We start from the raw sequence: 144,179 nt of genomic DNA on the forward strand, positions 1-144,179 counted from the left end.
ATACCAAGTTTAGCTCAGTTCTGGGCATCTTTGAAATACCTGTACAAACTTGTTCCTACATAGTAACTTGCCACTTTGAATGAGAATGTGCTTGCTTACAGCAACGTGCTATATGTTCTGAATGCCCGAATTGGGAATCTGTGTCAAAACTTTGTTAGGAATTATGTGATCCTTACTAGCTGGAAGTAAGGGAGATGGGGCATGAAGTTATTTGTAGGAGTTGGAGACATACCAAGTTCATCTCAGTTCTGGGCATCCTTGAAATACCTATACAAACTTGTTCCTACATAGTAACTTGCAACTTTGAATGAGAATGTGCTTGCTTACAGCAACGTGCTATAAGTTCTGAATGCCCGAATTGGGAATCTGTCTCAAAACATTCTTAGGAATTATGTGATCCTTACTAGCTGGAAGTAAGGGAGATGGGGCATGAAGTTATTTCTAGGAGTTGGACACATACCAAGTTTAGCTCAGTTCTGGGCATCTTTGAAATACCTATACAAACTTGTTCCTGCATAGTAACTTGCAACTTTGAATGAGAATGTGCTTTCTTACAGCAACGTGCTATATGTTCTGAATGCCCGAATTGGGAATCTGTGTCTAAACTTTGTTAGGAATTATGTGATCCTTAGTAGCTGGAAGTAAGGGAGATGGGGCATGAAGTTATTTCTAGGAGTTGGAGACATCCCAAGTTTAGCTCAGTACTGGGCATCTTTGAAATACCTATACAAACTTGTTCCTACATAGTAACTTGCAACTTTGAATGAGAATGTGCTTGCTTACAGCAAAGTGCTATATGTTCTGAATGCCCGAATTGGGAATCTGTGTCAAATCTTTGAAATTATGTGATCCTTACTAGATGGAAGTAAGGGAGATGGGGCTTGAAGTTATTTCTAGGAGTTGGAGACATACAACGTTTAGCTCAGTTCTGGGCATCTTTGAAATACCTATACAAACTTGTTCCTACATAGTAACTTGCAACTTTGAATGAGAATGTGCTTGCTTACAGCAACGTGCTATATGTTCTGAATGCCCGAATTGGGAATCTGTGTCAAAACTTTGTTAGGAATTATGTGATCCTTACTAGCTGGAAGTAAGGGAGATGGGGCATGAAGTTATTTCTAGGAGTTGGAGACATACCAAGTTTAGCTCAGTTCTGGGCATCTTTGAAATACCTATACAAACTTGTTCCTACATAGTAACTTGCAACTTTGAATGAGGAATGTGCTTGCTTACAGCAACGTGCTATATGTTCTGAATGCCCGAATTTGGAATCTGTGTCAAAACTTTGTTAGGAATTATGTGATCCTTACTAGCTGGAAGTAAGGGAGATGGGGCATGAAGTTATTTCTAGGAGTTGGACACATACCAAGTTTAGCTCAGTTCTGGGCATCTTTGAAATACCTATACAAACTTGTTCCTACATAGTAACTTGCAACTTTGAATGAGAATGTGCTTGCTTACAGCAACGTGCTATATGTTCTGAATGCCCGAATTGGGAATCTGTGTCAAAACTTTGTTAGGAATTATGTGATCCTTACTAGCTGGAAGTAAGGGAGATGGGGCATGAAGTTATTTCTAGAGGTTGGACACATACCAAGTTTAGTTCAGTTCTGGGCATCTTTGAAATACCTATACAAACTTGTTCCTACATAGTAACTTGCCACTTTGAATGAGAATGTGCTTACTTACAGCAACGTGCTACATGTTCTGAATGCCCGAATTGGGAATCTGTGTCAAAACTTTGTTAGGAATTATGTGATCCTTACTAGCTGGAAGTAAGGGAGATGGGGCATGAAGTTATTTCTAGGAGTTGGAGACATACCAAGTTTAGCTCAGTTCTGGGCATCTTTGAAATACCTATACAAACTTATTCCTACATAGTAACTTGCAACTTTGAATGAGAATGTGCTTGCTTACAGCAACGTGCTATATGTTCTGAATGCCCGAATTGGGAATCTGTGTCAAAACTTTGCTATGAATTATGTGATCCTTACTAGCTGGAAGTAAGGGAGATGGGGCATGAAGTTATTTCTAGGAGTTGGACACATACCAAGTTTAGCTCAGTTCTGGGCATCTTTGAAATACCTATACAAACTTGTTCCTACATAGTTACCTGCAACTTTGAATGAGAATGTGCTTGATTACAGCAACGTGCTATATGATCTGTATGCCCGAATTGGGAATCTGTGTCAAAACTTTGTTAGGAATTATGTGATCCTTACTAGCTGGAAGTAAGGGAGATGGGTCATGAAGTTATTTCTAGGAGTTGGAGACATACCAAGTTTAGCTCAGTTCTGGGCATCTTTGAAATACCTATACAAACTTGTTCCTACATAGTAACTTGCAACTTTGAATGAGAATGTGCTTGCTTACAGCAACGTGCTATATGTTCTGAATGCCCGAATTGGGAATCTGTGTCAAAACTTTGTTAGGAATTATGTGATCCTTAGTAGCTGGAAGTAAGGGAGATGGGGCATGAAGTTATTTCTAGGAGTTGGACACATACCAAGTTTAGGTCAGTTCTGGGCATCTTTGAAATACCTATACAAACTTGTTCCTACATAGTAACTTGCAACTTTGAATGAGAATGTGCTTGCTTACAGCAAAGTGCTATATGTTCTGAATGCCCGAATTGGGAATCTGTGTCAAAACTTTGAAATTATATGATCCTTACTAGATGGAAGTAAGGGAGATGGGGCATGAAGTTATTTCTAGAAGTTGGAGACATACAACGTTTAGCTCAGTTCTGGGCATCTTTGAAATACCTATACAAACTTGTTCCTACATAGTAACTTGCAACTTTGAATGAGAATGTGCTTGCTTACAGCAAAGTGCTATATGTTCTGAATGCCCGAATTGGGAATCTGTGTCAAAAATTTAAAATTATGTGATCCTTACTAGATGGAAGTAAGGGAGATGGGGCGTGAAGTTATTTCTAGGAGTTGGAGACATATAACGTTTAGCTCAGTTCTGGGCATCTTTGAAATACCTATACAAACTTGTTCCTGCATAGTAACTTGCAACTATGAATGAGAATGTGCTTGCTTACAGCAGCGTGCTATATGTTCTGAATGCCCGAATTGGGAATCTGTGTCAAAACTTTGTTAGGAATTATGTGATCCTTACTAGCTGGAAGTAAGGGAGATGGGGCATGAAGTTATTTCTAGGAGTTGGAGACATACCAAGTTTAGCTCAGTTCTGGGCATCTTTGAAATACCTATACAAACTTGTTCCTACATAGTAACTTGCAACTTTGAATGAGGAATGTGCTTGCTTACAGCAACGTGCTATATGTTCTGAATGCCCGAATTGGGAATCTGTGTCAAAACTTTGTTAGGAATTATGTGATCCTTACTAGCTGGAAGTAAGGGAGATGGGGCATGAAGTTATTTCTAGGAGTTGGAGACATACCAAGTTTAGCTCAGTTCTGGGCATCTTTGAAATACCTATACAAACTTGTTCCTACATAGTAACTTGCCACTTTGAATGAGAATTTGCTTACATCAGCAAACCGCTATATGTTCTGAATGCCCGAATTGGAAATCTGTGTCAAAACTTTGTTAGGAATTATGTGATCCTTAGTAGCTGGAAGTAAGGGAGATGGGGCATGAAGTTATTTCTAGGAGTTGGAGACATACCAAGTTTAGCTAAGTTCTGGGCATCTTTGAAATACCTATACAAACTTGTTCCTACATAGTAACTTGCAACTTTGAATGAGAATGTGCTTGCTTACAGCAACGTGCTATATGTTCTGAATGCCCGAATTGGGAATCTGTGTCAAATCTTTGTTAGGAATTATGTGATTCTTACTAGCTGGAAGTAAGGGAGATGGGGCATGAAGTTATTTCTAGGAGTTGGACACATACAACGTTTAGCTCAGTTCTGGGCATCTTTGAAATACCTATACAAACTTGTTCCTACATAGCAACTTGCAACTTTGAATGAGAATGTGCTTGCTTACAGCAACGTGCTATATGTTCTGAATGCCCGAATTGGGAATCTGTGTCAAAACTTTGTTAGAAATTATGTGATCCTTACTAGCCTGAAGTAAGGGAGATGGGGCATGAAGTTATTTCTAGGAGTTGGAGACATACAACGTTTAGCTCAGTTCTGGGCATCTTTGAAATACCTATACAAACTTGTTCCTACATAGTAACTTGCCACTTTGAATGAGAATGTTCTTACTTCAGCAACGCGCTATATGTTCTGAATGCCCGAATTGGAAATCTGTGTCAAAACTTTGTTAGGAATTATGTGATCCTTAGTAGCTGGAAGTAAGGGAGATGGGGCATGAAGTTATTTCTAGGAGTTGGAGACATACCAAGTTTAGCTCAGTTCTGGGCATCTTTGAAATACCTATACAAACTTGTTCCTACATAGTAACTTGCAACTTTGAATGAGAATGTGCTTCCTTACAGCAACGTGCTATATGTTCTGAATGCCCGAATTGGGAATCTGTGTCAAAACTTTGTTAGGAAATATGTGATTCTTACTAGCTGGAAGTAAGGGAGATGGGGCATGAAGTTATTTCTAGGAGTTGGACACATACAACGTTTAGCTCAGTTCTGGGCATCTTTGAAATACCTATACAAACTTGTTCCTACATAGCAACTTGCAACTTTGAATGAGAATGTGCTTGCTTACAGCAACGTGCTATATGTTCTGAATGCCCGAATTGGGAATCTGTGTCAAAACTTTGTTAGAAATTATGTGATCCTTGCTAGCTGGAAGTAAGGGAGATGGGGCATGAAGTTATTTCTAGGAGTTGGAGACATACATCGTTTAGGTCAGTTCTGGGCATCTTTGAAATACCTATACAAACTTGTCCTACATAGTAACTTGCAACTTTGAATGAGAATGTGGTTGCTTACAACAACGTGCTATATGTTCTGAATGCTCGAATTGGGAATCTGTGTCAAAATTTTGTTAGGAATTATGTGATCCTTACTAGCTGGAAGTAAGGGAGATGGGGCATGAAGTTATTTCTAGGAGTTGGACACATACCAAGTTTAGCTCAGTTCTGGGCATCTTTGAAATACCTATACAAACTTGTTCCTACATAGTAACTTGCAACATTGAATGAGAATGTGCTTGCTTACAGCAACGTGCTATATGTTCTGAATGCCCGAATTGGGAATCTGTGTCAAAACTTTGTTAGGAATTATGTGATCCTTACTAGCTGGAAGTAAGGGAGATGTGGCATGAAGTTATTTCTAGGAGTTTGACATATACCATGTTTATCTCAGTTCTGGGCATCTTTGAAATACCTATACAAACTTGTTCCTACATAGTAACTTGCAACTTTGAATGAGAATGTGCTTGCTTACAGCAAAGTGGTATATGTTCTGAATGCCCGAATTGGGAATCTGTGTCAAATCGTTGTTAGGAATTATGTGATCCTTACTAGCTGGAAGTAAGGGAGATGGGGCATGAAGTTATTTCTAGGAGTTGGAGACATACAACGTTTAGCTCAGTTCTGGGCATCTTTGAAATACCTATACAAACTTGTTCCTACATAGTAACTTGCAACTTTGAATGAGAATGTGCTTGCTTACAGCAAAGTGCTATATGTTCTGAATGCCCGAATTGGGAATCTGTGTCAAAAATTTGAAATTATGTGATCCTTACTAGATGGAAGTAAGGGAGATGGGGCTTGAAGTTATTTCTAGGAGTTGGAGACATATAACGTTTAGCTCAGTTCTGGGCATCTTTGAAATACCTATACAAACTTGTTCCTGCATAGTAACTTGCAACTATGAATGAGAATGTGCTTGCTTACAGCAGCGTGCTATATGTTCTGAATGCCCGAATTGGGAATCTGTGTCAAAACTTTGTTAGGAATTATGTGATCCTTACTAGCTGGAAGTAAGGGAGATGGGGCATGAAGTTATTTCTAGGAGTTGGAGACATACCAAGTTTAGCTCAGTTCTGGGCATCTTTGAAATACCTATACAAACTTGTTCCTACATAGTAACTTGCAACTTTGAATGAGGAATGTGCTTGCTTACAGCAACGTGCTATATGTTCTGAATGCCCGAATTGGGAATCTGTGTCAAAACTTTGTTAGGAATTATGTGATCCTTACTAGCTGGAAGTAAGGGAGATGGGGCATGAAGTTATTTCTAGGAGTTGGAGACATACCAAGTTTAGCTCAGTTCTGGGCATCTTTGAAATACCTATACAAACTTGTTCCTACATAGTAACTTGCCACTTTGAATGAGAATTTGCTTACATCAGCAAACCGCTATATGTTCTGAATGCCCGAATTGGAAATCTGTGTCAAAACTTTGTTAGGAATTATGTGATCCTTAGTAGCTGGAAGTAAGGGAGATGGGGCATGAAGTTATTTCTAGGAGTTGGAGACATACCAAGTTTAGCTAAGTTCTGGGCATCTTTGAAATACCTATACAAACTTGTTCCTACATAGTAACTTGCAACTTTGAATGAGAATGTGCTTGCTTACAGCAACGTGCTATATGTTCTGAATGCCCGAATTGGGAATCTGTGTCAAAACTTTGTTAGGAATTATGTGATCCTTACTAGCTGGAAGTAAGGGAGATGGGGCATGAAGTTATTTCTAGGAGTTGGAGACATACCAAGTTTAGCTCAGTTCTGGGCATCTTTGAAATACCTATACAAACTTGTTCCTACATAGTAACTTGCAACTTTGAATGAGGAATGTGCTTGCTTACAGCAACGTGCTATATGTTCTGAATGCCCGAATTTGGAATCTGTGTCAAAACTTTGTTAGGAATTATGTGATCCTTACTAGCTGGAAGTAAGTGAGATGGGGCATGAAGTTATTTCTAGGAGTTGGACACATACCAAGTTTAGCTCAGTTCTGGGCATCTTTGAAATACCTATACAAACTTGTTCCTACATAGTAACTTGCAACTTTGAATGAGAATGTGCTTGCTTACAGCAACGTGCTATATGTTCTGAATGCCCGAATTGGGAATCTGTGTCAAAACTTTGTTAGGAATTATGTGATCCTTACTAGCTGGAAGTAAGGAAGATGGGGCATGAAGTTATTTCTAGAGGTTGGACACATACCAAGTTTAGTTCAGTTCTGGGCATCTTTGAAATACCTATACAAACTTGTTCCTACATAGTAACTTGCCACTTTGAATGAGAATGTGCTTACTTACAGCAACGTGCTACATGTTCTGAATGCCCGAATTGGGAATCTGTGTCAAAACTTTGTTAGGAATTATGTGATCCTTACTAGCTGGAAGTAAGGGAGATGGGGCATGAAGTTATTTCTAGGAGTTGGAGACATACCAAGTTTAGCTCAGTTCTGGGCATCTTTGAAATACCTATACAAACTTGTTCCTACATAGTAACTTGCAACTTTGAATGAGAATGTGCTTGCTTACAGCAACGTGCTATATGTTCTGAATGCCCGAATTGGGAATCTGTGTCAAAACTTTGTTAGGAATTATGTGATCCTTACTAGCTGGAAGTAAGGGAGATGGGGCATGAAGTTATTTCTAGGAGTTGGACACATACCAAGTTTAGCTCAGTTCTGGGCATCTTTGAAATACCTATACAAACTTGTTCCTACATAGTTACCTGCAACTTTGAATGAGAATGTGCTTGATTACAGCAACGTGCTATATGATCTGTATGCCCGAATTGGGAATCTGTGTCAAAACTTTGTTAGGAATTATGTGATCCTTACTAGCTGGAAGTAAGGGAGATGGGTCATGAAGTTATTTCTAGGAGTTGGAGACATACCAAGTTTAGCTCAGTTCTGGGCATCTTTGAAATACCTATACAAACTTGTTCCTACATAGTAACTTGCAACTTTGAATGAGAATGTGCTTGCTTACAGCAACGTGCTATATGTTCTGAATGCCCGAATTGGGAATCTGTGTCAAAACTTTGTTAGGAATTATGTGATCCTTAGTAGCTGGAAGTAAGGGAGATGGGGCATGATGTTATTTCTAGGAGTTGGACACATACCAAGTTTAGGTCAGTTCTGGGCATCTTTGAAATACCTATACAAACTTGTTCCTACATAGTAACTTGCAACTTTGAATGAGAATGTGCTTGCTTACAGCAAAGTGCTATATGTTCTGAATGCCCGAATTGGGAATCTGTGTCAAAACTTTGAAATTATATGATCCTTACTAGATGGAAGTAAGGGAGATGGGGCATGAAGTTATTTCTAGGAGTTGGAGACATACAACGTTTAGCTCAGTTCTGGGCATCTTTGAAATACCTATACAAACTTGTTCCTACATAGTAACTTGCAACTTTGAATGAGAATGTGCTTGCTTACAGCAAAGTGCTATATGTTCTGAATGCCCGAATTGGGAATCTGTGTCAAAAATTTGAAATTATGTGATCCTTACTAGATGGAAGTAAGGGAGATGGGGCTTGAAGTTATTTCTAGGAGTTGGAGACATATAACGTTTAGCTCAGTTCTGGGCATCTTTGAAATACCTATACAAACTTGTTCCTGCATAGTAACTTGCAACTATGAATGAGAATGTGCTTGCTTACAGCAGCGTGCTATATGTTCTGAATGCCCGAATTGGGAATCTGTGTCAAAACTTTGTTAGGAATTATGTGATCCTTACTAGCTGGAAGTAAGGGAGATGGGGCATGAAGTTATTTCTAGGAGTTGGAGACATACCAAGTTTAGCTCAGTTCTGGGCATCTTTGAAATACCTATACAAACTTGTTCCTACATAGTAACTTGCAACTTTGAATGAGAATGTGCTTGCTTACAGCAACGTGCTATATGTTGTGAATGCCCGAATTGGGAATCTGTGTCAAAACTTTGTTAGGAATTATGTGATCCTTACTAGCTGGAAGTAAGGGAGATGGGGCATGAAGTTATTTCTAGGAGTTGGAGACATACCAAGTTTAGCTCAGTTCTGGGCATCTTTGAAATACCTATACAAACTTGTTCCTACATAGTAACTTGCCACTTTGAATGAGAATTTGCTTACATCAGCAAACCGCTATATGTTCTGAATGCCCGAATTGGAAATCTGTGTCAAAACTTTGTTAGGAATTATGTGATCCTTAGTAGCTGGAAGTAAGGGAGATGGGGCATGAAGTTATTTCTAGGAGTTGGAGACATACCAAGTTTAGCTAAGTTCTGGGCATCTTTGAAATACCTATACAAACTTGTTCCTACATAGTAACTTGCAACTTTGAATGAGAATGTGCTTGCTTACAGCAACGTGCTATATGTTCTGAATGCCCGAATTGGGAATCTGTGTCAAATCTTTGTTAGGAATTATGTGATTCTTACTAGCTGGAAGTAAGGGAGATGGGGCATGAAGTTATTTCTAGGAGTTGGACACATACAACGTTTAGCTCAGTTCTGGGCATCTTTGAAATACCTATACAAACTTGTTCCTACATAGCAACTTGCAACTTTGAATGAGAATGTGCTTGCTTACAGCAACGTGCTATATGTTCTGAATGCCCGAATTGGGAATCTGTGTCAAAACTTTGTTAGAAATTATGTGATCCTTACTAGCCTGAAGTAAGGGAGATGGGGCATGAAGTTATTTCTAGGAGTTGGAGACATACAACGTTTAGCTCAGTTCTGGGCATCTTTGAAATACCTATACAAACTTGTTCCTACATAGTAACTTGCCACTTTGAATGAGAATGTGCTTACTTCAGCAACGCGCTATATGTTCTGAATGCCCGAATTGGAAATCTGTGTCAAAACTTTGTTAGGAATTATGTGATCCTTAGTAGCTGGAAGTAAGGGAGATGGGGCATGAAGTTATTTCTAGGAGTTGGAGACATACCAAGTTTAGCTCAGTTCTGGGCATCTTTGAAATACCTATACAAACTTGTTCCTACATAGTAACTTGCAACTTTGAATGAGAATGTGCTTCCTTACAGCAACGTGCTATATGTTCTGAATGCCCGAATTGGGAATCTGTGTCAAAACTTTGTTAGGAAATATGTGATTCTTACTAGCTGGAAGTAAGGGAGATGGGGCATGAAGTTATTTCTAGGAGTTGGACACATACAACGTTTAGCTCAGTTCTGGGCATCTTTGAAATACCTATACAAACTTGTTCCTACATAGCAACTTGCAACTTTGAATGAGAATGTGCTTGCTTACAGCAACGTGCTATATGTTCTGAATGCCCGAATTGGGAATCTGTGTCAAAACTTTGTTAGAAATTATGTGATCCTTGCTAGCTGGAAGTAAGGGAGATGGGGCATGAAGTTATTTCTAGGAGTTGGAGACATACATCGTTTAGGTCAGTTCTGGGCATCTTTGAAATACCTATACAAACTTGTCCTACATAGTAACTTGCAACTTTGAATGAGAATGTGCTTGCTTACAACAACGTGCTATATGTTCTGAATGCTCGAATTGGGAATCTGTGTCAAAATTTTGTTAGGAATTATGTGATCCTTACTAGCTGGAAGTAAGGGAGATGGGGCATGAAGTTATTTCTAGGAGTTGGACACATACCAAGTTTAGCTCAGTTCTGGGCATCTTTGAAATACCTATACAAACTTGTTCCTACATAGTAACTTGCAACATTGAATGAGAATGTGCTTGCTTACAGCAACGTGCTATATGTTCTGAATGCCCGAATTGGGAATCTGTGTCAAAACTTTGTTAGGAATTATGTGATCCTTACTAGCTGGAAGTAAGGGAGATGTGGCATGAAGTTATTTCTAGGAGTTTGACATATACCATGTTTATCTCAGTTCTGGGCATCTTTGAAATACCTATACAAACTTGTTCCTACATAGTAACTTGCAACTTTGAATGAGAATGTGCTTGCTTACAGCAAAGTGGTATATGTTCTGAATGCCCGAATTGGGAATCTGTGTCAAATCGTTGTTAGGAATTATGTGATCCTTACTAGCTGGAAGTAAGGGAGATGGGGCATGAAGTTATTTCTAGGAGTTGGAGACATACAACGTTTAGCTCAGTTCTGGGCATCTTTGAAATACCTATACAAACTTGTTCCTACATAGTAACTTGCCACTTTGAATGAGAATGTGCTTGCTTACAGCAACGTGCTATATGTTCTGAATGCCCGAATTGGGAATCTGTGTGAAAACTTTGTTAGGAATTATGTGATCCTTACTAGCTGTAAGTAAGGGAGATGGGGCATAAAGTTATTTCTAGGAGTTGGAGACATACAACGTTTAGCTAAGTTCTGGGCATCTTTGAAATATCTATACAAACTTGTTCCTACATAGTAACTTGCCACTTTGAATGAGAATGTGCTTGCTTACAGCAACGTGCTATATGTTCTGAATGCCCGAATTGGGAATCTGTGTGAAAACTTTGTTCGGAATTATGTGATCCTTAGTAGCTGGAAGTAAGGGAGATGGGGCATGAAGTTATTTCTAGGAGTTGGACACATACCAAGTTTAGCTAAGTTCTGGGCATCTTTGAAATACCTATACAAACTTGTTCCTACATAGTAACTTGCCACTTTGAATGAGAATGTGCTTGCTTACAGCAACGTGCTATATGTTCTGAACGCCTGAATTGGGAATCTGTGTCAAAACTTTGTTAGAAATTATGTGATCCTTACTAGCTGGAAGTAAGGGAGATGGGGCATGAAGTTATTTCTAGGAGTTGGAGACATACCAAGTTTAGCTCAGTTCTCGGCATCTTTGAAATACCTATACAAACTTGTTCCTACATAGTAACTTGCCACTTTGAATGAGAATGTGCTTGCTTACAGCAACGTGCTACATGTTCTGAATGCCCGAATTGGGAATCTGTGTCAAAACTTTGTTAGGAATCATGTGATCCTTACTAGCTGGAAGTAAGGGAGATGGGGCATGAAGTTATTTCTAGGAGTTGGAGAAATACCAAGTTTAGCTCTGTTCTGGGCACCTTTAAAATACCTATACAAACTTGTTCCTTCATAGTAACTTGCCACTTTGAATGAGAATGTGCTTGCTTACAGCAACGTGCTATATGTTCTGAATGCCCGAATTGGGAATCTGTGTCAAAACTTTGTTAGAAATTATGTGATCCTTAATAGATGGAAGTAAGGGAGATGGGGCATGAAGTTATTTCTAGGAGTTGGAGACATACAACGTTTAGCTCAGTTCTGGGCATCTTTGAAATACCTATACAAACTTGTTCCTACATAGTAACTTGCAACTTTGAATGAGAATGTGCTTGCTTACAGCAACGTGCTACATGTTCTGAATGTCCGAATTGGGAATCTGTGTCAAAACTTTGTTAGGAATTATGTGATCCTTACTAGCCTGAAGAAAGGGAGATGGGGCATGAAGTTATTTCTAGGAGTTGGACACATACCAAGTTTGGCTCAGTTCTGGGCATCTTTGAAATACCTATACAAACATGTTCCTACATAGTAACTTGCCACTTTGCATGAGACTGTGCTTGCTTACAGCAACGTGCTATATGTTCTGAATGCCCGAATTGGGAATCTGTGTCAAAACTTTGTTAGGAATTATGTGATCCTTACTAGCTGGAAGTAAGGGAGATGTGGCATGAAGTTATTTCTAGGAGTTTGACATATACCATGTTTATCTCAGTTCTGGGCATCTTTGAAATACCTATACAAACTTGTTCCTACATAGTAACTTGCAACTTTGAATGAGAATGTGCTTGCTTACAGCAACGTTTTATATGTTCTGAATGCCCGAATTGGGAATCTGTGTCAAATCTTTGTTAGGAATTATGTGATCCTTACTAGCTGGAAGTAAGGGAGATGGGGCATGAAGTTATTTCTAGGAGTTGGAGACATACAACGTTTAGCTCAGTTCTGGGCATCTTTGAAATACCTATACAAACTTGTTCCTACATAGTAACTTGCCACTTTGAATGAGAATGTGCTTGCTTACAGCAACGTGCTATATGTTCTGAATGCCCGAATTGGGAATCTGTGTGAAAACTTTGTTAGGAATTATGTGATCCTTACTAGCTGTAAGTAAGGGAGATGGGGCATAAAGTTATTTCTAGGAGTTGGAGACATACAACGTTTAGCTAAGTTCTGGGCATCTTTGAAATATCTATACAAACTTGTTCCTACATAGTAACTTGCCACTTTGAATGAGAATGTGCTTGCTTACAGCAACGTGCTATATGTTCTGAATGCCCGAATTGGGAATCTGTGTGAAAACTTTGTTCGGAATTATGTGATCCTTACTAGCTGGAAGTAAGGGAGATGGGGCATGAAGTTATTTCTAGGAGTTGGACACCTACCAAGTTTAGCTAAGTTCTTGGCATCTTTGAAATACCTATACAAACTTGTTCCTACATAGTAACTTGCCACTTTGAATGAGAATGTGCTTGCTTACAGCAACATGCTATATATTCTGAATGCCTGAATTGGCAATCTGTGTCAAAACTTTGTTAGAAATTATGTGATCCTTACTAGCTGGAAGTAAGGGAGATGGGGCATGAAGTTATTTCTAGGAGTTGGAGACATACCAAGATTAGGTCAGTTCTGGGCATCTTTGAAATACCTATACAAACTTGCTCCTACATAATAACTTGCAACTTTGAATGAGAATGTGCTTGCTTACAGCAACGTGCTACATGTTCTGAATGCCCGAATTGGGAATCTGTGTCAAAACTTTGTTAGGAATTATGTGATCCTTACTAGCTAGAAGTAAGGGAGATGGGGCATGAAGTTATTTCTAGGAGTTGGACACATGCCAAGTTTAGCTCAGTTCTGGGCATCTTTGAAATACCTATACAAACTTGTTCCTACATAGTAACTTGCAACTTTGAATGAGAATGTGCTTGCTTACAGCAACGTGCTATAAGTTCTGAATGCCCGAATTGGGAATCTGTGTCAAAACTTTGTTAGGAATTATGTGATCCTTACTAGCTGGAAGTAAGGGAGATGGGGCATGAAGTTATTTCTAGAGGCTGGACACATACCAAGTTTAGCTCAGTTCTGGGCATCTTTGAAATACCTATACAAACTTGTTCCTACATAATAACTTGCAACTTTGAATGAGAATGTGCTTGCTTACAGCAACGTGCTATATGTTCTGAATGCCCGAATTGGGAATCTGTGTCAAAACTTTGTTAGGAATTATGTGATCCTTACTAGCTGGAAGTAAGGGAGATGGGGCATGAAGTTATTTCTAGAGGCTGGACACATACCAAGTTTAGCTCAGTTCTGGGCATCTTTGAAATACCTGTACAAACTTGTTCCTACATAGTAACTTGCCACTTTGAATGAGAATGTGCTTGCTTACAGCAACGTGCTATATGTTCTGAATGCCCGAATTGGGAATCTGTGTCAAAACTTTGTTAGGAATTATGTGATCCTTACTAGCTGGAAGTAAGGGAGATGGGGCATGAAGTTATTTGTAGGAGTTGGAGACATACCAAGTTCATCTCAGTTCTGGGCATCCTTGAAATACCTATACAAACTTGTTCCTACATAGTAACTTGCAACTTTGAATGAGAATGTGCTTGCTTACAGCAACGTGCTATAAGTTCTGAATGCCCGAATTGGGAATCTGTGTCAAAACATTCTTAGGAATTATGTGATCCTTACTAGCTGGAAGTAAGGGAGATGGGGCATGAAGTTATTTCTAGGAGTTGGACACATACCAAGATTAGCTCAGTTCTGGGCATCTTTGAAATACCTATACAAACTTGTTCCTACATAGTAACTTGCAACTTTGAATGAGAATGTGCTTGCTTACAGCAACGTGCTATATGTTCTGAATGCCCGAATTGGGAATCTGTGTCTAAACTTTGTTAGGAATTATGTGATCCTTAGTAGCTGGAAGTAAGGGAGATGGGGCATGAAGTTATTTCTAGGAGTTGGAGACATCCCAAGTTTAGCTCAGTACTGGGCATCTTTGAAATACCTATACAAACTTGTTCCTACATAGTAACTTGCAACTTTGAATGAGAATGTGCTTGCTTACAGCAAAGTGCTATATGTTCTGAATGCCCGAATTGGGAATCTGTGTCAAATCTTTGAAATTATGTGATCCTTACTAGATGGAAGTAAGGGAGATGGGGCTTGAAGTTATTTCTAGGAGTTGGAGACATACAACGTTTAGCTCAGTTCTGGGCATCTTTGAAATACCTATACAAACTTGTTCCTACATAGTAACTTGCAACTTTGAATGAGAATGTGCTTGCTTACAGCAACGTGCTATATGTTCTGAATGCCCGAATTGGGAATCTGTGTCAAAACTTTGTTAGGAATTATGTGATCCTTACTAGCTGGAAGTAAGGGAGATGGGGCATGAAGTTATTTCTAGGAGTTGGAGACATACCAAGTTTAGCTCAGTTCTGGGCATCTTTGAAATACCTATACAAACTTGTTCCTACATAGTAACTTGCAACTTTGAATGAGGAATGTGCTTGCTTACAGCAACGTGCTATATGTTCTGAATGCCCGAATTGGGAATCTGTGTCAAAACTTTGTTAGGAATTATGTGATCCTTACTAGCTGGAAGTAAGGGAGATGGGGCATGAAGTTATTTCTAGAGGTTGGACACATACCAAGTTTAGTTCAGTTCTGGGCATCTTTGAAATACCTATACAAACTTGTTCCTACATAGTAACTTGCCACTTTGAATGAGAATGTGCTTACTTACAGCAACGTGCTACATGTTCTGAATGCCCGAATTGGGAATCTGTGTCAAAACTTTGTTAGGAATTATGTGATCCTTACTAGCTGGAAGTAAGGGAGATGGGGCATGAAGTTATTTCTAGGAGTTGGAGACATACCAAGTTTAGCTCAGTTCTGGGCATCTTTGAAATACCTATACAAACTTGTTCCTACATAGTAACTTGCAACTTTGAATGAGAATGTGCTTGCTTACAGCAACGTGCTATATGTTCTGAATGCCCGAATTGGGAATCTGTGTCAAAACTTTGCTATGAATTATGTGATCCTTACTAGCTGGAAGTAAGGGAGATGGGGCATGAAGTTATTTCTAGGAGTTGGACACATACCAAGTTTAGCTCAGTTCTGGGCATCTTTGAAATACCTATACAAACTTGTTCCTACATAGTTACCTGCAACTTTGAATGAGAATGTGCTTGATTACAGCAACGTGCTATATGATCTGTATGCCCGAATTGGGAATCTGTGTCAAAACTTTGTTAGGAATTATGTGATCCTTACTAGCTGGAAGTAAGGGAGATGGGGCATGAAGTTATTTCTAGGAGTTGGAGACATACCAAGTTTAGCTCAGTTCTGGGCATCTTTGAAATACCTATACAAACTTGTTCCTACATAGTAACTTGCAACTTTGAATGAGAATGTGCTTGCTTACAGCAACGTGCTATATGTTCTGAATGCCCGAATTGGGAATCTGTGTCAAAACTTTGTTAGGAATTATGTGATCCTTAGTAGCTGGAAGTAAGGGAGATGGGGCATGAAGTTATTTCTAGGAGTTGGACACATACCAAGTTTAGGTCAGTTCTGGGCATCTTTGAAATACCTATACAAACTTGTTCCTACATAGTAACTTGCAACTTTGAATGAGAATGTGCTTGCTTACAGCAAAGTGCTATATGTTCTGAATGCCCGAATTGGGAATCTGTGTCAAAACTTTGAAATTATATGATCCTTACTAGATGGAAGTAAGGGAGATGGGGCATGAAGTTATTTCTAGGAGTTGGAGACATACAACGTTTAGCTCAGTTCTGGGCATCTTTGAAATACCTATACAAACTTGTTCCTACATAGTAACTTGCAACTTTGAATGAGAATGTGCTTGCTTACAGCAAAGTGCTATATGTTCTGAATGCCCGAATTGGGAATCTGTGTCAAAAATTTGAAATTATGTGATCCTTACTAGATGGAAGTAAGGGAGATGGGGCTTGAAGTTATTTCTAGGAGTTGGAGACATATAACGTTTAGCTCAGTTCTGGGCATCTTTGAAATACCTATACAAACTTGTTCCTGCATAGTAACTTGCAACTATGAATGAGAATGTGCTTGCTTATGGCAGCGTGCTATATGTTCTGAATGCCCGAATTGGGAATCTGTGTCAAAACTTTGTTAGGAATTATGTGATCCTTACTAGCTGGAAGTAAGGGAGATGGGGCATGAAGTTATTTCTAGGAGTTGGAGACATACCAAGTTTAGCTCAGTTCTGGGCATCTTTGAAATACCTATACAAACTTGTTCCTACATAGTAACTTGCAACTTTGAATGAGGAATGTGCTTGCTTACAGCAACGTGCTATATGTTCTGAATGCCCGAATTGGGAATCTGTGTCAAAACTTTGTTAGGAATTATGTGATCCTTACTAGCTGGAAGTAAGGGAGATGGGGCATGAAGTTATTTCTAGGAGTTGGACACCTACCAAGTTTAGCTAAGTTCTTGGCATCTTTGAAATACCTATACAAACTTGTTCCTACATAGTAACTTGCCACTTTGAATGAGAATGTGCTTGCTTACAGCAACATGCTATATGTTCTGAATGCCTGAATTGGGAATCTGTGTCAAAACTTTGTTAGAAATTATGTGATCCTTACTAGCTGGAAGTAAGGGAGATGGGGCATGAAGTTATTTCTAGGAGTTGGAGACATACCAAGATTAGGTAAGTTCTGGGCATCTTTGAAATACCTATACAAACTTGCTCCTACATAATAACTTGCAACTTTGAATGAGAATGTGCTTGCTTACAGCAACGTGCTACATGTTCTGAATGCCCGAATTGGGAATCTGTGTCAAAACTTTGTTAGGAATTATGTGATCCTTACTAGCTAGAAGTAAGGGAGATGGGTGCATGAAGTTATTTCTAGGAGTTGGACACATGCCAAGTTTAGCTCAGTTCTGGGCATCTTTGAAATACCTATACAAACTTGTTCCTACATAGTAACTTGCAACTTTGAATGAGAATGTGCTTGCTTACAGCAACGTGCTATAAGTTCTGAATGCCCGAATTGGGAATCTGTGTCAAAACTTTGTTAGGAATTATGTGATCCTTACTAGCTGGAAGTAAGGGAGATGGGGCATGAAGTTATTTCTAGAGGCTGGACACATACCAAGTTTAGCTCAGTTCTGGGCATCTTTGAAATACCTATACAAACTTGTTCCTACATAGTAACTTGCCACTTTGAATGAGAATGTGCTTGCTTACAGCAACGTGCTATATGTTCTGAATGCCCGAATTGGGAATCTGTGTCAAATCTTTGTTAGGAATTATGTGATCCTTACTAGCTGAAAGTAAGGGAGATGGGGCATGAAGTTATTTGTAGGAGTTGGACACATACCAAGTTTAGGTCAGTTCTGGGCATCTTTGAAATACCTATACAAACTTGTTCCTACATAGTAACTTGCAACTTTGAATGAGAATGTGCTTGCTTACAGCAAAGTGCTATATGTTCTGAATGCCCGAATTGGGAATCTGTGTCAAAACTTTGAAATTATATGATCCTTACTAGATGGAAGTAAGGGAGATGGGGCATGAAGTTATTTCTAGGAGTTGGAGACATACAACGTTTAGCTCAGTTCTGGGCATCTTTGAAATACCTATACAAACTTGTTCCTACATAGTAACTTGCAACTTTGAATGAGAATGTGCTTGCTTACAGCAAAGTGCTATATGTTCTGAATGCCCGAATTGGGAATCTGTGTCAAAAATTTGAAATTATGTGATCCTTACTAGATGGAAGTAAGGGAGATGGGGCTTGAAGTTATTTCTAGGAGTTGGAGACATATAACGTTTAGCTCAGTTCTGGGCATCTTTGAAATACCTATACAAACTTGTTCCTGCATAGTAACTTGCAACTATGAATGAGAATGTGCTTGCTTATGGCAGCGTGCTATATGTTCTGAATGCCCGAATTGGGAATCTGTGTCAAAACTTTGTTAGGAATTATGTGATCCTTACTAGCTGGAAGTAAGGGAGATGGGGCATGAAGTTATTTCTAGGAGTTGGAGACATACCAAGTTTAGCTCAGTTCTGGGCATCTTTGAAATACCTATACAAACTTGTTCCTACATAGTAACTTGCAACTTTGAATGAGGAATGTGCTTGCTTACAGCAACGTGCTATATGTTCTGAATGCCCGAATTGGGAATCTGTGTCAAAACTTTGTTAGGAATTATGTGATCCTTACTAGCTGGAAGTAAGGGAGATGGGGCATGAAGTTATTTCTAGGAGTTGGACACCTACCAAGTTTAGCTAAGTTCTTGGCATCTTTGAAATACCTATACAAACTTGTTCCTACATAGTAACTTGCCACTTTGAATGAGAATGTGCTTGCTTACAGCAACATGCTATATGTTCTGAATGCCTGAATTGGGAATCTGTGTCAAAACTTTGTTAGAAATTATGTGATCCTTACTAGCTGGAAGTAAGGGAGATGGGGCATGAAGTTATTTCTAGGAGTTGGAGACATACCAAGATTAGGTAAGTTCTGGGCATCTTTGAAATACCTATACAAACTTGCTCCTACATAATAACTTGCAACTTTGAATGAGAATGTGCTTGCTTACAGCAACGTGCTACATGTTCTGAATGCCCGAATTGGGAATCTGTGTCAAAACTTTGTTAGGAATTATGTGATCCTTACTAGCTAGAAGTAAGGGAGATGGGTGCATGAAGTTATTTCTAGGAGTTGGACACATGCCAAGTTTAGCTCAGTTCTGGGCATCTTTGAAATACCTATACAAACTTGTTCCTACATAGTAACTTGCAACTTTGAATGAGAATGTGCTTGCTTACAGCAACGTGCTATAAGTTCTGAATGCCCGAATTGGGAATCTGTGTCAAAACTTTGTTAGGAATTATGTGATCCTTACTAGCTGGAAGTAAGGGAGATGGGGCATGAAGTTATTTCTAGAGGCTGGACACATACCAAGTTTAGCTCAGTTCTGGGCATCTTTGAAATACCTATACAAACTTGTTCCTACATAGTAACTTGCCACTTTGAATGAGAATGTGCTTGCTTACAGCAACGTGCTATATGTTCTGAATGCCCGAATTGGGAATCTGTGTCAAATCTTTGTTAGGAATTATGTGATCCTTACTAGCTGAAAGTAAGGGAGATGGGGCATGAAGTTATTTGTAGGAGTTGGAGACATACCAAGTTCATCTCAGTTCTGGGCATCCTTGAAATACCTATACAAACTCTTCCTACATAGTAACTTGCAACTTTGAATGAGAATGTGCTTGCTTACAGCAACGTGCTACATGTTCTGAATGCCCGAATTGGGAATCTGTGTCTAAACTTTGTTAGAAATTATGTGATCCTTACTAGCTGGAAGTAAGGGAGATGGGGCATGAAGTTATTTCTAGGGGTTGGAGACATACAACGTTTAGCTCAGTTCTGGGCATCTTTGAAATACCTATACAAACTTGTTCCTACATAGTAACTTGCAACTTTGAATGAGAATGTGCTTGCTTACAGCAACGTGCTACATGTTCTGAATGCCCGAATTGGGAATCTGTGTCAAAACTTTGTTAGGAATTATGTGATCCTTACTAGCTGGAAGTAAGGGAGATGGGGCATGAAGTTATTTCTAGGAGTTGGAGAAATACCAAGTTTAGCTCTGTTCTGGGCATCTTTAAAATGCCTATACAAACTTGTTCCTACATAGTAACTTGCAACTTTGAATGAGAATGTGCTTGCTTACAGCAACGTGCTATATGTTCTGAATGCCCGAATTGGGAATCTGTGTCAAAACTTTGTTAGAAATTATGTGATCCTTAATAGATGGAAGTAAGGGAGATGGGGCATGAAGTTATTTCTAGGAGTTGGAGACATACCAAGTTTAGCTCAGTTCTGGGCATCTTTGAAATACCTATACAAACTTGTTCCTACATAGTAACTTGCAACTTTGAATGAGAATGTGCTTGCTTACAGCAACGTGGTATATGTTCTGAATGCCCGAATTGGGAATCTGTGTCAAATCTTTGTTAGGAATTATGTGATCCTTACTAGCTGGAAGTAAGGGAGATGGGGCATGAAGTTATTTCTAGGAGTTGGAGACATACAACGTTTAGCTCAGTTCTGGGCATCTTTGAAATACCTATACAAACTTGTTCCTACATAGTAACTTGCCACTTTGAATGAGAATGTGCTTGCTTACAGCAACGTGCTATATGTTCTCAATGCCCGAATTGGGAATCTGTGTGAAAACTTTGTTAGGAATTATGTGATCCTTACTAGCTGGAAGTAAGGGAGATGGGGCATAAAGTTATTTCTAGGAGTTGGAGACATACAACGTTTAGCTAAGTTCTGGGCATCTTTGAAATATCTATACAAACTTGTTCCTACATAGTAACTTGCCACTTTGAATGAGAATGTGCTTGCTTACAGCAACGTGCTATATGTTCTGAATGCCCGAATTGGGAATCTGTGTGAAAACTTTGTTCGGAATTATGTGATCCTTACTAGCTGGAAGTAAGGGAGATGGGGCATGAAGTTATTTCTAGGAGTTGGACACATACCAAGTTTAGCTAAGTTCTTGGCATCTTTGAAATACCTATACAAACTTGTTCCTACATAGTAACTTGCCACTTTGAATGAGAATGTGCTTGCTTACAGCAACGTGCTATATGTTCTGAATGCCTGAATTGGGAATCTGTGTCAAAACTTTGTTAGAAATTATGTGATCCTTACTAGCTGGAAGTAAGGGTGATGGGGCATGAAGTTATTTCTAGGAGTTGGAGACATACAACGTTTAGGTCAGTTCTGGGCATCTTTGAAATACCTATACAAACTTGCTCCTACATAGTAACTTGCAACTTTGAATGAGAATGTGCTTGCTTACAGCAACGTGCTACATGTTCTGAATGCCCGAATTGGGAATCTGTGTCAAAACTTTGTTAGGAATTATGTGATCCTTACTAGCTAGAAGTAAGGGAGATGGGGCATTGAGTTATTTCTAGGAGTTGGACACATACCAAGTTTAGCTCAGTTCTGAGCATCTTTGAAATACCTATACAAACTTGTTCCTACATAGTAACTTGCAACTTTGAATGAGAATGTGCTTGCTTACAGCAACGTGCTATATGTTCTGAATGCCCGAATTGGGAATCTGTGTCAAAACTTTGTTAGGAATTATGTGATCCTTACTAGCTGGAAGTAAGGGAGATGGGGCATGAAGTTATTTCTAGAGGCTGGACACATACCAAGTTTAGCTCAGTTCTGGGCATCTTTGAAATACCTGTACAAACTTGTTTCTACATAGTAACTTGCCACTTTGAATGAGAATGTGCTTGCTTACAGCAACGTGCTATATGTTCTGAATGCCCGAATTGGGAATCTGTGTCAAAACTTTGTTAGGAATTATGTGATCCTTACTAGCTGGAAGTAAGGGAGATGGGGCATGAAGTTATTTGTAGGAGTTGGAGACATACCAAGTTCATCTCAGTTCTGGGCATCCTTGAAATACCTATACAAACTTGTTCCTACATAGTAACTTGCAACTTTGAATGAGAATGTGCTTGCTTACAGCAACGTGCTATAAGTTCTGAATGCCCGAATTGGGAATCTGTGTCAAAACATTCTTAGGAATTATGTGATCCTTACTAGCTGGAAGTAAGGGAGATGGGGCATGAAGTTATTTCTAGGAGTTGGACACATACCAAGTTTAGCTCAGTTCTGGGCATCTTTGAAATACCTATACAAACTTGTTCCTACATAGTAACTTGCAACTTTGAATGAGAATGTGCTTGCTTACAGCAACGTGCTATATGTTCTGAATGCCCGAATTGGGAATCTGTGTCTAAACTTTGTTAGGAATTATGTGATCCTTAGTAGCTGGAAGTAAGGGAGATGGGGCATGAAGTTATTTCTAGGAGTTGGAGACATCCCAAGTTTAGCTCAGTACTGGGCATCTTTGAAATACCTATACAAACTTGTTCCTACATAGTAACTTGCAAGTTTGAATGAGAATGTGCTTGCTTACAGCAAAGTGCTATATGTTCTGAATGCCCGAATTGGGAATCTGTGTCAAATCTTTGAAATTATGTGATCCTTACTAGATGGAAGTAAGGGAGATGGGGCTTGAAGTTATTTCTAGGAGTTGGAGACATACAACGTTTAGCTCAGTTCTGGGCATCTTTGAAATACCTATACAAACTTGTTCCTACATAGTAACTTGCAACTTTGAATGAGAATGTGCTTGCTTACAGCAACGTGCTATATGTTCTGAATGCCCGAATTGGGAATCTGTGTCAAAACTTTGTTAGGAATTATGTGATCCTTACTAGCTGGAAGTAAGGGAGATGGGGCATGAAGTTATTTCTAGGAGTTGGAGACATACCAAGTTTAGCTCAGTTCTGGGCATCTTTGAAATACCTATACAAACTTGTTCCTACATAGTAACTTGCAACTTTGAATGAGGAATGTGCTTGCTTACAGCAACGTGCTATATGTTCTGAATGCCCGAATTTGGAATCTGTGTCAAAACTTTGTTAGGAATTATGTGATCCTTACTAGCTGGAAGTAAGGGAGATGGGGCATGAAGTTATTTCTAGGAGTTGGACACATACCAAGTTTAGCTCAGTTCTGGGCATCTTTGAAATACCTATACAAACTTGTTCCTACATAGTAACTTGCAACTTTGAATGAGAATGTGCTTGCTTACAGCAACGTGCTATATGTTCTGAATGCCCGAATTGGGAATCTGTGTCAAAACTTTGTTAGGAATTATGTGATCCTTACTAGCTGGAAGTAAGGGAGATGGGGCATGAAGTTATTTCTAGAGGTTGGACACATACCAAGTTTAGTTCAGTTCTGGGCATCTTTGAAATACCTATACAAACTTGTTCCTACATAGTAACTTGCCACTTTGAATGAGAATGTGCTTACTTACAGCAACGTGCTACATGTTCTGAATGCCCGAATTGGGAATCTGTTTCAAAACTTTGTTAGGAATTATGTGATCCTTACTAGCTGGAAGTAAGGGAGATGGGGCATGAAGTTATTTCTAGGAGTTGGAGACATACCAAGTTTAGCTCAGTTCTGGGCATCTTTGAAATACCTATACAAACTTGTTCCTACATAGTAACTTGCAACTTTGAATGAGAATGTGCTTGCTTACAGCAACGTGCTATATGTTCTGAATGCCCGAATTGGGAATCTGTGTCAAAACTTTGCTATGAATTATGTGATCCTTACTAGCTGGAAGTAAGGGAGATGGGGCATGAAGTTATTTCTAGGAGTTGGACACATACCAAGTGTAGCTCAGTTCTGGGCATCTTTGAAATACCTATACAAACTTGTTCCTACATAGTTACCTGCAACTTTGAATGAGAATGTGCTTGATTACAGCAACGTGCTATATGATCTGTATGCCCGAATTGGGAATCTGTGTCAAAACTTTGTTAGGAATTATGTGATCCTTACTAGCTGGAAGTAAGGGAGATGGGGCATGAAGTTATTTCTAGGAGTTGGAGACATACCAAGTTTAGCTCAGTTCTGGGCATCTTTGAAATACCTATACAAACTTGTTCCTACATAGTAACTTGCAACTTTGAATGAGAATGTGCTTGCTTACAGCAACGTGCTATATGTTCTGAATGCCCGAATTGTCAATCTGTCAAAACTTTGTTAGGAATTATGTGATCCTTAGTAGCTGGAAGTAAGGGAGATGGGGCATGAAGTTATTTCTAGGAGTTGGACACATACCAAGTTTAGGTCAGTTCTGGGCATCTTTGAAATACCTATACAAACTTGTTCCTACATAGTAACTTGCAACTTTGAATGAGAATGTGCTTGCTTACAGCAAAGTGCTATATGTTCTGAATGCCCGAATTGGGAATCTGTGTCAAAACTTTGAAATTATATGATCCTTACTAGATGGAAGTAAGGGAGATGGGGCATGAAGTTATTTCTAGGAGTTGGAGACATACAACGTTTAGCTCAGTTCTGGGCATCTTTGAAATACCTATACAAACTTGTTCCTACATAGTAACTTGCAACTTTGAATGAGAATGTGCTTGCTTACAGCAAAGTGCTATATGTTCTGAATGCCCGAATTGGGAATCTGTGTCAAAAATTTGAAATTATGTGATCCTTACTAGATGGAAGTAAGGGAGATGGGGCTTGAAGTTATTTCTAGGAGTTGGAGACATATAACGTTTAGCTCAGTTCTGGGCATCTTTGAAATACCTATACAAACTTGTTCCTGCATAGTAACTTGCAACTATGAATGAGAATGTGCTTGCTTACAGCAGCGTGCTATATGTTCTGAATGCCCGAATTGGGAATCTGTGTCAAAACTTTGTTAGGAATTATGTGATCCTTAGTAGCTGGAAGTAAGGGAGATGGGGCATGAAGTTATTTCTAGGAGTTGGAGACATACCAAGTTTAGCTCAGTTCTGGGCATCTTTGAAATACCTATACAAACTTGTTCCTACATAGTAACTTGCAACTTTGAATGAGAATGTGCTTGCTTACAGCAACGTGCTATATGTTCTGAATGCCCGAATTGGGAATCTGTGTCAAAACTTTGTTAGGAATTATGTGATCCTTACTAGCTGGAAGTAAGGGAGATGGGGCATGAAGTTATTTCTAGGAGTTGGACACATACCAAGTTTAGCTCAGTTCTGGGCATCTTTGAAATACCTGTACAAACTTGTTCCTACATAGTAACTTGCCACTTTGAATGAGAATGTGCTTGCTTACAGCAACGTGCTATATGTTCTGAATGCCCGAATTGGGAATCTGTGTCAAAACTTTGTTAGGAATTATGTGATCCTTACTAGCTGGAAGTAAGGGAGATGGGGCATGAAGTTATTTGTAGGAGTTGGAGACATACCAAGTTCATCTCAGTTCTGGGCATCCTTGAAATACCTATACAAACTTGTTCCTACATAGTAACTTGCAACTTTGAATGAGAATGTGCTTGCTTACAGCAACGTGCTATAAGTTCTGAATGCCCGAATTGGGAATCTGTGTCAAAACATTCTTAGGAATTATGTGATCCTTACTAGCTGGAAGTAAGGGAGATGGGGCATGAAGTTATTTCTAGGAGTTGGACACATACCAAGTTTAGCTCAGTTCTGGGCATCTTTGAAATACCTATACAAACTTGTTCCTACATAGTAACTTGCAACTTTGAATGAGAATGTGCTTGCTTACAGCAACGTGCTATATGTTCTGAATGCCCGAATTGGGAATCTGTGTCTAAACTTTGTTAGGAATTATGTGATCCTTAGTAGCTGGAAGTAAGGGAGATGGGGCATGAAGTTATTTCTAGGAGTTGGAGACATCCCAAGTTTAGCTCAGTACTGGGCATCTTTGAAATACCTATACAAACTTGTTCCTACATAGTAACTTGCAACTTTGAATGAGAATGTGCTTGCTTACAGCAAAGTGCTATATGTTCTGAATGCCCGAATTGGGAATCTGTGTCAAATCTTTGAAATTATGTGATCCTTACTAGATGGAAGTAAGGGAGATGGGGCTTGAAGTTATTTCTAGGAGTTGGAGACATACCAAGTTTAGCTCAGTTCTGGGCATCTTTGAAATACCTATACAAACTTGTTCCTACATAGTAACTTGCAACTTTGAATGAGGAATGTGCTTGCTTACAGCAACGTGCTATATGTTCTGAATGCCCGAATTTGGAATCTGTGTCAAAACTTTGTTAGGAATTATGTGATCCTTACTAGCTGGAAGTAAGGGAGATGGGGCATGAAGTTATTTCTAGGAGTTGGACACATACCAAGTTTAGCTCAGTTCTGGGCATCTTTGAAATACCTATACAAACTTGTTCCTACATAGTAACTTGCAACTTTGAATGAGAATGTGCTTGCTTACAGCAACGTGCTATATGTTCTGAATGCCCGAATTGGGAATCTGTGTCAAAACTTTGCTATGAATTATGTGATCCTTACTAGCTGGAAGTAAGGGAGATGGGGCATGAAGTTATTTCTAGAAGTTGGACACATACCAAGTTTAGCTCAGTTCTGGGCGTCTTTGAAATACCTATACAAACTTGTTCCTACATAGTTACCTGCAACTTTGAATGAGAATGTGCTTGATTACAGCAACGTGCTATATGATCTGTATGCCCGAATTGGGAATCTGTGTCAAAACTTTGTTAGGAATTATGTGATCCTTACTAGCTGGAAGTAAGGGAGATGGGGCATGAAGTTATTTCTAGGAGTTGGAGACATACCAAGTTTAGCTCAGTTCTGGGCATCTTTGAAATACCTATACAAACTTGTTCCTACATAGTAACTTGCAACTTTGAATGAGAATGTGCTTGCTTACAGCAACGTGCTATATGTTCTGAATGCCCGAATTGGGAATCTGTGTCAAAACTTTGTTAGGAATTATGTGATCCTTAGTAGCTGGAAGTAAGGGAGATGGGGCATGAAGTTATTTCTAGGAGTTGGACACATACCAAGTTTAGGTCAGTTCTGGGCATCTTTGAAATACCTATACAAACTTGTTCCTACATAGTAACTTGCAACTTTGAATGAGAATGTGCTTGCTTACAGCAAAGTGCTATATGTTCTGAATGCCCGAATTGGGAATCTGTGTCAAAACTTTGAAATTATATGATCCTTACTAGATGGAAGTAAGGGAGATGGGGCATGAAGTTATTTCTAGGAGTTGGAGACATACAACGTTTAGCTCAGTTCTGGGCATCTTTGAAATACCTATACAAACTTGTTCCTACATAGTAACTTGCAACTTTGAATGAGAATGTGCTTGCTTACAGCAAAGTGCTATATGTTCTGAATGCCCGAATTGGGAATCTGTGTCAAAAATTTGAAATTATGTGATCCTTACTAGATGGAAGTAAGGGAGATGGGGCTTGAAGTTATTTCTAGGAGTTGGAGACATATAACGTTTAGCTCAGTTCTGGGCATCTTTGAAATACCTATACAAACTTGTTCCTGCATAGTAACTTGCAACTATGAATGAGAATGTGCTTGCTTACAGCAGCGTGCTATATGTTCTGAATGCCCGAATTGGGAATCTGTGTCAAAACTTTGTTAGGAATTATGTGATCCTTACTAGCTGGAAGTAAGGGAGATGGGGCATGAAGTTATTTCTAGGAGTTGGAGACATACCAAGTTTAGCTCAGTTCTGGGCATCTTTGAAATACCTATACAAACTTGTTCCTACATAGTAACTTGCAACTTTGAATGAGGAATGTGCTTGCTTACAGCAACGTGCTATATGTTCTGAATGCCCGAATTGGGAATCTGTGTCAAAACTTTGTTAGGAATTATGTGATCCTTACTAGCTGGAAGTAAGGGAGATGGGGCATGAAGTTATTTCTAGGAGTTGGAGACATACCAAGTTTAGCTCAGTTCTGGGCATCTTTGAAATACCTATACAAACTTGTTCCTACATAGTAACTTGCCACTTTGAATGAGAATTTGCTTACATCAGCAAACCGCTATATGTTCTGAATGCCCGAATTGGAAATCTGTGTCAAAACTTTGTTAGGAATTATGTGATCCTTAGTAGCTGGAAGTAAGGGAGATGGGGCATGAAGTTATTTCTAGGAGTTGGAGACATACCAAGTTTAGCTAAGTTCTGGGCATCTTTGAAATACCTATACAAACTTGTTCCTACATAGTAACTTGCAACTTTGAATGAGAATGTGCTTGCTTACAGCAACGTGCTATATGTTCTGAATGCCCGAATTGGGAATCTGTGTCAAATCTTTGTTAGGAATTATGTGATTCTTACTAGCTGGAAGTAAGGGAGATGGGGCATGAAGTTATTTCTAGGAGTTGGACACATACAACGTTTAGCTCAGTTCTGGGCATCTTTGAAATACCTATACAAACTTGTTCCTACATAGCAACTTGCAACTTTGAATGAGAATGTGCTTGCTTACAGCAACGTGCTATATGTTCTGAATGCCCGAATTGGGAATCTGTGTCAAAACTTTGTTAGAAATTATGTGATCCTTACTAGCCTGAAGTAAGGGAGATGGGGCATGAAGTTATTTCTAGGAGTTGGAGACATACAACGTTTAGCTCAGTTCTGGGCATCTTTGAAATACCTATACAAACTTGTTCCTACATAGTAACTTGCCACTTTGAATGAGAATGTGCTTACTTCAGCAACGCGCTATATGTTCTGAATGCCCGAATTGGAAATCTGTGTCAAAACTTTGTTAGGAATTATGTGATCCTTAGTAGCTGGAAGTAAGGGAGATGGGGCATGAAGTTATTTCTAGGAGTTGGAGACATACCAAGTTTAGCTCAGTTCTGGGCATCTTTGAAATACCTATACAAACTTGTTCCTACATAGTAACTTGCAACTTTGAATGAGAATGTGCTTCCTTACAGCAACGTGCTATATGTTCTGAATGCCCGAATTGGGAATCTGTGTCAAAACTTTGTTAGGAAATATGTGATTCTTACTAGCTGGAAGTAAGGGAGATGGGGCATGAAGTTATTTCTAGGAGTTGGACACATACAACGTTTAGCTCAGTTCTGGGCATCTTTGAAATACCTATACAAACTTGTTCCTACATAGCAACTTGCAACTTTGAATGAGAATGTGCTTGCTTACAGCAACGTGCTATATGTTCTGAATGCCCGAATTGGGAATCTGTGTCAAAACTTTGTTAGAAATTATGTGATCCTTGCTAGCTGGAAGTAAGAGAGATGGGGCATGAAGTTATTTCTAGGAGTTGGAGACATACATCGTTTAGGTCAGTTCTCGGCATCTTTGAAATACCTATACAAACTTGTCCTACATAGTAACTTGCAACTTTGAATGAGAATGTGCTTGCTTACAACAACGTGCTATATGTTCTGAATGCCCGAAATGTGAATCTGTGTGAAAACTTTGTTCGGAATTATGTGATCCTTACTAGCAGGAAGTAAGGGAGATGGGGCATGAAGTTATTTCTAGGAGTTGGACACATACCAAGTTTAGCCCAGTTCTGGGCATCTTTGAAATACCTATACAAACTTGTTCCTACATAGTAACTTGCAACTTTGAATGAGAATGTGCTTGCTTACAGCAACGTGCTATATGTTCTGAATGCCCGAATTGGGAATCTGTGTGAAAACTTTGTTCGGAATTATGTGATCCTTACTAGCTGGAAGTAAGGGAGATGGGGCATGAAGTTATTTCTAGGAGTTGGAGACATACAACGTTTAGCTCAGTTCTGGGCATCTTTGAAATACCTATACAAACTTGTTCCTACATAGTAACTTGCCACTTTGAATGAGAATGTGCTTACTTCAGCAACGCGCTATATGTTCTGAATGCCCGAATTGGAAATCTGTGTCAAAACTTTGTTAGGAATTATGTGATCCTTAGTAGCTGGAAGTAAGGGAGATGGGGCATGAAGTTATTTCTAGGAGTTGGACACATACCAAGTTTAGCTCAGTTCTGGGCATCTTTGAAATACCTATACAAACTTGTTCCTACATAGTAACTTGCAACTTTGAATGAGAATGTGCTTCCTTACAGCAACGTGCTATATGTTCTGAATGCCCGAATTGGGAATCTGTGTCAAAACTTTGTTAGGAAAAATGTGATTCTTACTAGCTGGAAGTAAGGGAGATGGGGCATGAAGTTATTTCTAGGAGTTGGACACATACAACGTTTAGCTCAGTTCTGGGCATCTTTGAAATACCTATACAAACTTGTTCCTACATAGCAACTTGCAACTTTGAATGAGAATGTGCTTGCTTACAGCAACGTGCTATATGTTCTGAATGCCCGAATTGGGAATCTGTGTCAAAACTTTGTTAGAAATTATGTGATCCTTAATAGATGGAAGTAAGGGAGATGGGGCATGAAGTTATTTCTAGGAGTTGGAGACATACATCGTTTAGGTCAGTTCTGGGCATCTTTGAAATACCTATACAAACTTGTCCTACATAGTAACTTGCAACTTTGAATGAGAATGTGCTTGCTTACAACAACGTGCTATATGTTCTGAATGCTCGAATTGGGAATCTGTGTCAAAACTTTGTTAGGAATTATGTGATCCTTACTAGCTGGAAGTAAGGGAGATGGGGCATGAAGTTATTTCTAGGAGTTGGACACATACCAAGTTTAGCTCAGTTCTGGGCATCTTTGAAATACCTATACAAACTTGTTCCTACATAGTAACTTGCAACATTGAATGAGAATGTGCTTGCTTACAGCAACGTGCTATATGTTCTGAATGCCCGAATTGGGAATCTGTGTCAAAACTTTGTTAGGAATTATGTGATCCTTACTAGCTGGAAGTAAGGGAGATGGGGCATGAAGTTATTTCTAGGAGTTGGAGACATACAACGTTTAGCTCAGTTCTGGGCATCTTTGAAATACCTATACAAACTTGTTCCTACATAGTAACTTGCAACTTTGAATGAGAATGTGCTTGCTGACAGCAACGTGCTATATGTTCTGAATGCCCGAATAGGGAATCTGTGTCAAATCTTTGTTAGGAATTATGTGATCCTTACTAGCTGGAAGTAAGGGAGATGGGGCATAAAGTTATTTCTAGGAGTTGGAGACATGCCAAGTTTAGCTCAGTTCTGGGCATCTTTGAAATACCTATACAAACTTGTTCCTACATAGTAACTTGCCACTTTGAATGAGAATGTGCTTGCTTACAGCAACGTGCTATATGTTCTGAATGCCCGAATTGGAAATCTGTGTCAAAACTTTGTTTGGAATTATGTGATCCTTACTAGCCTGAAGTAAGGGAGATGGGGCATGAAGTTATTTCTAGGAGTTGGAGACATACAACGTTTAGCTCAGTTCTGGGCATCTTTGAAATACCTATACAAACTTGTTCCTTCATAGTAACTTGCCACTTTGAATGAGAATGTGCTTGCTTACAGCAACGTGCTATATGTTCTGAATGCCCGAAATGTGAATCTGTGTGAAAACTTTGTTCGGAATTATGTGATCCTTACTAGCAGGAAGTAAGGGAGATGGGGCATGAAGTTATTTCTGGGAGTTGGACACATACCAAGTTTAGCTCAGTTCTGGGCATCTTTGAAATACCTATACAAACTTGTTCCTACATAGTAACTTGCAACTTTGAATGAGAATGTGCTTGCTTACAGCAACGTGCTATATGTTCTGAATGCCCGAATTGGGAATCTGTGTCAAAACTTTGTTAGGAATTATGTGATCCTTACTAGCTGGAAGTAAGGGAGATGGGGCATGAAGTTATTTCTAGGAGTTGGAGACATACAACGTTTAGCTCAGTTCTGGGCATCTTTGAAATACCTAAACTAACTTGTTCCTACATAGTAACTTGCCACTTTGAATGAGAATGTGCTTGCTTACAGCAACGTGCTATATGTTCTGAATGCCCGAAATGTGAATCTGTGTGAAAACTTTGTTCGGAATTATGTGATCCTTACTAGCTGGAAGTAAGGGAGATGGGGCATGAAGTTATTTCTAGGAGTTGGACACATACCAAGTTTAGCTCAGTTCTGGGCATCTTTGAAATACCTATACAAACTTGTTCCTACATAGTAACTTGCAACTTTGAATGAGAAAGAGCTTGCTTAAAGCAACGTGCTATATGTTCTGAATGCCCGAATTGGGAATCTGTGTCAAAACTTTGTTCGGAATTATGTGATCCTTAGTAGCTGGAAGTAAGGGAGATGGGGCATGAAGTTATTTCTAGGAGTTGGACACATACCAAGTTTAGGTCAGTTCTGGGCATCTTTGAAATACCTATACAAACTTGTTCCTACATAGTAACTTGCAACTTTGAATGAGAATGTGCTTGCTTACAGCAAAGTGCTATATGTTCTGAATGCCCGAATTGGGAATCTGTGTCAAAACTTTGAAATTATATGATCCTTACTAGATGGAAGTAAGGGAGATGGGGCATGAAGTTATTTCTAGGAGTTGGAGACATACAACGTTTAGCTCAGTTCTGGGCATCTTTGAAATACCTATACAAACTTGTTCCTACATAGTAACTTGCAACTTTGAATGAGAATGTGCTTGCTTACAGCAAAGTGCTATATGTTCTGAATGCCCGAATTGGGAATCTGTGTCAAAAATTTGAAATTATGTGATCCTTACTAGATGGAAGTAAGGGAGATGGGGCTTGAAGTTATTTCTAGGAGTTGGAGACATATAACGTTTAGCTCAGTTCTGGGCATCTTTGAAATACCTATACAAACTTGTTCCTGCATAGTAACTTGCAACTATGAATGAGAATGTGCTTGCTTACACCAGCGTGCTATATGTTCTGAATGCCCGAATTGGGAATCTGTGTCAAAACTTTGTTAGGAATTATGTGATCCTTACTAGCTGGAAGTAAGGGAGATGGGGCATGAAGTTATTTCTAGGAGTTGGACACATACCAAGTTTAGCTCAGTTCTGGGCATCTTTGAAATACCTATACAAACTTGTTCCTACATAGTAACTTGCAACTTTGAATGAGGAATGTGCTTGCTTACAGCAACGTGCTATATGTTCTGAATGCCCGAATTGGGAATCTGTGTCAAAACTTTGTTAGGAATTATGTGATCCTTACTAGCTGGAAGTAAGGGAGATGGGGAATGAAGTTATTTCTAGGAGTTGGAGACATACCAAGTTTAGCTCAGTTCTGGGCATCTTTGAAATACCTATACAAACTTGTTCCTACATAGTAACTTGCCACTTTGAATGAGAATGTGCTTACTTCAGCAACGCGCTATATGTTCTGAATGCCCGAATTGGAAATCTGTGTCAAAACTTTGTTAGGAATTATGTGATCCTTAGTAGCTGGAAGTAAGGGAGATGGGGCATGAAGTTATTTCTAGGAGTTGGAGACATACCAAGTTTAGCTCAGTTCTGGGCATCTTTGAAATACCTATACAAACTTGTTCCTACATAGTAACTTGCAACTTTGAATGAGAATGTGCTTCCTTACAGCAACGTGCTATATGTTCTGAATGCCCGAATTGGAATCTGTGTCAAAACTTTGTTAGGAAATATGTGATTCTTACTAGCTGGAAGTAAGGGAGATGGGGCATGAAGTTATTTCTAGGAGTTGGACACATACAACGTTTAGCTCAGTTCTGGGCATCTTTGAAATACCTATACAAACTTGTTCCTACATAGCAACTTGCAACTTTGAATGAGAATGTGCTTGCTTACAGCAACGTGCTATATGTTCTGAATGCCCGAATTGGGAATCTGTGTCAAAACTTTGTTAGAAATTATGTGATCCTTGCTAGCTGGAAGTAAGGGAGATGGGGCATGAAGTTATTTCTAGGAGTTGGAGACATACATCGTTTAGGTCAGTTCTGAGCATCTTTGAAATACCTATACAAACTTGTCCTACATAGTAACTTGCAACTTTGAATGAGAATGTGCTTGCTTACAACAACGTGCTATATGTTCTGAATGCTCGAATTGGGAATCTGTGTCAAAACTTTGTTCGGAATTATGTGATCCTTACTAGCTGGAAGTAAGGGAGATGGGGCATGAAGTTATTTCTAGGAGTTGGACACATACCAAGTTTAGCTCAGTTCTGGGCATCTTTGAAATACCTATACAAACTTGTTCCTACATAGTAACTTGCAACAATGAATGAGAATGTGCTTGCTTACAGCAACGTGCTATATGTTCTGAATGCCCGAATTGGGAATCTGTGTCAAAACTTTGTTAGGAATTATGTGATCCTTACTGGCTGGAAGTAAGGGAGATGGGGCATGAAGTTATTTCTAGGAGTTGGAGACATACAACGTTTAGCTCAGTTCTGGGCATCTTTGAAATACCTATACAAACTTGTTCCTACATAGTAACTTGCAACTTTGAATGAGAATGTGCTTGCTGACAGCAACGTGCTATATGTTCTGAGCGCCCGAATAGGGAATCTGTGTCAAATCTTTGTTAGGAATTATGTGATCCTTACTAGCTGGAAGTAAGGGAGATGGGGCATAAAGTTATTTCTAGGAGTTGGAGACATGCCAAGTTTAGCTCAGTTCTGGGCATCTTTGAAATACCTATACAAACTTGTTCCTACATAGTAACTTGCCACTTTGAATGAGAATGTGCTTGCTTACAGCAACGTGCTATATGTTCTGAATGCCCGAATTGGAAATCTGTGTCAAAACTTTGTTTGTAATTATGTGATCCTTACTAGCCTGAAGTAAGGGAGATGGGGCATGAAGTTATTTCTAGGAGTTGGAGACATACAACGTTTAGCTCAGTTCTGGGCATCTTTGAAATACCTATACAAACTTGTTCCTACATAGTAACTTGCCACTTTGAATGAGAATGTGCTTGCTTACAGCAACGTGCTATATGTTCTGAATGCCCGAAATGTGAATCTGTGTGAAAACTTTGTTCGGACTTATGTGATCCTTACTAGCAGGAAGTAAGGGAGATGGGGCATGAAGTTATTTCTAGGAGTTGGACACATACCAAGTTTAGCCCAGTTCTGGGCATCTTTGAAATACCTATACAAACTTGTTCCTACATAGTAACTTGCAACTTTGAATGAGAATGTGCTTGCTTACAGCAACGTGCTATATGTTCTGAATGCCCGAATTGGGAATCTGTGTCAAAACTTTGTTAGGAATTATGTGATCCTTACTAGCTGGAAGTAAGGGAGATGGGGCATGAAGTTATTTCTAGGAGTTGGAGACATACAACGTTTAGCTCAGTTCTGGGCATCTTTGAAATACCTATACAAACTTGTTCCTACATAGTAACTTGCCACTTTGAATGAGAATGTGCTTACTTCAGCAACGCGCTATATGTTCTGAATGCCCGAATTGGGAATCTGTGTCAAAACTTTGTTAGGAAATATGTGATTCTTACTAGCTGGAAGTAAGGGAGATGGGGCATGAAGTTATTTCTAGGAGTTGGACACATACAACGTTTAGCTCAGTTCTGGGCATCTTTGAAATACCTATACAAACTTGTTCCTACATAGCAACTTGCAACTTTGAATGAGAATGTGCTTGCTTACAGCAACGTGCTATATGTTCTGAATGCCCGAATTGGGAATCTGTGTCAAAACTTTGTTAGAAATTATGTGATCCTTACTAGCTGGAAGTAAGGGAGATGGGGCATGAAGTTATTTCTAGGAGTTGGAGACATACATCGTTTAGGTCAGTTCTGGGCATCTTTGAAATACCTATACAAACTTGTCCTACATAGTAACTTGCAACTTTGAATGAGAATGTGCTTGCTTACAACAACGTGCTATATGTTCTGAATGCTCGAATTGGGAATCTGTGTCAAAACTTTGTTAGGAATTATGTGATCCTTACTAGCTGGAAGTAAGGGAGATGGGGCATGAAGTTATTTCTAGGAGTTGGACACATACCAAGTTTAGCTCAGTTCTGGGCATCTTTGAAATACCTATACAAACTTGTTCCTACATAGTAACTTGCAACATTGAATGAGAATGTGCTTGCTTACAGCAACGTGCTATATGTTCTGAATGCCCGAATTGGGAATCTGTGTCAAAACTTTGTTAGAAATTATGTGATCCTTACTAGCTGGAAGTAAGGGAGATGGGGCATGAAGTTATTTCTAGGAGTTGGAGACATACAACGTTTAGCTCAGTTCTGGGCATCTTTGAAATACCTATACAAACTTGTTCCTACATAGTAACTTGCAACTTTGAATGAGAATGTGCTTGCTGACAGCAACGTGCTATATGTTCTGAATGCCCGAATAGGGAATCTGTGTCAAATCTTTGTTAGGAATTATGTGATCCTTACTAGCTGGAAGTAAGGGAGATGGGGCATAAAGTTATTTCTAGGAGTTGGAGACATGCCAAGTTTAGCTCAGTTCTGGGCATCTTTGAAATACCTATACAAACTTGTTCCTACATAGTAACTTGCCACTTTGAATGAGAATGTGCTTGCTTACAGCAACGTGCTATATGTTCTGAATGCCCGAATTGGAAATCTGTGTCAAAACTTTGTTTGGAATTATGTGATCCTTACTAGCCTGAAGTAAGGGAGATGGGGCATGAAGTTATTTCTAGGAGTTGGAGACATACAACGTTTAGCTCAGTTCTGGGCATCTTTGAAATACCTATACAAACTTGTTCCTTCATAGTAACTTGCCACTTTGAATGAGATTGTGCTTGCTTACAGCAACGTGCTATATGTTCTGAATGCCCGAAATGTGAATATGTGTGAAAACTTTGTTCGGAATTATGTGATCCTTACTAGCAGGAAGTAAGGGAGATGGGGCATGAAGTTATTTCTAGGAGTTGGACACATACCAAGTTTAGCCCAGTTCTGGGCATGTTTGAAATACCTATACAAACTTGTTCCTACATAGTAACTTGCAACTTTGAATGAGAATGTGCTTGCTTACAGCAACGTGCTATATGTTCTGAATGCCCGAATTGGGAATCTGTGTCAAAACTTTGTTAGGAATTATGTGATCCTTACTAGCTGGAAGTAAGGGAGATCGGGCATGAATTTATTTCTAGGAGTTGGAGACATACAACGTTTAGCTCAGTTCTGGGCATCTTTGAAATACCTAAACTAACTTGTTCCTACATAGTAACTTGCCACTTTGAATGAGAATGTGCTTGCTTACAGCAACGTGCTATATGATCTGAATGCCCGAATTGGGAATCTGTGTCAAAACTTTGTTAGGAATTATGTGATCCTTACTAGCTGGAAGTAAGGGAGATGGGGCATGAAGTTATTTCTAGGAGTTGGAGACATACAACGTTTAGCTCAGTTCTGGGCATCTTTGAAATACCTATACAAACTTGTTCCTACATAGTAACTTGCCACTTTGAATGAGAATGTGCTTGCTTGCAGCAACGTGCTATATGTTCTGAATGCCCGAATTGGGAATCTGTGTCAAATCTTTGTTAGGAATTATGTGATCCTTACTAGCTGGAAGTAAGGGAGATGGGGCATGAAGTTATTTCTAGGAGTTGGACACATACCAAGTTTAGCTCAGTTCTGGGCATCTTTGAAATACCTATACAAACTTGTTCCTACATAGTAACTTGCAACTTTGAATGAGAATGTGCTTGCTTACAGCAACGTGCTATATGTTCTGAATGCCCGAATTGGGAATCTGTGTCAAAACTTCGTTAGGAATTATGTGATCCTTACTAGCTGGAAGTAAGGGAGATGGGGCATGAAGTTATATCTAGGAGTTGGAGACATAAAACATTTAGCTCAGTTCTGGGCATCTTTGAAATACCTAAACTAACTTGTTCCTACATAGTAACTTGCCACTTTGAATGAGAATGTGCTTGCTTACACCAACGTGCTGTATGATCTGAATGCCCGAATTGGGAATCTGTGTCAAATCTTTGTTAGGAATTATGTGATCCTTAGTAGCTGGAAGTAAGGGAGATGGGGTATGAAGTTATTTCTAGGAGTTGGAGACATACAACGTTTAGCTCAGTTCTGGGCATCTTTGAAATACCTATACAAACTTGTTCCTACATAGTAACTTGCCACTTTGAATGAGAATGTGCTTGCTTACAGCAACGTGCTATATGTTCTGAATGCCCGAATTGGGAATCTGTGTCAAAACTTTGTTTGGAATTATGTGATCCTTACTAGCCTGAAGTAAGGGAGATGGGGCATGAAGTTATTTCTAGGAGTTGGAGACATACAACGTTTAGCTCAGTTCTGGGCATCTTTGAAATACCTATACAAACTTGTTCCCACATAGTAACTTGCCACTTTGAATGAGAATGTGCTTGCTTACAGCAACGTGCTATATGTTCTGAATGCCCGAAATGTGAATCTGTGTGAAAATTTTGGTCGGAATTATGTGATCCTTACTAAATGGAAGTAAGGGAGATGGGGCATGAAGTTATTTCTAGGAGTTGGACACATACCAAGTTTAGTTCACTTCTGGGCATCTTTGAAATACCTATACAAACTTGTTCCTACATAGTAACCTGCCACTTTGAATGAGAATGTGCTTGCTTACAGCAACGTGCTATATGTTTTGAATGCCTGAATTGGGAATCTGTGTCAAAACTTTGTTAGAAATTATGTGATCCTTACTAGCTGGAAGTAAGGGAGATGGGGCATGAAGTTATTTCTAGGAGTTGGACACATACCAAGTTTAGCTCAGTTCTGGGCATCTTTGAAATACCTATACAAACTTGTTCCTACATAGTAACTTGCAACTTTGAATGAGAAAGAGCTTGCTTAAAGCAACGTGCTATATGTTCTGAATGCCCGAATTGGGAATCTGTGTGAAAACTTTGTTCGGAATTATGTGATCCTTACTAGCTGGAAGTAAGGGAGATGGGGCATGAAGTTATTTCTAGGAGTTGGAGACATAAAACGTTTAGCTCAGTTCTGGGCATCTTTGAAATACCTAAACTAACTTGTTCCTACATAGTAACTTGCCACTTTGAATGAGAATGTGCTTGCTTACAGCAACGTGCTATATGTTCTGAATGCCCGAATTGGGAATCTGTGTCAAAACTTTGTTAGGAATTATGTGATCGTTACTAGCTGGAAGTAAGGGAGATGGGGCATGAAGTTATTTCTAGGAGTTGGAGACATACAACGTTTAGCTGAGTTCTGGGCATCTTTGAAATACCTATACAAACTTGTTCCTACATAGTAACTTGCCACTTTGAATGAGAATGTGCCTGCTTGCAGCAACGTGCTATATGTTCTGAATGCCCGAATTGGGAATCTGTGTCAAAACTTTGTTCGGAATTATGTGATCCTTACTAGCTGGAAGTAAGGGAGATGGGGCATGAAGTCATTTCTAGGAGTTGGACACATACCAAGTTTAGCTCAGTTCTGGGCATCTTTGAAATACCTATACAAACTTGTTCCTACATAGTAACTTGCAACTTTGAATGAGAATGTGCTTGCTTACAGCAACGTGCTATATGTTCTGAATGCCCGAATTGGGAATCTGTGTCAAAACTTTGTTAGGAATTATGTGATCCTTACTAGCTGGAAGAAGGGAGATGGGGCATGAAGTTATTTCTAGGAGTTGGAGACATACAACGTTTAGCTCAGTTCTGGGCATCTTTGAAATACCTATACAAACTTGTTCCTACATAGTAACTTGCAACTTTGAATGAGAATGTGCTTGCTTGCAGCAACGTGCTATATGTTCTGAATGCCCGAATTGGGAATCTGTGTCAAAACTTTGTTCGGAATTATGTGATCCTTATTAGCTGGAAGTAAGGGAGATGGGGCATGAAGTTATTTCTGGGAGTTGGACACATACCAAGTTTTGCTCAGTTCTGGGCATCTTTGAAATACCTATACAAACTTGTTCCTACATAGTAACTTGCAACTTTGAATGAGAATGTGCTTGCTTACAGCAACGTGCTATATGTTCTGAATGCCCGAATTGGGACTGTGTCAAAACTTTGTTAGGAATTATGTGATCCTTACTAGCTGGAAGTAAGGGAGATGGGGCATGAAGTTATTTCTAGGAGTTGGAGACATACAACGTTTAGCTCAGTTCTGGGCATCTTTGAAATACCTAAACTAACTTGTTCCTACATAGTAACTTGCCACTTTGAATGAGAATGTGCTTGCTTACAGCAACGTGCTATATGTTCTGAATGCCCGAAATGTGAATCTGTGTGAAAACTTTGTTCGGAATTATGTGATCCTTACTAGCTGGAAGTAAGGGAGATGGGGCATGAAGTTATTTCTAGGAGTTGGAGACATACAACGTTTAGCTGAGTCCTGGGCATCTTTGAAATACCTATACAAACATGTTCCTACATAGTAACTTGCCACTTTGAATGAGAATGTGCTTGCTTGCAGCAACGTGCTATATGTTCTGAATGCCCGAATTGGGAATCTGTGTCAAAACTTTGTTCGGAATTATGTGATCCTTACTAGCTGGAAGTAAGGGAGATGGGGCATGAAGTTATTTCTAGGAGTTGGACACATACCAAGTTTAGCTCAGTTCTGGGCATCTTTGAAATACCTATACAAACTTGTTCCTACATAGTAACTTGCAACTTTGAATGAGAAAGAGCTTGCTTAAAGCAACGTGCTATATGTTCTGAATGCCCGAATTGGGAATCTGTGTGAAAACTTTGTTGGGAATTATGTGATCCTTACTAGCTGGAAGTAAGGGAGATGGGGCATGAAGTTATTTCTAGGAGTTGGAGACATAAAAAGTTTAGCTCAGTTCTGGGCATCTTTGAAATACCTAAACTAACTTGTTCCTACATAGTAACTTGCCACTTTGAATGAGAATGTGCTTGCTTACAGCAACGTGCTATATGTTCTGAATGCCCGAATTGGGAATCTGTGTCAAAACTTTGTTAGGAATTATGTGATCCTTACTAGCTGGAAGTAAGGGAGATGGGGCATGAAGTTATTTCTAGGAGTTGGACACATACAACGTTTAGCTGAGTTCTGGGCATCTTTGAAATACCTATACAAACTTGTTCCTACATAGTAACTTGCCACTTTGAATGAGAATGTGCTTGCTTACAGCAACGTGCTATATGTTCTGAATGCCCGAATTGGGAATCTGTGTCAAATCTTTGTTTGGAATTATGTGATCCTTACTAGCTGGAAGTAAGGGAGATGGGGCATGAAGTTATTTCTAGGAGTTGGAGACATACAACGTTTAGCTCAGTTCTGGGCATCTTTGAAATACCTATACAAACTTGTTCCTACATAGTAACTTGCAACTTTGAATGAGAATTGCTTGCTTACAGCAACGTGCTATATGTTCTGAATGCCCGAAATGTGAATCTGTGTCAAAACTTTGTTCGGAATTATGTGATCCTTACTAGCCTGAAATAAGGGAGATGGGGCATGAAGTTATTTCTAGAAGTTGGAGACATACAACGTTTAGCTCAGTTCTGGGCATCTTTGAAATACCTATACAAACTTGTTCCTACATAGTAACTTGCCACTTTGAATGAGAATGTGCTTGCTTACAGCAACGTGCTATATGTTCTGAATGCCCGAATTGGGAATCTGTGTCAAAACTTTGTTAGGAATTATGTGATTCTTACTAGCTGGAAGTAAGGGAGATGGGGCATGAAGTTATTTCTAGGAGTTGGAGACATACAACGGTTAGCTCAGTTCTGGGCATCTTTGAAATACCTATACAAACTGGTTCGTACATAGTAACCTGCCACTTTGAATGAGAATGTGCTTGCTTACAGCAACGTGCTATATGTTCTGAATGCCCGAAATGGGAATCTGTGTGAAAATTTTGTTCGGAATTATGTGATCCTTACTAAATGGAAGTAAGGGAGATGGGGCATGAAGTTATTTCTAGGAGTTGGACACATACCAAGTTTAGCTCACTTCTGGGCATCTGTGAAATACCTATACAAACTTGTTCCTACATAGTAACCTGCCACTTTGAATGAGAATGTGCTTGCTTACAGCAACGTGCTATATGTTCTGAATGCCCGAATTGGGAATCTGTGTCAAAACTTTGTTAGAAATTATGTGATCCTTACTAGCTGGAAGTAAGGGAGATGGGGCATGAAGTTATTTCTAGGAGTTGGACACATACCAAGTTTAGCTCAGTTCTGGGCATCTTTGAAAGACCTATACAAACTTGTTCCTACATAGTAACTTGCCACTTTGAATGAGAATGTGCTTGCTTACAGCAACGTGCTATATGTTCTGAATGCCCGAATTGGGAATCTGTGTCAAAACTTTGTTAGGAATTATGTGATCCTTACTAGCAGGAAGTAAGGGAGATGGGGCATGAAGTTATTTCTAGGAGTTGGACACATACCAAGTTTAGCCCAGTTCTGGGCATCTTTGAAATACCTATACAAACTTGTTCCTACATAGTAACTTGCCACTTTGAATGAGAATGTGCTTGCTTACAACAACGTGCTATATGTTCTGAATGCTCGAATTGGGAATCTGTGTCAAAACTTTGTTAGGAATTATGTGATCCTTACTAGCTGGAAGTAAGGGAGATGGGGCATGAAGTCATTTCTAGGAGTTGGACACATACCAAGTTTAGCTCAGTTCTGGGCATCTTTGAAATCCCTATACAAACTTGTTCCTACATAGTAACTTGCAACATTGAATGAGAATGTGCTTGCTTACAGCAACGTGCTATATGTTCTGAATGCCCGAATTGGGAATCTGTGTCAAAACTTTGTTAGGAATTATGTGATCCTTACTGGCTGGAAGTAAGGGAGATGGGGCATGAATTTATTTCTAGGAGTTGGAGACATACAACGTTTAGCTCAGTTCTGGGCATCTTTGAAATACCTATACAAACTTGTTCCTACATAGTAACTTGCAACTTTGAATGAGAATGTGCTTGCTGACAGCAACGTGCTATATGTTCTGAATGCCCGAATAGGGAATCTGTGTCAAATCTTTGTTAGGAATTATGTGATCCTTACTAGCTGGAAGTAAGGGAGATGGGGCATAAAGTTATTTCTAGGAGTTGGAGACATGCCAAGTTTAGCTCAGTTCTGGGCATCTTTGAAATACCTATACAAACTTGTTCCTACATAGTAACTTGCCACTTTGAATGAGAATGTGCTTGCTTACAGCAACGTGCTATATGTTCTGAATGCCCGAATTGGAAATCTGTGTCAAAACTTTGTTTGGAATTATGTGATCCTTACTAGCCTGAAGTAAGGGAGATGGGGCATGAAGTTATTTCTAGGAGTTGGAGACATACAACGTTTAGCTCAGTTCTGGGCATCTTTGAAATACCTATACAAACTTGTTCCTACATAGTAACTTGCCACTTTGAATGAGAATGTGCTTGCTTACAGCAACGTGCTATATGTTCTGAATGCCCGAAATGTGAATCTGTGTGAAAACTTTGTTCGGAATTATGTGATCCTTACTAGCAGGAAGTAAGGGAGATGGGGCATGAAGTTATTTCTAGGAGTTGGACACATACCAAGTTTAGCCCAGTTCTGGGCATCTTTGAAATACCTATACAAACTTGTTCCTACATAGTAACTTGCAACTTTGAATGAGAATGTGCTTGCTTACAGCAACGTGCTATATGTTCTGAATGCCCGAATTGGGAATCTGTGTCAAAACTTTGTTAGGAATTATGTGATCCTTACTAGCTGGAAGTAAGGGAGATGGGGCATGAAGTTATTTCTAGGAGTTGGACACATACCAAGTTTAGCTCAGTTCTGGGCATCTTTGAAATACCTATACAAACTTGTTCCTACATAGTAACTTGCCACTTTGAATGAGAATGTGCTTACTTCAGCAACGCGCTATATGTTCTGAATGCCCGAATTGGAAATCTGTGTCAAAACTTTGTTAGGAATTATGTGATCCTTAGTAGCTGGAAGTAAGGGAGATGGGGCATGAAGTTATTTCCAGGAGTTGGAGACATACCAAGTTTAGCTCAGTTCTGGGCATCTTTGAAATACCTATACAAACTTGTTCCTACATAGTAACTTGCAACTTTGAATGAGAATGTGCTTCCTTACAGCAACGTGCTATATGTTCTGAATGCCCGAATTGGGAATCTGTGTCAAATCTTTGTTAGGAAATATGTGATTCTTACTAGCTGGAAGTAAGGGAGATGGGGCATGAAGTTATTTCTAGGAGTTGGACACATACAACGTTTAGCTCAGTTCTGGGCATCTTTGAAATACCTATACAAACTTGTTCCTACATAGCCACTTGCAACTTTGAATGAGAATGTGCTTGCTTACAGCAACATGCTATATGTTCTGAATGCCCGAATTGGGAATCTGTGTCAAAACTTTGTTAGAAATTATGTGATCCTTACTAGCTGGAAGTAAGGGAGATGGGGCATGAAGTTATTTCTAGGAGTTGGAGACATACATCGTTTAGGTCAGTTCTGGGCATCTTTGAAATACCTATACAAACTTGTCCTACATAGTAACTTGCAACTTTGAATGAGAATGTGCTTGCTTACAACAACGTGCTATATGTTCTGAATGCTCGAATTGGGAATCTGTGTCAAAACTTTGTTAGGAATTATGTGATCCTTACTAGCTGGAAGTAAGGGAGATGGGGCATGAAGTTATTTCTAGGAGTTGGACACATACCAAGTTTAGCTCAGTTCTGGGCATCTTTGAAATACCTATACAAACTTGTTCCTACATAGTAACTTGCAACATTGAATGAGAATGTGCTTGCTTACAGCAACGTGCTATATGTTCTGAATGCCCGAATTGGGAATCTGTGTCAAAACTTTGTTAGGAATTATGTGATCCTTACTAGCTGGAAGTAAGGGAGATGGGGCATGAAGTTATTTCTAGGAGTTGGAGACATACAACGTTTAGCTCAGTTCTGGGCATCTTTGAAATACCTATACAAACTTGTTCCTACATAGTAACTTGCCACTTTGAATGAGAATGTGCTTGCTTACAGCAACGTGCTATATGTTCTGAATGCCCGAAATGTGAATCTGTGTGAAAACTTTGTTCGGAATTATGTGATCCTTACTAGCAGGAAGTAAGGGAGATGGGGCATGAAGTTATTTCTAGGAGTTGGACACATACCAAGTTTAGCCCAGTTCTGGGCATCTTTGAAATACCTATACAAACTTGTTCCTACATAGTAACTTGCAACTTTGAATGAGAATGTGCTTGCTTACAGCAACGTGCTATATGTTCTGAATGCCCGAATTGGGAATCTGTGTCAAAACTTTGTTAGGAATTATGTGATCCTTACTAGCTGGAAGTAAGGGAGATCTGGCATGAATTTATTTCTAGGAGTTGGAGACATACAACGTTTAGCTCAGTTCTGGGCATCTTTGAAATACCTAAACTAACTTGTTCCTACATAGTAACTTGCCACTTTGAATGAGAATGTGCTTGCTTACAGCAACGTGCTATATGATCTGAATGCCCGAATTGGGAATCTGTGTCAAAACTTTGTTAGGAATTATGTGATCCTTACTAGCTGGAAGTAAGGGAGATGGGGCATGAAGTTATTTCTAGGAGTTGGACACATACCAAGTTTAGTTCACTTCTGGGCATCTTTGAAATACCTATACAAACTTGTTCCTACATAGTAACCTGCCACTTTGAATGAGAATGTGCTTGCTTACAGCAACGTGCTATATGTTTTGAATGCCTGAATTGGGAATCTGTGTCAAAACTTTGTTAGAAATTTTGTGATCCTTACTAGCTGGAAGTAAGGGAGATGGGGCATGAAGTTATTTCTAGGAGTTGGACACATACCAAGTTTAGCTCAGTTCTGGGCATCTGTGAAATACCTATACAAACTTGTTCCTACATAGTAACTTGCAACTTTGAATGAGAATGTGCTTGCTTACAGCAACGTGCTATATGTTCTGAATGCCCGAATTGGGAATCTGTGTCAAAACTTTGTTAGGAATTATGTGATCCTTACTAGCTGGAAGTAAGGGAGATGGGGCATGAAGTTATTTCTAGGAGTTGGAGACATACAACGTATAGCTCAGTTCTGGGCATCTTTGAAATAAATAAACTAACTTGTTCCTACATAGTAACTTGCCACTTTGAATGAGAATGTGCTTGCTTACAGCAACGTGCTATATGTTCTGAATGCCCGAAATGTGAATCTGTGTGAAAACTTTGTTCGGAATTATGTGATCCTTACTAGCTGGAAGTAAGGGAGATGGGGCATGAAGTTATTTCTAGGAGTTGGAGACATACAACGTTTAGCTCAGTTCTGGGCATCTTTGAAATACCTATACAAACATGTTCCTACATAGTAACTTGCCACTTTGAATGAGAATTGCTTGCTTACAGCAACGTGCTATATGTTCTGAATGCCCGAAATGTGAATCTGTGTCAAAACTTGGTTCGGAATTATGTGATCCTTACTAGCCTGAAATAAGGGAGATGGGGCATGAAGTTATTTCTAGGAGTTGGAGACATACAACGTTTAGCTCAGTTCTGGGCATCTTTGAAATACCTATACAAACTTGTTCCTACATAGTAACTTGCCACTTTGAATGAGAATGTGCTTGCTTACAGCAACGTGCTATATGTTCTGAATGCCCGAAATGTGAATCTGTGTGAAAACTTTGTTCGGAATTATGTGATCCTTACTAGCTGGAAGTAAGGGAGATGGGGCATGAAGTTATTTCTAGGAGTTGGAGACATACAACGTTTAGCTCAGTTCTGGGCATCTTTGAAATACCTATACAAACATGTTCCTACATAGTAACTTGCCACTTTGAATGAGAATGTGCTTGCTTGCAGCAACGTGCTATATGTTCTGAATGCCCGAATTGGGAATCTGTGTCAAAACTTTGTTCGGAATTATGTGATCCTTACAAGCTGGAAGTAAGGGAGATGGGGCATGAAGTTATTTCTAGGAGTTGGAGACATACAACGTTTAGCTCAGTTCTGGGCATCTTTGAAATACCTAAACTAACTTGTTCCTACATAGTAACTTGCCACTTTGAACGAGAATGTGCTTGCTTACAGCAACGTGCTATATGTTCTGAATGCCCGAATTGGGAATCTGAGTCAAAACTTTGTTAGGAATTATGTGATCCTTACTAGCTGGAAGTAAGGGAGATGGGGCATGAAGTTATTTCTAGGAGTTGGAGACGTACAACGTTTAGCTGAGTTCTGGGCATCATTGAAATACCTATACAAACTTGTTCCTACATAGTAACTTGCCACTTTGAATGAGAATGTGCTTGCTTACAGCAACGTGCTATATGTTCTGAATGCCCGAATTGGGAATCTGTGTCAAAACTTTGTTTGGAATTATGTGATCCTTACTAGCCTGAAGTAAGGGAGATGGGGCATGAAGTTATTTCTAGGAGTTGGAGACATACAACGTTTAGCTCAGTTCTGGGCATCTTTGAAATACCTATACAAACTTGTTCCTACATAGTAACTTGCCACTTTGAATGAGAATTGCTTGCTTACAGCAACGTGCTATATGATCTGAATGCCCGAATTGGGAATCTGTGTCAAAACTTTGTTAGGAATTATGTGATCCTTACTAGCTGGAAGTAAGGGAGATGGGGCATGAAGTTATTTCTAGGAGTTGGAGACATACAACGTTTAGCTCAGTTCTGGGCATCTTTGAAATACCTATACAAACTTGTTCCTACATAGTAACTTGCAACTTTGAATGAGAATGTGCTTGCTTGCAGCAACGTGCTATATGTTCTGAATGCCCGAATTGGGAATCTGTGTCAAAACTTTGTTCGGAATTATGTGATCCTTACTAGCTGGAAGTAAGGGAGATGGGGCATGAAGTTATTTCTAGGAGTTGGAGACATACAACGTTTAGCTGAGTTCTTGGCATCTTTGAAATACCTATACAAACTTGTTCCTACATAGTAACTTGCCACTTTGAATGAGAATGTGCTTGCTTACAGCAACGTGCTATATGTTCTGAATGCCCTAATTGGGAATCTGTGTCAAAACTTTGTTAGGAATTATGTGATCCTTACTAGCTGGAAGTAAGGGAGATGGGGCATGAAGTTATTTCTAGGAGTTGGAGACATACAACGTTTAGCTAAGTTATGGGCATCTTTGAAATACCTATGCAAACTTGTTCCTACATAGTAACTTGCCACTTTGAATGAGAATGTGCTTGCTTGCAGCAACGTGCTATATGTTCTGAATGCCCGAATTGGGAATCTGTGTCAAAACTTTGTTCGGAATTATGTGATCCTTACTAGCTGGAAGTAAGGGAGATGGGGCATGAAGTTATTTCTAGGAGTTGGAGACATAAAACGTTTAGCTCAGTTCTGGGCATCTTTGAAATACCTAAACTAACTGGTTCGTACATAGTAACCTGCCACTTTGAATGAGAATGTGCTTGCTTACAGCAACGTGCTATATGTTCTGAATGCCCGAATTGGGAATCTGTGTCTAAACTTTGTTAGGAATTATGTGATTCTTACTAGCTGGAAGTAAGGGAGATGGGGCATGAAGTTATTTCTAGGAGTTGGAGACATACAACGGTTAGCTCAGTTCTGGGCATCTTTGAAATACCTATACAAACTGGTTCGTACATAGTAACCTGCCACTTTGAATGAGAATGTGCTTGCTTACAGCAACGTGCTATATGTTCTGAATGCCCGAAATGGGAATCTGTGTGAAAATTTTGTTCGGAATTATGTGATCCTTACTAAATGGAAGTAAGGGAGATGGGGCATGAAGTTATTTCTAGGAGTTGGACACATACCAAGTTTAGCTCACTTCTGGGCATCTGTGAAATACCTATACAAACTTGTTCCTACATAGTAACCTGCCACTTTGAATGAGAATGTGCTTGCTTACAGCAACGTGCTATATGTTCTGAATGCCCGAATTGGGAATCTGTGTCAAAACTTTGTTAGAAATTATGTGATCCTTACTAGCTGGAAGTAAGGGAGATGGGGCATGAAGTTATTTCTAGGAGTTGGACACATACCAAGTTTAGCTCAGTTCTGGGCATCTTTGAAAGACCTATACAAACTTGTTCCTACATAGTAACTTGCCACTTTGAATGAGAATGTGCTTGCTTACAGCAACGTGCTAAATGTTCTGAATGCCCGAATTGGGAATCTGTGTCAAAACTTTGTTAGGAATTATGTGATCCTTACTAGCTGGAAGTAAGGGAGATGGGGCATGAAGTTATTTCTAGGAGTTGGACACATACCAAGTTTAGCTCAGTTCTGGGCATCTTTGAAATACCTATACAAACTTGTTCCTACACAGTAACTTGCCACTTTGAATGAGAATGTGCTTGCTTACAGCAACGTGCTATATGTTCTGAATGCCCGAATTGGGAATCTGTGCCAAAACTTTGTTAGGAATTATGTGATCCTTACGAGCTGGAAGTATGGGAGATGGGGCATGAAGTTATTTCTAGGAGTTGGAGACATACAACGTTTAGCTCAGTTCTGGGCATCTTTGAAATACCTATACAAACTTGTTCCTACATAGTAACTTGCAACTTTGAATGAGAATGTGCTTGCTTACAGCAACGTGCTATATGATCTGAATGCCCGAATTGGGAATCTGTGTCAAAACTTTGTTAGGAATTATGTGATCCTTACTAGCTGGAAGTAAGGGAGATGGGGCATGAAGTTATTTCTAGGAGTTGGAGACATAAAACGTTTAGCTCAGTTCTGGGCATCTTTGAAATACCTAAACTAACTGGTTCGTACATAGTAACCTGCCACTTTGAATGAGAATGTGCTTGCTTACAGCAACGTGCTATATGTTCTGAATGCCCGAATTGGGAATCTGTGTCAAAACTTTGTTAGGAATTATGTGATTCTTACTAGCTGGAAGTAAGGGAGATGGGGCATGAAGTTATTTCTAGGAGTTGGAGACATACAACGGTTAGCTCAGTTCTGGGCATCTTTGAAATACCTATACAAACTGGTTCGTACATAGTAACCTGCCACTTTGAATGAGAATGTGCTTGCTTACAGCAACGTGCTATATGTTCTGAATGCCCTAATTGGGAATCTGTGTCAAAACTTTGTTAGGAATTATGTGATCCTTACTAGCTGGAAGTAAGGGAGATGGGGCATGAAGTTATTTCTAGGAGTTGGAGACATACAACGTTTAGCTAAGTTCTGGGCATCTTTGAAATACCTATGCAAACTTGTTCCTACATAGTAACTTGCCACTTTGAATGAGAATGTGCTTGCTTGCAGCAACGTGCTATATGTTCTGAATGCCCGCATTGGGAATCTGTGTCAAAACTTTGTTCGGAATTATGTGATCCTTACTAGCTGGAAGTAAGGGAGATGGGGCATGAAGTTATTTCTAGGAGTTGGACACATACCAAGTTTAGCTCAGTTCTGGGCATCTTTGAAATACCTATACAAACTTGTTCCTACACAGTAACTTGCCACTTTGAATGAGAATGTGCTTGCTTACAGCAACATGCTATATGTTCTGAATGCCCGAATTGGGAATCTGTGTCAAAACTTTGTTAGGAATTATGTGATCCTTACTAGCTGGAAGTAAGGGAGATGGGGCATGAAGTTATTTCTAGGAGTTGGAAACATACAACGTTTAGCTCAGTTCTGGGAATCTTTGAAATACCTATACAAACTTGTTCCTACATAGTAACTTGCCACTTTGAATGAGAATGTGCTTGCTTGCAGCAACGTGCTATATGTTCTGAATGCCCGAATTGGGAATCTGTGTAAAACTTTGTTCGGAATTATGTGATCCTTACTAGCTGGAAGTAAGGGAGATGGGGCATGAAGTTATTTCTGGGAGTTGGACACATACCAAGTTTAGCTCAGTTCTGGGCATCTTTGAAATACCTATACAAACTTGTTCCTACATAGTAACTTGCAACTTTGAATGAGAATGTGCTTGCTTACAGCAACGTGCTATATGATCTGAATGCCCGAATTGGGAATCTGTGTCAAAACTTTGTTAGGAATTATGTGATCCTTACTAGCTGGAAGTAAGGGAGATGGGGCATGAAGTTATTTCTAGGAGTTTTAGACATAAAACGTTTAGCTCAGTTCTGGGCATCTTTGAAATACCTAAACTAACTGGTTCGTACATAGTAACCTGCCACTTTGAATGAGAATGTGCTTGCTTACAGCAACGTGCTATATGTTCTGAATGCCCGAATTGGGAATCTGTGTCAAAACTTTGTTAGGAATTATGTGATTCTTACTAGCTGGAAGTAAGGGAGATGGGGCATGAAGTTATTTCTAGGAGTTGGAGACATACAACGGTTAGCTCAGTTCTGGGCATCTTTGAAATACCTATACAAACTGGTTCGTACATAGTAACCTGCCACTTTGAATGAGAATGTGCTTGCTTACAGCAACGTGCTATATGTTCTGAATGCCCGAAATGGGAATCTGTGTGAAAATTTTGTTCGGAATTATGTGATCCTTACTAAATGGAAGTAAGGGAGATGGGGCATGAAGTTATTTCTAGGAGTTGGACACATACCAAGTTTAGCTCAGTTCTGGGCATCTGTGAAATACCTATACAAACTTGTTCCTACATAGTAACCTGCCACTTTGAATGAGAATGTGCTTGCTTACAGCAACGTGCTATATGTTCTGAATGCCCGAATTGGGAATCTGTGTCAAAACTTTGTTAGGAATTATGTGATCCTTACTAGCTGGAAGTAAAGGAGATGGGGCATGAAGTTATTTCTAGGAGTTGGAGACATACAACGTTTAGCTGAGTTCTAGGCATCTTTGAAATACCTATACAAACTTGTTCCTACATAGTAACTTGCCACTTTGAATGAGAATGTGCTTGCTTACAGCAACGTGCTATATGTTCTGAATGCCTGAATTGGGAATCTGTGTCAAAACTTTGTTTGGAATTATGTGATCCTTACTAGCCTGAAGTAAGGGAGATGGGGCATGAAGTTATTTCTAGGAGTTGGAGACATACAACATTTAGCTCAGTTCTGGGCATCTTTGAAATGCCTTTGCAAACTTGTTCCTACATAGTAACTTGCCACTTTGAATGAGAATTGCTTGCTTACAGCAACGTGCTATATGTTCTGAATGCCGGAAATGTGAATCTGTGTGAAAACTTTGTTCGGAATTATGTGATCCTTACTAGCTGGAAGTAAGGGAGATGGGGCATGAAGTTATTTCTAGGAGTTGGACACATACCAAGTTTAGCTCAGTTCTGGGCATCTTTGAAATACCTATACAAACTTGTTCCTACACAGTAACTTGCCACTTTGAATGAGAATGTGCTTGCTTACAGCAACGTGCTATATGTTCTGAATGCCCGAATTGGGAATCTGTGTCAAAACTTTGTTAGGAATTATGTGATCCTTACGAGCTGGAAGTATGGGAGATGGGGCATGAAGTTATTTCTAGGAGTTGGAGACATACAACGTTTAGCTCAGTTCTGGGCATCTTTGAAATACCTATACAAACTTGTTCCTACATAGTAACTTGCAACTTTGAATGAGAATGTGCTTGCTTACAGCAACGTGCTATATGATCTGAATGCCCGAATTGGGAATCTGTGTCAAAACTTTGTTAGGAATTATGTGATCCTTACTAGCTGGAAGTAAGGGAGATGGGGCATGAAGTTATTTATAGGAGTTGGAGACATAAAACGTTTAGCTCAGTTCTGGGCATCTTTGAAATACCTAAACTAACTGGTTCGTACATAGTAACCTGCCACTTTGAATGAGAATGTGCTTGCTTACAGCAACGTGCTATATGTTCTGAATGCCCGAATTGGGAATCTGTGTCAAAACTTTGTTAGGAATTATGTGATTCTTACTAGCTGGAAGTAAGGGAGATGGGGCATGAAGTTATTTCTAGGAGTTGGAGACATACAACGGTTAGCTCAGTTCTGGGCATCTTTGAAATACCTATACAAACTGGTTCGTACATAGTAACCTGCCACTTTGAATGAGAATGTGCTTGCTTACAGCAACGTGCTATATGTTCTGAATGCCCGAAATGGGAATCTGTGTGAATATTTTGTTCGGAATTATGTGATCCTTACTAAATGGAAGTAAGGGAGATGGGGCATGAAGTTATTTCTAGGAGTTGGACACATACCAAGTTTAGCTCACTTCTGGGCATCTGTGAAATACCTATACAAACTTGTTCCTACATAGTAACCTGCCACTTTGAATGAGAATGTGCTTGCTTACAGCAACGTGCTATATGTTCTGAATGCCCGAATTGGGAATCTGTGTCAAAACTTTGTTAGAAATTATGTGATCCTTACTAGCTGGAAGTAAGGGAGATGGGGCATGAAGTTATTTCTAGGAGTTGGACACATACCAAGTTTAGCTCAGTTCTGGGCATCTTTGAAAGACCTATACAAACTTGTTCCTACATAGTAACTTGCCACTTTGAATGAGAATGTGCTTGCTTACAGCAACGTGCTATATGTTCTGAATGCCCGAATTGGGAATCTGTGTCAAAACTTTGTTAGGAATTATGTGATCCTTACTAGCTGGAAGTAAAGGAGATGGGGCATGAAGTTATTTCTAGGAGTTGGAGACATACAACGTTTAGCTGAGTTCTAGGCATCTTTGAAATACCTATACAAACTTGTTCCTACATAGTAACTTGCCACTTTGAATGAGAATGTGCTTGCTTACAGCAACGTGCTATATGTTCTGAATGCCCGAATTGGGAATCTGTGTCAAAACTTTGTTTGGAATTATGTGATACTTACTAGCCTGAAGTAAGGGAGATGGGGCATGAAGTTATTTCTAGGAGTTGGAGACATACAACGTTTAGCTCAGTTCTGGCAACTTTGAAATGCCTATACAAACTTGTTCCTACATAGTAACTTGCCACTTTGAATGAGAATGTGCTTGCTTACAGCAACGTGCTATATGTTCTGAATGCCCGAATTGGGAATCTGTGTCAAAACTTTGTTAGGAATTATGTGATCCTTACTAGCTGGAAGTAAGGGAGATGGGGCATGAAGTTATTTCTAGGAGTTGGACACATACCAAGTTTAGCTCAGTTCTGTGCATCTTTGAAATACCTAAACTAACTTGTTCCTACATAGTAACTTGCCACTTTGAATGAGAATGTGCTTGCTTACAGCAACGTGCTATATGATCTGAATGCCCGAATTGGGAATCTGTGTCAAAACTTTGTTAGGAATTATGTGATCCTTACTAGCTGGAAGTAAGGGAGATGGGGCATGAAGTTATTACTAGGAGTTGGAGACATACAACGTTTAGCTCAGTTCTGGGCATCTTTGAAATACCTATACAAACTTGTTCCTACATAGTAACTTGCCACTTTGAATGAGAATGTGCTTGCTTACAGCAACGTGCTATATGTTCTGAATGCCCGAATTGGGAATCTGTGTCGATACTTTGTTAGGAATTATGTGATTCTTACTAGCTGGAAGTAAGGGAGATGGGGCATGAAGTTATTTCTAGGAGTTGGACACATACCAAGTTTAGCTCAGTTCTGGGCATCTTTGAAATACCTATACAAACTTGTTCCTACATAGTAACCTGCCACTTTGAATGAGAATGTGCTTGCTTACAGCAACGTGCTATATGTTTTGAATGCCTGAATTGGGAATCTGTGTCAAAACTTTGTTAGAAATTGTGTGATCCATACTAGCTGGAAGTAAGGAAGATGGGGCATGAAGTTATTTCTAGGAGTTGGACAACTACCAAGTTTAGCTCAGTTCTGGGCATCTTTGAAATACCTATGCAAACTTGTTCCTACATAGTAACTTGCAACTATGAATGAGAATGTGCTTGCTTACAGCAACGTGCTATATGTTCTGAATGCCCGAATTGGGAATCTGTGTCAAAACTTTGTTAGGAATTATGTGATCCTTTCTAGCTGGAAGTAAGGGAGATGAGGCATGAAGTTATTTCTAGGAGTTGGAGACATAAAACGTTTAGCTCAGTTCTGGGCATCTTTGAAATACCTAAACTAACTTGTTCCTACATAGTAACTTGCAACTTTGAATGAGAATGTGCTTGCTTACAGCAACGTGCTATATGTTCTGAATGCCCGAATTGGGAATTTGTGTCAAAATTTGTTTGGAATTATGTGATCCTTACTAGCCTGAAGCAAGGGAGATGGGGCATGATGTTATTTCTAGGAGTTGGAGACATACAACATTTAGCTCAGTTCTGGGCATCTTTGAAATACCTATACAAACTTGTTCCCACATAGTAACTTGCCACTTTGAATGAGAATTGCTTGCTTACAGCAACGTGCTATATGTTCTGAATGCCCGAAATGTGAATCTGTGTGAAAACTTTGTTCGGAATTATGTGATCCTTAGTAGCTGGAAGTAAGGGAGATGGGGCATGAAGTTATTTCTAGGAGTTGGACACATACCAAGTTTAGCTCAGTTCTAGGCATCTTTGAAATACCTATCAAACTTGTTCCTACATAGTAACTTGCAACTTTGAATGAGAATGTGCTTGCTTACAGCAACGTGCTATATGTTCTGAATGCCCGAATTGGGAATCTGTATCAAAACTTTGTTAGGAATTATGTGATCCTTACTAGCTGGAAGTAAGGGAGATGGGGCATGAAGTTATTTCTAGGAGTTGGAGACATAAAACGTTTGGCTCAGTTCTGGGCATCTTTGAAATACCTAAACTAACGTGTTCCTACATAGTAACTTGCCAATTTGAATGAGAATGTGCTTGCTTACAGCAACGTGCTATATGATCTGAATGCCCGAATTGGGAATCTGTGTCAAAACTTTGTTAGGAATTATGTGATCCTTACTAGCTGGAAGTAAGGGAGATGGGGCATGAAGTTATTTCTAGGAGTTGGAGACATACAACGTTTAGCTCAGTTCTGGGCATCATTGACATACCTATACAAACTTGTTCCTACATAGTAACTTGCCACTTTGAATGAGAATGTGCTTGCTTGCAGCAACGTGCTATATGTTCTGAATGCCCGAATTGGGAATCTGTGTCAAAACTTTCTTCGGAATTATGTGATCCTTACTAGCTGGAAGTAAGGGAGATGGGGCATGAAGTTATTTCTAGGAGTTGGACACATACCAAGTGTAGCTCAGTTCTAGGCATCTTTGAAATACCTATACAAACTTGTTCCTACATAGTAACTTGCCACTTTGAATGAGAATGTGCTTGCTTGCAGCAACGTGCTATATGTTCTGAATGCCCGAATTGGGAATCTGTGTCAAAACTTTGTTAGGAATTATGTGATCCTTACTAGCTGGAAGTAAGGGAGATGGGGTATGAAGTTATTTCTAGGAGTTGGAGACATAAAACGTTTAGCTCAGTTCTGGGCATCTTTGAAATACCTAAACTAACTTGTTCCTACATAGTAACTTGCCACTTTGAATGAGAATGTGCTTGCTTACAGCAACGTGCTATATGTTCTGAATGCCCGAATTGGGAATCTGTGTCAAAACTTTGTTTGGAATTATGTGATCCTTACTAGCCTGAAGTAAGGGAGATGGGGCATGAAGTTATTTCTAGGAGTTGGAGACATACAACGTTTAGCTCAGTTCTGGGCATCTTTGAAATACCTATACAAACTTGTTCCTACATAGTAACTTGCAACTTTGAATGAGAATGTGCTTGCTTACAGCAACGTGCTATATGTTCTGAATGCCCGAAATGTGAATCTGTGTGAAAACTTTGTTCGGAATTATGTGATCCTTACTAGCTGGAAGTAAGGGAGATGGGGCATGAAGTTATTTCTAGGAGTTGGACACATACCAAGTTTAGCCAAGTTCTGGGCATCTTTGAAATACCTATACAAACTTGTTCCTACATAGTAACTTGCAACTTTGAATGAGAATGTGCTTGCTTACAGCAACGTGCTATATGTTCTGAATGCCCGAATTGGGAATCTGTGTCAAAACTTTGTTAGGAATTATGTGATCCTTACTAGCTGGAAGTAAGGGAGATGGGGCATGAAGTTATTTCTAGGAGTTGGAGACATAAAACGTTTAGCTCAGTTCTGGGCATCTTTGAAATACCTAAACTAACTTGTTCCTACATAGTAACTTGCCACTTTGAATGAGAATGTGCTTGCTTACAGCAACGTGCTATATGTTCTGAATGCCCGAATTGGGAATCTGTGTCAAAACTTTGTTAGGAATTATGTGATCCTTACTAGCTGGAAGTAAGGGAGATGGGGCATGAAGTTATTTCTAGGAGTTGGAGACATACAACGTTTAGCTCAGTTCTGGGCATCTTTGAAATACCTATACAAACTTGTTCCTACATAGTAACTTGCAACTTTGAATGAGAATGTGCTTGCTTGCAGCAACTTGCTATATGTTCTGAATGCCCGAATTGGGAATCTGTGTCAAAACTTTGTTCGGAATTATGTGATCCTTACTAGCTGGAAGTAAGGGAGATGGGGCATGAAGTTATTTCTAGGAGTTGGAGACATACAACGTTTAGCTCAGTTCTGGGCATCTTTGAAATACCTATACAAACTTGTTCCTACATAGTAACTTGCCACTTTGAATGAGAATGTGCTTGCTTGCAGCAACGTGCTATATGTTCTGAATGCCCGAATTGGGAATCTGTGTCAAAACTTTGTTCGGAATTATGTGATCCTTACTAGCGGGAAGTAAGGGAGATGGGGCATGAAGTTATTTCTAGGAGTTGGACACATACCAAGTTTAGCTCAGTTCTGGGCATCTTTGAAATACCTATACAAACTTGTTCCTACATAGTAACTTGCAACTTTGAATGAGAATGTGCTTGCTTACAGCAACGTGCTATATGTTCTGAATGCCCGAATTGGGAATCGGTGTCAAAACTTTGTTAGGAATTATGTGATCCTTACTAGCTGGAAGTAAGGGAGATGGGGCATGAAGTTATTTCTAGGAGTTGGAGACATACAACGTTTAGCTCAGTTCTGGGCACCTTTGAAATACCTATACAAACTTGTTCCTACATAGTAACTTGCCAATTTGAATGAGAATGTGCTTGCTTACAGCAACGTGCTATATGATCTGAATGCCCGAATTGGGAATCTGTGTCAAAACTTTGTTAGGAATTATGTGATCCTTACTAGCTGGAAGTAAGGGAGATGGGGCATGAAGTTATTTCTAGGAGTTGGAGACATACAACGTTTAGCTCAGTTCTGGGCATCTTTGAAATACCTATACAAACTTGTTCCTACATAGTAACTTGCCACTTTGAATGAGAATGTGCTTGCTTGCAGCAACGTGCTATATGTTCTGAATGCCCGAATTGGGAATCTGTGTCAAAACTTTCTTCGGAATTATGTGATCCTTACTAGCTGGAAGTAAGGGAGATGGGGCATGAAGTTATTTCTAGGAGTTGGACACATACCAAGTGTAGCTCAGTTCTAGGCATCTTTGAAATACCTATACAAACTTGTTCCTACATAGTAACTTGCAACTTTGAATGAGAATGTGCTTGCTTGCAGCAACGTGCTATATGTTCTGAATGCCCGAATTGGGAATCTGTGTCAAAACTTTGTTCGGAATTATGTGATCCTTATTAGCTGGAAGTAAGGGAAATGGGGCATGAAGTTATTTCTGGGAGTTGGACACATACCAAGTTTAGCTCAGTTCTGGGCATCTTGGAAATAGCTATACAAACTTGTTCCTACATAGTAACTTGCAACTTTGAATGAGAATGTGCTTGCTTACAGCAACGTGCTATATGTTCTGAATGCCCGAATTGTGAATCTGTGTCAAAACTTTGTTAGGAATTATGTGATCCTTACTTGCTGGAAGTAAGGGAGATGGGGCATGAAGTTATTTCTAGGAGTTGGAGACATACAACGTTTAGCTCAGTTCTGGGCATCTTTGAAATACCTATACAAACTTGTTCCTACATAGTAACTTGCCACTTTGAATGAGAATGTGCTTGCTTGCAGCAACGTGCTATATGTTCTGAATGCCCGAATTGGGAATCTGTGTCAAAACTTTGTTCGGAATTATGTGATCCTTACTAGCTGGAAGTAAGGGAGATGGGGCATGAAGTTATTTCTAGGAGTTGGACACATACCAAGTTTAGCTCAGTTCTGGGCATCTTTGAAATACCTATACAAACTTTTTCCTACATAGTAACTTGCAACTTTGAATGAGAATGTGCTTGCTTACAGCAACGTGCTATATGTTCTGAATGCCCAAATTGGGAATCTGTGTCAAAACTTTGTTAGGAATTATGTGATCCTTACGATCTGGAAGTAAGGGAGATGGGGCATGAAGTTATTTCTAGGAGTTGGAGACATAAAACGTTTAGCTCAGTTCTGGGCATCTTTGAAATACCTAAACTAACTTGTTCCTACATAGTAACTTGCCACTTTGAATGAGAATGTGCTTGCTTACAGCAACGTGCTATATGATCTGAATGCCCGAATTGGGAATCTGTGTCAAAACTTTGTTAGGAATTATGTGATCCTTACTAGCTGGAAGTAAGGGAGATGGGGCATGAAGTTATTTCTAGGAGTTGGAGACATACCAAGTTTAGCTCAGTTCTGGGCATCTTTGAAATACCTATACAAACTTGTTCCTACATAGTAACTTGCCACTTTGAATGAGAATGTGCTTGCTTACAGCAACGTGCTATATGTTCTGAATGCCCGAATTGGGAATCTGTGTCAAAACTTTGTTTGGAATTATGTGATTCTTACTAGCCTGAAGTAAGGGAGATGGGGCATGAAGTTATTTCTAGGAGTTGGAGACATACAACGTTTAGCTCAGTTCTGGGCATCTTTGAAATACCTATACAAACTTGTTCCTACATAGTAACTTGCAACTTTGAATGAGAATGTGCTTGCTTACAGCAACGTGCTATATGTTCTGAATGCCCGAAATGTGAATCTGTGTGAAAACTTTGTTCGGAATTATGTGATCCTTACTAGCTGGAAGTAAGGGAGATGGGGCATGAAGTTATTTCTAGGAGTTGGACACATACCAAGTTTAGCCCAGTTCTGGGCACCTTTGAAATACCTATACAAACTTGTTCCTACATAGTAACTTGCCACTTTGAATGAGAATGTGCTTGCTTACAGCAACGTGCTATATGTTCTGAATGCCCGAATTGTCAATCTGTGTCAAAACTTTGGTAGGAATTATGTGATCCTTACTAGCTGGAAGTAAGGGAGATGGGGCATGAAGTTATTTCTAGGAGTTGGAGACATAAAACGTTTAGCTCAGTTCTGGGCATCTTTGAAATACCTAAACTAACTTGTTCCTACATAGTAACTTGCCACTTTGAATGAGAATGTGCTTGCTTACAGCAACGTGCTATATGTTCTGAATGCCCGAATTGGGAATCTGTGTCAAAACTTTGTTAGGAATTATGTGATCCTTACTAGCTGGAAGTAAGGGAGATGGGGCATGAAGTTATTTCTAGGAGTTGGAGACATACAACGTTTAGCTCAGTTCTGGGCATCTTTGAAATACCTATACAAACTTGTTCCTACATAGTAACTTGCCACTTTGAATGAGAATGTGCTTGCTTGCAGCAACGTGCTATATGTTCTGAATGCCCGAATTGGGAATCGGTGTCAAAACTTTGTTCGGAATTATGTGATCCTTACTAGCGGGAAGTAAGGGAGATGGGGCATGAAGTTATTTCTAGGAGTTGGACACATACCAAGTTTAGCTCAGTTCTGGGCATCTTTGAAATACCTATACAAACTTGTTCCTACATAGTAACTTGCAACTTTGAATGAGAATGTGCTTGCTTACAGCAACGTGCTATATGTTCTGAATGCCCGAATTGGGAATCGGTGTCAAAACTTTGTTAGGAATTATGTGATCCTTACTAGCTGGAAGTAAGGGAGATGGGGCATGAAGTTATTTCTAGGAGTTGGAGACATAAAACGTTTAGCTCAGTTCTGGGCATCTTTGAAATACCTAAACTAACTTGTTCCTACATAGTAACTTGCCACTTTGAATGAGAATGTGCTTGCTTACAGCAACGTGCTATGTGATCTGAATGCCCGAATTGGGAATCTGTGTCAAAACTTTGTTAGGAATTATGTGATCCTTACTAGCTGGAAGTAAGGGAGATGGGGCATGAAGTTATTTCTAGGAGTTGGAGACATACAACGTTTAGCTCAGTTCTGGGCACCTTTGAAATACCTATACAAACTTGTTCCTACATAGTAACTTGCCACTTTGAATGAGAATGTGCTTGCTTGCAGCAACGTGCTATATGTTCTGAATGCCCGAATTGGGAATCTGTGTCAAAACTTTGTTCGGAATTATGTGATCCTTACTAGCTGGAAGTAAGGGAGATGGGGCATGAAGTTATTTCTAGGAGTTCGACACATACCAAGTTTAGCTCAGTTCTGGGCATCTTTGAAATACCTATACAAACTTGTTCCTACACAGTAACTTGCAACTTTGAATGAGAATGTGCTTGCTTACAGCAACGTGCTATATGTTCTGAATGCCCGAATTGGGAATCTGTGTCAAAACTTTGTTCGGAATTATGTGATCCTTACTAGCTGGAAGTAAGGGAGATGGGGCATGAAGTTATTTCTAGGAGTTGGAGACATACAACGTTTAGCTCAGTTCTGGGCATCTTTGAAATACCTATACAAACTTGTTCCTACATAGTAACTTGCAACTTTGAATGAGAATGTGCTTGCTTGCAGCAACGTGCTATAGGTTCTGAATGCCCGAATTGGGAATCTGTGTCAAAACTTTGTTCGGAATGATGTGATCCTTATTAGCTGGAAGTAAGGGAGATGGGGCATGAAGTTTTTTCTGGGAGTTGGACACATACCAAGTTTAGCTCAGTTCTGGGCATCTTTGAAATACCTATACAAACTTGTTCCTACATAGTAACTTGCAACTTTGAATGAGAATGTGCTTGCTTACAGCAACGTGCTATATGTTCTGAATGCCCGAATTGGGAATCTGTGTCAAAACTTTGTTAGGAATTATGTGATCCTTACTAGCTGGAAGTAAGGGAGATGGGGCATGAAGTTATTTCTAGGAGTTGGAGACATACAACGTTTAGCTCAGTTCTGGGCATCTTTGAAATACCTATACAAACTTGTTCCTACATAGTAACTTGCCACTTTGAATGAGAATGTGCTTGCTTGCAGCAACGTGCTATATGTTCTGAATGCCCGAATTGGGAATCTGTGTCAAAACTTTGTTCGGAATTATGTGATCCTTACTAGCTGGAAGTAAGGGAGATGGGGCATGAAGTTATTTCTAGGAGTTGGACACATACCAAGTTTAGCTCAGTTCTGGGCATCTTTGAAATACCTATACAAACTTGTTCCTACACAGTAACTTGCAACTTTGAATGAGAATTTGCTTGCTTACAGCAACGTGCTATATGTTCTGAATGCCCGAATTGGGAATCTGTGTCAAAACTTTGTTAGGAATTATGTGATCCTTACTAGCTGGAAGTAAGGGAGATGGGGCATGAAGTTATTTCTAGGAGTTGGAGACATAAAACGTTTAGCTCAGTTCTGGGCATCTTTGAAATACCTAAACTAACTTGTTCCTACATAGTAACTTGCCACTTTGAATGAGAATGTGCTTGCTTACAGCAACGTGCTATATGATCTGAATGCCCGAATTGGGAATCTGTGTCAAAACTTTGTTAGGAATTATGTGATCCTTACTAGCTGGAAGTAAGGGAGATGGGGCATGAAGTTATTTCTAGGAGTTGGACACATACCAAGTTTAGCTCAGTTCTGGGCATCTTTGAAATACCTATACAAACTTGTTCCTACATAGTAACTTGCCACTTTGAATGAGAATGTGCTTGCTTACAGCAACGTGCTATATGTTCTGAATGCCCGAATTGGGAATCTGTGTCAAAACTTTGTTTGGAATTATGTGATTCTTACTAGCCTGAAGTAAGGGAGATGGGGCATGAAGTTATTTCTAGGAGTTGGAGACATACAACGTTTAGCTCAGTTCTGGGCATCTTTGAAATACCTATACAAACTTGTTCCTACATAGTAACTTGCAACTTTGAATGAGAATGTGCTTGCTTACAGCAACGTGCTATATGTTCTGAATGCCCGAATTGTCAATCTGTGTCAAAACTTTGGTAGGAATTATGTGATCCTTACTAGCTGGAAGTAAGGGAGATGGGGCATGAAGTTATTTCTAGGAGTTGGAGACATAAAACGTTTAGCTCAGTTCTGGGCATCTTTGAAATACCTAAACTAACTTGTTCCTACATAGTAACTTGCCACTTTGAATGAGAATGTGCTTGCTTACAGCAACGTGCTATATGTTCTGAATGCCCGAATTGGGAATCTGTGTCAAAACTTTGTTAGGAATTATGTGATCCTTACTAGCTGGAAGTAAGGGAGATGGGGCATGAAGTTATTTCTAGGAGTTGGAGACATACAACGTTTAGCTCAGTTCTGGGCATCTTTGAAATACCTATACAAACTTGTTCCTACATAGTAACTTGCCACTTTGAATGAGAATGTGCTTGCTTGCAGCAACGTGCTATATGTTCTGAATGCCCGAATTGGGAATCTGTGTCAAAACTTTGTTCGGAATTATGTGATCCTTACTAGCGGGAAGTAAGGGAGATGGGGCATGAAGTTATTTCTAGGAGTTGGACACATACCAAGTTTAGCTCAGTTCTGGGCATCTTTGAAATACCTATACAAACTTGTTCCTACATAGTAACTTGCAACTTTGAATGAGAATGTGCTTGCTTACAGCAACGTGCTATATGTTCTGAATGCCCGAATTGGGAATCGGTGTCAAAACTTTGTTAGGAATTATGTGATCCTTACTAGCTGGAAGTAAGGGAGATGGGGCATGAAGTTATTTCTAGGAGTTGGAGACATAAAACGTTTAGCTCAGTTCTGGGCATCTTTGAAATACCTAAACTAACTTGTTCCTACATAGTAACTTGCCACTTTGAATGAGAATGTGCTTGCTTACAGCAACGTGCTATGTGATCTGAATGCCCGAATTGGGAATCTGTGTCAAAACTTTGTTAGGAATTATGTGATCCTTACTAGCTGGAAGTAAGGGAGATGGGGCATGAAGTTATTTCTAGGAGTTGGAGACATACAACGTTTAGCTCAGTTCTGGGCACCTTTGAAATACCTATACAAACTTGTTCCTACATAGTAACTTGCCACTTTGAATGAGAATGTGCTTGCTTGCAGCAACGTGCTATATGTTCTGAATGCCCGAATTGGGAATCTGTGTCAAAACTTTGTTCGGAATAATGTGATCCTTACTAGCTGGAAGTAAGGGAGATGGGGCATGAAGTTATTTCTAGGAGTTCGACACATACCAAGTTTAGCTCAGTTCTGGGCATCTTTGAAATACCTATACAAACTTGTTCCTACACAGTAACTTGCAACTTTGAATGAGAATATGCTTGCTTACAGCAACGTGCTATATGTTCTGAATGCCCGAATTGGGAATCTGTGTCAAAACTTTGTTCGGAATTATGTGATCCTTACTAGCTGGAAGTAAGGGAGATGGGGCATGAAGTTATTTCTAGGAGTTGGAGACATACAACGTTTAGCTCAGTTCTGGGCATCTTTGAAATACCTATACAAACTTGTTCCTACATAGTAACTTGCAACTTTGAATGAGAATGTGCTTGCTTGCAGCAACGTGCTATATGTTCTGAATGCCCGAATTGGGAATCTGTGTCAAAACTTTGTTCGGAATGATGTGATCCTTATTAGCTGGAAGTAAGGGAGATGGGGCATGAAGTTATTTCTGGGAGTTGGACACATACCAAGTTTAGCTCAGTTCTGGGCATCTTTGAAATACCTATACAAACTTGTTCCTACATAGTAACTTGCAACTTTGAATGAGAATGTGCTTGCTTACAGCAACGTGCTATATGTTCTGAATGCCCGAATTGGGAATCTGTGTCAAAACTTTGTTAGGAATTATGTGATCCTTACTAGCTGGAAGTAAGGGAGATGGGGCATGAAGTTATTTCTAGGAGTTGGAGACATACAACGTTTAGCTCAGTTCGGGGATATCTTTGAAATACCTATACAAACTTGTTCCTACATAGTAACTTGCCACTTTGAATGAGAATGTGCTTGCTTGCAGCAACGTGCTATATGTTCTGAATGCCCGAATTGGGAGTCTGTGTCAAAACTTTGTTCGGAATTATGTGATCCTTACTAGCTGGAAGTAAGGGAGATGGGGCATGAAGTTATTTCTAGGAGTTGGACACATACCAAGTTTAGCTCAGTTCTGGGCATCTTTGAAATACCTATACAAACTTGTTCCTACACAGTAACTTGCAACTTTGAATGAGAATGTGCTTGCTTACAGCAACGTGCTATATGTTCTGAATGCCCGAATTGGGAATCTGTGTCAAAACTTTGTTAGGAATTATGTGATCCTTACTAGCTGGAAGTAAGGGAGATGGGGCATGAAGTTATTTCTAGGAGTTGGAGACATAAAACGTTTAGCTCAGTTCTGGGCATCTTTGAAATACCTAAACTAACTTGTTCCTACATAGTAACTTGCCACTTTGAATGAGAATGTGCTTGCTTACAGCAACGTGCTATATGATCTGAATGCCCGAATTGGGAATCTGTGTCAAAACTTTGTTAGGAATTATGTGATCCTTACTAGCTGGAAGTAAGGGAGATGGGGCATGAAGTTATTTGTATGAGTTGCTGACATACAACGTTTAGCTCAGTTCTGGGCATCTTTGAAATACCTATACAAACTTGTTCCTACATAGTAACTTGCCACTTTGAATGAGAATGTGCTTGCTTGCAGCAACGTGCTATATGTTCTGAATGCCCGAATTGGGAATCTGTGTCAAAACTTTGTTCGGAATTATGTGATCCTTACTAGCTGGAAGTAAGGGAGATGGGGCATGAAGTTATTTCTAGGAGTTGGACACATACAAAGTTTAGCTCAGTTCTGGGCATCTTTGAAATACCTATACAAACTTGTTCCTACATAGTAACTTGCAACTTTGAATGAGAATGTGCTTGCTTACAGCAACGTGCTATATGTTCTGAATGCCCAAATTGGGAATCTGTGTCAAAACTTTGTTAGGAATTATGTGATCCTTACTAGCTGGAAGTAAGGGAGATGGGGAATGAAGTTATTTCTAGGAGTTGGAGACATACAACGTTTAGCTCAGTTCTGGGCATCTTTGAAATACCTAAACTAACTTGTTCCTACATAGTAACTTACCACTTTGAATGAGAATGTGCTAGCTTACAGCAACGTGCTATATGTTCTGAATGCCCGAATTGGGAATCTGTGTCAAAACTTTGTTAGGAATTATGTGATCCTTACTAGCTGGAAGTAAGGGAGATGGGGCATGAAGTTATTTCTAGGAGTTGGAGACATACAACGTTTAGCTCAGTTCTGGGCATCTTTGAAATACCTATACAAACTTGTTCCTACATAGTAACTTGCCACTTTGAATGAGAATGTGCTTGCTTGCAGCAACGTGCTATATGTTCTGAATGCCCGAATTGGGAATCTGTGTCAAAACTTTGTTCGGAATTATGTGATCCTTACTAGCTGGAAGTAAGGGAGATGGGGCATGAAGTTATTTCTAGGAGTTGGACACATACCAAGTTTAGCTCAGTTCTGGGCATCTTTGAAATACCTATACAAACTTGTTCCTACATAGTAACTTGCAACTTTGAATGAGAATGTGCTTGCTTACAGCAACGTGCTATATGTTCTGAATGCCCGAATTGGGAATCTGTGTCAAAACTTTGTTCGGAATTATGTGATCCTTACTAGCTGGAAGTAAGGGAGATGGGGCATGAAGTTATTTCTAGGAGTTGGAGACATACAACGTTTAGCTCAGTTCTGGGCATCTTTGAAATACCTATACAAACTTGTTCCTACATAGTAACTTGCAACTTTGAATGAGAATGTGCTTGCTTGCAGCAACGTGCTATATGTTCTGAATGTCCGAATTGGGAATCTGTGTCAAAACTTTGTTCGGAATTATGTGATCCTTATTAGCTGGAAGTAAGGGAGATGGGGCATGAAGTTATTTCTGGGAGTTGGACACATACCAAGTTTAGCTCAGTTCTGGGCATCTTTGAAATACCTATACAAACTTGTTCCTACATAGTAACTTGCAACTTTGAATGAGAATGTGCTTGCTTACAGCAACGTGCTATATGTTCTGAATGCCCGAATTGGGAATCTGTGTCAAAACTTTGTTAGGAATTATGTGATCCTTACTAGCTGGAAGTAAGGGAGATGGGGCATGAAGTTATTTCTAGGAGTTGGAGACATAAAACGTTTAGCTCAGTTCTGGGCATCTTTGAAATACCTAAACTAACTTGTTCCTACATAGTAACTTGCCACTTTGAATGAGAATGTGCTTGCTTACAGCAACGTGCTATATGTTCTGAATGCCCGAATTGGGAATCTGTGTCAAAACTTTGTTAGGAATTATGTGATCCTTACTAGCTGGAAGTAAGGGAGATGGGGCATGAAGTTATTTCTAGGAGTTGGAGACATACAACGTTTAGCTCAGTTCTGGGCATCTTTGAAATACCTATACAAACTTGTTCCTACATAGTAACTTGCCACTTTGAATGAGAATGTGCTTGCTTGCAGCAACGTGCTATATGTTCTGAATGCCCGAATTGGGAATCTGTGTCAAAACTTTGTTCGGAAGTATGTGATCCTTACGAGCTGGAAGTAAGGGAGATGGGGCATGAAGTTATTTCTAGGAGTTGGACACATACCAAGTTTAGCTCAGTTCTGGGCATCTTTGAAATACCTATACAAACTTGTTCCTACATAGTAACTTGCCACTTTGAATGAGAATGTGCTTGCTTACAGCAACGTTCTATATGTTCTGAATGCCCGAATTGGGAATCTGTGTCAAAACTTTGTTAGGAATTATGTGATCCTTACTAGCTGGAAGTAAGGGAGATGGGGCATGAAGTTATTTCTAGGAGTTGGAGACATACAACGTTTAGCTCAGTTCTGGGCATCTTTGAAATACCTATACAAACTTGTTCCTACATAGTAACTTGCCACTTTGAATGAGAATGTGCTTGCTTGCAGCAACGTGCTATATGTTCTGAATGCCCGAATTGGGAATCTGTGTCAAAACTTTGTTAGGAATTATGTGATCCTTACTAGCTGGAAGTAAGGGAGATGGGGCATGAAGTTATTTCTAGGAGTTGGAGACATACAAGGTTTAGCTCAGTTCTGGGCATCTTTGAAATACCTATACAAACTTGTTCCTACATAGTAACTTGCCACTTTGAATGAGAATGTGCTTGCTTACAGCAACGTGCTATATGTTCTGAATGCCCGAATTGGGAATCTGTGTCAAAACTTTGTTTGGAATTATGTGATCCTTACTAGCCTGAAGTAAGGGAGATGGGGCATGAAGTTATTTCTAGGAGTTGGAGACATACAACGTTTAGCTCAGTTCTGGGCATCTTTGAAATACCTATACAAACTTCTTCCTACATAGTAACTTGCAACTTTGAAAGAGAATGTGCTTGCTTACAGCAACGTGCTATATGTTCTGAATGCCCGAAATGTGAATCTGTGTGAAAACTTTGTTCGGAATTATGTGATCCTTACTAGCTGGAAGTAAGGGAGATGGGGCATGAAGTTATTTCTAGGAGTTGGACACATACCAAGTTTAGCCCAGTTCTGGGCATCTTTGAAATACCTATACAAACTTGTTCCTACATAGTAACTTGCAACTTTGAATGAGAATGTGCTTGCTTACAGCAACGTGCTATATGTTCTGAATGCCCGAATTGTGAATCTGTGTCAAAACTTTGTTAGGAATTATGTGATCCTTACTAGCTGGAAGTAAGGGAGATGGGGCATGAAGTTATTTCTAGGAGTTGGAGACATAAAACGTTTAGCTCACTTCTGGGCATCTTTGAAATACCTATACAAACTTGTTCCTACATAGTAACTTGCCACTTTGAATGAGAATGTGCTTGCTTGCAGCAACGTGCTATATGTTCTGAATGCCCGAATTGGGAATCTGTGTCAAAAATTTTGTTCGGAATTATGTGATCCTTACTAGCTGGAAGTAAGGGAGATGGGGCATGAAGTTATTTCTAGGAGTTGGAGACATACAACGTTTAGCTCAGTTCTGGGCATCTTTGAAATACCTATACAAACTTGTTCCTACATAGTAACTTGCCACTTTGAATGAGAATGTGCTTGCTTGCAGCAACGTGCTATATGTTCTGAATGCCCGAATTGGGAATCTGTGTCAAAACTTTGTTCGGAATTATGTGATCCTTACTAGCGGGAAGTAAGGGAGATGGGGCATGAAGTTATTTCTAGGAGTTGGACACATACCAAGTTTAGCTCAGTTCTGGGCATCTTTGAAATACCTATACAAACTTGTTCCTACATAGTAACTTGCAACTTTGAATGAGAATGTGCTTGCTTACAGCAACATGCTATATGTTCTGAATGCCCGAATTGGGAATCGGCGTCAAAACTTTGTTAGGAATTATGTGATCCTTACTAGCTGGAAGTAAGGGAGATGGGGCATGAAGTTATTTCTAGGAGTTGGAGACATAAAACGTTTAGCTCAGTTCTGGGCATCTTTGAAATACCTAAACTAACTTGTTCCTACATAGTAACTTGCCACTTTGAATGAGAATGTGCTTGCTTACAGCAACGTGCTATATGATCTGAATGCCCGAATTGGGAATCTGTGTCAAAACTTTGTTAGGAATTATGTGATCCTTACTAGCTGGAAGTAAGGGAGATGGGGCATGAAGTTATTTCTAGGAGTTGGAGACATACAACGTTTAGCTCAGTTCTGGGCACCTTTGAAATACCTATACAAACTTGTTCCTACATAGTAACTTGCCACTTTGAATGAGAATGTGCTTGCTTGCAGCAACGTGCTATATGTTCTGAATGCCCGAATTGGGAATCTGTGTCAAAACTTTGTTAGGAATTATGTGATCCTTACTAGCTGGAAGTAAGGGAGATGGGGCATGAAGTTATTTCTAGGAGTTCGACACATACCAAGTTTAGCTCAGTTCTGGGCATCTTTGAAAGACCTATACAAACTTGTTCCTACATAGTAACTTGCAACTTTGAATGAGAATGTGCTTACTTGCAGCAACGTGCTATATGTTCTGAATGCCCGAATTGGGAATCTGTGTCAAAACTTTGTTCGGAATTATGTGATCCTTATTAGCTGGAAGTAAGGGAGATGGGGCATGAAGTTATTTCTGGGAGTTGGACACATACCAAGTTTAGCTCAGTTCTGGGCATCTTTGAAATACCTATACAATCTTGTTCCTACATAGTAACTTGCAACTTTGAATGAGAATGTGCTTGCTTACAGCAACGTGCTATGTGTTCTGAATGCCCGAATTGTGAATCTGTGTCAAAACTTTGTTAGGAATTATGTGATCCTTACTAGCTGGAAGTAAGGGAGATGGGGCATGAAGTTATTTCTAGGAGTTGGAGACATACAACGTTTAGCTCAGTTCTGGGCATCTTTGAAATACCTATACAAACTTGTTCCTACATAGTAACTTGCCACTTTGAATGAGAATGTGCTTGCTTGCAGCAACGTGCTATATGTTCTGAATGCCCGAATTGGGAATCTGTGTCAAAACTTTGTTCGGAATTATGTGATCCTTACTAGCTGGAAGTAAGGGAGATGGGGCATGAAGTTATTTGTAGGAGTTGGAGACATAAAACGTTTAGCTCAGTTCTGGGCATCTTTGAAATACCTAAACTAACTTGTTCCTACATAGTAACTTGCCACTTTGAATGAGAATGTGCTTGCTTACAGCAACGTGCTATATGATCTGAATGCCCGAATTGGGAATCTGTGTCAAAACTTTGTTCGGAATTATGTGATCCTTACTAGCTGGAAGTAAGGGAGATGGGGCATGAAGTTATTTCTAGGAGTTGGAGACATACAACGTTTAGCTCAGTTCTGGGCATCTTTGAAATACCTATACAAACTTGTTCCTACATAGTAACTTGCCACTTTGAATGAGAATGTGCTTGCTTACAGCAACGTGCTATATGTTCTGAATGCCCGAATTGGGAATCTGTGTCAAAACTTTGTTAGGAATTATGTGATCCTTACTAGCTGGAAGTAAGGGAGATGGGGCATGAAGTTATTTCTAGGAGTTGGACACATACCAAGTTTAGCTCAGTTCTGGGCATCTTTGAAATACCTATACAAACTTGTTCCTACATAGTAACTTGCCACTTTGAATGAGAATGTGCTTGCTTGCAGCAACGTGCTATATGTTCTGAATGCCCGAATTGGGAATCTGTGTCAAAAATTTTGTTCGGAATTATGTGATCCTTACTAGCTGGAAGTAAGGGAGATGGGGCATGAAGTTATTTCTAGGAGTTGGAGACATACAACGTTTAGCTCAGTTCTGGGCATCTTTGAAATACCTATACAAACTTGTTCCTACATAGTAACTTGCCACTTTGAATGAGAATGTGCTTGCTTGCAGCAACGTGCTATATGTTCTGAATGCCCGAATTGGGAATCTGTGTCAAAACTTTGTTCGGAATTATGTGATCCTTACTAGCGGGAAGTAAGGGAGATGGGGCATGAAGTTATTTCTAGGAGTTGGACACATACCAAGTTTAGCTCAGTTCTGGGCATCTTTGAAATACCTATACAAACTTGTTCCTACATAGTAACTTGCAACTTTGAATGAGAATGTGCTTGCTTACAGCAACATGCTATATGTTCTGAATGCCCGAATTGGGAATCGGTGTCAAAACTTTGTTAGGAATTATGTGATCCTTACTAGCTGGAAGTAAGGGAGATGGGGCATGAAGTTATTTCTAGGAGTTGGAGACATAAAACGTTTAGCTCAGTTCTGGGCATCTTTGAAATACCTAAACTAACTTGTTCCTACATAGTAACTTGCCACTTTGAATGAGAATGTGCTTGCTTACAGCAACGTGCTATATGATCTGAATGCCCGAATTGGGAATCTGTGTCAAAACTTTGTTAGGAATTATGTGATCCTTACTAGCTGGAAGTAAGGGAGATGGGGCATGAAGTTATTTCTAGGAGTTGGAGACATACAACGTTTAGCTCAGTTCTGGGCACCTTTGAAATACCTATACAAACTTGTTCCTACATAGTAACTTGCCACTTTGAATGAGAATGTGCTTGCTTGCAGCAACGTGCTATATGTTCTGAATGCCCGAATTGGGAATCTGTGTCAAAACTTTGTTAGGAATTATGTGATCCTTACTAGCTGGAAGTAAGGGAGATGGGGCATGAAGTTATTTCTAGGAGTTCGACACATACCAAGTTTAGCTCAGTTCTGGGCATCTTTGAAAGACCTATACAAACTTGTTCCTACACAGTAACTTGCAACTTTGAATGAGAATGTGCTTGCTTACAGCAACGTGCTATATGTTCTGAATGCCCGAATTGGGAATCTGTGTCAAAACTTTGTTAGGAATTATGTGATCCTTACTAGCTGGAAGTAAGGGAGATGGGGCATGAAGTTATTTCTAGGAGTTGGAGACATACAACGTTTAGCTCAGTTCTGGGCATCTTTGAAATACCTATACAAACTTGTTCCTACATAGTAACTTGCCACTTTGAATGAGAATGTGCTTACTTGCAGCAACGTGCTATATGTTCTGAATGCCCGAATTGGGAATCTGTGTCAAAACTTTGTTCGGAATTATGTGATCCTTATTAGCTGGAAGTAAGGGAGATGGGGCATGAAGTTATTTCTGGGAGTTGGACACATACCAAGTTTAGCTCAGTTCTGGGCATCTTTGAAATACCTATACAATCTTGTTCCTACATAGTAACTTGCAACTTTGAATGAGAATGTGCTTGCTTACAGCAACGTGCTATATGTTCTGAATGCCCGAATTGTGAATCTGTGTCAAAACTTTGTTAGGAATTATGTGATCCTTACTAGCTGGAAGTAAGGGAGATGGGGCATGAAGTTATTTCTAGGAGTTGGAGACATACAACGTTTAGCTCAGTTCTCGGCATCTTTGAAATACCTATACAAACTTGTTCCTACATAGTAACTTGCCACTTTGAATGAGAATGTGCTTGCTTGCAGCAACGTGCTATATGTTCTGAATGCCCGAATTGGGAATCTGTGTCAAAACTTTGTTCGGAATTATGTGATCCTTACTAGCTGGAAGTAAGGGAGATGGGGCATGAAGTTATTTGTAGGAGTTGGAGACATAAAACGTTTAGCTCAGTTCTGGGCATCTTTGAAATACCTAAACTAACTTGTTCCTACATAGTAACTTGCCACTTTGAATGAGAATGTGCTTGCTTACAGCAACGTGCTATATGATCTGAATGCCCGAATTGGGAATCTGTGTCAAAACTTTGTTCGGAATTATGTGATCCTTACTAGCTGGAAGTAAGGGAGATGGGGCATGAAGTTATTTCTAGGAGTTGGAGACATACAACGTTTAGCTCAGTTCTGGGCATCTTTGAAATACCTATACAAACTTGTTCCTACATAGTAACTTGCAACTTTGAATGAGAATGTGCTTGCTTACAGCAACGTGCTATATGTTCTGAATGCCCGAATTGGGAATCTGTGTCAAAACTTTGTTAGGAATTATGTGATCCTTACTAGCTGGAAGTAAGGGAGATGGGGCATGAAGTTATTTCTAGGAGTTGGACACATACCAAGTTTAGCTCAGTTCTGGGCATCTTTGAAATACCTATACAAACTTGTTCCTACATAGTAACTTGCAACTTTGAATGAGAATGTGCTTGCTTACAGCAACGTGCTATATGTTCTGAATGCCCAAATTGGGAATCTGTGTCAAAACTTTGTTAGGAATTATGTGATCCTTACTAGCTGGAAGTAAGGGAGATGGGGAATGAAGTTATTTCTAGGAGTTGGAGACATAAAACGTTTAGCTCATTTCTGGGCATCTTTGAAATACCTAAACTAACTTGTTCCTACACAGTAACTTACCACTTTGAATGAGAATGTGCTTGCTTACAGCAACGTGCTATATGTTCTGAATGCCCGAATTGGGAATCTGTGTCAAAACTTTGTTAGGAATTATGTGATCCTTACTAGCTGGAAGTAAGGGAGATGGGGCATGAAGTTATTTCTAGGAGTTGGAGACATACAACGTTTAGCTCAGTTCTGGGCATCTTTGAAATACCTATACAATCTTGTTCCTACATAGTAACTTGCCACTTTGAATGAGAATGTGCTTGCTTGCAGCAACGTGCTATATGTTCTGAATGCCCGAATTGGGAATCTGTGTCAAAACTTTGTTCGGAATTATGTGATCCTTACTAGCTGGAAGTAAGGGAGATGGGGCATGAAGTTATTTCTAGGAGTTGGACACATACCAAGTTTAGCTCAGTTCTGGGCATCTTTGAAATACCTATACAAACTTGTTCCTACATAGTAACTTGCATCTTTGAATGAGAATGTGCTTGCTTACAGCAACGTGCTATATGTTCTGAATGCCCGAATTGGGAATCTGTGTCAAAACTTTGTTCGGAATTATGTGATCCTTACTAGCTGGAAGTAAGGGAGATGGGGCATGAAGTTATTTCTAGGAGTTGGAGACATACAACGTTTAGCTCAGTTCTGGGCATCTTTGAAATACCTATACAAACTTGTTCCTACATAGTAACTTGCAACTTTGAATGAGAATGTGCTTGCTTGCAGCAACGTGCTATATGTTCTGAATGCCCGAATTGGCAATCTGTGTCAAAACTTTGTTCGGAATTATGTGATCCTTATTAGCTGGAAGTAAGGGAGATGGGGCATGAAGTTATTTCTGGGAGTTGGACACATACCAAGTTTAGCTCAGTTCTGGGCATCTTTGAAATAACTATACAAACTTGTTCCTACATAGTAACTTGCAACTTTGAATGAGAATGTGCTTGCTTACAGCAACGTGCTATATGTTCTGAATGCCCGAATTGGGAATCTGTGTCAAAACTTTGTTAGGAATTATGTGATCCTTACTAGGTGGAAGTAAGGGAGATGGGGCATGAAGTTATTTCTAGGAGTTGGAGACATAAAACGTTTAGCTCAGTTCTGGGCATCTTTGAAATACCTAAACTAACTTGTTCCTACATAGTAACTTGCCACTTTGAATGAGAATGTGCTTGCTTACAGCAACGTGCTATATGTTCTGAATGCCCGAATTGGGAATCTGTGTCAAAACTTTGTTAGGAATTATGTGATCCTTACTAGCTGGAAGTAAGGGAGATGGGGCATGAAGTTATTTCTAGGAGTTGGAGACATACAACGTTTAGCTCAGTTCTGGGCATCTTTGAAATACCTATACAAACTTGTTCCTACATAGTAACTTGCCACTTTGAATGAGAATGTGCTTGCTTGCAGCAACGTGCTATATGTTCTGAATGCCCGAATTGGGAATCTGTGTCAAAACTTTGTTCGGAATTATGTGATCCTTACGAGCTGGAAGTAAGGGAGATGGGGCATGAAGTTATTTCTAGGAGTTGGACACATACCAAGTTTAGCTCAGTTCTGGGCATCTTTGAAATACCTATACAAACTTGTTCCTACATAGTAACTTGCCACTTTGAATGAGAATGTGCTTGCTTACAGCAACGTGCTATATGTTCTGAATGCCCGAATTGGGAATCTGTGTCAAAACTTTGTTAGGAATTATGTGATCCTTACTAGCTGGAAGTAAGGGAGATGGGGCATGAAGTTATTTCTAGGAGTTGGAGACATACAACGTTTAGCTCACTTCTGGGCATCTTTGAAATACCTATACAAACTTGTTCCTACATAGTAACTTGCCACTTTGAATGAGAATGTGCTTGCTTGCAGCAACGTGCTATATGTTATGAATGCCCGAATTGGGAATCTGTGTCAAAACTTTGTTAGGAATTATGTGATCCTTACTAGCTGGAAGTAAGGGAGATGGGGCATGAAGTTATTTCTAGGAGTTGGAGACATACAAGGTTTAGCTCAGTTCTGGGCATCTTTGAAATACCTATACAAACTTGTTCCTACATAGTAACTTGCCACTTTGAATGAGAATGTGCTTGCTTACAGCAACGTGCTATATGTTCTGAATGCCCGAATTGGGAATCTGTGTCAAAACTTTGTTTGGAATTATGTGATCCTTACTGGCCTGAAGTAAGGGAGATGGGGCATGAAGTTATTTCTAGGAGTTGGAGACATACAACGTTTAGCTCAGTTCTGGGCATCTTTGAAATACCTATACAAACTTGTTCCTACATAGTAACTTGCAACTTTGAATGAGAATGTGCTTGCTTACAGCAACGTGCTATATGTTCTGAATGCCCGAAATGTGATTCTGTGTGAAAACTTTGTTCGGAATTATGTGATCCTTACTAGCTGGAAGTAAGGGAGATGGGGCATGAAGTTATTTCTAGGAGTTGGACACATACCAAGTTTAGCCCAGTTCTGGGCATCTTTGAAATACCTATACAAACTTGTTCCTACATCGTAACTTGCAACTTTGAATGAGAATGTGCTTGCTTACAGCAACGTGCTATATGTTCTGAATGCCCGAATTGTGAATCTGTGTCAAAACTTTGTTAGGAATTATGTGATCCTTACTAGCTGGAAGTAAGGGAGATGGGGCATGAAGTTATTTCTAGGAGTTGGAGACATAAAACGTTTAGCTCACTTCTGGGCATCTTTGAAATACCTATACAAACTTGTTCCTACATAGTAACTTGCCACTTTGAATGAGAATGTGCTTGCTTGCAGCAACGTGCTATATGTTCTGAATGCCCGAATTGGGAATCTGTGTCAAAAATTTTGTTCGGAATTATGTGATCCTTACTAGCTGGAAGTAAGGGAGATGGGGCATGAAGTTATTTCTAGGAGTTGGAGACATACAACGTTTAGCTCAGTTCTGGGCATCTTTGAAATACCTATACAAACTTGTTCCTACATAGTAACTTGCCACTTTGAATGAGAATGTGCTTACTTGAAGCAACGTGCTATATGTTCTGAATGCCCGAATTGGGAATCTGTGTCAAAACTTTGTTCGGAATTATGTGATCCTTACTAGCGGGAAGTAAGGGAGATGGGGCATGAAGTTATTTCTAGGAGTTGGACACATACCAAGTTTAGCTCAGTTCTGGGCATCTTTGAAATACCTATACAAACTTGTTCCTACATAGTAACTTGCAACTTTGAATGAGAATGTGCTTGCTTACAGCAACATGCTATATGTTCTGAATGCCCGAATTGGGAATCGGTGTCAAAACTTTGTTAGGAATTATGTGATCCTTACTAGCTGGAAGTAAGGGAGATGGGGCATGAAGTTATTTCTAGGAGTTGGAGACATACAACGTTTAGCTCAGTTCTGGGCATCTTTGAAATACCTATACAAACTTGTTCCTACATAGTAACTTGCCACTTTGAATGAGAATGTGCTTGCTTGCAGCAACGTGCTATATGTTCTGAATGCCCGAATTGGGAATCTGTGTCAAAACTTTGTTCGGAATTATGTGATCCTTACTAGCTGGAAGTAAGGGAGATGGGGCATGAAGTTATTTGTAGGAGTTGGAGACATAAAACGTTTAGCTCAGTTCTGGGCATCTTTGAAATACCTAAACTAACTTGTTCCTACATAGTAACTTGCCACTTTGAATGAGAATGTGCTTGCTTACAGCAACGTGCTATATGATCTGAATGCCCGAATTGGGAATCTGTGTCAAAACTTTGTTCGGAATTATGTGATCCTTACTAGCTGGAAGTAAGGGAGATGGGGCATGAAGTTATTTCTAGGAGTTGGAGACATACAACGTTTAGCTCAGTTCTGGGCATCTTTGAAATACCTATACAAACTTGTTCCTACATAGTAACTTGCCACTTTGAATGAGAATGTGCTTGCTTACAGCAACGTGCTATATGTTCTGAATGCCCGAATTGGGAATCTGTGTCAAAACTTTGTTAGGAATTATGTGATCCTTACTAGCTGGAAGTAAGGGAGATGGGGCATGAAGTTATTTCTAGGAGTTGGACACATACCAAGTTTAGCTCAGTTCTGGGCATCTTTGAAATACCTATACAAACTTGTTCCTACATAGTAACTTGCAACTTTGAATGAGAATGTGCTTGCTTACAGCAACGTGCTATATGTTCTGAATGCCCAAATTGGGAATCTGTGTCAAAACTTTGTTAGGAATTATGTGATCCTTACTAGCTGGAAGTAAGGGAGATGGGGAATGAAGTTATTTCTAGGAGTTGGAGACATAAAACGTTTAGCTCATTTCTGGGCATCTTTGAAATACCTAAACTAACTTGTTCCTACACAGTAACTTACCACTTTGAATGAGAATGTGCTTGCTTACAGCAACGTGCTATATGTTCTGAATGCCCGAATTGGGAATCTGTGTCAAAACTTTGTTAGGAATTATGTGATCCTTACTAGCTGGAAGTAAGGGAGATGGGGCATGAAGTTATTTCTAGGAGTTGGAGACATACAACGTTTAGCTCAGTTCTGGGCATCTTTGAAATACCTATACAATCTTGTTCCTACATAGTAACTTGCCACTTTGAATGAGAATGTGCTTGCTTGCAGCAACGTGCTATATGTTCTGAATGCCCGAATTGGGAATCTGTGTCAAAACTTTGTTCGGAATTATGTGATCCTTACTAGCTGGAAGTAAGGGAGATGGGGCATGAAGTTATTTCTAGGAGTTGGACACATACCAAGTTTAGCTCAGTTCTGGGCATCTTTGAAATACCTATACAAACTTGTTCCTACATAGTAACTTGCATCTTTGAATGAGAATGTGCTTGCTTACAGCAACGTGCTATATGTTCTGAATGCCCGAATTGGGAATCTGTGTCAAAACTTTGTTCGGAATTATGTGATCCTTACTAGCTGGAAGTAAGGGAGATGGGGCATGAAGTTATTTCTAGGAGTTGGAGACATACAACGTTTAGCTCAGTTCTGGGCATCTTTGAAATACCTATACAAACTTGTTCCTACATAGTAACTTGCAACTTTGAATGAGAATGTGCTTGCTTGCAGCAACGTGCTATATGTTCTGAATGCCCGAATTGGCAATCTGTGTCAAAACTTTGTTCGGAATTATGTGATCCTTATTAGCTGGAAGTAAGGGAGATGGGGCATGAAGTTATTTCTGGGAGTTGGACACATACCAAGTTTAGCTCAGTTCTGGGCATCTTTGAAATACCTATACAAACTTGTTCCTACATAGTAACTTGCAACTTTGAATGAGAATGTGCTTGCTTACAGCAACGTGCTATATGTTCTGAATGCCCGAATTGGGAATCTGTGTCAAAACTTTGTTAGGAATTATGTGATCCTTACTAGGTGGAAGTAAGGGAGATGGGGCATGAAGTTATTTCTAGGAGTTGGAGACATAAAACGTTTAGCTCAGTTCTGGGCATCTTTGAAATACCTAAACTAACTTGTTCCTACATAGTAAGTTGCCACTTTGAATGAGAATGTGCTTGCTTACAGCAACGTGCTATATGTTCTGAATGCCCGAATTGGGAATCTGTGTCAAAACTTTGTTAGGAATTATGTGATCCTTACTAGCTGGAAGTAAGGGAGATGGGGCATGAAGTTATTTCTAGGAGTTGGAGACATACAACGTTTAGCTCAGTTCTGGGCATCTTTGAAATACCTATACAAACTTGTTCCTACATAGTAACTTGCCACTTTGAATGAGAATGTGCTTGCTTGCAGCAACGTGCTATATGTTCTGAATGCCCGAATTGGGAATCTGTGTCAAAACTTTGTTCGGAATTATGTGATCCTTACGAGCTGGAAGTAAGGGAGATGGGGCATGAAGTTATTTCTAGGAGTTGGACACATACCAAGTTTAGCTCAGTTCTGGGCATCTTTGAAATACCTATACAAACTTGTTCCTACATAGTAACTTGCCACTTTGAATGAGAATGTGCTTGCTTACAGCAACGTGCTATATGTTCTGAATGCCCGAATTGGGAATCTGTGTCAAAACTTTGTTAGGAATTATGTGATCCTTACTAGCTGGAAGTAAGGGAGATGGGGCATGAAGTTATTTCTAGGAGTTGGAGACATACAACGTTTAGCTCAGTTCTGGGCATCTTTGAAATACCTATACAAACTTGTTCCTACATAGTAACTTGCCACTTTGAATGAGAATGTGCTTGCTTGCAGCAACGTGCTATATGTTCTGAATGCCCGAATTGGGAATCTGTGTCAAAACTTTGTTAGGAATTATGTGATCCTTACTAGCTGGAAGTAAGGGAGATGGGGCATGAAGTTATTTCTAGGAGTTGGAGACATACAAGGTTTAGCTCAGTTCTGGGCATCTTTGAAATACCTATACAAACTTGTTCCTACATAGTAACTTGCCACTTTGAATGAGAATGTGCTTGCTTACAGCAACGTGCTATATGTTCTGAATGCCCGAATTGGGAATCTGTGTCAAAACTTTGTTAGGAATTATGTGATCCTTACTAGCTGGAAGTAAGGGAGATGGGGAATGAAGTTATTTCTAGGAGTTGGAGACATAAAACGTTTAGCTCATTTCTGGGCATCTTTGAAATACCTAAACTAACTTGTTCCTACACAGTAACTTACCACTTTGAATGAGAATGTGCTTGCTTACAGCAACGTGCTATATGTTCTGAATGCCCGAATTGGGAATCTGTGTCAAAACTTTGTTAGGAATTATGTGATCCTTACTAGCTGGAAGTAAGGGAGATGGGGCATGAAGTTATTTCTAGGAGTTGGAGACATACAACGTTTAGCTCAGTTCTGGGCATCTTTGAAATACCTATACAATCTTGTTCCTACATAGTAACTTGCCACTTTGAATGAGAATGTGCTTGCTTGCAGCAACGTGCTATATGTTCTGAATGCCCGAATTGGGAATCTGTGTCAAAACTTTGTTCGGAATTATGTGATCCTTACTAGCTGGAAGTAAGGGAGATGGGGCATGAAGTTATTTCTAGGAGTTGGACACATACCAAGTTTAGCTCAGTTCTGGGCATCTTTGAAATACCTATACAAACTTGTTCCTACATAGTAACTTGCATCTTTGAATGAGAATGTGCTTGCTTACAGCAACGTGCTATATGTTCTGAATGCCCGAATTGGGAATCTGTGTCAAAACTTTGTTCGGAATTATGTGATCCTTACTAGCTGGAAGTAAGGGAGATGGGGCATGAAGTTATTTCTAGGAGTTGGAGACATACAACGTTTAGCTCAGTTCTGGGCATCTTTGAAATACCTATACAAACTTGTTCCTACATAGTAACTTGCAACTTTGAATGAGAATGTGCTTGCTTGCAGCAACGTGCTATATGTTCTGAATGCCCGAATTGGCAATCTGTGTCAAAACTTTGTTCGGAATTATGTGATCCTTATTAGCTGGAAGTAAGGGAGATGGGGCATGAAGTTATTTCTGGGAGTTGGACACATACCAAGTTTAGCTCAGTTCTGGGCATCTTTGAAATAACTATACAAACTTGTTCCTACATAGTAACTTGCAACTTTGAATGAGAATGTGCTTGCTTACAGCAACGTGCTATATGTTCTGAATGCCCGAATTGGGAATCTGTGTCAAAACTTTGTTAGGAATTATGTGATCCTTACTAGGTGGAAGTAAGGGAGATGGGGCATGAAGTTATTTCTAGGAGTTGGAGACATAAAACGTTTAGCTCAGTTCTGGGCATCTTTGAAATACCTAAACTAACTTGTTCCTACATAGTAACTTGCCACTTTGAATGAGAATGTGCTTGCTTACAGCAACGTGCTATATGTTCTGAATGCCCGAATTGGGAATCTGTGTCAAAACTTTGTTAGGAATTATGTGATCCTTACTAGCTGGAAGTAAGGGAGATGGGGCATGAAGTTATTTCTAGGAGTTGGAGACATACAACGTTTAGCTCAGTTCTGGGCATCTTTGAAATACCTATACAAACTTGTTCCTACATAGTAACTTGCCACTTTGAATGAGAATGTGCTTGCTTGCAGCAACGTGCTATATGTTCTGAATGCCCGAATTGGGAATCTGTGTCAAAACTTTGTTCGGAATTATGTGATCCTTACGAGCTGGAAGTAAGGGAGATGGGGCATGAAGTTATTTCTAGGAGTTGGACACATACCAAGTTTAGCTCAGTTCTGGGCATCTTTGAAATACCTATACAAACTTGTTCCTACATAGTAACTTGCCACTTTGAATGAGAATGTGCTTGCTTACAGCAACGTGCTATATGTTCTGAATGCCCGAATTGGGAATCTGTGTCAAAACTTTGTTAGGAATTATGTGATCCTTACTAGCTGGAAGTAAGGGAGATGGGGCATGAAGTTATTTCTAGGAGTTGGAGACATACAACGTTTAGCTCAGTTCTGGGCATCTTTGAAATACCTATACAAACTTGTTCCTACATAGTAACTTGCCACTTTGAATGAGAATGTGCTTGCTTGCAGCAACGTGCTATATGTTATGAATGCCCGAATTGGGAATCTGTGTCAAAACTTTGTTAGGAATTATGTGATCCTTACTAGCTGGAAGTAAGGGAGATGGGGCATGAAGTTATTTCTAGGAGTTGGAGACATACAAGGTTTAGCTCAGTTCTGGGCATCTTTGAAATACCTATACAAACTTGTTCCTACATAGTAACTTGCCACTTTGAATGAGAATGTGCTTGCTTACAGCAACGTGCTATATGTTCTGAATGCCCGAATTGGGAATCTGTGTCAAAACTTTGTTTGGAATTATGTGATCCTTACTGGCCTGAAGTAAGGGAGATGGGGCATGAAGTTATTTCTAGGAGTTGGAGACATACAACGTTTAGCTCAGTTCTGGGCATCTTTGAAATACCTATACAAACTTGTTCCTACATAGTAACTTGCAACTTTGAATGAGAATGTGCTTGCTTACAGCAACGTGCTATATGTTCTGAATGCCCGAAATGTGATTCTGTGTGAAAACTTTGTTCGGAATTATGTGATCCTTACTAGCTGGAAGTAAGGGAGATGGGGCATGAAGTTATTTCTAGGAGTTGGACACATACCAAGTTTAGCCCAGTTCTGGGCATCTTTGAAATACCTATACAAACTTGTTCCTACATCGTAACTTGCAACTTTGAATGAGAATGTGCTTGCTTACAGCAACGTGCTATATGTTCTGAATGCCCGAATTGTGAATCTGTGTCAAAACTTTGTTAGGAATTATGTGATCCTTACTAGCTGGAAGTAAGGGAGATGGGGCATGAAGTTATTTCTAGGAGTTGGAGACATAAAACGTTTAGCTCACTTCTGGGCATCTTTGAAATACCTATACAAACTTGTTCCTACATAGTAACTTGCCACTTTGAATGAGAATGTGCTTGCTTGCAGCAACGTGCTATATGTTCTGAATGCCCGAATTGGGAATCTGTGTCAAAAATTTTGTTCGGAATTATGTGATCCTTACTAGCTGGAAGTAAGGGAGATGGGGCATGAAGTTATTTCTAGGAGTTGGAGACATACAACGTTTAGCTCAGTTCTGGGCATCTTTGAAATACCTATACAAACTTGTTCCTACATAGTAACTTGCCACTTTGAATGAGAATGTGCTTGCTTGCAGCAACGTGCTATATGTTCTGAATGCCCGAATTGGGAATCTGTGTCAAAACTTTGTTCGGAATTATGTGATCCTTACTAGCGGGAAGTAAGGGAGATGGGGCATGAAGTTATTTCTAGGAGTTGGACACATACCAAGTTTAGCTCAGTTCTGGGCATCTTTGAAATACCTATACAAACTTGTTCCTACATAGTAACTTGCAACTTTGAATGAGAATGTGCTTGCTTACAGCAACATGCTATATGTTCTGAATGCCCGAATTGGGAATCGGTGTCAAAACTTTGTTAGGAATTATGTGATCCTTACTAGCTGGAAGTAAGGGAGATGGGGCATGAAGTTATTTCTAGGAGTTGGAGACATACAACGTTTAGCTCAGTTCTGGGCATCTTTGAAATACCTATACAAACTTGTTCCTACATAGTAACTTGCCACTTTGAATGAGAATGTGCTTGCTTGCAGCAACGTGCTATATGTTCTGAATGCCCGAATTGGGAATCTGTGTCAAAACTTTGTTCGGAATTATGTGATCCTTACTAGCTGGAAGTAAGGGAGATGGGGCATGAAGTTATTTGTAGGAGTTGGAGACATAAAACGTTTAGCTCAGTTCTGGGCATCTTTGAAATACCTAAACTAACTTGTTCCTACATAGTAACTTGCCACTTTGAATGAGAATGTGCTTGCTTACAGCAACGTGCTATATGATCTGAATGCCCGAATTGGGAATCTGTGTCAAAACTTTGTTCGGAATTATGTGATCCTTACTAGCTGGAAGTAAGGGAGATGGGGCATGAAGTTATTTCTAGGAGTTGGAGACATACAACGTTTAGCTCAGTTCTGGGCATCTTTGAAATACCTATACAAACTTGTTCCTACATAGTAACTTGCCACTTTGAATGAGAATGTGCTTGCTTACAGCAACGTGCTATATGTTCTGAATGCCCGAATTGGGAATCTGTGTCAAAACTTTGTTAGGAATTATGTGATCCTTACTAGCTGGAAGTAAGGGAGATGGGGCATGAAGTTATTTCTAGGAGTTGGACACATACCAAGTTTAGCTCAGTTCTGGGCATCTTTGAAATACCTATACAAACTTGTTCCTACATAGTAACTTGCAACTTTGAATGAGAATGTGCTTGCTTACAGCAACGTGCTATATGTTCTGAATGCCCAAATTGGGAATCTGTGTCAAAACTTTGTTAGGAATTATGTGATCCTTACTAGCTGGAAGTAAGGGAGATGGGGAATGAAGTTATTTCTAGGAGTTGGAGACATAAAACGTTTAGCTCATTTCTGGGCATCTTTGAAATACCTAAACTAACTTGTTCCTACACAGTAACTTACCACTTTGAATGAGAATGTGCTTGCTTACAGCAACGTGCTATATGTTCTGAATGCCCGAATTGGGAATCTGTGTCAAAACTTTGTTAGGAATTATGTGATCCTTACTAGCTGGAAGTAAGGGAGATGGGGCATGAAGTTATTTCTAGGAGTTGGAGACATACAACGTTTAGCTCAGTTCTGGGCATCTTTGAAATACCTATACAATCTTGTTCCTACATAGTAACTTGCCACTTTGAATGAGAATGTGCTTGCTTGCAGCAACGTGCTATATGTTCTGAATGCCCGAATTGGGAATCTGTGTCAAAACTTTGTTCGGAATTATGTGATCCTTACTAGCTGGAAGTAAGGGAGATGGGGCATGAAGTTATTTCTAGGAGTTGGACACATACCAAGTTTAGCTCAGTTCTGGGCATCTTTGAAATACCTATACAAACTTGTTCCTACATAGTAACTTGCATCTTTGAATGAGAATGTGCTTGCTTACAGCAACGTGCTATATGTTCTGAATGCCCGAATTGGGAATCTGTGTCAAAACTTTGTTCGGAATTATGTGATCCTTACTAGCTGGAAGTAAGGGAGATGGGGCATGAAGTTATTTCTAGGAGTTGGAGACATACAACGTTTAGCTCAGTTCTGGGCATCTTTGAAATACCTATACAAACTTGTTCCTACATAGTAACTTGCAACTTTGAATGAGAATGTGCTTGCTTGCAGCAACGTGCTATATGTTCTGAATGCCCGAATTGGCAATCTGTGTCAAAACTTTGTTCGGAATTATGTGATCCTTATTAGCTGGAAGTAAGGGAGATGGGGCATGAAGTTATTTCTGGGAGTTGGACACATACCAAGTTTAGCTCAGTTCTGGGCATCTTTGAAATACCTATACAAACTTGTTCCTACATAGTAACTTGCAACTTTGAATGAGAATGTGCTTGCTTACAGCAACGTGCTATATGTTCTGAATGCCCGAATTGGGAATCTGTGTCAAAACTTTGTTAGGAATTATGTGATCCTTACTAGGTGGAAGTAAGGGAGATGGGGCATGAAGTTATTTCTAGGAGTTGGAGACATAAAACGTTTAGCTCAGTTCTGGGCATCTTTGAAATACCTAAACTAACTTGTTCCTACATAGTAACTTGCCACTTTGAATGAGAATGTGCTTGCTTACAGCAACGTGCTATATGTTCTGAATGCCCGAATTGGGAATCTGTGTCAAAACTTTGTTAGGAATTATGTGATCCTTACTAGCTGGAAGTAAGGGAGATGGGGCATGAAGTTATTTCTAGGAGTTGGAGACATACAACGTTTAGCTCAGTTCTGGGCATCTTTGAAATACCTATACAAACTTGTTCCTACATAGTAACTTGCCACTTTGAATGAGAATGTGCTTGCTTGCAGCAACGTGCTATATGTTCTGAATGCCCGAATTGGGAATCTGTGTCAAAACTTTGTTCGGAATTATGTGATCCTTACGAGCTGGAAGTAAGGGAGATGGGGCATGAAGTTATTTCTAGGAGTTGGACACATACCAAGTTTAGCTCAGTTCTGGGCATCTTTGAAATACCTATACAAACTTGTTCCTACATAGTAACTTGCCACTTTGAATGAGAATGTGCTTGCTTACAGCAACGTGCTATATGTTCTGAATGCCCGAATTGGGAATCGTGTCAAAACTTTGTTAGGAATTATGTGATCCTTACTAGCTGGAAGTAAGGGAGATGGGGCATGAAGTTATTTCTAGGAGTTGGAGACATACAACGTTTAGCTCAGTTCTGGGCATCTTTGAAATACCTATACAAACTTGTTCCTACATAGTAACTTGCCACTTTGAATGAGAATGTGCTTGCTTGCAGCAACGTGCTATATGTTATGAATGCCCGAATTGGGAATCTGTGTCAAAACTTTGTTAGGAATTATGTGATCCTTACTAGCTGGAAGTAAGGGAGATGGGGCATGAAGTTATTTCTAGGAGTTGGAGACATACAAGGTTTAGCTCAGTTCTGGGCATCTTTGAAATACCTATACAAACTTGTTCCTACATAGTAACTTGCCACTTTGAATGAGAATGTGCTTGCTTACAGCAACGTGCTATATGTTCTGAATGCCCGAATTGGGAATCTGTGTCAAAACTTTGTTTGGAATTATGTGATCCTTACTAGCCTGAAGTAAGGGAGATGGGGCATGAAGTTATTTCTAGGAGTTGGAGACATACAACGTTTAGCTCAGTTCTGGGCATCTTTGAAATACCTATACAAACTTGTTCCTACATAGTAACTTGCAACTTTGAATGAGAATGTGCTTGCTTACAGCAACGTGCTATATGTTCTGAATGCCCGAAATGTGATTCTGTGTGAAAACTTTGTTCGGAATTATGTGATCCTTACTAGCTGGAAGTAAGGGAGATGGGGCATGAAGTTATTTCTAGGAGTTGGACACATACCAAGTTTAGCCCAGTTCTGGGCATCTTTGAAATACCTATACAAACTTGTTCCTACATCGTAACTTGCAACTTTGAATGAGAATGTGCTTGCTTACAGCAACGTGCTATATGTTCTGAATGCCCGAATTGTGAATCTGTGTCAAAACTTTGTTAGGAATTATGTGATCCTTACTAGCTGGAAGTAAGGGAGATGGGGCATGAAGTTATTTCTAGGAGTTGGAGACATAAAACGTTTAGCTCACTTCTGGGCATCTTTGAAATACCTATACAAACTTGTTCCTACATAGTAACTTGCCACTTTGAATGAGAATGTGCTTGCTTGCAGCAACGTGCTATATGTTCTGAATGCCCGAATTGGGAATCTGTGTCAAAAATTTTGTTCGGAATTATGTGATCCTTACTAGCTGGAAGTAAGGGAGATGGGGCATGAAGTTATTTCTAGGAGTTGGAGACATACAACGTTTAGCTCAGTTCTGGGCACCTTTGAAATACCTATAAAAACTTGTTCCTACATAGTAACTTGCCACTTTGAATGAGAATGTGCTTGCTTGCAGCAACGTGCTATATGTTCTGAATGCCCGAATTGGGAATCTGTGTCAAAACTTTGTTCGGAATTATGTGATCCTTACTAGCTGGAAGTAAGGGAGATGGGGCATGAAGTTATTTCTAAGAGTTCGACACATACCAAGTTTAGCTCAGTTCTGGGCATCTTTGAAATACCTATACAAACTTGTTCCTACACAGTAACTTGCAACTTTGAATGAGAATGTGCTTGCTTACAGCAACGTGCTATATGTTCTGAATGCCCGAATTGGGAATCTGTGTCAAAACTTTGTTAGGAATTATGTGATCCTTACTAGGTGGAAGTAAGGGAGATGGGGCATGAAGTTATTTCTAGGAGTTGGAGACATACAACGTTTAGCTCAGTTCTGGGCATCTTTGAAATACCTATACAAACTTGTTCCTACATAGTAACTTGCAACTTTGAATGAGAATGTGCTTGCTTGCAGCAACGTGCTATATGTTCTGAATGCCCGAATTGGGAATCTGTGTCAAAACTTTGTTCGGAATTATGTGATCCTTATTAGCTGGAAGTAAGGGAGATGGGGCATGAAGTTATTTCTGGGAGTTGGACACATACCAAGTTTAGCTCAGTTCTGGGCATCTTTGAAATACCTATACAAACTTGTTCCTACATAGTAACTTGCAACTTTGAATGAGAATGTGCTTGCTTACAGCAACGTGCTATATGTTCTGAATGCCCGAATTGTGAATCTGTGTCAAAACTTTGTTAGGAATTATGTGATCCTTACTAGCTGGAAGTAAGGGAGATGGGGCATGAAGTTATTTCTAGGAGTTGGAGACATACAACGTTTAGCTCAGTTCTGGGCATCTTTGAAATACCTATACAAACTTGTTCCTACATAGTAACTTGCCACTTTGAATGAGAATGTGCTTCCTTGCAGCAACGTGCTATATGTTCTGAATGCCCGAATTGGGAATCTGTGTCAAAACTTTGTTCGGAATTATGTGATCCTTACTAGCTGGAAGTAAGGGAGATGGGGCATGAAGTTATTTGTAGGAGTTGGAGACATAAAACGTTTAGCTCAGTTCTGGGCATCTTTGAAATACCTAAACTAACTTGTTCCTACATAGTAACTTGCCACTTTGAATGAGAATGTGCTTGCTTACAGCAACGTGCTATATGATCTGAATGCCCGAATTGGGAATCTGTGTCAAAACTTTGTTCGGAATTATGTGATCCTTACTAGCTGGAAGTAAGGGAGATGGGGCATGAAGTTATTTCTAGGAGTTGGAGACATACAACGTTTAGCTCAGTTCTGGGCATCTTTGAAATACCTATCCAAACTTGTTCCTACATAGTAACTTGCCACTTTGAATGAGAATGTGCTTGCTTACAGCAACGTGCTATATGTTCTGAATGCCCGAATTGGGAATCTGTGTCAAAACTTTGTTAGGAATTATGTGATCCTTACTAGCTGGAAGTAAGGGAGATGGGGAATGAAGTTATTTCTAGGAGTTGGAGACATAAAACGTTTAGCTCATTTCTGGGCATCTTTGAAATACCTAAACTAACTTGTTCCTACACAGTAACTTACCACTTTGAATGAGAATGTGCTTGCTTACAGCAACGTGCTATATGTTCTGAATGCCCGAATTGGGAATCTGTGTCAAAACTTTGTTAGGAATTATGTGATCCTTACTAGCTGGAAGTAAGGGAGATGGGGCATGAAGTTATTTCTAGGAGTTGGAGACATACAACGTTTAGCTCAGTTCTGGGCATCTTTGAAATACCTATACAATCTTGTTCCTACATAGTAACTTGCCACTTTGAATGAGAATGTGCTTGCTTGCAGCAACGTGCTATATGTTCTGAATGCCCGAATTGGGAATCTGTGTCAAAACTTTGTTCGGAATTATGTGATCCTTACTAGCTGGAAGTAAGGGAGATGGGGCATGAAGTTATTTCTAGGAGTTGGAGACATACAACGTTTAGCTCAGTTCTGGGCATCTTTGAAATACCTATACAAACTTGTTCCTACATAGTAACTTGCAACTTTGAATGAGAATGTGCTTGCTTGCAGCAACGTGCTATATGTTCTGAATGCCCGAATTGGGAATCTGTGTCAAAACTTTGTTCGAAATTATGTGATCCTTATTAGCTGGAAGTAAGGGAGATGGGGCACGAAGTTATTTCTGGGAGTTGGACACATACCAAGTTTAGCTCAGTTCTGGGCATCTTTGAAATACCTATACAAACTTGTTCCTACATAGTAACTTGCAACTTTGAATGAGAATGTGCTTGCTTACAGCAACGTGCTATATGTTCTGAATGCCCGAATTGGGAATCTGTGTCAAAACTTTGTTAGGAATTATGTGATCCTTACTAGCTGGAAGTAAGGGAGATGGGGCATGAAGTTATTTCTAGGAGTTGGAGACATAAAACGTTTAGCTCAGTTCTGGGCATCTTTGAAATACCTAAACTGACTTGTTCCTACATAGTAACTTGCCACTTTGAATGAGAATGTGCTTGCTTACAGCAACGTGCTATATGTTCTGAATGCCCGAATTGGGAATCTGTGTCAAAACTTTGTTAGTAATTATGTGATCCTTACTAGCTGGAAGTAAGGGAGATGGGGCATGAAGTTATTTCTAGGAGTTGGAGACATACAACGTTTAGCTCAGTTCTGGGCATCTTTGAAATACCTATACAAACTTGTTCCTACATAGTAACTTGCCACTTTGAATGAGAATGTGCTTGCTTGCAGCAACGTGCTATATGTTCTGAATGCCCGAATTGGGAATCTGTGTCAAAACTTTGTTCGGAATTATGTGATCCTTACTAGCTGGAAGTAAGGGAGATGGGGCATGAAGTTATTTCTGGGAGTTGGACACATACCAAGTTTAGCTCAGTTCTGGGCATCTTTGAAATACCTATACAAACTTGTTCCTACATAGTAACTTGCCACTTTGAATGAGAATGTGCTTGCTTACAGCAACGTGCTATATGTTCTGAATGCCCGAATTGGGAATCTGTGTCAAAACTTTGTTAGGAATTATGTGATCCTTACTAGCTGGAAGTAAGGGAGATGGGGCATGAAGTTATTTCTAGGAGTTGGAGACATACAACGTTTAGCTCAGTTCTGGGCATCTTTGAAATACCTGTACAAACTTGTTCCTACATAGTAACTTGCAACTTTGAATGAGAATGTGCTTGCTTGCAGCAACGTGCTATATGTTCTGAATGCCCGAATTGGGAATCTGTGTCAAAACTTTGTTCGGAATTATGTGATCCTTATTAGCTGGAAGTAAGGGAGAAGGGGCATGAAGTTATTTCTGGGAGTTGGACACATACCAAGTTTAGCTCAGTTCTGGGCATCTTTGAAATACCTATACAAACTTGTTCCTACATAGTAACTTGCAACTTTGAATGAGAATGTGCTTGCTTACAGCAACGTGCTATATGTTCTGAATGCCCGAATTGGGAATCTGTGTCAAAACTTTGTTAGGAATTATGTGATCCTTACTAGCTGGAAGTAAGGGAGATGGGGCATGAAGTTATTTCTAGGAGTTGGAGACATAAAACGTTTACCTCAGTTCTGGGCATCTTTGAAATACCTAAACTAACTTGTTCCTACATAGTAACTTGCCACTTTGAATGAGAATGTGCTTGCTTACAGCAACGTGCTATATGATCTGAATGCCCGAATTGGGAATCTGTGTCAAAACTTTGTTCGGAATTATGTGATCCTTACTAGCTGGAAGTAAGGGAGATGGGGCATGAAGTTATTTCTAGGAGTTGGACACATAGCAAGTTTAGCTCAGTTCTGGGCATCTTTGAAATACCTATACAAACTAGTTCCTACACAGTAACTTGCAACTTTGTATGAGAATGTGCTTGCTTACAGCAACGTGCTATATGTTCTGAATGCCCGAATTGGGAATCTGTGTCAAAACTTTGTTAGGAATTATGTGATCTTTACTAGCTGGAAGTAAGGGAGATGGGGCATGAAGTTATTTCTAGGAGTTGGAGACATACAACGTTTAGCTCAGTTCTGGGCATCTTTGAAATACCTATACAAACTTGTTCCTACATAGTAACTTGCAACTTTGAATGAGAATGTGCTTGCTTACAGCAACGTGCTATATGTTCTGAATGCCCGAATTGGGAATCTGTGTCAAAACTTTGTTAGGAATTATGTGATCCTTACTAGCTGGAAGTAAGGGAGATGGGGCATGAAGATATTTCTAGGAGTTGGAGACATACAACGTTTAGCTCAGTTCTGGGCATCTTTGAAATACCTATACAAACTTGTTCCTACATAGTAACTTGCAACTTTAAATGAGAATGTGCTTGCTTGCAGCAACGTGCTATATGTTCTGAATGCCCGAATTGGGAATCTGTGTCAAAACTTTGTTCGGAATTATGTGATCCTTATTAGCTGGAAGTAAGGGAGATGGGGCATGAAGTTATTTCTGGGAGTTGGACACATACCAAGTTTAGCTCAGTTCTGGGCATCTTTGAAATACCTATACAAACTTGTTCCTACATAGTAACTTGCAACTTTGAATGAGAATGTGCTTGCTTACAGCAACGTGCTATATGTTCTGAATGCCCAAATTGGGAATCTGTGTCAAAACTTCGTTAGGAATTATGTGATCCTTACTAGCTGGAAGTAAGGGAGATGGGGAATGAAGTTATTTCTAGGAGTTGGAGACATAAAACGTTTAGCTCATTTCTGGGCATCTTTGAAATACCTAAACTAACTTGTTCCTACACAGTAACTTACCACTTTGAATGAGAATGTGCTTGCTTACAGCAACGTGCTATATGTTCTGAATGCCCGAATTGGGAATCTGTGTCAAACCTTTGTTCGGAATTATGTGATCCTTATTAGCTGGAAGTAAGGGAGATGGGGCACGAAGTTATTTCTGGGAGTTGGACACATACCAAGTTTAGCTCAGTTCTGGGCATCTTTGAAATACCTATACAAACTTGTTCCTACATAGTAACTTGCAACTTTGAATGAGAATGTGCTTGCTTACAGCAACGTGCTATATGTTCTCAATGCCCGAATTGGGAATCTGTGTCAAAACTTTGTTAGGAATTATGTGATCCTTACTAGCTGGAAGTAAGGGAGATGGGGCATGAAGTTATTTCTAGGAGTTGAAGACATAAAACGTTTAGCTCAGTTCTGGGCATCTTTGAAATACCTAAACTGACTTGTTCCTACATAGTAACTTGCCACTTTGAATGAGAATGTGCTTGCTTACAGCAACGTGCTATATGTTCTGAATGCCCGAATTGGGAATCTGTGTCAAAACTTTGTTAGGAATTATGTGATCCTTACTAGCTGGAAGTAAGGGAGATGGGGCATGAAGTTATTTCTAGGAGTTGGAGACATACAACGTTTAGCTCAGTTCTGGGCATCTTTGAAATACCTATACAAACTTGTTCCTACATAGTAACTTGCCACTTTGAATGAGAATGTGCTTGCTTGCAGCAACGTGCTATATGTTCTGAATGCCCGAATTGGGAATCTGTGTCAAAACTTTGTTCGGAATTATGTGATCCTTACTAGCTGGAAGTAAGGGAGATGGGGCATGAAGTTATTTCTAGGAGTTGGAGACATACAACGTTTAGCTCAGTTCTGGGCATCTTTGAAATACCTGTACAAACTTGTTCCTACATAGTAACTTGCAACTTTGAATGAGAATGTGCTTGCTTGCAGCAACGTGCTATATGTTCTGAATGCCCGAATTGGGAATCTGTGTCAAATCTTTGTTCCGAATTATGTGATCCTTATTAGCTGGAAGTAAGGGAGAAGGGGCATGAAGTTATTTCTGGGAGTTGGACACATACCAAGTTTAGCTCAGTTCTGGGCATCTTTGAAATACCTATACAAACTTGTTCCTACATAGTAACTTGCAACTTTGAATGAGAATGTGCTTGCTTACAGCAACGTGCTATATGTTCTGAATGCCCGAATTGGGAATCTGTGTCAAAACTTTGTTAGGAATTATGTGATCCTTACTAGCTGGAAGTAAGGGAGATGGGGCATGAAGTTATTTCTAGGAGTTGGAGACATAAAACGTTTACCTCAGTTCTGGGCATCTTTGAAATACCTAAACTAACATGTTCCTACATAGTAACTTGCCACTTTGAATGAGAATGTGCTTGCTTGCAGCAACGTGCTATATGTTCTGAATGCCCGAATTGGGAATCTGTGTCAAAACTTTGTTCGGAATTATGTGATCCTTACTAGCTGGAAGTAAGGGAGATGGGGCATGAAGTTATTTGTAGGAGTTGGAGACATAAAACGTTTAGCTCAGTTCTGGGCATCTTTGAAATACCTAAACTAACTTGTTCCTACATAGTAACTTGCCACTTTGAATGAGAATGTGCTTGCTTACAGCAACGTGCTATATGATCTGAATGCCCGAATTGGGAATCTGTGTCAAAACTTTGTTCGGAATTATGTGATCCTTACTAGCTGGAAGTAAGGGAGATGGGGCATGAAGTTATTTCTAGGAGTTGGAGACATACAACGTTTAGCTCAGTTCTGGGCATCTTTGAAATACCTATACAAACTTGTTCCTACATAGTAACTTGCCACTTTGAATGAGAATGTGCTTGCTTACAGCAACGTGCTATATGTTCTGAATGCCCGAATTGGGAATCTGTGTCAAAACTTTGTTAGGAATTATGTGATCCTTACTAGCTGGAAGTAAGGGAGATGGGGCATGAAGTTATTTCTAGGAGTTGGAGACATACAACGTTTAGCTCAGTTCTGGGCATCTTTGAAATACCTATACAAACTTGTTCCTACATAGTAACTTGCCACTTTGAATGAGAATGTGCTTGCTTGCAGCAACGTGCTATATGTTCTGAATGCCCGAATTGGGAATCTGTGTCAAAACTTTGTTCGGAATTATGTGATCCTTACGAGCTGGAAGTAAGGGAGATGGGGCATGAAGTTATTTCTAGGAGTTGGACACATACCAAGTTTAGCTCAGTTCTGGGCATCTTTGAAATACCTATACAAACTTGTTCCTACATAGTAACTTGCCACTTTGAATGAGAATGTGCTTGCTTATAGCAACGTGCTATATGTTCTGAATGCCCGAATTGGGAATCTGTGTCAAAACTTTGTTAGGAATTATGTGATCCTTACTAGCTGGAAGTAAGGGAGATGGGGCATGAAGTTATTTCTAGGAGTTGGAGACATACAACGTTTAGCTCAGTTCTGGGCATCTTTGAAATACCTATACAAACTTGTTCCTACATAGTAACTTGCCACTTTGAATGAGAATGTGCTTGCTTGCAGCAACGTGCTATATGTTCTGAATGCCCGAATTGGGAATCTGTGTCAAAACTTTGTTAGGAATTATGTGATCCTTACTAGCTGGAAGTAAGGGAGATGGGGCATGAAGTTATTTCTAGTAGTTGGAGACATACAAGGTTTAGCTCAGTTCTGGGCATCTTTGAAATACCTATACAAACTTGTTCCTACATAGTAACTTGCCACTTTGAATGAGAATGTGCTTGCTTACAGCAACGTGCTATATGTTCTGAATGCCCGAATTGGGAATCTGTGTCAAAACTTTGTTTGGAATTATGTGATCCTTACTAGCCTGAAGTAAGGGAGATGGGGCATGAAGTTATTTCTAGGAGTTGGAGACATACAACGTTTAGCTCAGTTCTGGGCATCTTTGAAATACCTATACAAACTTGTTCCTACATAGTAACTTGCAACTTTGAATGAGAATGTGCTTGCTTACAGCAACGTGCTATATGTTCTGAATGCCCGAAATGTGATTCTGTGTGAAAACTTTGTTCGGAATTATGTGATCCTTACTAGCTGGAAGTAAGGGAGATGGGGCATGAAGTTATTTCTAGGAGTTGGACACATACCAAGTTTAGCCCAGTTCTGGGCATCTTTGAAATACCTATACAAACTTGTTCCTACATAGTAACTTGCAACTTTGAATGAGAATGTGCTTGCTTACAGCAACGTGCTATATGTTCTGAATGCCCGAATTGTGAATCTGTGTCAAAACTTTGTTAGGAATTATGTGATCCTTACTAGCTGGAAGTAAGGGAGATGGGGCATGAAGTTATTTCTAGGAGTTGGAGACATAAAACGTTTAGCTCACTTCTGGGCATCTTTGAAATACCTATACAAACTTGTTCCTACATAGTAACTTGCCACTTTGAATGAGAATGTGCTTGCTTGCAGCAACGTGCTATATGTTCTGAATGCCCGAATTGGGAATCTGTGTCAAAAATTTTGTTCGGAATTATGTGATCCTTACTAGCTGGAAGTAAGGGAGATGGGGCATGAAGTTATTTCTAGGAGTTGGAGACATACAACGTTTAGCTCAGTTCTGGGCATCTTTGAAATACCTATACAAACTTGTTCCTACATAGTAACTTGCCACTTTGAATGAGAATGTGCTTGCTTGCAGCAACGTGCTATATGTTCTGAATGCCCGAATTGGGAATCTGTGTCAAAACTTTGTTCGGAATTATGTGATCCTTACTAGCGGGAAGTAAGGGAGATGGGGCATGAAGTTATTTCTAGGAGTTGGACACATACCAAGTTTAGCTCAGTTCTGGGCATCTTTGAAATACCTATACAAACTTGTTCCTACATAGTAACTTGCAACTTTGAATGAGAATGTGCTTGCTTACAGCAACATGCTATATGTTCTGAATGCCCGAATTGGGAATCGGTGTCAAAACTTTGTTAGGAATTATGTGATCCTTACTAGCTGGAAGTAAGGGAGATGGGGCATGAAGTTATTTCTAGGAGTTGGAGACATAAAACGTTTAGCTCAGTTCTGGGCATCTTTGAAATACCTAAACTAACTTGTTCCTACATAGTAACTTGCCACTTTGAATGAGAATGTGCTTGCTTACAGCAACGTGCTATATGATCTGAATGCCCGAATTGGGAATCTGTGTCAAAACTTTGTTCGGAATTATGTGATCCTTACTAGCTGGAAGTAAGGGAGATGGGGCATGAAGTTATTTCTAGGAGTTGGAGACATACAACGATTAGCTCAGTTCTGGGCACCTTTGAAATACCTATACAAACTTGTTCCTACATAGTAACTTGCCACTTTGAATGAGAATGTGCTTGCTTGCAGCAACGTGCTATATGTTCTGAATGCCCGAATTGGGAATCTGTGTCAAAACTTTGTTCGGAATTATGTGATCCTTACTAGCTGGAAGTAAGGGAGATGGGGCATGAAGTTATTTCTAGGAGTTCGACACATACCAAGTTTAGCTCAGTTCTGGGCATCTTTGAAATACCTATACAAACTTGTTCCTACACAGTAACTTGCAACTTTGAATGAGAATGTGCCTTCTTACAGCAACGTGCTATATGTTCTGAATGCCCGAATTGGGAATCTGTGTCAAAACTTTGTTAGGAATTATGTGATCCTTACTAGCTGGAAGTAAGGGAGATGGGGCATGAAGTTATTTCTAGGAGTTGGAGACATACAACGTTTAGCTCAGTTCTGGGCATCTTTGAAATACCTATACAAACTTGTTCCTACATAGTAACTTGCAACTTTGAATGAGAATGTGCTTGCTTGCAGCAACGTGCTATATGTTCTGAATGCCCGAATTGGGAATCTGTGTCAAAACTTTGTTCGGAATTATGTGATCCTTATTAGCTGGAAGTAAGGGAGATGGGGCATGAAGTTATTTCTGGGAGTTGGACACATACCAAGTTTAGCTCAGTTCTGGGCATCTTTGAAATACCTATACAAACTTGTTCCTACATAGTAACTTGCAACTTTGAATGAGAATGTGCTTGCTTACAGCAACGTGCTATATGTTCTGAATGCCCGAATTGTGAATCTGTGTCAAAACTTTGTTAGGAATTATGTGATCCTTACTAGCTGGAAGTAAGGGAGATGGGGAATGAAGTTATTTCTAGGAGTTGGAGACATAAAACGTTTAGCTCATTTCTGGGCATCTTTGAAATACCTAAACTAACTTGTTCCTACACAGTAACTTACCACTTTGAATGAGAATGTGCTTGCTTACAGCAACGTGCTATATGTTCTGAATGCCCGAATTGGGAATCTGTGTCAAAACTTGGTTAGGAATTATGTGATCCTTACTAGCTGGAAGTAAGGGAGATGGGGCATGAAGTTATTTCTAGGAGTTGGAGACATACAACGTTTAGCTCAGTTCTGGGCATCTTTGAAATACCTATACAATCTTGTTCCTACATAGTAACTTGCCACTTTGAATGAGAATGTGCTTGCTTGCAGCAACGTGCTATATGTTCTGAATGCCCGAATTGGGAATCTGTGTCAAAACTTTGTTCGGAATTATGTGATCCTTACTAGCTGGAAGTAAGGGAGATGGGGCATGAAGTTATTTCTAGGAGTTGGACACATACCAAGTTTAGCTCAGTTCTGGGCATCTTTGAAATACCTATACAAACTTGTTCCTACATAGTAACTTGCATCTTTGAATGAGAATGTGCTTGCTTACAGCAACGTGCTATATGTTCTGAATGCCCGAATTGGGAATCTGTGTCAAAACTTTGTTCGGAATTATGTGATCCTTACTAGCTGGAAGTAAGGGAGATGGGGCATGAAGTTATTTCTAGGAGTTGGAGACATACAACGTTTAGCTCAGTTCTGGGCATCTTTGAAATACCTATACAAACTTGTTCCTACATAGTAACTTGCAACTTTGAATGAGAATGTGCTTGCTTGCAGCAACGTGCTATATGTTCTGAATGCCCGAATTGGGAATCTGTGTCAAAACTTTGTTCGAAATTATGTGATCCTTATTAGCTGGAAGTAAGGGAGATGGGGCACGAAGTTATTTCTGGGAGTTGGACACATACCAAGTTTAGCTCAGTTCTGGGCATCTTTGAAATACCTATACAAACTTGTTCCTACATAGTAACTTGCAACTTTGAATGAGAATGTGCTTGCTTACAGCAACGTGCTATATGTTCTGAATGCCCGAATTGGGAATCTGTGTCAAAACTTTGTTAGGAATTATGTGATCCTTACTAGCTGGAAGTAAGGGAGATGGGGCATGAAGTTATTTCTAGGAGTTGGAGACATAAAACGTTTAGCTCAGTTCTGGGCATCTTTGAAATACCTAAACTGACTTGTTCCTACATAGTAACTTGCCACTTTGAATGAGAATGTGCTTGCTTACAGCAACGTGCTATATGTTCTGAATGCCCGAATTGGGAATCTGTGTCAAAACTTTGTTAGTAATTATGTGATCCTTACTAGCTGGAAGTAAGGGAGATGGGGCATGAAGTTATTTCTAGGAGTTGGAGACATACAACGTTTAGCTCAGTTCTGGGCATCTTTGAAATACCTATACAAACTTGTTCCTACATAGTAACTTGCCACTTTGAATGAGAATGTGCTTGCTTGCAGCAACGTGCTATATGTTCTGAATGCCCGAATTGGGAATCTGTGTCAAAACTTTGTTCGGAATTATGTGATCCTTACTAGCTGGAAGTAAGGGAGATGGGGCATGAAGTTATTTCTGGGAGTTGGACACATACCAAGTTTAGCTCAGTTCTGGGCATCTTTGAAATACCTATACAAACTTGTTCCTACATAGTAACTTGCCACTTTGAATGAGAATGTGCTTGCTTACAGCAACGTGCTATATGTTCTGAATGCCCGAATTGGGAATCTGTGTCAAAACTTTGTTAGGAATTATGTGATCCTTACTAGCTGGAAGTAAGGGAGATGGGGCATGAAGTTATTTCTAGGAGTTGGAGACATACAACGTTTAGCTCAGTTCTGGGCATCTTTGAAATACCTGTACAAACTTGTTCCTACATAGTAACTTGCAACTTTGAATGAGAATGTGCTTGCTTGCAGCAACGTGCTATATGTTCTGAATGCCCGAATTGGGAATCTGTGTCAAAACTTTGTTCGGAATTATGTGATCCTTATTAGCTGGAAGTAAGGGAGAAGGGGCATGAAGTTATTTCTGGGAGTTGGACACATACCAAGTTTAGCTCAGTTCTGGGCATCTTTGAAATACCTATACAAACTTGTTCCTACATAGTAACTTGCAACTTTGAATGAGAATGTGCTTGCTTACAGCAACGTGCTATATGTTCTGAATGCCCGAATTGGGAATCTGTGTCAAAACTTTGTTAGGAATTATGTGATCCTTACTAGCTGGAAGTAAGGGAGATGGGGCATGAAGTTATTTCTAGGAGTTGGAGACATAAAACGTTTACCTCAGTTCTGGGCATCTTTGAAATACCTAAACTAACTTGTTCCTACATAGTAACTTGCCACTTTGAATGAGAATGTGCTTGCTTACAGCAACGTGCTATATGATCTGAATGCCCGAATTGGGAATCTGTGTCAAAACTTTGTTCGGAATTATGTGATCCTTACTAGCTGGAAGTAAGGGAGATGGGGCATGAAGTTATTTCTAGGAGTTGGACACATAGCAAGTTTAGCTCAGTTCTGGGCATCTTTGAAATACCTATACAAACTAGTTCCTACACAGTAACTTGCAACTTTGTATGAGAATGTGCTTGCTTACAGCAACGTGCTATATGTTCTGAATGCCCGAATTGGGAATCTGTGTCAAAACTTTGTTAGGAATTATGTGATCTTTACTAGCTGGAAGTAAGGGAGATGGGGCATGAAGTTATTTCTAGGAGTTGGAGACATACAACGTTTAGCTCAGTTCTGGGCATCTTTGAAATACCTATACAAACTTGTTCCTACATAGTAACTTGCAACTTTGAATGAGAATGTGCTTGCTTACAGCAACGTGCTATATGTTCTGAATGCCCGAATTGGGAATCTGTGTCAAAACTTTGTTAGGAATTATGTGATCCTTACTAGCTGGAAGTAAGGGAGATGGGGCATGAAGTTATTTCTAGGAGTTGGAGACATACAACGTTTAGCTCAGTTCTGGGCATCTTTGAAATACCTATACAAACTTGTTCCTACATAGTAACTTGCAACTTTGAATGAGAATGTGCTTGCTTGCAGCAACGTGCTATATGTTCTGAATGCCCGAATTGGGAATCTGTGTCAAAACTTTGTTCGGAATTATGTGATCCTTATTAGCTGGAAGTAAGGGAGATGGGGCATGAAGTTATTTCTGGGAGTTGGACACATACCAAGTTTAGCTCAGTTCTGGGCATCTTTGAAATACCTATACAAACTTGTTCCTACATAGTAACTTGCAACTTTGAATGAGAATGTGCTTGCTTACAGCAACGTGCTATATGTTCTGAATGCCCAAATTGGGAATCTGTGTCAAAACTTTGTTAGGAATTATGTGATCCTTACTAGCTGGAAGTAAGGGAGATGGGGAATGAAGTTATTTCTAGGAGTTGGAGACATAAAACGTTTAGCTCATTTCTGGGCATCTTTGAAATACCTAAACTAACTTGTTCCTACACAGTAACTTACCACTTTGAATGAGAATGTGCTTGCTTACAGCAACGTGCTATATGTTCTGAATGCCCGAATTGGGAATCTGTGTCAAAACTTTGTTAGGAATTATGTGATCCTTACTAGCTGGAAGTAAGTGAGATGGGGCATGAAGTTATTTCTAGGAGTTGGAGACATACAACGTTTAGCTCAGTTCTGGGCATCTTTGAAATACCTATACAATCTTGTTCCTACATAGTAACTTGCCACTTTGAATGAGAATGTGCTTGCTTGCAGCAACGTGCTATATGTTCTGAATGCCCGAATTGGGAATCTGTGTCAAAACTTTGTTCGGAATTATGTGATCCTTACTAGCTGGAAGTAAGGGAGATGGGGCATGAAGTTATTTCTAGGAGTTGGACACATACCAAGATTAGCTCAGTTCTGGGCATCTTTGAAATACCTATACAAACTTGTTCCTACATAGTAACTTGCCCCTTTGAATGAGAATGTGCTTGCTTACAGCAACGTGCTATATGTTCTGAATGCCCGAATTGGGAATCTGTGTCAAACCTTTGTTAGGAATTATGTGATCCTTACTAGCTGGAAGTAAGGGAGATGGGGCATGAAGTTATTTCTAGGAGTTGGAGACATACAACGTTTAGCTCAGTTCTGGGCATCTTTGAAATACCTATACAAACTTGTTCCTACATAGTAACTTGCAACTTTGAATGAGAATGTGCTTGCTTGCAGCAACGTGCTATATGTTCTGAATGTCCGAATTGGGAATCTGTGTCAAAACTTTGTTCGGAATTATGTGATCCTTATTAGCTGGAAGTAAGGGAGATGGGGCACGAAGTTATTTCTGGGAGTTGGACACATACCAAGTTTAGCTCAGTTCTGGGCATCTTTGAAATACCTATACAAACTTGTTCCTACATAGTAACTTGCAACTTTGAATGAGAATGTGCTTGCTTACAGCAACGTGCTATATGTTCTGAATGCCCGAATTGGGAATCTGTGTCAAAACTTTGTTAGGAATTATGTGATCCTTACTAGCTGGAAGTAAGGGAGATGGGGCATGAAGTTATTTCTAGGAGTTGGAGACATAAAACGTTTAGCTCAGTTCTGGGCATCTTTGAAATACCTAAACTGACTTGTTCCTACATAGTAACTTGCCACTTTGAATGAGAATGTGCTTGCTTGCAGCAACGTGCTATATGTTCTGAATGCCCGAATTGGGAATCTGTGTCAAAACTTTGTTCGGAATTATGTGATCCTTACTAGCTGGAAGTAAGGGAGATGGGGCATGAAGTTATTTCTAGGAGTTGGAGACATACAACGTTTAGCTCAGTTCTGGGCATCTTTGAAATACCTGTACAAACTTGTTCCTACATAGTAACTTGCAACTTTGAATGAGAATGTGCTTGCTTGCAGCAACGTGCTATATGTTCTGAATGCCCGAATTGGGAATCTGTGTCAAATCTTTGTTCCGAATTATGTGATCCTTATTAGCTGGAAGTAAGGGAGAAGGGGCATGAAGTTATTTCTGGGAGTTGGACACATACCAAGTTTAGCTCAGTTCTGGGCATCTTTGAAATACCTATACAAACTTGTTCCTACATAGTAACTTGCAACTTTGAATGAGAATGTGCTTGCTTACAGCAACGTGCTATATGTTCTGAATGCCCGAATTGGGAATCTGTGTCAAAACTTTGTTAGGAATTATGTGATCCTTACTAGCTGGAAGTAAGGGAGATGGGGCATGAAGTTATTTCTAGGAGTTGGAGACATAAAACGTTTACCTCAGTTCTGGGCATCTTTGAAATACCTAAACTAACATGTTCCTACATAGTAACTTGCCACTTTGAATGAGAATGTGCTTGCTTGCAGCAACGTGCTATATGTTCTGAATGCCCGAATTGGGAATCTGTGTCAAAACTTTGTTCGGAATTATGTGATCCTTACTAGCTGGAAGTAAGGGAGATGGGGCATGAAGTTATTTGTAGGAGTTGGAGACATAAAACGTTTAGCTCAGTTCTGGGCATCTTTGAAATACCTAAACTAACTTGTTCCTACATAGTAACTTGCCACTTTGAATGAGAATGTGCTTGCTTACAGCAACGTGCTATATGATCTGAATGCCCGAATTGGGAATCTGTGTCAAAACTTTGTTCGGAATTATGTGATCCTTACTAGCTGGAAGTAAGGGAGATGGGGCATGAAGTTATTTCTAGGAGTTGGAGACATACAACGTTTAGCTCAGTTCTGGGCATCTTTGAAATACCTATACAAACTTGTTCCTACATAGTAACTTGCCACTTTGAATGAGAATGTGCTTGCTTACAGCAACGTGCTATATGTTCTGAATGCCCGAATTGGGAATCTGTGTCAAAACTTTGTTAGGAATTATGTGATTCTTACTAGCTGGAAGTAAGGGAGATGGGGCATGAAGTTATTTCTAGGAGTTGGACACATACCAAGTTTAGCTCAGTTCTGGGCATCTTTGAAATACCTATACAAACTTGTTCCTACATAGTAACTTGCAACTTTGAATGAGAATGTGCTTGCTTACAGCAACGTGCTATATGTTCTGAATGCCCAAATTGGGAATCTGTGTCAAAACTTTGTTAGGAATTATGTGATCCTTACTAGCTGGAAGTAAGGGAGATGGGGAATGAAGTTATTTCTAGGAGTTGGAGACATAAAACGTTTAGCTCATTTCTGGGCATCTTTGAAATACCTAAACTAACTTGTTCCTACACAGTAACTTACCACTTTGAATGAGAATGTGCTTGCTTACAGCAACGTGCTATATGTTCTGAATGCCCGAATTGGGAATCTGTGTCAAAACTTTGTTAGGAATTATGTGATCCTTACTAGCTGGAAGTAAGGGAGATGGGGCATGAAGTTATTTCTAGGAGTTGGAGACATACAACGTTTAGCTCAGTTCTGGGCATCTTTGAAATACCTATACAATCTTGTTCCTACATAGTAACTTGCCACTTTGAATGAGAATGTGCTTGCTTGCAGCAACGTGCTATATGTTCTGAATGCCCGAATTGGGAATCTGTGTCAAAACTTTGTTCGGAATTATGTGATCCTTACTAGCTGGAAGTAAGGGAGATGGGGCATGAAGTTATTTCTAGGAGTTGGACACATACCAAGTTTAGCTCAGTTCTGGGCATCTTTGAAATACCTATACAAACTTGTTCCTACATAGTAACTTGCATCTTTGAATGAGAATGTGCTTGCTTACAGCAACGTGCTATATGTTCTGAATGCCCGAATTGGGAATCTGTGTCAAAACTTTGTTCGGAATTATGTGATCCTTACTAGCTGGAAGTAAGGGAGATGGGGCATGAAGTTATTTCTAGGAGTTGGAGACATACAACGTTTAGCTCAGTTCTGGGCATCTTTGAAATACCTATACAAACTTGTTCCTACATAGTAACTTGCAACTTTGAATGAGAATGTGCTTGCTTGCAGCAACGTGCTATATGTTCTGAATGCCCGAATTGGGAATCTGTGTCAAAACTTTGTTCGAAATTATGTGATCCTTATTAGCTGGAAGTAAGGGAGATGGGGCACGAAGTTATTTCTGGGAGTTGGACACATACCAAGTTTAGCTCAGTTCTGGGCATCTTTGAAATACCTATACAAACTTGTTCCTACATAGTAACTTGCAACTTTGAATGAGAATGTGCTTGCTTACAGCAACGTGCTATATGTTCTGAATGCCCGAATTGGGAATCTGTGTCAAAACTTTGTTAGGAATTATGTGATCCTTACTAGCTGGAAGTAAGGGAGATGGGGCATGAAGTTATTTCTAGGAGTTGGAGACATAAAACGTTTAGCTCAGTTCTGGGCATCTTTGAAATACCTAAACTGACTTGTTCCTACATAGTAACTTGCCACTTTGAATGAGAATGTGCTTGCTTACAGCAACGTGCTATATGTTCTGAATGCCCGAATTGGGAATCTGTGTCAAAACTTTGTTAGGAATTATGTGATCCTTACTAGCTGGAAGTAAGGGAGATGGGGCATGAAGTTATTTCTAGGAGTTGGAGACATACAACGTTTAGCTCAGTTCTGGGCATCTTTGAAATACCTATACAAACTTGTTCCTACATAGTAACTTGCCACTTTGAATGAGAATGTGCTTGCTTGCAGCAACGTGCTATATGTTCTGAATGCCCGAATTGGGAATCTGTGTCAAAACTTTGTTCGGAATTATGTGATCCTTACTAGCTGGAAGTAAGGGAGATGGGGCATGAAGTTATTTCTAGGAGTTGGACACATACCAAGTTTAGCTCAGTTCTGGGCATCTTTGAAATACCTATACAAACTTGTTCCTACATAGTAACTTGCCACTTTGAATGAGAATGTGCTTGCTTACAGCAACGTGCTATATGTTCTGAATGCCCGAATTGGGAATCTGTGTCAAAACTTTGTTAGGAATTATGTGATCCTTACTAGCTGGAAGTAAGGGAGATGGGGCATGAAGTTATTTCTAGGAGTTGGAGACATACAACGTTTAGCTCAGTTCTGGGCATCTTTGAAATACCTGTACAAACTTGTTCCTACATAGTAACTTGCAACTTTGAATGAGAATGTGCTTGCTTGCAGCAACGTGCTATATGTTCTGAATGCCCGAATTGGGAATCTGTGTCAAAACTTTGTTCGGAATTATGTGATCCTTATTAGCTGGAAGTAAGGGAGAAGGGGCATGAAGTTATTTCTGGGAGTTGGACACATACCAAGTTTAGCTCAGTTCTGGGCATCTTTGAAATACCTATACAAACTTGTTCCTACATAGTAACTTGCAACTTTGAATGAGAATGTGCTTGCTTACAGCAACGTGCTATATGTTCTGAATGCCCGAATTGGGAATCTGTGTCAAAACTTTGTTAGGAATTATGTGATCCTTACTAGCTGGAAGTAAGGGAGATGGGGCATGAAGTTATTTCTAGGAGTTGGAGACATACAACGTTTAGCTCAGTTCTGGGCATCTTTGAAATACCTAAACTAACTTGTTCCTACATAGTAACTTGCCACTTTGAATGAGAATGTGCTTGCTTACAGCAACGTGCTATATGATCTGAATGCCCGAATTGGGAATCTGTGTCAAAACTTTGTTCGGAATTATGTGATCCTTACTAGCTGGAAGTAAGGGAGATGGGGCATGAAGTTATTTCTAGGAGTTGGACACATAGCAAGTTTAGCTCAGTTCTGGGCATCTTTGAAATACCTATACAAACTAGTTCCTACACAGTAACTTGCAACTTTGTATGAGAATGTGCTTGCTTACAGCAACGTGCTATATGTTCTGAATGCCCGAATTGGGAATCTGTGTCAAAACTTTGTTAGGAATTATGTGATCTTTACTAGCTGGAAGTAAGGGAGATGGGGCATGAAGTTATTTCTAGGAGTTGGAGACATACAACGTTTAGCTCAGTTCTGGGCATCTTTGAAATACCTATACAAACTTGTTCCTACATAGTAACTTGCAACTTTGAATGAGAATGTGCTTGCTTACAGCAACGTGCTATATGTTCTGAATGCCCGAATTGGGAATCTGTGTCAAAACTTTGTTAGGAATTATGTGATCCTTACTAGCTGGAAGTAAGGGAGATGGGGCATGAAGTTATTTCTAGGAGTTGGAGACATACAACGTTTAGCTCAGTTCTGGGCATCTTTGAAATACCTATACAAACTTGTTCCTACATAGTAACTTGCAACTTTGAATGAGAATGTGCTTGCTTGCAGCAACGTGCTATATGTTCTGAATGCCCGAATTGGGAATCTGTGTCAAAACTTTGTTCGGAATTATGTGATCCTTATTAGCTGGAAGTAAGGGAGATGGGGCATGAAGTTATTTCTGGGAGTTGGACACATACCAAGTTTAGCTCAGTTCTGGGCATCTTTGAAATACCTATACAAACTTGTTCCTACATAGTAACTTGCAACTTTCAATGAGAATGTGCTTGCTTACAGCAACGTGCTATATGTTCTGAATGCCCAAATTGGGAATCTGTGTCAAAACTTTGTTAGGAATTATGTGATCCTTACTAGCTGGAAGTAAGGGAGATGGGGAATGAAGTTATTTCTAGGAGTTGGAGACATAAAACGTTTAGCTCATTTCTGGGCATCTTTGAAATACCTAAACTAACTTGTTCCTACACAGTAACTTACCACTTTGAATGAGAATGTGCTTGCTTACAGCAACGTGCTATATGTTCTGAATGCCGAATTGGGAATCTGTGTCAAAACTTTGTTAGGAATTATGTGATCCTTACTAGCTGGAAGTAAGGGAGATGGGGCATGAAGTTATTTCTAGGAGTTGGAGACATACAACGTTTAGCTCAGTTCTGGGCATCTTTGAAATACCTATACAATCTTGTTCCTACATAGTAACTTGCCACTTTGAATGAGAATGTGCTTGCTTGCAGCAACGTGCTATATGTTCTGAATGCCCGAATTGTGAATCTGTGTCAAAACTTTGTTCGGAATTATGTGATCCTTACTAGCTGGAAGTAAGGGAGATGGGGCATGAAGTTATTTCTAGGAGTTGGACACATACCAAGTTTAGCTCAGTTCTGGGCATCTTTGAAATACCTATACAAACTTGTTCCTACATAGTAACTTGCCCCTTTGAATGAGAATGTGCTTGCTTACAGCAACGTGCTATATGTTCTGAATGCCCGAATTGGGAATCTGTGTCAAACCTTTGTTAGGAATTATGTGATCCTTACTAGCTGGAAGTAAGGGAGATGGGGCATGAAGTTATTTCTAGGAGTTGGAGACATACAACGTTTAGCTCAGTTCTGGGCATCTTTGAAATACCTATACAAACTTGTTCCTACATAGTAACTTGCAACTTTGAATGAGAATGTGCTTGCTTGCAGCAACGTGCTATATGTTCTGAATGCCCGAATTGGGAATCTGTGTCAAAACTTTGTTCGGAATTATGTGATCCTTATTAGCTGGAAGTAAGGGAGATGGGGCACGAAGTTATTTCTGGGAGTTGGACACATACCAAGTTTAGCTCAGTTCTGGGCATCTTTGAAATACCTATACAAACTTGTTCCTACATAGTAACTTGCAACTTTGAATGAGAATGTGCTTGCTTACAGCAACGTGCTATATGTTCTGAATGCCCGAATTGGGAATCTGTGTCAAAACTTTGTTAGGAATTATGTGATCCTTACTAGCTGGAAGTAAGGGAGATGGGGCATGAAGTTATTTCTAGGAGTTGGAGACATAAAACGTTTAGCTCAGTTCTGGGCATCTTTGAAATACCTAAACTGACTTGTTCCTACATAGTAACTTGCCACTTTGAATGAGAATGTGCTTGCTTACAGCAACGTGCTATATGTTCTGAATGCCCGAATTGGGAATCTGTGTCATAACTTTGTTAGGAATTATGTGATCCTTACTAGCTGGAAGTAAGGGAGATGGGGCATGAAGTTATTTCTAGGAGTTGGAGACATACAACGTTTAGCTCAGTTCTGGGCATCTTTGAAATACCTATACAAACTTGTTCCTACATAGTAACTTGCCACTTTGAATGAGAATGTGCTTGCTTGCAGCAACGTGCTATATGTTCTGAATGCCCGAATTGGGAATCTGTGTCAAAACTTTGTTCGGAATTATGTGATCCTTACTAGCTGGAAGTAAGGGAGATGGGGCATGAAGTTATTTCTAGGAGTTGGACACATACCAAGTTTAGCTCAGTTCTGGGCATCTTTGAAATACCTATACAAACTTGTTCCTACATAGTAACTTGCCACTTTGAATGAGAATGTGCTTGTTTACAGCAACGTGCTATATGTTCTGAATGCCCGAATTGGGAATCTGTGTCAAAACTTTGTTAGGAATTATGTGATCCTTACTAGCTGGAAGTAAGGGAGATGGGGCATGAAGTTATTTCTAGGAGTTGGAGACATACAACGTTTAGCTCAGTTCTGGGCATCTTTGAAATACCTGTACAAACTTGTTCCTACATAGTAACTTGCAACTTTGAATGAGAATGTTCTTGCTTGCAGCAACGTGCTATATGTTCTGAATGCCCGAATTGGGAATCTGTGTCAAATCTTTGTTCCGAATTATGTGATCCTTATTAGCTGGAAGTAAGTGAGAAGTGGCATGAAGTTATTTCTGGGAGTTGGACACATACCAAGTTTAGCTCAGTTCTGGGCATCTTTGAAATACCTATACAAACTTGTTCCTACATAGTAACTTGCAACTTTGAATGAGAATGTGCTTGCTTACAGCAACGTGCTATATGTTCTGAATGCCCGAATTGGGAATGTGTGTCAAAACTTTGTTAGGAATTATGTGATCCTTACTAGCTGGAAGTAAGGGAGATGGGGCATGAAGTTATTTCTAGGAGTTGGAGACATAAAACGTTTACCTCAGTTCTGGGCATCTTTGAAATACCTAAACTAACTTGTTCCTACATAGTAACTTGCCACTTTGAATGAGAATGTGCTTGCTTACAGCAACGTGCTATATGATCTGAATGCCCGAATTGGGAATCTGTGTCAAAACTTTGTTCGGAATTATGTGATCCTTACTAGCTGGAAGTAAGGGAGATGGGGCATGAAGTTATTTCTAGGAGTTGGAGACATACAACGTTTAGCTCAGTTCTGGGCATCTTTGAAATACCTATACAAACTAGTTCCTACACAGTAACTTGCAACTTTGTATGAGAATGTGCTTGCTTACAGCAACGTGCTATATGTTCTGAATGCCCGAATTGGGAATCTGTGTCAAAACTTTGTTAGGAATTATGTGATCTTTACTAGCTGGAAGTAAGGGAGATGGGGCATGAAGTTATTTCTAGGAGTTGGAGACATACAACGTTTAGCTCAGTTCTGGGCATCTTTGAAATACCTATACAAACTTGTTCCTACATAGTAACTTGCAACTTTGAATGAGAATGTGCTTGCTTACAGCAACGTGCTATATGTTCTGAATGCCCGAATTGGGAATCTGTGTCAAAACTTTGTTAGGAATTATGTGATCCTTACTAGCTGGAAGTAAGGGAGATGGGGCATGAAGTTATTTCTAGGAGTTGGAGACATACAACGTTTAGCTCAGTTCTGGGCATCTTTGAAATACCTATACAAACTTGTTCCTACATAGTAACTTGCCACTTTGAATGAGAATGTGCTTGCTTGCAGCAACGTGCTATATGTTCTGAATGCCCGAATTGGGAATCTGTGTCAAAAGTTTGTTCGGAATTATGTGATCCTTACTAGCTGGAAGTAAGGGAGATGGGGCATGAAGTTATTTCTAGGAGTTGGACACATACCAAGTTTAGCTCAGTTCTGGGCATCTTTGAAATACCTATACAAACTTGTTCCTACATAGTAAGTTGCAACTTTGAATGAGAATGTGCTTGCTTACAGCAACGTGCTATATGTTCTGAATGCCCGAATTGGGAATCTGTGTCAAAACTTTGTTAGGAATTATGTGATCCTTACTAGCTGGAAGTAAGGGAGATGGGGCATGAAGTTATTTCTAGGAGTTGGAGACATACCAAGTTTAGCTCAGTTCTGGGCATCTTTGAAATACCTAAACTAACTTGTTCCTACATAGTAACTTGCCACTTTGAATGAGAATGTGCTTGCTTACAGCAACGTGCTATATGATCTGAATGCCCGAATTGGGAATCTGTGTCAAAACTTTGTTAGGAATTATGTGATCCTTACTAGCTGGAAGTAAGGGAGATGGGGCATGAAGTTATTTCTAGGAGTTGGAGACATACCAAGTTTAGCTCAGTTCTGGGCATCTTTGAAATACTTATACAAACTTGTTCCTACATAGTAACTTGCCACTTTGAATGAGAATGTGCTTGCTTGCAGCAACGTGCTATATGTTCTGAATGCCCGAATTGGGAATCTGTGTCAAAACTTTGTCAGGAATTATGTGATCCTTACTAGCTGGAAGTAAGGGAGATGGGGCATGAAGTTATTTCTAGGAGTTGGAGACATACAACGTTTAGCTCAGTTCTGGGCATCTTTGAAATACCTATACAAACTTGTTCCTACATAGTAACTTGCAACTTTGAATGAGAATGTGCTTGCTTACAGCAACGTGCTATATGTTCTGAATGCCCGAATTGGGAATCTGTGTCAAAACTTTGTTAGGAATTATGTGATCCTTACTAGCTGGAAGTAAGGGAGATAGGGCATGAAGTTATTTCTAGGAGTTGGATACATACAACGTTTAGCTCAGTTCTGGGCATCTTTGAAATACCTATACAAACTTGTTCCTACATAGTAACTTGCAACTTTGAATGAGAATGTGCTTGCTTGCAGCAACGTGCTATATGTTCTGAATGCCCGAATTGGGAATCTGTGTCAAAACTTTGTTCGAAATTATGTGATCCTTATTAGCTGGAAGTAAGGGAGATGGTGCATGAAGTTATTTCTGGGAGTTGGACACATACCAAGTTTAGCTCAGTTCTGGGCATCTTTGAAATACCTATACAAACTTGTTCCTACATAGTAACTTGCCACTTTGAATGAGAATGTGCTTGCTTACAGCAACGTGCTATATGATCTGAATGCCCGAATTGGGAATCTGTGTCAAAACTTTGTCAGGAATTATGTGATCCTTACTAGCTGGAAGTAAGGGAGATGGGGCATGAATTTATTTCTAGGAGTTGGAGACATACAACGTTTAGCTCAGTTCTGGGCATCTTTGAAATACCTATACAAACTTGTTCCTACATAGTAACTTGCCACTTTGAATGAGAATGTGCTTGCTTACAGCAACGTGCTATATGATCTGAATGCCCGAATTGGGAATCTGTGTCAAAACTTTGTCAGGAATTATGTGATCCTTACTAGCTGGAAGTAAGGGAGATGGGGCATGAATTTATTTCTAGGAGTTGGAGACATACAACGTTTAGCTCAGTTCTGGGCATCTTTGAAATACCTATACAAACTTGTTCCTACATAGTAACTTGCCACTTTGAATGAGAATGTGCTTGCTTGCAGCAACGTGCTATATGTTCTGAATGCCCGAATTGGGAATCTGTGTCAAAACTTTGTTCGGAATTATGTGATCCTTACTAGCTGGAAGTAAGGGAGATGGGGCATGAAGTTATTTCTAGGAGTTGGACACATACCAAGTTTAGCTCAGTTCTGGGCATCTTTGAAATACCTATACAAACTTGTTCCTACACAGTAACTTGCAACTTTGAATGAGAATGTGCTTGCTTACAGCAACGTTGTATATGTTCTGAATGCCCGAATTGGGAATCTGTGTCAAAACTTTGTTAGGAATTATGTGATCCTTACTAGCTGGAAGTAAGGGAGATGGGGCATGAAGTTATTTCTAGGAGTTGGAGACATAATACGTTTAGCTCAGTTCTGGGCATCTTTGAAATACCTAAACTAACTTGTTCCTACATAGTAACTTGCCACTTTGAATGAGAATGTGCTTGCTTACAGCAACGTGCTATATGATCTGAATGCCCGAATTGGGAATCTGTGTCAAAACTTTGTTCGGAATTATGTGATCCTTACTAGCTGGAAGTAAGGGAGATGGGGCATGAAGTTATTTCTAGGAGTTGGAGACATACAACGTTTAGCTCAGTTCTGGGCATCTTTGAAATACCTATACAAACTAGTTCCTACACAGTAACTTGCAACTTTGTATGAGAATGTGCTTGCTTACAGCAACGTGCTATATGTTCTGAATGCCCGAATTGGGAATCTGTGTCAAAACTTTGTTAGGAATTATGTGATCTTTACTAGCTGGAAGTAAGGGAGATGGGGCATGAAGTTATTTCTAGGAGTTGGAGACATACAACGTTTAGCTCAGTTCTGGGCATCTTTGAAATACCTATACAAACTTGTTCCTACATAGTAACTTGCAACTTTGAATGAGAATGTGCTTGCTTACAGCAACGTGCTATATGTTCTGAATGCCCGAATTGGGAATCTGTGTCAAAACTTTGTTAGGAATTATGTGATCCTTACTAGCTGGAAGTAAGGGAGATGGGGCATGAAGTTATTTCTAGGAGTTGGAGACATACAACGTTTAGCTCAGTTCTGGGCATCTTTGAAATACCTATACAAACTTGTTCCTACATAGTAACTTGCCACTTTGAATGAGAATGTGCTTGCTTGCAGCAACGTGCTATATGTTCTGAATGCCCGAATTGGGAATCTGTGTCAAAACTTTGTTCGGAATTATGTGATCCTTACTAGCTGGAAGTAAGGGAGATGGGGCATGAAGTTATTTCTAGGAGTTGGACACATACCAAGTTTAGCTCAGTTCTGGGCATCTTTGAAATACCTATACAAACTTGTTCCTACATAGTAAGTTGCAACTTTGAATGAGAATGTGCTTGCTTACAGCAACGTGCTATATGTTCTGAATGCCCGAATTGGGAATCTGTGTCAAAACTTTGTTAGGAATTATGTGATCCTTACTAGCTGGAAGTAAGGGAGATGGGGCATGAAGTTATTTCTAGGAGTTGGAGACATACCAAGTTTAGCTCAGTTCTGGGCATCTTTGAAATACCTAAACTAACTTGTTCCTACATAGTAACTTGCCACTTTGAATGAGAATGTGCTTGCTTACAGCAACGTGCTATATGATCTGAATGCCCGAATTGGGAATCTGTGTCAAAACTTTGTTAGGAATTATGTGATCCTTACTAGCTGGAAGTAAGGGAGATGGGGCATGAAGTTATTTCTAGGAGTTGGAGACATACCAAGTTCAGCTCAGTTCTGGGCATCTTTGAAATACTTATACAAACTTGTTCCTACATAGTAACTTGCCACTTTGAATGAGAATGTGCTTGCTTGCAGCAACGTGCTATATGTTCTGAATGCCCGAATTGGGAATCTGTGTCAAAACTTTGTCAGGAATTATGTGATCCTTACTAGCTGGAAGTAAGGGAGATGGGGCATGAAGTTATTTCTAGGAGTTGGAGACATACAACGTTTAGCTCAGTTCTGGGCATCTTTGAAATACCTATACAAACTTGTTCCTACATAGTAACTTGCAACTTTGAATGAGAATGTGCTTGCTTACAGCAACGTGCTATATGTTCTGAATGCCCGAATTGGGAATCTGTGTCAAAACTTTGTTAGGAATTATGTGATCCTTACTAGCTGGAAGTAAGGGAGATAGGGCATGAAGTTATTTCTAGGAGTTGGATACATACAACGTTTAGCTCAGTTCTGGGCATCTTTGAAATACCTATACAAACTTGTTCCTACATAGTAACTTGCAACTTTGAATGAGAATGTGCTTGCTTGCAGCAACGTGCTATATGTTCTGAATGCCCAAATTGGGAATCTGTGTCAAAACTTTGTTCGGAATTATGTGATCCTTATTAGCTGGAAGTAAGGGAGATGGTGCATGAAGTTATTTCTGGGAGTTGGACACATACCAAGTTTAGCTCAGTTCTGGGCATCTTTGAAATACCTATACAAACTTGTTCCTACATAGTAACTTGCCACTTTGAATGAGAATGTGCTTGCTTACAGCAACGTGCTATATGATCTGAATGCCCGAATTGGGAATCTGTGTCAAAACTTTGTCAAGAATTATGTGATCCTTACTAGCTGGAAGTAAGGGAGATGGGGCATGAATTTATTTCTAGGAGTTGGAGACATACAACGTTTAGCTCAGTTCTGGGCATCTTTGAAATACCTATACAAACTTGTTCCTACATAGTAACTTGCCACTTTGAATGAGAATGTGCTTGCTTACAGCAACGTGCTATATGATCTGAATGCCCGAATTGGGAATCTGTGTCAAATCTTTGTCAGGAATTATGTGATCCTTACTAGCTGGAAGTAAGGGAGATGGGGCATGAATTTATTTCTAGGAGTTGGAGACATACAACGTTTAGCTCAGTTCTGGGCATCTTTGAAATACCTATACAAACTTGTTCCTACATAGTAACTTGCCACTTTGAATGAGAATGTGCTTGCTTGCAGCAACGTGCTATATGTTCTGAATGCCCGAATTGGGAATCTGTGTCAAAACTTTGTTCGGAATTATGTGATCCTTACTAGCTGGAAGTAAGGGAGATGGGGCATGAAGTTATTTCTAGGAGTTGGACACATACCAAGTTTAGCTCAGTTCTGGGCATCTTTGAAATACCTATACAAACTTGTTCCTACACAGTAACTTGCAACTTTGAATGAGAATGTGCTTGCTTACAGCAACGTTGTATATGTTCTGAATGCCCGAATTGGGAATCTGTGTCAAAACTTTGTTAGGAATTATGTGATCCTTACTAGCTGGAAGTAAGGGAGATGGGGCATGAAGTTATTTCTAGGAGTTGGAGACATAATACGTTTAGCTCAGTTCTGGGCATCTTTGAAATACCTAAACTAACTTGTTCCTACATAGTAACTTGCCACTTTGAATGAGAATGTGCTTGCTTACAGCAACGTGCTATATGTTCTGAATGCCCGAATTGGGAATCTGTGTCAAAACTTTGTTAGGAATTATGTGATCCTTACTAGCTGGAAGTAAGGGAGATGGGGCATGAATTTATTTCTAGGAGTTGGAGACATACAACGTTTAGCTCAGTTCTGGGCATCTTTGAAATACCTATACAAACTTGTTCCTACATAGTAACTTGCAACTTTGAATGAGAATGTGCTTGCTTGCAGCAACGTGCTATATGTTCTGATAGCCCGAATTGGGAATCTGTGTCAAAACTTTGTTCGGAATTATGTGATCCTTATTAGCTGGAAGTAAGGGAGATGGGGCATGAAGTTATTTCTGGGAGTTGGACACATACCTAGTTTAGCTCAGTTTTGGGCATCTTTGAAATACCTATACAAACTTGTTCCTACATAGTAACTTGCAACTTTGAATGAGAATGTGCTTGCTTACATCAACGTGCTATATGTTCTGAATGCCCGAATTGGGAATCTGTGTCAAAACTTTGTTAGGAATTATGTGATCCTTACTAGCTGGAAGTAAGGGAGATGGGGCATGAAATTATTTCTGGGAGTTGGAGACATAAAACGTTTAGCTCAGTTCTGGGCATCTTTGAAATACCTAAACTAACTTGTTCCTACATAGTTACTTGCCACTTTGAATGAGAATGTGCTTGCTTACAGCAACGTGCTATATGATCTGAATGCCCGAATTGGGAATCTGTGTCAAAACTTTGTTAGGAATTATGTGATCCTTACTAGCTGGAAGTAAGGGAGATGGGGCATGAAGTTATTTCTAGGAGTTGGAGACATACAACGTTTAGCTCAGTTCTGGGCATCTTTGAAATACCTATACAAACTTGTTCCTACATAGTAACTTGCCACTTTGAATGAGAATGTGCTTGCTTGCAGCAACGTGCTATATGTTCTGAATGCCCGAATTGGGAATCTGTGTCAAAACTTTGTTCGGAATTATGTGATCCTTACTAGCTGGAAGTAAGGGAGATGGGGCATGAAGTTATTTCTAGGAGTTGGACACATACCAAGTTTAGCTCAGTTCTGGGCATCTTTGAAATGCCTATACAAACTTGTTCCTACACAGTAACTTGCAACTTTGAATGAGAATGTGCTTGCTTGCAGCAACGTGGTATATGTTCTGAATGCCCGAATTGGGAATCTGTGTCAAAACTTTGTTAGGAATTATGTGATCCTTACTAGCTGGAAGTAAGGGAGATGGGGCATGAAGTTATTTCTAGGAGTTGGACACATACCTAGTTTAGCTCAGTTCTGGGCATCTTTGAAATACCTAAACTAACTTGTTCCTACATAGTAACTTGCCACTTTGAATGAGAATGTGCTTGCTTACAGCAACGTGCTATATGATCTGAATGCCCGAATTGGGAATCTGTGTCAAAACTTTGTTAGGAATTATGTGATCCTTACTAGCTGGAAGTAAGGGAGATGGTGCATGAAGTTCTTTCTAGGAGTTGGAGACATAAAACGTTTAGCTCAGTTCTGGGCATCTTTGAAATACCTAAACTAACTTGTTCCTACATAGTAACTTGCCACTTTGAATGAGAATGTGCTTGCTTACAGCAACGTGCTATATGATCTGAATGCCCGAATTGGGAATCTGTGTCAAAACTTTGTCAGGAATTATGTGATCCTTACTAGCTGGAAGTAAGGGAGATGGGGCATGAATTTATTTCTAGGAGTTGGAGACATACAACGTTTAGCTCAGTTCTGGGCATCTTTGAAATACCTATACAAACTTGTTCCTACATAGTAACTTGCCACTTTGAATGAGAATGTGCTTGCTTACAGCAACGTGCTATATGATCTGAATGCCCGAATTGGGAATCTGTGTCAAAACTTTGTCAGGAATTATGTGATCCTTACTAGCTGGAAGTAAGGGAGATGGGGCATGAATTTATTTCTAGGAGTTGGAGACATACAACGTTTAGCTCAGTTCTGGGCATCTTTGAAATACCTATACAAACTTGTTCCTACATAGTAACTTGCCACTTTGAATGAGAATGTGCTTGCTTGCAGCAACGTGCTATATGTTCTGAATGCCCGAATTGGGAATCTGTGTCAAAACTTTGTTCGGAATTATGTGATCCTTACTAGCTGGAAGTAAGGGAGATGGGGCATGAAGTTATTTCTAGGAGTTGGACAAATACCAAGTTTAGCTCAGTTCTGGGCATCTTTGAAATACCTATACAAACTTGTTCCTACACAGTAACTTGCAACTTTGAATGAGAATGTGCTTGCTTACAGCAACGTGGTATATGTTCTGAATGCCCGAATTGGGAATCTGTGTCAAAACTTTGTTAGGAATTATGTGATCCTTACTAGCTGGAAGTAAGGGAGATGGGGCATGAAGTTATTTCTAGGAGTTGGAGACATAATACGTTTAGCTCAGTTCTGGGTATCTTTGAAATACCTAAACTAACTTGTTCCTACATAGTAACTTGCCACTTTGAATGAGAATGTGCTTGCTTACAGCAACGTGCTATATGTTCTGAATGCCCGAATTGGGAATCTGTGTCAAAACTTTGTTAGGAATTATGTGATCCTTACTAGCTGGAAGTAAGGGAGATGGGGCATGAATTTATTTCTAGGAGTTGGAGACATACAACGTTTAGCTCAGTTCTGGGCATCTTTGAAATACCTATACAAACTTGTTCCTACATAGTAACTTGCAACTTTGAATGAGAATGTGCTTGCTTACAGCAACGTGCTATATGATCTGAATGCCCGAATTGGGAATCTGTGTCAAAACTTTGTTCGGAATTATGTGATCCTTACTAGCTGGAAGTAAGGGAGATGGGGCATGAAGTTATTTCTAGGAGTTGGACACATACCAAGTTTAGCTCAGTTCTGGGCATCTTTGAAATACCTATACAAACTTGTTCCTACATAGTAACTTGCAAATTTGAATGAGAATGTGCTTGCTTACAGCAACGTGCTATATGTTCTGAATGCCCGAATTGGGAATCTGTGTCAAAACTTTGTTAGGAATTATGTGATCCTTACTAGCTGGAAGTAAGGGAGATGGGGCATGAAGTTATTTCTAGGAGTTGGAGACATACAACGTTTAGCTCAGTTCTGGGCATCTTTGAAATACCTATACAAACTTGTTCCTACATAGTAACTTGCAACTTTGAATGAGAATGTGCTTGCTTGCAGCAACGTGCTATATGTTCTGAATGCCCGAATTGGGAATCTGTGTCAAAACTTTGTTCGGAATTATGTGATCCTTATTAGCTGGAAGTAAGGGAGATGGGGCATGAAGTTATTTCTGGGAGTTGGACACATACCAAGTTTAGCTCAGTTCTGCGCATCTTTGAAATACCTATACAAACTTGTTCCTACATAGTAACTTGCAACTTTGAATGAGAATGTGCTTGCTTACAGCAACGTGCTATATGTTCTGAATGCCCGAATTGGGAATCTGTGTCAAAACTTTGTTAGGAATTATGTGATCCTTACTAGCTGGAAGTAAGGGAGATGGGGCATGAAGTTATTTCTAGGAGTTGGAGACATACAACGTTTAGCTCAGTTCTGGGCATCTTTGAAATACCTATACAAACTTGTTCCTACATAGTAACTTGCCACTTTGAATGAGAATGTGCTTGCTTGCAGCAACGTGCTATATGTTCTGAATGCCCGAATTGGGAATCTGTGTCAAAACATTGTTAGGAATTATGTGATCCTTACTAGCTGGAAGTAAGGGAGATGGGGCATGAAGTTATTTCTAGGAGTTGGAGACATAAAACGTTTAGCTCAGTTCTGGGCATCTTTGAAATACCTAAACTAACTTGTTCCTACATAGTATCTTGCCGCTTTGAATGAGAATGTGCTTGCTTACAGCAACGTGCTATATGATCTGAATGCCCGAATTGGGAATCTGTGTCAAAACTTTGTTAGGAATTATGTGATCCTTACTAGCTGGAAGTAAGGGAGATGGGGCATGAAGTTATTACTAGGAGTTGGAGACATACAACGTTTAGCTCAGTTCTGGGCATCTTTGAAATACCTATACAAACTTGTTCCTACATAGTAACTTGCCACTTTGAATGAGAATGTGCTTGCTTGCAGCAACGTGCTATATGTTCTGAATGCCCGAATTGGGAATCTGTGTCAAAACTTTGTTCGGAATTATGTGATCCTTACTAGCTGGAAGTAAGGGAGATGGGGCATGAAGTTATTTCTAGGAGTTGGACACATACCAAGTTTAGCTCAGTTCTGGGCATCTTTGAAATACCTATACAAACTTGTTCCTACACAGTAACTTGCAACTTTGAATGAGAATGTGCTTGCTTACAGCAACGTGCTATATGTTCTGAATGTCCGAATTGGGAATCTGTGTCAAAACTTTGTTAGGAATTATGTGATCCTTACTAGCTGGAAGTAAGGGAGATGGGGCATGAAGTTATTTCTAGGAGTTGGAGACATAATACGTTTAGCTCAGTTCTGGGCATCTTTGAAATACCTAAACTAACTTGTTCCTACATAGTAACTTGCCACTTTGAATGAGAATGTGCTTGCTTACAGCAACGTGCTATATGATCTGAATGCCCGAATTGGGAATCTGTGTCAAAACTTTGTTAGGAATTATGTGATCCTTACTAGCTGGAAGTAAGGGAGATGGGGCATGAAGTTATTTCTAGGAGTTGGAGACATAAAATGTTTAGCTCAGTTCTGGGCATCTTTGAAATACCTATACAAACTTGTTCCTACATAGTAACTTGCCACTTTGAATGAGAATGTGCTTGCTTGCAGCAACGTGCTATATGTTCTGAATGCCCGAATTGGGAATCTGTGTCAAAACTTTGTTCGGAATTATGTGATCCTTACTAGCTGGAAGTAAGGGAGATGGGGCATGAAGTTATTTCTAGGAGTTGGACACATACCAAGATTAGCTCAGTTCTGGGCATCTTTGAAATACCTATACAAACGTGTTCCTACATAGTAACTTGCAACTTTGAATGAGAAGGTGCTTGCTTACAACAACGTGCTATATGTTCTGAATGCCCGAATTGGGAATCTGTGTCAAAACTTTGTTGGGAATTATGTGATCCTTACTAGCTGGAAGTAAGGGAGATGGGGCATGAAGTTATTTCTAGGAGTTGGAGACATAAAATGTTTAGCTCAGTTCTGGACATCTTTGAAATACCTAAACTAACTTGTTCCTACATAGTAACTTGCCACTTTGAATGAGAATGTGCTTGCTTACAGCAACGTGCTATATGATCTGAATGCCCGAATTGGGAATCTGTGTCAAAACTTTGTCAGGAATAATGTGATCCTTACTAGCTGGAAGTAAGGGAGATGGGGCATGAATTTATTTCTAGGAGTTGGAGACATACAACGTTTAGCTCAGTTCTGGGCATCTTTGAAATACCTATACAAACTTGTTCCTACATAGTAACTTGCCACTTTGAATGAGAATGTGCTTGCTTGCAGCAACGTGCTATATGTTCTGAATGCCCGAATTGGGAATCTGTGTCAAAACTTTGTTAGGAATTATGTGATCCTTACTAGCTGGAAGTAAGGGAGATGGGGCATGAAGTTATTTCTAGGAGTTGGAGACATAATACGTTTAGCTCAGTTCTGGGCATCTTTGAAATACCTAAACTAACTTGTTCCTACATAGTAACTTGCCACTTTGAATGAGAATGTGCTTGCTTACAGCAACGTGCTATATGATCTGAATGCCCGAATTGGGAATCTGTGTCAAAACTTTGTCAGGAATTATGTGATCCTTACTAGCTGGAAGTAAGGGAGATGGGGCATGAATTTATTTCTAGGAGTTGGACACATACAACGTTTAGCTCAGTTCTGGGCATCTTTGAAATACCTATACAAACTTGTTCCTACATAGTAACTTGCAACTTTGAATGAGAATGTGCTTGCTTACAGCAACGTGCTATATGATCTGAATGCCCGAATTGGGAATCTGTGTCAAAACTTTGTTCGGAATTATGTGATCCTTAGTAGCTGGAAGTAAGGGAGATGGGGCATGAAGTTATTTCTAGGAGTTGGACACATACCAAGTTTAGCTCAGTTCTGGGCATCTTTGAAATACCTATACAAACTTGTTCCTACATAGTAACTTGAAACTTTGAATGAGAATGTGCTTGCTTACAGCAACGTGCTATATGTTCTGAATGCCCGAATTGGGAATCTGTGTCAAAACTTTGTTAGGAATTATGTGATCCTTACTAGCTGGAAGTAAGGGAGATGGGGCATGAAGTTATTTCTAGGAGTTGGAGACATACAACGTTTAGCTCAGTTCTGGGCATCTTTGAAATACCTATACAAACTTGTTCCTACATAGTAACTTGCAACTTTGAATGAGAATGTGCTTGCTTGCAGCAACGTGCTATATGTTCTGAATGCCCGAATTGGGAATCTGTGTCAAAACTTTGTTCGGAATTATGTGATCCTTATTAGCTGGAAGTAAGGGAGATGGGGCATGAAGTTATTTCTGGGAGTTGGACACATACCAAGTTTAGCTCAGTTCTGGGCATCTTTGAAATACCTATACAAACTTGTTCCTACATAGTAACTTGCAACTTTGAATGAGAATGTGCTTGCTTACAGCAACGTGCTATATGTTCTGAATGCCCGAATTGGGAATCTGTGTCAAAACTTTGTTAGGAATTATGTGATCCTTACTAGCTGGAAGTAAGGGAGATGGGGCATGAAGTTATTTCTAGGAGTTGGAGACATACAACGTTTAGCTCAGTTCTGGGCATCTTTGAAATACCTATACAAACTTGTTCCTACATAGTAACTTGCCACTTTGAATGAGAATGTGCTTGCTTGCAGCAACGTGCTATATGTTCTGAATGCCCGAATTGAGAATCTGTGTCAAAACTTTGTTCGGAATTATGTGATCCTTACTAGCTGGAAGTAAGGGACATGGGGCATGAAGTTATTTCTAGGAGTTGGACACATACCAAGTTTAGCTCAGTTCTGGGCATCTTTGAAATACCTATACAAACGTGTTCCTACATAGTAACTTGCAACTTTGAATGAGAAGGTGCTTGCTTACAGCAACGTGCTATATGTTCTGAATGCCCGAATTGGGAATCTGTGTCAAAACTTTGTTAGGAATTATGTGATCCTTACTAGCTGGAAGTAAGGGAGATGGGGCATGAAGTTATTTCTAGGAGTTGGAGACATAATAGGTTTAGCTCAGTTCTGGGCATCTTTGAAATACCTAAACTAACTTGTTCCTACATAGTAACTTGCCACTTTGAATGAGAATGTGCTTGCTTACAGCAACGTGCTATATGATCTGAATGCCCGAATTGGGAATCTGTGTCAAAACTTTGTTAGGAATTATGTGATCCTTACTAGCTGGAAGTAAGGGAGATGGGGCATGAATTTATTTCTAGGAGTTGGAGACATACAACGTTTAGCTCAGTTCTGGGCATCTTTGAAATACCTATACAAACTTGTTCCTACATAGTAACTTGCCACTTTGAATGAGAATGTGCTTGCTTACAGCAACGTGCTATATGATCTGAATGCCCGAATTGGGAATCTGTGTCAAAACTTTGTTCGGAATTATGTGATCCTTATTAGCTGGAAGTAAGGGAGATGGGGCATGAAGTTATTTCTGGGAGTTGGACACATACCAAGTTTAGCTCAGTTCTGGGCATCATTGAAATACCTATACAAACTTGTTCCTACATAGTAACTTGCAACTTTGAATGAGAATGTGCTTGCTTACAGCAACGTGCTATATGTTCTGAATGCCCGAATTGGGAATCTGTGTCAAAACTTTGTTAGGAATTATGTGATCCTTACTAGCTGGAAGTAAGGGAGATGGGGCATGAAGTTATTTCTAGGAGTTGGAGACATAAAACGTTTATCTCAGTTCTGGGCAACTTTGAAATACCTAAACTAACTTGTTCCTACATAGTAACTTGCCACTTTGAATGAGAATGTGCTTGCTTACAGCAACGTGCTATATGATCTGAATGCCCGAATTGGGAATCTGTGTCAAAACTTTGTTAGGAATTATGTGATCCTTACTAGCTGGAAGTAAGGGAGATGGGGCATGAATTTATTTCTAGGAGTTGGACACATACCTAGTTTAGCTCAGTTCTGGGCATCTTTGAAATACCTATACAAACTTGTTCCTACATAGTAACTTGCAACTTTGAATGAGAATGTGCTTGCTTGCAGCAACGTGCTATATGTTCTGAATGCCAGAATTGGGAATCTGTGTCAAAACTTTGTTCGGAATTATGTGATCCTTACTAGCTGGAAGTAAGGGAGATGGGGCATGAAGTTATTTCTAGGAGTTGGACACATACCAAGTTTAGCTCAGTTCTGGGCATCTTTGAAATACCTATACAAACTTGTTCCTACACAGTAACTTGCAACTTTGAATGAGAATGTGCTTGCTTACAGCAACGTGCTATATGTTCTGAATGCCCGAATTGGGAATCTGTGTCAAAACTTTGTTAGGAATTATGTGATCCTTACTAGCTGGAAGTAAGGGAGATGGGGCATGAAGTTATTTCTAGGAGTTGGAGACATGCAACGTTTAGCTCAGTTCTGGGCATCTTTGAAATACCTATACAAACTTGTTCCTACATAGTAACTTGCCACTTTGAATGAGAATGTGCTTGCTTGCAGCAACGTGCTATATGTTCTGAATGCCCGAATTGGGAATCTGTGTCAAAACTTTGTTCGGAATTATGTGATCCTTACTAGCTGGAAGTAAGGGAGATGGGGCATGAAGTTATTTCTAGGAGTTGGACACATACCAAGTTTAGCTCAGTTCTGGGCATCTTTGAAATACCTATACAAACGTGTTCCTACACAGTAACTTGCAACTTTGAATGAGAAGGTGCTTGCTTACAGCAACGTGCTATATGTTCTGAATGCCCGAATTGGGAATCTGTGTCAAAACTTTGTTAGGAATTATGTGATCCTTACTAGCTGGAAGTAAGGGAGATGGGGCATGAAGTTATTTCTAGGAGTTGGAGACATAATACGTTTAGCTCAGTTCTGGGCATCTTTGAAATACCTAAACTAACTTGTTCCTACATAGTAACTTGCCACTTTGAATGAGAATGTGCTTGCTTACAGCAACGTGCTATATGATCTGAATGCCCGAATTGGGAATCTGTGTCAAAACTTTGTTAGGAATTATGTGATCCTTACTAGCTGGAAGTAAGGGAGATGGGGCATGAATTTATTTCTAGGAGTTGGAGACATACAACGTTTAGCTCAGTTCTGGGCATCTTTGAAATACCTATACAAACTTGTTCCTACATAGTAACTTGCCACTTTGAATGAGAATGTGCTTGCTTACAGCAACGTGCTATATGATCTGAATGCCCGAATTGGGAATCTGTGTCAAAACTTTGTTCGGAATTATGTGATCCTTACTAGCTGGAAGTAAGGGAGATGGGGCATGAAGTTATTTCTAGGCGTTGGACACATACCAAGTTTAGCTCAGTTCTGGGCATCTTTGAAATACCTATACAAACTTGTTCCTACATAGTAACTTGCAACTTTGAATGAGAATGTGCTTGCTTACAGCAACGTGCTATATGTTCTGAATGCCCGAATTGGGAATCTGTGTCAAAACTTTGTTAGGAATTATGTGATCCTTACTAGCTGGAAGTAAGGGAGATGGGGCATGAAGTTATTTCTAGGAGTTGGAGACATACAACGTTTAGCTCAGTTCTGGGCATCCTTGAAATACCTATACAAACTTGTTCCTACATAGTAACTTGCAACTTTGAATGAGAATGTGCTTGCTTGCAGCAACGTGCTATATGTTCTGAATGCCCGAATTGGGAATCTGTGTCAAAACTTTGTTCGGAATTATGTGATCCTTATTAGCTGGAAGTAAGGGAGATGGGGCATGAAGTTATTTCTGGGAGTTGGACACATACCAAGTTTAGCTCAGTTCTGGGCATCTTTGAAATACCTATACAAACTTGTTCCTACATAGTAACTTGCAACTTTGAATGAGAATGTGCTTGCTTACAGCAACGTGCTATATGTTCTGAATGCCCGAATTGGGAATCTGTGTCAAAACTTTGTTAGGAATTATGTGATCCTTACTAGCTGGAAGTAAGGGAGATGGGGCATGAAGTTATTTCTGGGAGTTGGAGACATAAAACGTTTAGCTCAGTTCTGGGCATCTTTGAAATACCTAAACTAACTTGTTCCTACATAGTAACTTGCCACTTTGAATGAGAATGTGCTTGCTTACAGCAACGTGCTATATGATCTGAATGCCCGAATTGGGAATCTGTGTCAAAACTTTGATAGGAATTATGTGATCCTTACTAGCTGGAAGTAAGGGAGATGGGGCATGAAGTTATTTCTAGGAGTTGGAGACATAAAACGTTTAGCTCAGTTCTGGGCATCTTTGAAATACCTATACAAACTTGTTCCTACATAGTAACTTGCAACTTTGAATGAGAATGTGCTTGCTTGCAGCAACGTGCTATATGTTCTGAATGCCCGAATTGGGAATCTGTGTCAAAACTTTGTTCGGAATTATGTGATCCTTACTAGCTGGAAGTAAGGGAGATGGGGCATGAAGTTATTTCTAGGAGTTGGACACATACCAAGTTTAGCTCAGTTCTGGGCATCTTTGAAATACCTATACAAACTTGTTCCTACATAGTAACTTGCCACTTTGAATGAGAATGTGCTTGCTTACAGCAACGTGCTATATGTTCTGAATGCCCGAATTGGGAATCTGTGTCAAAACTTTGTTAGGAATTATGTGATCCTTACTAGCTGGAAGTAAGGGAGATGGGGCATGAAGTTATTTCTAGGAGTTGGAGACATAAAACGTTTAGCTCAGTTCTGGGCATCTTTGAAATACCTAAACTAACTTGTTCCTAAATAGTAACTTGCCACTTTGAATGAGAATGTGCTTGCTTGCAGCAACGTGCTATATGTTCTGAATGCCCGAATTGGGAATCTGTGTCAAAACCTTGTTCGGAATTATGTGATCCTTATTAGCTGGAAGTAAGGGAGATGGGGCATGAAGTTATTTCTGGGAGTTGGACACATACCAAGTTAGGCTCAGTTCTGGGCATCTTTGAAATACCTATACAAACTTGTTCCTACATAGTAACTTGCAACTTTGAATGAGAATGTGCTTGCTTACAGCAACGTGCTATATGTTCTGAATGCCCGAATTGGGAATCTGTGTCAAAACTTTGTTAGGAATTATGTGATCCTTACTAGATGGAAGTAAGGGAGATGGGGTATGAAGTGATTTCTAGGAGTTGGAGACATAAAACTTTTAGCTCAGTTCTGGGCATCTTTGAAATACCTAAACTAACTTGTTCCTACATAGTAACTTGCCACTTTGAATGAGAATGTGCTTGCTTACAGCAACGTGCTATATGATCTGAATGCCCGAATTGGGAATCTGTGTCAAAACTTTGTCAGGAATTATGTGATCCTTTCTAGCTGGAAGTAAGGGAGATGGGGCATGAATTTATTTCTAGGAGTTGGAGACATACAGCGTTTAGCTCAGTTCTGGGCATCTTTGAAATACCTATACAAACTTGTTCCTACATAGTAACTTGCCACTTTGAATGAGAATGTGCTGGCTTGCAGCAACGTGCTATATGTTCTGAATGCCCGAATTGGGAATCTGTGTCAAAACTTTGTTCGGAATTATGTGATCCTTATTGGTGGAAGTAAGGGAGATGGGGCATGAAGTTATTTCTAGGAGTTGGACACATACCAAGTTTAGCTCAGTTCTGGGCATCTTTGAAATACCTATACAAACTTGTTCCTACATAGTAACTTGCAACTTTGAATGAGAATGTGCTTGCTTACAGCAACGTGCTATATGTTCTGAATGCCCGATTTGGGAATCTGTGTCAAAACTTTGTTAGGAATTATGTGATCCTTACTAGCTGGAAGTAAGGGAGATGGGGCATGAAGTTATTTCTAGGAGTTGGAGACATAAAACGTTTAGCTCAGTTCTGGGCATCTTTGAAATACCTATACAAACTTGTTCCTACATAGTAACTTGCAACTTTGAATGAGAATGTGCTTGCTTGCAGCAACGTGCTATATGTTCTGAATGCCCGAATTGGGAATCTGTGTCAAAACTTTGTTCGGAATTATGTGATCCTTACTAGCTGGAAGTAAGGGAGATGGGGCATGAAGTTATTTCTAGGAGTTGGACACATACCAAGTTTAGCTCAGTTCTGGGCATCTTTGAAATACCTATACAAACTTGTTCCTACATAGTAACTTGCAACTTTGAATGAGAATGTGCTTGCTTACAGCAACGTGCTATATGTTCTGAATGCCCGAATTGGGAATCTGTGTCAAAACTTTGTTAGGAATTATGTGATCCTTACTAGCTGGAAGTAAGGGAGATGGGGCATGAAGTTATTTCTAGGAGTTGGAGACATAAAACGTTTAGCTCAGTTCTGGGCATCTTTGAAATACCTATACAAACTTGTTCCTACATAGTAACTTGCCACTTTGAATGAGAATGTGCTTGCTTGCAGCAACGTGCTATATGTTCTGAATGCCCGAATTGGGAATCTGTGTCAAAACCTTGTTCGGAATTATGTGATCCTTATTAGCTGGAAGTAAGGGAGATGGGGCATGAAGTTATTTCTGGGAGTTGGACACATACCAAGTTTAGCTCAGTTCTGGGCATCTTTGAAATACCTATACAAACTTGTTCCTACATAGTAACTTGCAACTTTGAATGAGAATCTGCTTGCTTACAGCAACGTGCTATATGTTCTGAATGCCCGAATTGGGAATCTGTGTCAAAACTTTGTTAGGAATTATGTGATCCTTACTAGATGGAAGTAAGGGAGATGGGGTATGAAGTGATTTCTAGGAGTTGGAGACATAAAACTTTTAGCTCAGTTCTGGGCATCTTTGAAATACCTAAACTAACTTGTTCCTACATAGTAACTTGCCACTTTGAATGAGAATGTGCTTGCTTACAGCAACGTGCTATATGATCTGAATGCCCGAATTGGGAATCTGTGTCAAAACTTTGTCAGGAATTATGTGATCCTTTCTAGCTGGAAGTAAGGGAGATGGGGCATGAATTTATCTCTAGGAGTTGGAGACATACAACGTTTAGCTCAGTTCTGGGCATCTTTGAAATACCTATACAAACTTGTTCCTACATAGTAACTTGCCACTTTGAATGAGAATGTGCTGGCTTGCAGCAACGTGCTATATGTTCTGAATGCCCGAATTGGGAATCTGTGTCAAAACTTTGTTCGGAATTATGTGATCCTTACTAGCTGGAAGTAAGGGAGATGGGGCATGAAGTTATTTCTAGGAGTTGGACACATACCAAGTTTAGCTCAGTTCTGGGCATCTTTGAAATACCTATACAAACTTGTTCCTACATAGTAACTTGCAACTTTGAATGAGAATGTGCTTGCTTACAGCAACGTGCTATATGTTCTGAATGCCCGAATTGGGAATCTGTGTCAAAACTTTGTTAGGAATTATGTGATCCTTACTAGCTGGAAGTAAGGGAGATGGGGCATGAAGTTATTTCTAGGAGTTGGAGACATAAAACGTTTAGCTCAGTTCTGGGCATCTTTGAAATACCTATACAAACTTGTTCCTACATAGTAACTTGCAACTTTGAATGAGAATGTGCTTGCTTGCAGCAACGTGCTATATGTTCTGAATGCCCGAATTGGGAATCTGTGTCAAAACTTTGTTCGGAATTATGTGATCCTTATTAGCTGGAAGTAAGGGAGATGGGGCATGAAGTTATTTCTGGGAGTTGGACACATACCAAGTTTAGCTCAGTTCTGGGCATCTTTGAAATACCTATACAAACTTGTTCCTACATAGTAACTTGCAACTTTGAATGAGAATGTGCTTGCTTGCAGCAACGTGCTATATGTTCTGAATGCCCGAATTGGGAATCTGTGTCAAAACTTTGTTAGGAATTATGTGATCCTTACTAGCTGGAAGTAAGGGAGATGGGGCATGAAGTTATTTCTAGGAGTTGGAGACATAAAACGTTTAGCTCAGTTCTGGGCATCTTTGAAATACCTAAACTAACTTGTTCCTACATAGTAACTTGCCACTTTGAATGAGAATGTGCTTGCTTACAGCAACGTGCTATATGATCTGAATGCCCGAATTGGGCATCTGTGTCAAAACTTTGTTCGGAATTATGTGATCCTTACTAGCTGGAAGTAAGGGAGATGGGGCATGAAGTTATTTCTAGGAGTTGGAGACATACAACGTTTAGCTCAGTTCTGGGCATCTTTGAAATACCTATACAAACTTGTTCCTACATAGTAACTTGCCACTTTGAATGAGAATGTGCTTGCTTGCAGCAACGTGCTATATGTTCTGAATGCCCGAATTGGGAATCTGTGTCAAAACTTTGTTAGGAATTATGTGATCCTTACTAGCTGGAAGTAAGGGAGATGGGGCATGAAGTTATTTCTAAGAGTTGGAGACATACAACGTTTAGCTCAGTTCTGGGCATCTTTGAAATACCTATACAAACTTGTTCCTACATAGTAACTTGCCACTTTGAATGAGAATGTGCTTGCTTGCAGCAACGTGCTATATGTTCTGAATGCCCGAATTGGGAATCTGTGTCAAAACTTTGTTCGGAATTATGTGATCCTTACTAGCTGGAAGTAAGGGAGATGGGGCATGAAGTTATTTCTAGGAGTTGGACACATACCAAGTTTAGCTCAGTTCTGGGCATCTTTGAAATACCTATACAAACTTGTTCCTACATAGTAACTTGCAACTTTGAATGAGAATGTGCTTGCTTACAGCAACGTGCTATATGTTCTGAATGCCCGAATTGGGAATCTGTGTCAAAACTTTGTTAGAAATTATGTGATCCTTACTAGCTGGAAGTAAGGGAGATGGGGCATGAAGTTATTTCTAGGAGTTGGAGACATAAAACGTTTAGCTCAGTTCTGGGCATCTTTGAAATACCTAAACTAACTTGTTCCTACATAGTAACTTGCCACTTTGAATGAGAATGTGCTTGCTTACAGCAACGTGCTATATGATCTGAATGCCCGAATTGGGAATCTGTGTCAAAACTTTGTTAGGAATTATGTGATCCTTACTAGCTGGAAGTAAGGGAGATGGGGCATGAAGTTATTTCTAGGAGTTGGAGACATACAACGTTTAGCTCAGTTCTGGGCATCTTTGAAATACCTATACAAACTTGTTCCTACATAGTAACTTGCCACTTTGAATGAGAATGTGCTTGCTTGCAGCAACGTGCTATATGTTCTGAATGCCCGAATTGGGAATCTGTGTCAAAACTTTGTTCAGAATTATGTGATCCTTACTAGCTGGAAGTAAGGGAGATGGGGCATGATGTTATTTCTAGGAGTTGGACACATACCAAGTTTAGCTCAGTTCTGGGCATCTTTGAAATACCTATACAAACTTGTTCCTACATAGTAACTTGCAACTTTTTATGAGAATGTGCTTGCTTACAGCAACGTGCTATATGTTCTGAATGCCCGAATTGGGAATCTGTGTCAAAACTTTGTTAGGAATTATGTGATCCTTACTAGCTGGAAGTAAGGGAGATGGGGCATGAAGTTATTTCTAGGAGTTGCAGACATACAACGTTTAGCTCAGTTCTGGGCATCTTTGAAATACCTATACAAACTTGTTCCTACATAGTAACTTGCAACTTTGAATGAGAATGTGCTTGCTTGCAGCAACGTGCTATATGTTCTGAATGCCCGAATTGGGAATCTGTGTCAAAACTTTGTTCGGAATTATGTGATCCTTACTAGCTGGAAATAAGGGAGATGGGGCATGAAGTTATTTCTAGGAGTTGGACACATACCACGTTTAGCTCAGTTCTGGGCATCTTTGAAATACCTATACAAACTTGTTCCTACATAGTAACTTGCAACTTTGAATGAGAATGTGCTTGCTTACAGCAACGTGCTATATGATCTGAATGCCCGAATTGGGAATCTGTGTCAAAACTTTGTTAGGAATTATGTGATCCTTACTAGCTGGAAGTAAGGGAGATGGGGCATGAAGTTATTTCTAGGAGTTGGAGACATACAACGTTTAGCTCAGTTCTGGGCATCTTTGAAATACCTATACAAACTTGTTCCTACATAGTAACTTGCAACTTTTTATGAGAATGTGCTTGCTTACAGCAACGTGCTATATGTTCTGAATGCCCGAATTGGGAATCTGTGTCAAAACTTTGTTAGGAATTATGTGATCCTTACTAGCTGGAAGTAAGGGAGATGGGGCATGAAGTTATTTCTAGGAGTTGCAGACATACAACGTTTAGCTCAGTTCTGGGCATCTTTGAAATACCTATACAAACTTGTTCCTACATAGTAACTTGCAACTTTGAATGAGAATATGCTTGCTTGCAGCAACGTGCTATATGTTCTGAATGCCCGAATTGGGAATCTGTGTCAAAACTTTGTTCGGAATTATGTGATCCTTACTAGCTGGAAATAAGGGAGATGGGGCATGAAGTTATTTCTAGGAGTTGGACACATACCACGTTTAGCTCAGTTCTGGGCATCTTTGAAATACCTATACAAACTTGTTCCTACATAGTAACTTGCAACTTTGAATGAGAATGTGCTTGCTTACAGCAACGTGCTATATGTTCTGAATGCCCGAATTGGGAATCTGTGTCAAAACTTTGTTAGAAATTATGTGATCCTTACTAGCTGGAAGTAAGGGAGATGGGGCATGAAGTTATTTCTAGGAGTTGGAGACATAAAACGTTTAGCTCAGTTCTGGGCATCTTTGAAATACCTAAACTAACTTGTTCCTACATAGTAACTTGCCACTTTGAATGAGAATGTGCTTGCTTACAGCAACGTGCTATATGATCTGAATGCCCGAATTGGGAATCTGTGTCAAAACTTTGTTAGGAATTATGTGATCCTTACTAGCTGGAAGTAAGGGAGATGGGGCATGAAGTTATTTCTAGGAGTTGGAGACATACAACGTTTAGCTCAGTTCTGGGCATCTTTGAAATACCTATACAAACTTGTTCCCACATAGTAACTTGCCACTTTGAATGAGAATGTGCTTGCTTGCAGCAACGTGCTATATGATCTGAATGCCCGAATTGGGAATCTGTGTCAAAACTTTGTTCGGAATTATGTGATCCTTACTAGCTGGAAGTAAGGGAGATGGGGCATGAAGTTATTTCTAGGAGTTGGACACATACCAAGTTTAGCTCAGTTCTGGGCATCTTTGAAATACCTATACAAACTTGTTCGTACATAGTAACTTGCCACTTTGAATGAGAATGTGCTTGCTTACAGCAACGTGCTATATGTTCTGAATGCCCGAATTGGGAATCTGTGTCAAAACTTTGTTAGGAATTATGTGATCCTTACTAGCTGGAAGTAAGGGAGATGGGGCATGAAGTTATTTCTAGGAGTTGCAGACATACAACTTTTAGCTCAGTTCTGGGCATCTTTGAAATACCTATACAAACTTGTTCCTACATAGTAACTTGCCACTTTGAATGAGAATGTTCTTGCTTGCAGCAACGTGCTATACGTTCTGAATGCCCGAATTGGGAATCTGTGTCAAAACTTTGTTCGGAATTATGTGATCCTTACTAGCTGGAAGTAAGGGAGATGGGGCATGAAGTTATTTCTAGGAGTTGGACACATACCAAGTTTAGCTCAGTTCTGGGCATCTTTGAAATACCTATACAAACTTGTTCCTACACAGTAACTTGCAACTTTGAATGAGAATGTGCTTGCTTACAGCAACGTGCTATATGTTCTGAATGCCCGAATTGGGAATCTGTGTCAAAACTTTGTTAGGAATTATGTGATCCTTACTAGCTGGAAGTAAGGGAGATGGGGCATGAAGTTATTTCTAGGAGTTGGAGACATACAACGTTTAGCTCAGTTCTGGGCATCTTTGAAATACCTATACAAACTTGTTCCTTCATAGTAACTTGCAACTTTGAATGAGAATGTGCTTGCTTGCAGCAACGTGCTATATGTTCTGAATGCCCGAATTGGGAATCTGTGTCAAAACTTTGTTCGGAATTATGTGATCCTTATTAGCTGGAAGTAAGGGAGATGGGGCATGAAGTTATTTCTGGGAGTTGGACACATACCTAGTTTAGCTCAGTTCTGGGCATCTTTGAAATACCTATACAAACTTGTTCCTACATAGTAACTTGCAACTTTGAATGAGAATGTGCTTGCTTACAGCAACGTGCTATATGTTCTGAATGCCCGAATTTGGAATCTGTGTCAAAACTTTGTTAGGAATTATGTGATCCTTACTAGCTGGAAGTAAGGGAGATGGGGCATGAAGTTATTTCTAGGAGTTGGAGACATAAAACGTTTAGCTCAGTTCTGGGCATCTTTGAAATACCTAAACTAACTTGTTCCTACATAGTAACTTGCCACTTTGAATGAGAATGTGCTTGCTTACAGCAACGTGCTATATGATCTGAATGCCCGAATTGGGAATCTGTGTCAAAACTTTGTCAGGAATTATGTGATCCTTACTAGCTGGAAGTAAGGGAGATGGGGCATGAAGTTATTTCTAGGAGTTGGAGACATACAACGTTTAGCTCAGTTCTGGGCATCTTTGAAATACCTATACAAACTTGTTCCTACATAGTAACTTGCCACTTTGAATGAGAATGTGCTTGCTTGCAGCAACGTGCTATATGTTCTGAATGCCCGAATTGGGAATCTGTGTCAAAACTTTGTTAGGAATGATGTGATCCTTACTAGCTGGAAGTAAGGGAGATGGGGCATGAAGTTATTTCTAGGAGTTGGAGACATACAACGTTTAGCTCAGTTCTGGGCATCTTTGAAATACCTATACAAACTTGTTCCTACATAGTAACTTGCCAGTTTGAATGAGAATGTGCTTGCTTGCAGCAACGTGCTATATGTTCTGAATGCCCGAATTGGGAATCTGTGTCAAAACTTTGTTCGGAATTATGTGATCCTTACTAGCTGGAAGTAAGGGAGATGGGGCATGAAGTTATTTCTAGGAGTTGGACACATACCAAGTTTAGCTCAGTTCTGGGCATCTTTGAAATACCTATACAAACTTGTTCCTACACAGTAACTTGCAACTTTGAATGAGAATGTGCTTGCTTACAGCAACGTGCTATATGTTCTGAATGCCCGAATTGGGAATCTGTGTCAAAACTTTGTTAGGAATTATGTGATCCTTACTAGCTGGAAGTAAGGGAGATGGGGCATGAAGTTATTTCTAGGAGTTGGAGACATAATACGTTTAGCTCAGTTCTGGGCATCTTTGAAATACCTAAACTAACTTGTTCCTACATAGTAACTTGCCACTTTGAATGAGAATGTGCTTGCTTACAGCAACGTGCTATATGATCTGAATGCCCGAATTGGGAATCTGTGTCAAAACTTTGTTAGGAATTATGTGATCCTTACTAGCTGGAAGTAAGGGAGATGGGGCATGAATTTATTTCTAGGAGTTGGAGACATACAACGTTTAGCTCAGTTCTGGGCATCTTTGAAATACCTATACAAACTTGTTCCTACATAGTAACTTGCAACTTTGAATGAGAATGTGCTTGCTTACAGCAACGTGCTATATGATCTGAATGCCCGAATTGGGAATCTGTGTCAAAACTTTGTTCGGAATTATGTGATCCTTACTAGCTGGAAGTAAGGGAGATGGGGCATGAAGTTATTTCTAGGAGTTGGACACATACCAAGTTTAGCTCAGTTCTGGGCATCTTTGAAATACCTATACAAACTTGTTCTTACATAGTAACTTGCAACTTTGAATGAGAATGTGCTTGCTTACAGCAACGTGCTATATGTTCTGAATGCCCGAATTGGGAATCTGTGTCAAAACTTTGTTAGGAATTATGTGATCCGTACTAGCTGGAAGTAAGGGAGATGGGGCATGAAGTTATTTCTAGGAGTTGGAGACATACAACGTTTAGCTCAGTTCTGGGCATCTTTGAAATACCTATACAAACTTGTTCCTACATAGTAACTTGCAACTTTGAATGAGAATGTGCTTGCTTGCAGCAACGTGCTCTATGTTCTGAATGCCCGAATTGGGAATCTGTGTCAAAACTTTGTTCGGAATTATGTGATCCTTATTAGCTGGAAGTAAGGGAGATGGGGCATGAAGTTATTTCTGGGAGTTGGACACATACCAAGTTTAGCTCAGTTCTGGGCATCTTTGAAATACCTATACAAACTTGTTCCTACATAGTAACTTGCAACTTTGAATGAGAATGTGCTTGCTTACAGCAACGTGCTATATGTTCTGAATGCCCGAATTTGGAATCTGTGTCAAAACTTTGTTAGGAATTATGTGATCCTTACTAGCTGGAAGTAAGGGAGATGGGGCATGAAGTTATTTCTAGGAGTTGGAGACATAATACGTTTAGCTCAGTTCTGGGCATCTTTGAAATACCTATACAAACTTGTTCCTACATAGTAACTTGCCACTTTGAATGAGAATGTGCTTGCTTGCAGCAACGTGCTATATGTTCTGAATGCCCGAATTGGCTATCTGTGTCAAAACTTTGTTCGGAATTATGTGATCCTTACTAGCTGGAAGTAAGGGAGTTGGGGCATGAAGTTATTTCTAGGAGTTGGACACATACCAAGTTTAGCTCAGTTCTGGGCATCTTTGAAATACCTATACAAACTTGTTCCTACATAGTAACTTGCAACTTTGAATGAGAATGTGCTTGCTTACAGCAACGTGCTATATGTTCTGAATGCCCGAATTGGGAATCTGTGTCAAAACTTTGTTAGGAATTATGTGATCCTTACAAGCTGGAAGTAAGGGAGATGGGGCATGAAGTTATTTCTAGGAGTTGGAGACATAAAACGTTTAGCTCAGTTCTGGGCATCTTTGAAATACCTAAACTAACTTGTTCCTACATAGTAACTTGCCACTTTGAATGAGAATGTGCTTGCTTACAGCAACGTGCTATATGATCTGAATGCCCGAATTGGGAATCTGTGTCAAAACTTTGTTAGGAATTATGTGATCCTTACTAGCTGGAAGTAAGTGAGATGGGGCATGAATTTATTTCTAGGAGTTGGAGACATACAACGTTTAGCTCAGTTCTGGGCATCTTTGAAATACCTATACAAACTTGTTCCTACATAGTAACTTGCCACTTTGAATGAGAATGTGCTTGCTTGCAGCAACGTGCTATATGTTCTGAATGCCCGAATTGGGAATCTGTGTCAAAACTTTGTTCGGAATTATGTGATCCTTACTAGCTGGAAGTAAGGGAGATGGGGCATGAAGTTACTTCTAGGAGTTGGAGACATACCAAGTTTAGCTCAGTTCTGGGCATCTTTGAAATACCTATACAAACTTGTTCCTACATAGTAACTTGCAACTTTGAATGAGAATGTGCTTGCTTACAGCAACGTGCTATATGTTCTGAATGCCCGAATTGGGAATCTGTGTCAAAACTTTGTTAGGAATTATGTGATCCTTACTAGGTGGAAGTAAGGGAGATGGGGCATGAAGTTATTTCTAGGAGTTGGCGACATACCAAGTTTGGTTGAGTTCTGGGCATCTTTGAAATACCTAAACTAACTTGTTCCTACATAGTAACTTGCCACTTTGAATGAGAATGTGCTTGCTTACAGCAACGTGCTATATGATCTGAATGCCCGAATTGGGAATCTGTGTCAAAACTTTGTTAGGAATTATGTGATCCTTACTAGCTGGAAGTAAGGGAGATGGGGCATGAAGTTCTTTCTAGGAGTTGGAGACATACAACGTTTAGCTCAGTTCTGGGCATCTTTGAAATACCTATACAAACTTGTTCTTACATAGTAACTTGCCACTTTGAATGAGAATGTGCTTGCTTGCAGCAACGTGCTATATGTTCTGAATGCCCGAATTGGGAATCTGTGTCAAAACTTTGTTCGGAATTATGTGATCCTTACTAGCTGGAAGTAAGGGAGATGGGGCATGAAGTTATTTCTAGGAGTTGGAGACATAAAACGTTTAGCTCAGTTCTGGGCATCTTTGAAATACCTAAACTAACTTGTTCCTACATAGTAACTTGCCACTTTGAATGAGAATGTGCTTGCTTACAGCAACGTGCTATATGATCTGAATGCCCGAATTGGGAATCCGTGTCAAAACTTTGTTAGGAATTATGTGATCCTTACTAGCTGGAAGTAAGGGAGATGGGGCATGAATTTATTTCTAGGAGTTGGAGACATACAACGTTTAGCTCAGTTCTGGGCATCTTTGAAATACCTATACAAACTTGTTCCTACATAGTAACTTGCCACTTTGAATGAGAATGTGCTTGCTTGCAGCAACGTGCTATATGTTCTGAATGCCGGAATTGGGAATCTGTGTCAAAACTTTGTTCGGAATTATGTGATCCTTACTAGATGGAAGTAAGGGAGATGGGGCATGAAGTTACTTCTAGGAGTTGGACACATACCAAGTTTAGCTCAGTTCTGGGCATCTTTGAAATACCTATACAAACTTGTTCCTACATAGTAACTTGCAACTTTGAATGAGAATGTGCTTGCTTACAGCAACGTCCTATATGATCTGAATGCCCGAATTGGGAATCTGTGTCAAAACTTTGTTGGGAATTATGTGATCCTTACTAGCTGGAAGTAAGGGAGATGGGGCATGAAGTTCTTTCTAGGAGTTGGAGACATACAACGTTTAGCTCAGTTCTGGGCATCTTTGAAATACCTATACAAACTTGTTCCTACATAGTAACTTGCCACTTTGAATGAGAATGTGCTTGCTTGCAGCAACGTGCTATATGTTCTGAATGCCCGAATTGGGAATCTGTGTCAAAACTTTGTTCGGAATTATGTGATCCTTACTAGCTGGAAGTAAGGGAGATGGGGCATGAAGTTATTTATAGGGGTTGGACACATACCAAGTTTAGCTCAGTTCTGGGCATCTTTGAAATACCTATACAAACTTGTTCCTACACAGTAACTTGCAACTTTGAATGAGAATGTGCTTGCTTACAGCAACGTGCTATATGTTCTGAATGCCCGTATTGGGAATCTGTGTCAAAACTTTGTTAGGAATTATGTGATCCTTACTAGCTGGAAGTAAGGGAGATGGGGCATGAAGTTATTTCTAGGAGTTGGAGACATACAACGTTTAGCTCAGTTCTGGGCATCTTTGAAATACCTATACAAACTTGTTCCTTCATAGTAACTTGCAACTTTGAATGAGAATGTGCTTGCTTGCAGCAACGTGCTATATGTTCTGAATGCCCGAATTGGGAATCTGTGTCAAAACTTTGTTCGGAATTATGTGATCCTTATTAGCTGGAAGTAAGGGAGATGGGGCATGAAGTTATTTCTGGGAGTTGGACACATACCTAGTTTAGCTCAGTTTTGGGCATCTTTGAAATACCTATACAAACTTGTTCCTACATAGTAACTTGCAACTTTGAATGAGAATGTGCTTGCTTACAGCAACGTGCTATATGTTCTGAATGCCCGAATTGGGAATCTGTGTCAAAACTTTGTTCGGAATTATGTGATCCTTACTAGCTGGAAGTAAGGGAGATGGGGGATGAAGTTATTTCTAGGAGTTGGACACATACCAAGTTTAGCTCAGTTCTGGGCATCTTTGAAATACCTATACAAACTTGTTCCTACATAGTAACTTGCAACTTTGAATGAGAATGTGCTTGCTTACAGCAACGTGCTATATGATCTGAATGCCCGAATTCGGAATCTGTGTCAAAACTTTGTTAGGAATTATGTGATCCTTACTAGCTGGAAGTAAGGGAGATGGGGCATGAAGTTATTTCTAGGAGTTGGAGACATAAAACGTTTAGCTCAGTTCTGGGCATCTTTGAAATACCTAAACTAACTTGTTCCTACATAGTAACTTGCCACTTTGAATGAGAATGTGCTTGCTTACAGCAACGTGCTATATGATCTGAATGCCCGAATTGGGAATCTGTGTCAAAACTTTGTCAGGAATTATGTGATCCTTACTAGCTGGAAGTAAGGGAGATGGGGCATGAATTTATTTCTAGGAGTTGGAGACATACAACGTTTAGCTCAGTTCTGGGCATCTTTGAAATACCTATACAAACTTGTTCCTACATAGTAACTTGCCACTTTGAATGAGAATGTGCTTGCTTGCAGCAACGTGCTATATGTTCTGAATGCCCGAATTGGGAATCTGTGTCAAAACTTTGTTAGGAATTATGTGATCCTTACTAGCTGGAAGTAAGGGAGATGGGGCATGAATTTATTTCTAGGAGTTGGAGACATACAACGTTTAGCTCAGTTCTGGGCATCTTTGAAATACCTATACAAACTTGTTCCTACATAGTAACTTGCCACTTTGAATGAGAATGTGCTTGCTTGCAGCAACGTGCTATATGTTCTGAATGCCCGAATTGGGAATCTGTGTCAAAACTTTGTTAGGAATTATGTGATCCTTACTAGCTGGAAGTAAGGGAGATGGGGCATGAAGTTATTTCTAGGAGTTGGAGACATACAACGTTTAGCTCAGTTCTGGGCATCTTTGAAATACCTATACAAACTTGTTCCTACATAATAACTTGCCACTTTGAATGAGAATGTGCTTGCTTGCAGCAACGTGCTATATGTTCTGAATGCCCGAATTGGGAATCTGTGTCAAAACTTTGTTCGGAATTATGTGATCCTTACGAGCTGGAAGTAAGGGAGATGGGGCATGAAGTTATTTCTAGGAGTTGGACACATACAAAGTTTAGCTCAGTTCTGGGCATCTTTGAAATACCTATACAAACTTGTTCCTACACAGTAACTTGCAACTTTGAATGAGAATGTGCTTGCTTGCAGCAACGTGGTATATTTTCTGAATGCCCGAATTGGGAATCTGTGTCAAAACTTTGTTAGGAATTATGTGATCCTTACTAGCTGGAAGTAAGGGAGATGGGGCATGAAGTTATTTCTAGGAGTTGGAGACATAATACGTTTAGCTCAGTTCTGGGCATCTTTGAAATACCTAAACTAACTTGTTCCTACATAGTAACTTGCCACTTTAAATGAGAATGTGCTTGCTTACAGCAACGTGCTATATGATCTGAATGCCCGAATTGGGAATCTGTGTCAAAACTTTGTTAGGAATTATGTGATCCTTACTAGCTGGAAGTAAGGGAGATGGGGCATGAATTTATTTCTAGGAGTTGGAGACATACAACGTTTAGCTCAGTTCTGGGCATCTTTGAAATACCTATACAAACTTGTTCCTACATAGTAACTTGCAACTTTGAATGAGAATGTGCTTGCTTACAGCAACATGCTATATGATCTGAATGCCCGAATTGGGAATCTGTGTAAAACTTTGTTAGGAATTATGTGATCCTTACTAGCTGGAAGTAAGGGAGATGAGGCATGAAGTTATTTCTACGAGTTGGAGACATACAACGTTTAGCTCAGTTCTGGGCATCTTTGAAATACCTATACAAACTTATTCCTACATAGTAACTTGCCACTTTGAATGAGAATGTGCTTGCTTGCAGCAACGTGCTATATGTTCTGAATGCCCGAATTGGGAATCTGTGTCAAAACTTTGTTCGGAATTATTTGATCCTTACTAGCTGGAAGTAAGGGAGATGGGGCATGAAGTTATTTCTAGGAGTTGGACACATACCAAGTTTAGCTCAGTTCTGGGCATCTTTGAAATACCTATACAAACTTGTTCATACATAGTAACTTGCAACTTTGAATGAGAAGGTGCTTGCTTACAGCAACGTGCTATATGTTCTGAATGCCCGAATTGGGAATCTGTGTCAAAACTTTGTTAGGAATTATGTGATCCTTACTAGCTGGAAGTAAGGGAGATGGGGCATGAAGTTATTTCTAGGAGTTGGAGACATAAAACGTTTAGCTCAGTTCTGGGCATCTTTGAAATACCTAAACTAACTTGTTCCTACATAGTAACTTGCCACTTTGAATGAGAATGTGCTTGCTTACAGCAACGTGCTATATGATCTAAATGCCCGAATTGGGAATCTGTGTCAAAATTTTGTCAGGAATTATGTGATCCTTACTAGCTGGAAGTAAGGGAAATGGGGCATGAATTTATTTCTAGGAGTTGGAGACATACAACGTTTAGCTCAGTTCTGGGCATCTTTGAAATACCTATACAAACTTGTTCCTACATAGTAACTTACCACTTTGAATGAGAATGTGCTTGCTTGCAGCAACGTGCTATATGTTCTGAATGCCCCAATTGGGAATCTGTGTCAAAACTTTGTTAGGAATTATGTGATCCTTACTAGCTGGAAGTAAGGGAGATGGGGCATGAAGTTATTTCTGGGAGTTGGACACATACCAAGTTTAGCTCAGTTCTGGGCATCTTTGAAATACCTATACAAACTTGTTCCTACATAGTAACTTGCAACTTTGAATGAGAATGTGCTTGCTTGCAGCAACGTGCTATATGTTCTGAATGCCCGAATTGGGAATCTGTGTCAAAACTTTGTTAGGATTTATGTGATCCTTACTAGCTGGAAGTAAGGGAGATGGGGCATGAAGTTATTTCTAGGAGTTGGAGACATAAAACGTTTAGCTCAGTTCTGGGCATCTTTGAAATACCTAAACTAACTTGTTCCTACATAGTAACTTGCCACTTTGAATGAGAATGTGCTTGCTTACAGCAACGTGCTATATGATCTGAATGCCCGAATTGGGCATCTGTGTCAAAACTTTGTTAGGAATTATGTGATCCTTACTAGCTGGAAGTAAGGGAGATGGGGCATGAAGTTATTTCTAGGAGTTGGAGACATACAACGTTTAGCTCAGTTCTGGGCATCTTTGAAATACCTATACAAACTTGTTCCTACATAGTAACTTGCCACTTTGAATGAGAATGTGCTTGCTTGCAGCAACGTGCTCTATGTTCTGAATGCCCGAATTGGGAATCTGTGTCAAAACTTTGTTAGGAATTATGTGATCCTTACTAGCTGGAAGTAAGGGAGATGGGGCATGAAGTTATTTCTAAGAGTTGGAGACATACAACGTTTAGCTCAGTTCTGGGCATCTTTGAAATACCTATACAAACTTGTTCCTACATAGTAACTTGCCACTTTGAATGAGAATGTGCTTGCTTGCAGCAACGTGCTATATGTTCTGAATGCCCGAATTGGGAATCTGTGTCAAAACTTTGTTCGGAATTATGTGATCCTTACTAGCTGGAAGTAAGGGAGATGGGGCATGAAGTTATTTCTAGGAGTTGGACACATACCAAGTTTAGCTCAGTTCTGGGCATCTTTGAAATACCTATACAAACTTGTTCCTACATAGTAACTTGCAACTTTGAATGAGAATGTGCTTGCTTACAGCAACGTGCTATATGTTCTGAATGCCCGAATTGGGAATCTGTGTCAAAACTTTGTTAGAAATTATGTGATCCTTACTAGCTGGAAGTAAGGGAGATGGGGCATGAAGTTATTTCTAGGAGTTGGAGACATAAAACGTTTAGCTCAGTTCTGGGCATCTTTGAAATACCTAAACTAACTTGTTCCTACATAGTAACTTGCCACTTTGAATGAGAATGTGCTTGCTTACAGCAACGTGCTATATGATCTGAATGCCCGAATTGGGAATCTGTGTCAAAACTTTGTTAGGAATTATGTGATCCTTACTAGCTGGAAGTAAGGGAGATGGGGCATGAAGTTATTTCTAGGAGTTGGAGACATACAACGTTTAGCTCAGTTCTGGGCATCTTTGAAATACCTATACAAACTTGTTCCTACATAGTAACTTGCCACTTTGAATGAGAATGTGCTTGCTTGCAGCAACGTGCTATATGTTCTGAATGCCCGAATTGGGAATCTGTGTCAAAACTTTGTTCAGAATTATGTGATCCTTACTAGCTGGAAGTAAGGGAGATGGGGCATGATGTTATTTCTAGGAGTTGGACACATACCAAGTTTAGCTCAGTTCTGGGCATATTTTAAATACCTATACAAACTTGTTCCTACATAGTAACTTGCTACTTTTTATGAGAATGTGCTTGCTTACAGCAACGTGCTATATGTTCTGAATGCCCGAATTGGGAATCTGTGTCAAAACTTTGTTAGGAATTATGTGATCCTTACTAGCTGGAAGTAAGGGAGATGGGGCATGAAGTTATTTCTAGGAGTTGCAGACATACAACGTTTAGCTCAGTTCTGGGCATCTTTGAAATACCTATACAAACTTGTTCCTACATAGTAACTTGCAACTTTGAATGAGAATGTGCTTGCTTGCAGCAACGTGCTATATGTTCTGAATGCCCGAATTGGGAATCTGTGTCAAAACTTTGTTCGGAATTATGTGATCCTTACT

This window comes from Diceros bicornis, chromosome 41, assembly GCF_020826845.1.
Source record: "Diceros bicornis minor isolate mBicDic1 chromosome 41, mDicBic1.mat.cur, whole genome shotgun sequence".
NCBI classification, from domain to species: domain Eukaryota; kingdom Metazoa; phylum Chordata; class Mammalia; order Perissodactyla; family Rhinocerotidae; genus Diceros; species Diceros bicornis.